Raw genomic sequence first — 144179 nt, forward strand, 5'->3', positions numbered from 1 at the left:
TTCATACCTAATACACTCGTATTTAGCTGTTTGTGCCCCGCTTGTTGTGCTGTGCAGATGTTGGGGAACTTTTTCCCGTATGGAATATGGCTTAAAATAAGAGGAATTGTGGTCTTCATGTCTAACTATAGAGGCACATACACATGTATATAATCTTTTCCTATTATGTGTCTCCTCTGGCTTGCCATCCCATTTAACCCATGCCCATGGTGTGTTACTTTTAACCAATAAATATTTATGACCTGGTTGGTTCCATGTGGTATTTCTGCACCCCCAAAACACCCCCCCCTTTATTTGTACCCTACCTCTTGTCTGACCTGTCCAAGATATTGTATTATTACAATTACATTTTTTACTGTAATTTTTTATATTTAATAAAATGTATTTTGCAACAACCATCTCTGCCGTATCTCTTTTTCTTCTCTCTTGTCTAATGAACAGATTAATTGTCCTTATGGTAAAAAAAATAAGTATTTTCTGAAGATTGAACCTTACTTTCTTGTCTTTTGAGATTGTTTTTACATGAATCATCTTTAGACGAAATCTATATTTTTTTGTATGAGAAATTACAGGGTTTTTTTATAACTGTAATTTTTATTAAGATTACTGTAAGGATAACAAACCATATATAATAAAAATATTCAAATAAAGTTCATGAGACAAGATATTAAATTATAACAGATGTACATATAATAGAAGTCCATAGTCATCAAGGCTCAACCAATTACCACCAGATTGGAAGACAAAACATTAATAATCTCAGGGCAGATCTGAGTAGGACATCTACAATTAACTTAATGAGTAATATCTTATTTTTAAATATATAACCTTTACCAACTTAAGTCATAACCTATGATACTACGCACTATACAAAGGATGCCGACGCGCAGGGGAAGACAGGGATGATGTATAGGGATTACTGTGTTAAGCCAAAAAATAATCCCAGGGGTACCAGATATTCTCACATAAATCTACACTTGAGGTGAAGTATAGCCATCATATAGTCCATCAGACAAATATCAGATACTCTTCTAAGGGCCGTTTCGCACATCCGGCATTTCGCCGGATTACCGGATCCGGCACACTCCAGTACAGTGTAATACAGTACAATGGCATCACGGCAAGCAACAGTCACATGCTGTCATGTGACCGGAGCAAGTGACCGGAGCTTGCCGTGATGCCACTGTACAGTATTAACACTGTACTGGAGTGTGCCGAATACGGTAATCCAGCGAAATGCCGGATGTGTGAAACGGCCCTAAGCAAGTCTCAATACGAGGGAGAATGGGAATGCTTCTAATTAAGAGCCTTAAGACATCGGGCAACAGTTAAGAAATCGAGGAGTAATTTGGAAGAGGTTTTTCCCATCCCTTTAGGGGCAATGTTAAGGAACCTTGACAAATAACACATTATGGATCGAGGATGTTACTGAGTCCCAGAACCAAACTATCTTGGAACAGGTAACTGGCTTAAGTGAACTATAAGGTTAAAGATTAACTTTTATTTAACTACATTTAAAATTTTGCACAAATAATTCACTATGTTTCTGAAGCCTATCTGAGTCCCATGGACTATTTTCTCAAATAGGGTCTCAGATACTAATTATAATTTCTATTTTCTGGACCAACCACTATATAATACAGTATATTATCTTCTAAAATACCGCAAAAGGTTAATATTGGTTTCTCTTCATTACTGAAGAATAGTCACCCACCACATCAATTTATTATATGCATGCATCCAACACCTCTCTTTTTGTAAAGTAACTGGTGTGTGGGATCCAAATTAGCTGTGGATATTTTTATTATTGTTCACCTTGGTCCATACACAGTATTTTTATTAAGAAGCTGTAATGCTATTATTGTTCTATCCTGTCAGAGTATCTCTGCTTATAAGCAACACATCATTTTCTTGTATTCTACAGCTTATTGTATGGGCTTGGAAAGACCCAGCAGTCTAATGTCACTTGCCTATTTAATTATTTCCTGCCTCTCTCATATAATTCCTATCTCTATGCACTTTGTCTTATTCATAGCAGTGAGACGCATCAGGAGGCTAACTTAGACGCCCTACTACCTATGATTTTCAGGGGCACATAGTTTCTTGTGCGCTGATATGCCTCAGTATGTTTGCATTGTCAATTGCACGGGCCAAGACGTGTGGCTGATATAGATAAATGCCCTCCCCCTATTCCTGACACACCTCCTTTGTCAGCCAATCACACAGTCCATCTCACCGGACCTTTCGTTTTGGACCACGTCAGCACAGGATTACACCGCGTCATTTAACAGAGAGCATCTCCGGTGTTGCTGAGACACAGAAAGACACTTTATTCACCACGGAAACTATGTAAGTTATATTTAATACATACATCACAATAATTTGTAATGCGTCTCTTTTCTATTGTTCGTCACTAAAATACATCCCATTTATTCCACCTGATTGCTTCCACACAAAAGCCACTAACAATACCACAGACCTTAGGCTTCTCAGGTGCAAGGATCATATCCAGATTTAAATATATATCATTATTTTGAAAAGCCAGTCTATGCAGAGGATTAGACATAGGGAGACATGCATATTAAAGTTACTACCAGGGAACTGTCAGCATCAATATAGATACAGTAGATAGAAAAATATTATTAAGCCTATTACCTATATCCCCATAGGGATTTTATCATTAATCCCACACATATTAATCCTAAATTCTTCTGGAATCATAAAGAAACCAAATTGATATTAGAATAGAGGAGCAATTGAGGAAGCAGATATATGTCAAAATGGGATATAAGTGATCAAACAGGGTATAGCTATGGGGACATATAAAATCCCCCAATCTATTGAATCCATTACTGAGGCTAATAATCCTTTAGTCCCATTATTCTATAAAAGCTTAATATCCAAAACCCAGTCAGTATGCCTAAACATAAATGGGCAAATCAACCCATACATAGAAAGGAGACATACAGGCTATAGCACTCAAATAAATGGTATGAATGAAATTGACTCATTCAGACCAAATGGCACTACCATTTTTAGCCTGTACATCCACTGTGTCTCCTTTCTCTGTATCTTATTATCCAGATCCCTTATTCTACCTGATTCCCTAAACTTCTCTATTCCCTGAAACAAAATCAGCTTCATGTTCCCTCCATTTACCTCCCATATGTGTCTCGCTATGGGGGTCTCTTCCTTCCTCCTAATGTTTCCTATATGTTCCCAAATCCTCTGTTTAAAAGGGCAGATGGTCTTCCTTATATAACTTTTAGGACACATACACTTTGCCATATAAACTATAACAACTGAGTTACAATTAATCAACTCCCGGTTGGCTTAGTTACTCCTGTCACTTCAATTGTAAATTGATCACTTTTCTTCACAAATTTACAAGCTTTACAGGAGCCACATTTGATGGCCCCAACTACCTGACTTTTATCATGCCAAGTGGTCTTTGCTACCAGCCTGGTCAGATGATGGTGGACCAGCTGGTCTCTCAAATTTCAGCCCCTCCTTTAAGTGACAGATGTTCTACCTGCAAAGAGAGTTAAAAAAAGAATGGGAGAGAGAGTCCTATAGAAAGGGAAGATTGTATGAAGGTGGTGAATTTATCTAAAAGAAAACTAACATCAGGAGATGAAAGTTTGCTAGCTAGGGGACTTACACTTGTGCCGACGGCCAGATTTAGTACTTTTGAATGGGTGAAATGGTGAAATTGGGCAGTGAGATATGAAGTTTAGTCAGGGTTAGTAGGGCATCATCTGCAAAAAGAGAAATTTTAAATGCCTTAATATTGTTTATCTCCACCCCTGAGATATTAAAATGTTGACAGCTAACCGCCTCCAAAGGTTCAATACACATAGTAAATAATAGTGGTGACAAAACACAACTTTGCTAATAACATTTGATATTTTAAAGCTACAAGAAAGGTGATAGCTAATGGAGGCCAAAGGGGTATTATAAAATGCCCTCAAGGCCACAAGAAAGAAGCCCTATATTCCAAATGCCCTGAACATAAAAGACAAATTAAGATGTTCAGAAGTCTTTTTCCATGCAGGATTAGTAAGAAGGCCTAATTTATATTTCTAGTCAACATGTCTATCAAGTCCACAACCATCTTGGTATTGCCCCATCGTGATGGAAAGGGACAAAGGCTACCCGGTCCTTATGAGTTAATTTGTAACCAAAAATGTAGTCTATTGGCAAGAACAAGGGTAAAAATTAGTGATGAGCGAGTACTAAAAAGCTCGGGTGCTCGAAGCTCGGGCCGAGCCTCCCAAGATACTCGTGTACTCGGCCCGAGCAACGAGCCCAATGTTATCCTATGGGAGACCCGAGTATTTTTGTGAAATGACCCCCCGGCAGCATGGAGAAACCCTAAAAATGTCACAAAAGTCTCAGAAGAGTGCTCAAATGACATGGAAACAGCATGGGGAAGACCCCTTGAAGCATTTATCACTCAAAAGTCACAGCTGTGAACAATTTTGTCTGCGTTTCACGCCATTTTTACGGACTCACCAGAAAACCTTCCAAAATGACCCCAAAATGATTTTTCATGGCAGAAATGTTAAGGGCACATACCCAATAGTGAGATAGAGCTGGTGTATGTTACTTTTTGAGATTAATACATGAAAGATTTTACGTGAAAACATTGTGTGGCACTCCGATGTCCCTGAGAAGAGACGTACATGAAGGCCTCTTGAGTCTAATGTGCCCATTTTGAGGAAGTGAGTCTTTGTAGTATTTTCCTTTGCCAGGGCAGTCCAAAATTGTGAGGTTCACCAATGCCCCTGCATACAGACGTGCATGAGGGCCAGTAAACCTGAAGTGCCCATTGTAAGGAAGTGGGTCTATTTCAGTATAGCCCTTTGCCAGGGCAGCCAAAAATTGGGAGGCTCCACATTGTCCCTGGATAGAGACGTGCATGATGGCCTGTAAACCTGAAGTGCCCATTGTAAGGAAGTGGGTCTATTTTAGTATAGCCCTTTGCCAGGGCAGCCAAAAATTGGGAGGCTCCACATTGTCCCTGGATAGAGACGTGCATGATGGCCTGTAAACCTGAAGTGCCCATTGTAAGGAAGTGGGTCTATTTCAGTATAGCCCTTTGCCAGGGCAGCCAAAAATTGGGAGGCTCCACATTGTCCCTGGATAGAGACGTGCATGATGGCCTGTAAACCTGAAGTGCCCATTGTAAGGAAGTGGGTCTATTTTAGTATAGCCCTTTGCCAGGGCAGCCAAAAATTGGGAGGCTCCACATTGTCCCTGGATAGAGACGTGCATGATGGCCTGTAAACCTGAAGTGCCCATTGTAAGGAAGTGGGTCTATTTTAGTATAGCCCTTTGCCAGGGCAGCCAAAAATTGGGAGGCTCCACATTGTCCCTGGATAGAGACGTGCATGATGGCCTGTAAACCTGAAGTGCCCATTGTAAGGAAGTGGGTCTATTTCAGTATAGCCCTTTGCCAGGGCAGCCAAAAATTGGGAGGCTCCACATTGTCCCTGGATAGAGACGTGCATGATGGCCTGTAAACCTGAAGTGCCCATTGTAAGGAAGTGGGTCTATTTTAGTATAGCCCTTTGCCAGGGCAGCCAAAAATTGGGAGGCTCCACATTGTCCCTGGATAGAGACGTGCATGATGGCCTGTAAACCTGAAGTGCCCATTGTAAGGAAGTGGGTCTATTTCAGTATAGCCCTTTGCCAGGGCAGCCAAAAATTGGGAGGCTCCACATTGTCCCTGGATAGAGACGTGCATGATGGCCTGTAAACCTGAAGTGCCCATTGTAAGGAAGTTGGTCTATTTTAGTATAGCCCCTTGCCAGGGCAGCCAAAAATTGGGAGGCTCCACGTTGTCCCTGGATAGAGACGTGCATGAGGGCCTCAAAACATTAAGTGTCCATTTTAAGGAAGTGGGTGTATTATAGTATAGCCCTTAGGCAGGGCAGCCAAAAATTGGGAGGCTCCACGTTGTCCCTGGGTAGAGACGTGCATGAGGGCCTCAAAACATTAAGTGTCCATTTTAAGGAAGTGGGTGTATTATAGTATAGCCCTTAGGCAGGGCAGCCAAAAATTGGGAGGCTCCACGTTGTCCCTGGGTAGAGACGTGCATGAGGGCCTCAAAACATTAAGTGTCCATTTTAAGGAAGTGGGTGTATTATAGTATAGCCCTTAGGCAGGGCAGCCAAAAATTGGGAGGCTCCACATTGTCCCTGGGTAGAGACGTGCATGAGGGCCTCAAAACATTAAGTGTCCATTTTAAGGAAGTGGGTGTATTATAGTATAGCCCTTAGGCAGGGCAGCCAAAAATTGGGAGGCTCCACGTTGTCCCTGGGTAGAGACGTGCATGAGGGCCTCAAAACATTAAGTGTCCATTTTAAGGAAGTGGGTGTATTATAGTATAGCCCTTAGGCAGGGCAGCCAAAAATTGGGAGGCTCCACGTTGTCCCTGGGTAGAGACGTGCATGAGGGCCTCAAAACATTAAGTGTCCATTTTAAGGAAGTGGGTGTATTATAGTATAGCCCTTAGGCAGGGCAGCCAAAAATTGGGAGGGTCCACGTTGTCCCTGGGTAGAGACGTGCATGAGGGCCTCAAAACATTAAGTGTCCATTTTAAGGAAGTGGGTGTATTATAGTATAGCCCTTAGGCAGGGCAGCCAAAAATTGGGAGGCTCCATGTTGTCCCTGGGTAGAGACGTGCATGAGGGCCTCAAAACATTGTTTCCATTGCAAAGGAGCGGGTCTCCTGTCGTTGTAATGTCCATTCTGCAAAGAATGGGCGAAAAAATTTACCACTGGGGGTATACCTGAAACAAAGGCCTAAGTATTGCAATTTGTAACGGTCATCATCATGGTGGCGCATGAGGAGAAGGAGGAGCAGTCCAGCGATTATCCAAAGTCCAGAAGTGTGTACCCATGGGTGAGTGGAGGTACATGGCAAACTTTAAATTCCGCTCTCATTTGCTGGTGGTGTGGTGAAGTCTGGCCCAATCCAACCCTTGTTCATCTTGATCAGAGTCAGCCTGTCAGCATTTTCAGTTGACAGGCGGGTGCGTTTATCTGTAATGATTCCACCTGCGGCACTAAAAACACGCTCTGACAAAACGCTAGCAGCAGGGCAGGCCAGGACTTCCAAGGCGTAGAGAGCCAATTCATGCCACGTGTCCAGCTTGGATACCCAATAATTGTAAGGCACAGAGGAATGTCGGAGTACAGTTGTTCGATCTGCAAGGTACTCCTTCAGCATCTGGGCAAACTTAGGATTTCTTGTGGCACTACCCCGCACCTCAGGGGCTGTGGTACGTGAGGGGCTGAGAAAACTGTCCCACATCTTAAAGACTGTTCCCCTACCTCTGGCGGATTGGACTTTTGCCTCTCTCGGCTGTACGCCTCGGTTGTCCACTGATTCCTGACCTATGCCGCTAGCGTTTTGTGAGGGGAATGCTTTGCCTACTTCCGTGAGTATGGCCTTCCGGAACTGCTGCATTTTGGTTGACCTCTCCTCCACGGGAATAAGAGACAAAAAGTTCTCCTTGTAGCGTGGGTCTAACAGTGTTACCAACCAGTAATGATTGTCGGCCAAGATGTTCTTAACGCGAGGGTCACGAGACAGGCAGCTTACCATAAAGTCAGCCATGTGCGCCAGACTCTTAACAGCCAGGACTTCAGTAGCCTGACCAACAAGATGACTGAACATGCTGTCCTCCTCCTCCTCCTCCTCCTCCTCATCTACCCTGTCCTCTGGCCAGCCACGCTGAACCGAGGATATGACTGGTGTGCATGTCATATCCTCAATTTGGCCGGAGAGTTGCTCCATGTCTTCATCCTCCTCCTCGTCATAGTCCTCCACTGCACGTTGTGATGAGACGAGGCTGGGCTGTGTGTTATCACCCACACCCACTACTGTTTCTTGCTGCAACTCATCGCGCTCCGCCTGCAATGCATCATGTTTGTTTTTCAGCAGAGACCGTTTTAGAAGGCAGAGTAGCGGTATGGTGACGCTAATAATGGCGTCATCACCACTCACCATCTTGGTGGAGTCCTCAAAGTTTTGGAGGATGGTACATAGGTCTGACATCCATCTCCACTCCTCAGGTGTTATGTGTGGAGTTTGACCCATTTCCCGACGGCTTAGGTGATGCAGGTACTCAACAACTGCCCTCTTCTGCTCACATATCCTGACCAACATGTGCAGAGTTGAATTCCAACGCGTGGGGACATCACACACCAGTCTGTGAGCCGGAAGATGCAAACGGCGCTGAAAGTCGGCAAGGCCGGCTGAAGCAGTAGGTGACTTTCGAAAATGTGCAGACAGGCGGCGAACTTTTACCAGCAGATCAGACAGCTCTGGGTATGACTTTATAAACCGCTGAACCACGAGGTTGAGCACATGGGCCATGCATGGAACATGTGTCAGCTGGCCTCGCCTCAAAGCCGCCACCAGGTTCCGGCCATTGTCACACACGACCTTTCCTAGCTTTAGGTTCAGAGGTGTGAGCCAGTGATCTGCCTGCTGTTTCAGAGCTGTCCACAGCTCTTCTGCATTGTGGGGTTTGTCACCTATGCAGATTAGCTTCAGCACAGCCTGTTGCCGCTTCGCCGAGGCAGTGCTGCAGTGCTTCCAGTTTGTGACTGGTGTGGAGGGCACAGTGGATGAGGATGCGCAGGAGGAGGAGGAGGCTGAAGAGCATGACATTCCGGAGCTGTAGAGTGTGGGTGAAACACTGACTGAGGTAGGGCCTGCAAACCTTGGTGTGGGAAGGACGTGTTCCGTCCCTCGCTCAGAATGGGTCCCAGCTTCCACAATATTAACCCAGTGTGCCGTCAACGAGATGTAGCGGCCTTGCCCACAAGCACTTGTCCACGTGTCTGTGGTTAGGTGGACCTTGGGTGAAACAGCGTTGTTCAGGGCACGTGTGATGTTTTGTGACACGTGGTTATGCAACGCGGGGACGGCACACCGGGAGAAATAGTGGCGGCTGGGGACCGAGTAACGTGGGACAGCTGCCGCCATCAGGTCACGGAATGCTTCTGTCTCCACCAGCCTAAAAGACAACATTTCCAGCGCAAGCAGTCGCGAAATGTTAGCATTTAGAACTGTTACAATTAATCAACTCCCGGTTGGCTTAGTTACTCCTGTCACTTCAATTGTAAATTGATCACTTTTCTTCACAAATTTACAAGCTTTACAGGAGCCACATTTGATGGCCCCAACTACCTGACTTTTATCATGCCAGGTGGTCTTTGCTACCAGCCTGGTCAGATGATGGTGGACCAGCTGGTCTCTCAAATTTCAGCCCCTCCTTTAAGTGACAGATGTTCTACCTGCAAAGAGAGTTAAAAAAAGAATGGGAGAGAGAGTCCTATAGAAAGGGAAGATTGTATGAAGGTGGTGAATTTATCTAAAAGAAAACTAACATCAGGAGATGAAAGTTTGCTAGCTAGGGGACTTACACTTGTGCCGACGGCCAGATTTAGTACTTTTGAATGGGTGAAATGGTGAAATTGGGCAGTGAGATATGAAGTTTAGTCAGGGTTAGTAGGGCATCATCTGCAAAAAGAGAAATTTTAAATGCCTTAATATTGTTTATCTCCACCCCTGAGATATTAAAATGTTGACAGCTAACCGCCTCCAAAGGTTCAATACACATAGTAAATAATAGTGGTGACAAAACACAACTTTGCTAATAACATTTGATATTTTAAAGCTACAAGAAAGGTGATAGCTAATGGAGGCCAAAGGGTATTATAAAATGCCCTCAAGGCCACAAGAAAGAAGCCCTATATTCCAAATGCCCTGAACATAAAAGACAAATTAAGATGTTCAGAAGTCTTTTTCCATGCAGGATTAGTAAGAAGGCCTAATTTATATTTCTAGTCAACATGTCTATCAAGTCCACAACCATCTTGGTATTGCCCCATCGTGATGGAAAGGGACAAAGGCTACCCGGTCCTTATGAGTTAATTTGTAACCAAAAATGTAGTCTATTGGCAAGAACAAGGGTAAAAATTAGTGATGAGCGAGTACTAAAAAGCTCGGGTGCTCGAAGCTCGGGCCGAGCCTCCCAAGATACTCGTGTACTCGGCCCGAGCAACGAGCCCAATGTTATCCTATGGGAGACCCGAGTATTTTTGTGAAATGACCCCCCGGCAGCATGGAGAAACCCTAAAAATGTCACAAAAGTCTCAGAAGAGTGCTCAAATGACATGGCAACAGCATGGGGAAGACCCCTTGAAGCATTTATCACTCAAAAGTCACAGCTGTGAACAATTTTGTCTGCGTTTCACGCCATTTTTACGGACTCACCAGAAAACCTTCCAAAATGACCCCAAAATGATTTTTCATGGCAGAAATGTTAAGGGCACATACCCAATAGTGAGATAGAGCTGGTGTATGTTACTTTTTGAGATTAATACATGAAAGATTTTACGTGAAAACATTGTGTGGCACTCCGATGTCCCTGAGAAGAGACGTACATGAAGGCCTCTTGAGTCTAATGTGCCCATTTTGAGGAAGTGAGTCTTTGTAGTATTTTCCTTTGCCAGGGCAGTCCAAAATTGTGAGGTTCACCAATGCCCCTGCATACAGACGTGCATGAGGGCCTGTAAACCTGAAGTGCCCATTGTAAGGAAGTGGGTCTATTTCAGTATAGCCCTTTGCCAGGGCAGCCAAAAATTGGGAGGCTCCACATTGTCCCTGGATAGAGACGTGCATGATGGCCTGTAAACCTGAAGTGCCCATTGTAAGGAAGTGGGTCTATTTTAGTATAGCCCTTTGCCAGGGCAGCCAAAAATTGGGAGGCTCCACATTGTCCCTGGATAGAGACGTGCATGATGGCCTGTAAACCTGAAGTGCCCATTGTAAGGAAGTGGGTCTATTTCAGTATAGCCCTTTGCCAGGGCAGCCAAAAATTGGGAGGCTCCACATTGTCCCTGGATAGAGACGTGCATGATGGCCTGTAAACCTGAAGTGCCCATTGTAAGGAAGTGGGTCTATTTTAGTATAGCCCTTTGCCAGGGCAGCCAAAAATTGGGAGGCTCCACATTGTCCCTGGATAGAGACGTGCATGATGGCCTGTAAACCTGAAGTGCCCATTGTAAGGAAGTGGGTCTATTTTAGTATAGCCCTTTGCCAGGGCAGCCAAAAATTGGGAGGCTCCACATTGTCCCTGGATAGAGACGTGCATGATGGCCTGTAAACCTGAAGTGCCCATTGTAAGGAAGTGGGTCTATTTCAGTATAGCCCTTTGCCAGGGCAGCCAAAAATTGGGAGGCTCCACATTGTCCCTGGATAGAGACGTGCATGATGGCCTGTAAACCTGAAGTGCCCATTGTAAGGAAGTGGGTCTATTTTAGTATAGCCCTTTGCCAGGGCAGCCAAAAATTGGGAGGCTCCACATTGTCCCTGGATAGAGACGTGCCTGATGGCCTGTAAACCTGAAGTGCCCATTGTAAGGAAGTGGGTCTATTTCAGTATAGCCCTTTGCCAGGGCAGCCAAAAATTGGGAGGCTCCACATTGTCCCTGGATAGAGACGTGCATGATGGCCTGTAAACCTGAAGTGCCCATTGTAAGGAAGTGGGTCTATTTTAGTATAGCCCCTTGCCAGGGCAGCCAAAAATTGGGAGGCTCCACGTTGTCCCTGGATAGAGACGTGCATGAGGGCCTCAAAACATTAAGTGTCCATTTTAAGGAAGTGGGTGTATTATAGTATAGCCCTTAGGCAGCGCAGCCAAAAATTGGGAGGCTCCACGTTGTCCCTGGGTAGAGACGTGCATGAGGGCCTCAAAACATTAAGTGTCCATTTTAAGGAAGTGGGTGTATTATAGTATAGCCCTTAGGCAGGGCAGCCAAAAATTGGGAGGCTCCACGTTGTCCCTGGGTAGAGACGTGCATGAGGGCCTCAAAACATTAAGTGTCCATTTTAAGGAAGTGGGTGTATTATAGTATAGCCCTTAGGCAGGGCAGCCAAAAATTGGGAGGCTCCACATTGTCCCTGGGTAGAGACGTGCATGAGGGCCTCAAAACATTAAGTGTCCATTTTAAGGAAGTGGGTGTATTATAGTATAGCCCTTAGGCAGGGCAGCCAAAAATTGGGAGGCTCCACGTTGTCCCTGGGTAGAGACGTGCATGAGGGCCTCAAAACATTAAGTGTCCATTTTAAGGAAGTGGGTGTATTATAGTATAGCCCTTAGGCAGGGCAGCCAAAAATTGGGAGGCTCCACGTTGTCCCTGGGTAGAGACGTGCATGAGGGCCTCAAAACATTAAGTGTCCATTTTAAGGAAGTGGGTGTATTATAGTATAGCCCTTAGGCAGGGCAGCCAAAAATTGGGAGGCTCCACGTTGTCCCTGGGTAGAGACGTGCATGAGGGCCTCAAAACATTAAGTGTCCATTTTAAGGAAGTGGGTGTATTATAGTATAGCCCTTAGGCAGGGCAGCCAAAAATTGGGAGGCTCCATGTTGTCCCTGGGTAGAGACGTGCATGAGGGCCTCAAAACATTGTTTCCATTGCAAAGGAGCGGGTCTCCTGTCGTTGTAATGTCCATTCTGCAAAGAATGGGCGAAAAAATTTACCACTGGGGGTATACCTGAAACAAAGGCCTAAGTATTGCAATTTGTAACGGTCATCATCATGGTGGCGCATGAGGAGAAGGAGGAGCAGTCCAGCGATTATCCAAAGTCCAGAAGTGTGTACCCATGGGTGAGTGGAGGTACATGGCAAACTTTAAATTCCGCTCTCATTTGCTGGTGGTGTGGTGAAGTCTGGCCCAATCCAACCCTTGTTCATCTTGATCAGAGTCAGCCTGTCAGCATTTTCAGTTGACAGGCGGGTGCGTTTATCTGTAATGATTCCACCTGCGGCACTAAAAACACGCTCTGACAAAACGCTAGCAGCAGGGCAGGCCAGGACTTCCAAGGCGTAGAGAGCCAATTCATGCCACGTGTCCAGCTTGGATACCCAATAATTGTAAGGCATAGAGGAATGTCGGAGTACAGTTGTTCGATCTGCAAGGTACTCCTTCAGCATCTGGGCAAACTTAGGATTTCTTGTGGCACTACCCCGCACCTCAGGGGCTGTGGTACGTGAGGGGCTGAGAAAACTGTCCCACATCTTAAAGACTGTTCCCCTACCTCTGGCGGATTGGACTTGTGCCTCTCTCGGCTGTACGCCTCGGTTGTCCACTGATTCCTGACCTATGCCGCTAGCGTTTTGTGAGGGGAATGCTTTGCCTACTTCCGTGAGTATGGCCTTCCGGAACTGCTGCATTTTGGTTGACCTCTCCTCCACGGGAATAAGAGACAAAAAGTTCTCCTTGTAGCGTGGGTCTAACAGTGTTACCAACCAGTAATGATTGTCGGCCAAGATGTTCTTAACGCGAGGGTCACGAGACAGGCAGCTTACCATAAAGTCAGCCATGTGCGCCAGACTCTTAACAGCCAGGACTTCAGTAGCCTGACCAACAAGATGACTGAACATGCTGTCCTCCTCCTCCTCCTCCTCCTCCTCCTCATCTACCCTGTCCTCTGGCCAGCCACGCTGAACCGAGGATATGACTGGTGTGCATGTCATATCCTCAATTTGGCCGGAGAGTTGCTCCATGTCTTCATCCTCCTCCTCGTCATAGTCCTCCACTGCACGTTGTGATGAGACGAGGCTGGGCTGTGTGTTATCACCCACACCCACTACTGTTTCTTGCTGCAACTCATCGCGCTCCGCCTGCAATGCATCATGTTTGTTTTTCAGCAGAGACCGTTTTAGAAGGCAGAGTAGCGGTATGGTGACGCTAATAATGGTGTCATCACCACTCACCATCTTGGTGGAGTCCTCAAAGTTTTGGAGGATGGTACATAGGTCTGACATCCATCTCCACTCCTCAGGTGTTATGTGTGGAGTTTGACCCATTTCCCGACGGCTTAGGTGATGCAGGTACTCAACAACTGCCCTCTTCTGCTCACATATCCTGACCAACATGTGCAGAGTTGAATTCCAACGCGTGGGGACATCACACACCAGTCTGTGAGCCGGAAGATGCAAACGGCGCTGAAAGTCGGCAAGGCCGGCTGAAGCAGTAGGTGACTTTCGAAAATGTGCAGACAGGCGGCGAACTTTTACCAGCAGATCAGACAGCTCTGGGTATGACTTTATAAACCGCTGAACCACGAGGTTGAGCACATGGGCCATGCATGGAACATGTGTCAGCTGGCCTCGCCTCAAAGCCGCCACCAGGTTCCGGCCATTGTCACACACGACCTTTCCTGGCTTTAGGTTCAGAGGTGTGAGCCAGTGATCTGCCTGCTGTTTCAGAGCTGTCCACAGCTCTTCTGCATTGTGGGGTTTGTCACCTATGCAGATTAGCTTCAGCACAGCCTGTTGCCGCTTCGCCGAGGCAGTGCTGCAGTGCTTCCAGTTTGTGACTGGTGTGGAGGGCACAGTGGATGAGGATGCGCAGGAGGAGGAGGAGGCTGAAGAGCATGACATTCCGGAGCTGTAGAGTGTGGGTGAAACACTGACTGAGGTAGGGCCTGCAAACCTTGGTGTGGGAAGGACGTGTTCCGTCCCTCGCTCAGAATGGGTCCCAGCTTCCACAATATTAACCCAGTGTGCCGTCAACGAGATGTAGCGGCCTTGCCCACAAGCACTTGTCCACGTGTCTGTGGTTAGGTGGACCTTGGGCGAAACAGCGTTGTTCAGGGCACGTGTGATGTTTTGTGACACGTGGTTATGCAACGCGGGGACGGCACACCGGGAGAAATAGTGGCGGCTGGGGACCGAGTAACGTGGGACAGCTGCCGCCATCAGGTCACGGAATGCTTCTGTCTCCACCAGCCTAAAAGGCAACATTTCCAGCGCAAGCAGTCGCGAAATGTTAGCATTTAGAACTGTGGCATGTGGGGTGTTGGCAGTGTATTTGCGCCTGCGTTCAAAGGTTTGCTGAATGGATAACTGAACGCTGCGCTGGGACAAGGACGTGCTTGATGATGGTGTTCTTTCTGCGTAGGCAACTGCAGGTGCAGGAGTGGAGGAGGCTTGTTCGCAGGCAGCATGGACAGAGGATTGGCTCGCATGCACAACCAGCGAAGACGTAGCAGTGACATCAGCAAGCACTGCTCCTCGACTCTGTTGTACTTCCCACAAAGTCGGGTGCTTGGCTGACATGTGCCTGATCATGCTGGTGGTGGTCAGGCTGCTAGTTTTGGTACCCCTGCTGATGCTGGCACGGCAGGTGTTGCAAATGGCCTTTTTTGAATCATCTGGATCCAACTTAAAAAACTGCCAGACTCGGGAAGACCTAACATTTGTACAGGCACCTTGTGTCGTCGTGTTGTTCCGGGGAACGGTTGCCTGACTTCTGCCTGGGGCCATCACCCTGCTTCTTACTGCCTGTTGTGATGCTACGCCTCCCTCCCCCTGTGCACTGCTGTCCTCGCTCTGCATATCCTCCTGCCAGGTTGGGTCAGTTACTGGATCATCCACCACGTCGTCTTCCTCTTCCGCACCCTGCTCCTCCTCCTGACTTCCTGACAATTGTGTCTCATCATCGTCCACCACTTGTTGAGACACGTTGCCAACTTCGTGAGAACGTGGCTGCTCAAATATTTGGCCATCTGTACAGACGATCTCCTCATGACCCACTTCAATATGAGCTGGCGAGAGGCCAGAATGTGTGAATGGAAACGTGAACAGCTCTTCCGAGTGTCCAAGTGTGGGATCATTAATGTCCGAGGAGGACGTGTACTCAGCCTGGTGGTAGGAAGGAGGATCAGGTTCAGAAATGTGCGGTGCAGTATCACGGCTACTGACACTTGACCGTGTGGAAGACAGAGTGTTTGTGGTGGTGCCAATCTGACTGGAAGCATTATCTGCTATCCAACTAACAACCTGTTGACACTGGTCTTGGTTCAAGAGCGGTGTACTGCTGCGGTCCCCAAGAATTTGGGACAGGACGTGCGAGCGACTAGATGTGGCCCTTTGTTGTGGCGAAATTAGAGCTTGCCCACGACCTCGGCCTCTGCCTGCACCACCATCACGTTTACTTCCTTGTTCCTTGCCAATGCCCTTGCGCATTTTGCAATGCTGTGCACTGCTGACGTGTATATTCACTACTTGTGCGTTATATCAAAGTTTCTGGAAATTGCACACAAGTGCACCTGTACGCTGCCACCAACAGGCACACACGTGCGGTTTTAAAAACCAAGCACGGACGCAATAAGAACCTAACAGGTTTTTTTGGGGAGCGACAATTACAGACAAGTCAGACACTATCTGGACTGTTTTACATTGTGTACACCAGCCCCAGATATGATGAAGGCTGGTATACGGTCACCACTACCCTGCCTGCCTGCCTGCCTGTATACTGGTACAATAGTCCTGACAAGGACTCTTTTGGTCACTAGCCTGTATTCAGACCTGGCTATACCCTGCCTGTATATAGCAACAATAGTCCTGAGAAGGACTCTGCTACTGTACTCCGACCTGGCTATACCCTGCCTGCCTGTATACAACTAGAATAGTCCTGAGAAGGACTTTTGGTCACACTGTTTGCAGCCCTGCAACTGAAAAAGCTATAAAGGGCCGCAAAGCTTTCCCTGAATCAGCGACACTCTCCCTGCACTGACAGTCTGGATAGCTGTGAGCAGAGCACAGCGCGCCGGCCGATATAAAGGCTCGGTCACGCTGTGCAGGCCGGCCAATCACTGCAATTCCACAACTAACAGGGCTGTGGCATTGCAGTGGTCTGCCAGCCAATCCCTGCATGAGGGCTGGCTCTCAAAAGAGCGCCAACATGCAGAAATGAAGACCACGAGTACAGCACGAGTATCGCGAGATTACTCGGTCCCCGCCGAGCAGCCCGAGTACAGCGATACTCGTGCGAGTACCGAGTAGTTACAAGCATGCTCGCTCATCACTAGTAAAAATCTTCAGGTCCCTTTAAGGAGAGACATTGGTCTATAAGTTAGAATAATCAAGAGGATTCCTACCTGATTTAGGGATTATTAGGGATGAGCATATCTGTGTAAGTTCTGGTTCACCGGGTTCAGCCAGACATTAGTTAAAAGTTTGCTTTGGGTCCCAGAGACCCAAAAATGACACTAGATCCTTAAAGATCAATGAGGACCCAATCTTTTGTGCTGAAAAAAGGCTGTAAAATTATCATAGATAGGTTTGGAGGACTGCAAAATGAAGCAAAAAGGGGGCATTTGCCCTGCAAATATTTGGATAGGGAAAACATTTAAAGAGGAATTATGTGGATTCCTGCCTATTTTTGATAATCAGAGCAGGTAAACCAGACAAGTGCGGGCTGCATCTCTCAGCTGTGCTAGAGATGATCCCACACCATTTTTTAAATTATTGATTTAAATTGATAGCTGGGGGCTGGTATAATCAGGGTGTAAATGCCCATGGTTATTGAACCCTTCCCAGTCTAAAAATATCAGCCCAGAGCCACCTCAATTGGCACATCCATTCCAAATAATAATGTCCCACTATGTCCATCAATTCCCATGGAGCTTCAGTCTCAGATCAAGGATCCGTAGGTCACTCTTGGTGAGCTTCTGACTCAAAGCTTCTAACGATCTTATTGGCAGTAACCTTTGAAGCTTTGTTCTGAAAGTGAAGCTCCATAGGAATCAACGAGCATTGTGGGACATTACTCCATTAGATTACATCATAATTTCCAGGATGTATTTTGTTGTAATAAATTGGTGAACAAAGGAGTGCTGGGGAGTCATTATTGAAAATAAACTTTTATTCCAGTGTCTGCAGAATCCTATGCAGAAGATGCTCGGCGCTTGCGTGTAACCTGTCTGGTGCGATGCTGTGCATTTCCAAAATTATGCGGTCTTTGAGGTAAGCAAGGGTGTCGACATTTCCCCAATAATCACGCTCTTTCCCTACAACCAGAAATCACAAGGATTGAGATTGAGCAAATGCAGTGGCAATGCGTTAAAGAAGGACCAGCATGATTTGTGATGTGAGGAGGTGCTCCATCATGCATGAAGGTGGTTTTCTGAAGACACTGCGCATGTTGTAGTTGCAGAATGACCACTTTTTCCAACATTGTCTGGTATCTCTCTGTTGCCACAGAACAGGTAGTAACCGCAGTTGGCCTCATTTCTTCGTAAAAGAACAGTCTGACACTGAATAATGAGGTTAAGCTACACCAAATGGTTACATTTGGCGAATGTAGCAGAACCACCTCGACCGCATGCGGATTTTTGGTAGCCCATATGCTACAGTTTTGTATGTTCACGGTTCCATTCAAGTAAAAATGTGATTTGTCGCACCACAGAACATTTCATGGCGAATTGCCATCCACTCTCACTCTCGCCAGAAACATGAATGCAAATGTCATGCAGGTATCATTGCAGGTATCCTACTATGCAGAAAAAATAAGAAGATTGCGGGAGGCTATCAAGGAGAAAAGGCAAACTGCGGGCTGGAGTGCTGTTTCACCAAGATAACGCGCCGGCTCACAAAGCTGCGGTTGCCATGGCAACCATTCAAGAAGCGGCCTTTGAACTGGTGGAACACCCCCCCATTCGCCAGATCTAGCCCCCAGTGACTTCTTACGCTTTCCTCGCCTCAAGGAACACCTCCTGGGCAAGAAATTTGACGACAATAGTGACGTGATAACTGCTGTTGGGGATTTTTTTTGAGGGTCAAGATCAAGAATTTTTTTCAAAGGTAATTCTAAGTTTAGAAAAGAGATGGACTAAATGTATGGACTTGTTAGGAGACTATGTAGAAAAATATTTGTATTTTTTTTTAAAAATTTTCATTGTGTTTATTATTGATTATCATTACTTTTGGATTGTCCCTCATATGTGAGCAGAGTGCCAAACTGCTGAATCATTGCATTCAATTAATATTAAATAATTAATTCAAAATTACTATCATCCATTGAAGCGTTCCAGAATTATTACTTCATAAATGGACACTAGTCAGACTTCTAAAATTTGGCCTGGTCATTAAGATGAATATCGGCCCCATAATTAAGGGGTTAAATGTAGAACCGTTGTATATTATAATAAATTAGATTAAAAAACAAGTTTATTTTTGTTTTTCTGTTTGGTTTCATCAGTATAAGAGTACATTAACAGAAACATCATCATTACATGAATACAGTCACAAAGCACCATTAGTACATAAATACCCCATCAGATCCATACCCAATAGATTATTAAAGCACTAGAACCAATATCAGTAAATTAACTCAACCATCAGTACATAAAGCACCAGAACCACTATCAAAATATGAAAAAAAGGATTAAAACCACAACCAGCACTTGATACAGTGTCAGAATCACAATCAATACATGATTACAGCAAATAAATCATAATCTATACAGGAATAAACATTAGAACCACCATCAGTACATGAGAAAAGACCTAGAACAACCCTCAAAACTTAAGTACAGCATCAGAACCACCAAAAGTGCAAGAATACAGCACAAATTCTGCAGTATGTTCAACATGTTCATCCTAACAAAGTGTCCATGAAAAAAATATTGCCTATGCTGTGACCCTGAATAAATAATTGCAGCTTACTGATCTCACTGCATAAAATAGGACTGCCAAACTTTACCTTTTATGGTACATTTCCTCCACACTGTACTCTTCTATAAAATAATGTCTCTATAACATTCTCCTTTACAAACTGCAACTGTTACACTGTCCCTTTAATGAACTATATATTGTATGACTGTGGTGGTTAAATATCATAGGAGGGACAGTGATGGAGATGTTTTTTAACGCCCCATGGTCTGCCCTTATGAACCATAACTATTATCTTGTCCACCATTAACTATAGGCACTAAAATGACTTCCTTATGAACTATAACCAACACACTGTCCCCTTTTATGAACTATAATTGATACAGTTAGGTCCAGAAATATTTGGACAGTGACACAAGTTTTGTTATTTTAGCTGTTTACAAAAACATGTTCAGAAATACAATTATATATATAATATGGGCTGAAAGTGCACACTCCCAGCTGCAATATGAGAGTTTTCACATCCAAATCGGAGAAAGGGTTTAGGAATCATAGCTCTGTAATGCATAGCCTCCTCTTTTTCAAGGGACCAAAAGTAATTGGACAAGGGACTCTAAGGGCTGCAATTAACTCTGAAGGCGTCTCCCTCGTTAACCTGTAATCAATGAAGAAGTTAAAAGGTCTGGGGTTGATTACAGGTGTGTGGTTTTGCATTTGGAAGCTGTTGCTGTGACCAGACAACATGCGGTCTAAGGAACTCTCAATTGAGGTGAAGCAGAACATCCTGAGGCTGAAAAAAAAGAAAAAATCCATCAGAGAGATAGCAGACATGCTTGGAGTAGCAAAATCAACAGTCGGGTACATTCTGAGAAAAAAGGAATTGACTGGTGAGCTTGGGAACTCAAAAAGGCCTGGGCGTCCACGGATGACAACAGTGGTGGATGATCGCCGCATACTTTCTTTGGTGAAGAAGAACCCGTTCACAACATCAACTGAAGTCCAGAACACTCTCAGTAAAGTAGGTGTATCTGTCTCTAAGTCAACAGTAAAGAGAAGACTCCATGAAAGTAAATACAAAGGGTTCACATCTAGATGCAAACCATTCATCAATTCCAAAAATAGACAGGCCAGAGTTAAATTTGCTGAAAAAAACCTCATGAAGCCAGCTCAGTTCTGGAAAAGTATTCTATGGACAGATGAGACAAAGATCAACCTGTACCAGAATGATGGGAAGAAAAAAGTTTGGAGAAGAAAGGGAACGGCACATGATCCAAGGCACACCCCATCCTCTGTAAAACATGGTGGAGGCAACGTGATGGCATGGGCATGCATGGCTTTCAATGGCACTGGGTCACTTGTGTTTATTGATGACATAACAGCAGACAAGAGTAGCCGGATGAATTCTGAAGTGTACCGGGATATACTTTCAGCCCAGATTCAGCCAAATGCCGCAAAGTTGATCGGATGGCGCTTCATAGTACAGATGGACAATGACCCCAAGCATACAGCCAAAGCTACCCAGGAGTTCATGAGTGCAAAAAAGTGGAACATTCTGCAATGGCCAAGTCAATCACCAGATCTTAACCCAATTGAGCATGCATTTCACTTGCTCAAATCCAGACTTAAGATGGAAAGACCCACAAACAAGCAAGACCTGAAGGCTGCGGCTGTAAAGGCCTGGCAAAGCATTAAGAAGGAGGAAACCCAGCGTTTGGTGATGTCCATGGGTTCCAGACTTAAGGCAGTGATTGCCTCCAAAGGATTCACAACAAAATATTAAAAATAAAAATATTTTGTTTGGGTTTGGTTTATTTGTCCAATTACTTTTGACCTCCTAAAATGTGGAGTGTTTGTAAAGAAATGTGTACAATTCCTACAATTTCTATCAGATATTTTTGTTCAAACCTTCAAATTAAACGTTACAATCTGCACTTGAATTCTGTTGTAGAGGTTCCATTTCAAATCCAATGTGGTGGCATGCAGAGCCCAACTCGCGAAAATTGTGTCACTGTCCAAATATTTCTGGACCTAACTGTATGTTATCCTCCCTTAAGAACTAAGATGGGACACTGTCAGGACTAGAGATGAGCCACCCCCCTAGCGTTCGAGTTCGATTTGGTTCGTCGAACGGAGGCTCTGTTCGACGAACCGTTCGACGAACCACTCGAACCCCATTAAAAACAAAGGGAGGCAAACACAAACACATAAAAACATATTGTACATGTACACATACAGTTAATAAACATTGCCATAACACTTACAGGTCCCCGTGACACGTTCTGCACTTTGTCTCCCGCCGCTTTTCCTTCCGATAATCGCTGCATCCTCCCGGTAACCAGCACTGATGAAAGGACCTATTGTGACGTCAAAATAGCATGTGACCAGTCATGTGTGTATTATCTCATTGGCTACAGACTGGTCACATGGCTAGACGTCATGCTAGGTCCTGTCAGTGCATCTCTCCGGTAAGCGGTGCTCGTTTGAGCAGGTCCTTTTACCAGCGAGATGCTCAGGCACATGGTCGGCTTCCCCGTCCATGCATGTCGGCGCTCTTTACAGAGTCATCCCACATGCAGGGACTAGATGGTACAGCCGGTGAATAGAGGCACTGAGAATCATGTGATCAGAGCACTGTTGCTATGGTAAGCCGCCTGTCAGTGGTGACATCACCGCTTACAGCCAGCAGCCTCTGCTCACTCTCACTGAGTGATTAGACAGCACGGGAAGCAGCAGCGTCTTCCTCCCATGCACTGCTGTCTGATGTAGCAGAGCTGCATGGCTTGAAGGAGAAAGAAGACAGAAGACCAGGATCGTGGAGGGCTGACAGGGAGTAATAAACATGGAGTCTCTTATGTGTCTGTGTATTTATTTCTATTAAAGTATTTATTCTCTGTGTGGTGTCTTTTTTTAAACCCTTTATTGGAGATTCTTAATGGCCGGGTCAAACTTGCCTGACATTAAGAATCTCTGGCTAAATACTAGCTAGTAAAACAAAGCTAGTAATAACTGATTATTACCCAGCAAGCCACCCGGATTCAGGGCTGCTGGAAAAGTTGGATACAGCGCCAGATGATGGCGCTTCTATGAAAGCAACATTTTCTGGGGTGGCTGCGGACTGCAATTCGCAGCAGAGGGGCCCAGAAAGCTCGGGCTAACCTGTGCTGCGGATTTCAATCCCCAGCTGCCTAGTTGTACCCGGCTGGACACAAAAATGGGGCGAAGCCCACGTCGTTTTTCTTTTTTAATTATTTCATGAAATTCATAAAATATTTTAAAAAAGGGCTTCTGTTGTGAATGTTAGTTATGTCTTGGCTGCTGGGAGGCTCCCTCTGGTGGCCAGGAAGGGTTTGGACAAAGACCAGGTGGGTTGTGCAGTGGGTGTTTCCTTTCTTAATTCTCTGCTTATTTAAGTCCTGGTTTGATTGCAGGCTGTTGCCGGATGTCAGTTGTACTTTGTATTTTAAGCCTGCTTAATCCTGCTCTACACCACATCTTCCCCAGATAAGTGCTTGCTCTTTATTTATTGTCTGGTTCTTTTGTTTATCTGGGTTTGTCATTTGTTGTGGTTGGTTTCAGTTTATTTCCTTCCAGGGATTTTCCCCCTCAGTAAATTGTGTGGAGTTTAGCTCCTTTGGGTCCATGTGTTTATGGCTTGTTGAATTTGTTATAATTCTTGTTTTCTGTTCATTGGTATGACAAGGGCACCTGGTATAGGACGGAGTTCAGATCAAGCGATCTGAGGGCCTTTTTGTACTATCAGGAAGTTGGTATTTTGTAGGGTTTTTCTCTGGCTACCATCAGTTCCTTTCCTGTACTTTCCTATTTTAGTCAGCGGGGGCCTCACCTTTTGCTAATTCTGTCATCTACCTGTGTATTGTGTTTTTCCTATATCACCGCAGTCTTTGAATGTGGGGGGCTTGCTATTCTTGTCTATTTTCTGAGGCAGAGAGTTATTCATCTTTCCTACCTTTAGGATAGTTAGTTCTCCGGCTGGGTTCGCGGTGCACAGGATGTTAGTTCACCCCTCGGCTACTTCTAGTTGTGTTGGTTAGTAAGGGGATGGCGGCCAGATTAGTTGCCAATGCTCTTGTCACCTTTTTTGCCAATGATTGTGGTGGTCTTCCATGGTTCCGGATCATAACAGGCTTCCCTATATTTTTAGTTCCCAGCCGGGTACAAATAGGCAGCTGGGGGTTGGGGGCAGCCCGTACCTGCCTGCTGCAACTGGTTAGCAGACAAAAATATGGCGAAGTTCACATCATTTTTTTTATTTGGCAAAAAAAATAAAAAATGCTTCCCTGGATTTTCCATTGCCAGTGAAGGTAACACCAAGCAGTGGGAGTTAGCAGCCAATAGCTGCTTGGATTACCCTTAGCTAGCAATACAAAAAAATGCAGCGGGAGCCCATATATTTTTTTTAATTATTTATTTAAATAACTAAAAAAAATGGGCTTCCCTGTATTTTGATTGCCTGACATCGCAGTACTGTTAAAATAAATCATTAAAAAAATGATGTAACGCTCCACGGTATTTTTGATTCTCAGCGCAGATAAAGCAGACAGCTACGGGTTGCCACCCCCATCTGCCTAGCGTTACCTTGGCTGGCAATCAAAATACAGGGAAGCCCATTATTTTTTTTTTATTTAAAAAAATAATTAAAAAAAATGACGTCGGGTCCCTCCATTTTTGATAGCCAGCTAGGGTAAAGCATATGGCTGTAGCCTGAAAACCACAGCTGGCAGCTTTACCATGGTTGGGGATCCAATGTGGAGGTCACCCCAGGCTCTTTTTTATAATTATTTTATAAATAATAATAATTTAATAATTACAAAAAAAATGTAGGTTCCCCCCCAAATTTCATTACCAGCCAAGGTAAAGCGGACAGCTGTGGTCTGGTATTCTCAGGGTGGGAAGGTCCATAGTGTTTTGCCCTTCACAGCCTAAAAATAGCAGGCAACAGGTGCCCCAGAAGTGGCGTGTCCACTAGATGCGCCAATCCTGGCACTTCATCCAGCTCATCCCGTGCCCTAGTGCAGTGGCAAACGGGGTAATAAATGGGGTTGATACTAGCTGTTAGGTTACCTGACATCAAGCCCAGCAGTTTGTGATGTCATGGCGTCTATCAGATACCCAACATCACAAACTGTCAGTACTAACAAAAAAAATAGACAAAAAAAAATTTATTTGAAAAAACACTCCCCAAAACATTCCCTATTTCACCGATTTTTATGTAAGGAAAAAAAAATAAGGGGGTCCCACGATGACTCTGGACCATCTAGAATATGGGGGGACACGCTCAGGGAACGTATTACCTGTTTTCTAGGAGTGCAGACCCTCTATGTGAGGAGTGTGGGTGCAATGAATCTGCACCCACTCTCCCCGGGTCCACAGCAGCAAAGTCCATGTCATAACTGTTGCTACCAAAGCTGCAATGCCCTGCTCATGAGGTAAGGGCATGCCTAATCAGGAGAACTATACTAAATTTGCTATTAAAGGTTTGTCCTAATATTATTACTATTCCACCTACTATTTATTGGGGATAGGACATTGGAGATGGAATACCCCTTTAAGTCCTGTTATCCAGCTGAATGAATACTAAACAACAGAGCTAGCTATTTAGACATGTTTTCTTGTGGCGTATAATGGACTCTTATGTTTGGTAGTCGTTCAGCAGGGCAATTGTAAAATCAAATACCTTCAATTGGAAATGTAGTATAGCTCTCCTGATCAACTATGTTCCTTACCTCATGAGCAAGGCATTGCAGTAGCTTACAGATGCATGGTTACCGCCACTCACTGTGTCTGAACACAGGAAGTTGAGCTGACAGCCGCTCTGTGCATGCGGCAGCGTCTATTGTGAAGGAGGAGGCCACGGGGGATCAACGCTGCACAGGTACTGTGGGACACCGGGGAACACCGGTGCGGTTAATTGGTGGTGACCTAGCAGGGCCTGGGGAGGAGTTTTCTGTTGCATCTGTCATGGCATATGCGACAGAAACCAGAGGAGTAAGGTGAATACGGCCAGCGCGCCGCTGTGCTGTGCTGTGCACGCGGCCATCTTGGATTTCCGGGAGGGGGTCAGGGGGGTCAATTTGGCGACACCAGGGGGGACCGGGGAGGAGATTTATCTCCCATCTGACATGTTTGTTCATGCCAGATGGGAGCTAAATATTTTTTTACCGGCGCTGTCATTTACTGTAACGTGATCATCGGTATACGGTGTATACCGGTGATCACAGGAGCGGGGACCGGAGAAACTGGCCTGAATCATGATCTTCAGGGTCTCAGCTACCCCCTGAAACCCCGGAGATTTTCTGATGCTGGGGGGTGCTATTCACTTATTTCTGCCTGCTGTTTATAAACGGCAGATCAGAATAATCTCGTTGCCCTGGTGCGGTGGCAAACGGGGTAATATATAGGGTTAATACCAAATGTGTAATGTCACCTGGCATCAAGCCCTGGGGTTGTGATGTCAGGCGTCTATTAGATACTCGACATCACCAACCCAGTCAGTAATAAAAAAAAAAAACGACAAACACATTTTTATTTGAAAAAACACTCCCCAAAACATTCCCTCTTTCACCAATTTATTAGAAAGATAAACAAATCCAGGTCTGGTATAATCCAAGGGGTCCTATGACGATCCATACCATAGTCAATGTCCTAGTCAATGAACAACAGAATGTTCCATATTGGCTGGGAGAGCAATGCAGTGACCTGAGCTAACATCAATAGGTCAGCCCAGGTCACTACAGGGGTAGACAAGCGCTGCTGTCGGGAGGTTAGCGAGGTACATTACCTGCGGTGATTGCTGCACTCCTGATAGCAGAGCTGTCACTAAGTTCAATGACCACTGCCTTCACAAACCAAGTATTGTGGGAGCCCATGACGTCACCGCTAGTGACAGTCTTGGGTTAGCAGCGAGAGGAGATGTGACAAGCGGCGGCCATGGAAGACAGTGACAGGGCTGACGTAAGGAGGGCAGGACTTCATCACCGCAGGTAACGAATTTGACTAATCTCCTGATGGCAGTGCTTGTCATCCCTGCAGCTGCTGACACTGCTGTGTGGTCATATGCTGACACTGCTGTGCGGGCATATGCTGACACTGCAGTGTGGGCAGCTGCGGACACTGTACAGTGCGAGCAGCTGCGGACACCATACAGTGGAGGTGGCTGCGGACACACTACAGTGCCTGCATATGCTTACACTGCAGTGTGGACAGCTGTGGACACCGTACAGTGCGTGCAGCTGTGGACACTGCTGAGCGGGCAGCTGCGGACATACTACAGTGCGGGCATATGCTGACACTGCAGTGTGGACAGCTGCGGACACCATACAGTGCAGGCAGCTGCGGACACTGCTGAGCGGGCAGCCGCAGGGCTGGGGCTTGGGCTGGAGTGGGACACAGACTGCAGCGGCATCCGGCGGAAGTCACACAGAAGTGCTTCTGTGTGGCTTTCGGGAATCTTTTCACACGTAGCCAGGGTACTCATCGGGTTACTAAGCAAAGTGCTTTGCTTGGATACCTGATACTTACCCTAGTTACCAGCTTACCACAGGCTGCCAGCGATGGTTCCATGCACAGGTAGCTGTGAAAAGCCACGCTTTTGGTGATCGAACCGTTTTCGAACGTAACTCGAACTGCCGAACTTTTAGCAAATAGTTTGAGTTCGTCGAACGACTCGAACACCCCCCAAAATCACTCGAACATGAAATTGGCGAACCTCGAACATCGCTCATCTCTAGTCAGGACCTTATAAATTATGGCCCATATGCTATCCACCCTCCACACTTTTACTGCCCTTTGTACTATTGACTCCATGTTGTCCCACTTAATTTTTTCCTCTCTCCACAGTTTCCCTCATAATGTCCCTATCTCCACACTCTACAGTATGCTATTCCCCCTCCAAACTGCATTTTCTCCATTCAATGGCCAATCTTCACACAGTGCCCTTATACTATGCCCCTAATGTTGCCCCCACTGTATGCTGTGAACTTTCTTCACATCGTACCACACTCATGATCTACATAAACATACTCTTTAATCTAAAGCTGCAATATGAAACTCTTACCTTTCATGCTGTCTGATACTTTTATGGGTCCTGTTGTATAACGCTAACAGCTTAATGACGTCTTACATGACCTCATCACACCATTGCTCATTGAGGCAGGGGGTTAATTAAAGCTTCACTGCACATGGAGTGGAAGCATATACATAATTCAATTGTATCTCAATGATGGAAAACAACTTGAATCCAGGAAGCAGGGAACCAAGTTGGCAACCTGTGTTCTATCGGATTTTCCACTAGCTGCCATTTTAACAAACCAGTGAGAATCATCTGAATGTTATCTCTGGTTAAGGCTGCAGACACATTAGCATATGACATCTGATGCGAGAAGCAACGGATGCAGTATGCTAATAACCCCCGACTCAGGCTCTGCTGCCAGCCTGAGCCGAGTGTCATGTGACTGTGACCCGATCTTGCGATCAGGTCACAGCTGTGAAGCTGAGAGCGGGCACTGCGGAGGAGAGGGAGGGGTTAATCCCCCATTTCATCCATTGTCAGCCTGTGCGTTTATCACAATGCACTGAGATAACATCCAAGTGCTGTCCGATGTTTATCTAGCACCCATTCACTTGAATGGGTGCGAGTGATACGACACTCGCAGTATATAGCAGCATGCTGCATTTTTTTCCTCAGTCCGTTTAGGGCTGAGAAAAAAAATCACTGATCTAATCTGCAGAATTGTGTAACATGGGGCCGAGTTTCTCACATTGCACTTGTCCGATTTATACGCTTGTGTGAGCGTACCCTAAAAGAGACATTGAAGTGCCATGGACTACATTCATTTTTTTTTAGAAAATGTGCTACATTTTCTATGGTTGGAAATAATTTTCATACATTGGCGTATGTTTAATTTTATGGTATGTTTATGGATTTTTGCAATTCCCATTCAATTGTATGTAAAGGGCGCTTTACACGCTACAATATATCTTACGATGTGTCGGCGGGGTCACGTCGTAAGTGACCCATATCCGGCATTGTAAGTTACATTGTAGCATGTAACAGCTACGTGCGATTGCGATCGAATGGTAAAACGTTCATCGCACGCATGTCGTTCATTTCCTAAAAATTGAACGTCAGGTTGTTCATCGTACCCGGGGTAGCACACATCGCAGTGTGTGACACCCCGGGAACGATGAACAGATCTTACCTACGTCCTGCGGCTCCCGCCGGCAATGTGGATGTTTACGTCCCACTAATCTCCGCCCCTCGCTTCTATTGACCGGCTGCAGCGTGACGTCGATGTGACGCCGAACATCCCTCCCACTCCAGGAAGTGGATGTTCGACACCCACATCGAGGCTGTATGGACGAGTAAATACGTGTGACGAGGGGTTATTCGTTTGTGCGACACGTTCAACAAAATGAACGTGCCGCACATACGATGGGGGCGGGTACGATCGCATACGATATCGTATGCTTAATTGCAAGGTCTAAAGCAGGCTTTAGAGTCAAAGAAATTCTCCACCAAAAAACATATGTGACCATACATTAAAAACTATGGAAAAAGGACACTATTCTTTGAGTAAATATAAATATCCATTCTACCAAGTACCATCAAAAATAATTATATATTTTTTTTGCGGGCATAGCAATAGCAGAAAATTATAATTATAGATGTATTGTAAGTCATTATTTGCAGTAAAGGAAATTCATTGAGAATTATTATTTAAAAAAATATTTTTTCATTTACTAAAGTTGTGATTTCTTTTAATAAAGACTTTGGAAGATACTTTGTTTAAACTTGGCACGCCCCCTGTATTATGGATTTATCTAATGAAATCTGCAATTAAATACTCATAAAGAACCTTAATAACATATTGTGAAATCCATCTTCTCATTAACATAACATCTGAAGTGAAAAGGTTAAGTTAGAAATTCTGTGTGTATTATCTAATATTTAATTAACAGTCAAAGTAAAGGGGAAAAAGCTAATGCAGGTGATGCACATTTCCTGGACAAAGCACAATTTATAGATAGCTAATAAAATTAAAGTTAATACATTCAATTTAAAGGGGACAAAAATGATTATGTTAGCACAGCTGTATTCTGAGAAATATATGTAAAAAAATATATTTTATTAAAAAAAATCTCTAATTTAATTCTATTATTTTAATCTTTTAAAGATTGTTTTTAGAGAAAACTAAAGTAATACATTTTACACATAATGGTCTGATTCATTCACAATGGTAAAATGCATCTGTCATGCAGTTACTACCGGTGTTTCACAATGTATTAGGGAACTCCAAGAAAGCACTGCAACACACAGGGTAGACCGGAAACACAATACAATGGTGGGCCCTAGCGCTAGGGGTAGGGGAGCAGGGTCACCTCCTAACATTCACCTAAGGCTGATCCCGGCACTCCCTACCCTAATATCACTAAATAGGTCCTTTCCACGTACACCAATCACATGCCCAGGTCCTCACTGGCCCTGAAATCCATGCTGAGTAGTGCACGCCTGCAAGACTACTGACATAAAACAACACAAGGTAAAAAAGACAAACAGGGGAAAAAGACACAACAAACAAAACTCTGTCAGGAACTTCTCAGCTGCAACTGAAGCAACACTTATGCTTTCTCCAGAGATTGGTTCCTTTCAAATGGACAGCATAAGAATGAGCTATAGTTGGTAAAGGAAGGAGTGAGGAGTGGATACTTATAGCAGAAAGAAATGGCTGCAGCTGAGATTACAACTAGAGATGAGCGAACCGGCCGTGGTTCGGCTCGAGTTCGGTTTGTCGAACGGAGGTCTCGTTCGAGTTCAGTTCGGCGAACATTCGACGAACCGAACTCGAACCAATAGGAAATAATGGGAGGCAATCACAAACACATAAAAACGCATTATAAATGTACACATACAGTTAATAAACATTGCCATAACACTTACCGGTGCCCGCGATGCGTCCTGCACTCTGTCTCCTGTCACTATTCCTTCCGATGATCGCTGCGTCCTCCCGATAACCAGCACTGACAGGTCCTTCCGTGACATTGTCAAAATAGCCATGTGACCAGTCACGTGGCTATTATCTCATTGGCTACAGACTGGTCACATGATTTTGACGTCATGTCCTGTCCTAGGTCCTGTCATTGCACTCTCCGGTACACGGTGCACATTTGTGTATCGCCGTGTACCGGCGACATGCTCTAGCACATGGTCGACTCCCCGTTCCGTTAGGGACCGGCTGACCTCCTTGATGGAGGAGCGCAGGTTATTGGCCAAAATCTCCAGGTAGGCCGTGCTATCCATCTTCCCATGGATGCGGACCAGATGGCCAGGCCCCTTGGCTGAGAAACAGCCCCACAGCATGATGCTGCCACCACCATGCTTGACTGTAGGGATGGTATTCTTGGGGTCGCATGCAGTGCCATCCAGTCTCCAACCGTCACTTGTGTGGTTGGCACCAAAGATCTCGATCTTGGTCTTATCAGACCAGAGAACCTTGAACCAGTCTGTCTCAGAGTCCTCCAAGTGATCATGAGCAAACTGTAGACGAGCCTTGACATGACGCTTTGAAAGTAAAGGTACCTTATGGGCTCGTCTGGAACGGAGACCATTGCGGTGGAGTACGTTACTTATGGTATTGACTGAAACCAATGTCCCCACTGCCATAAGATCTTCCCGGAGCTCCTTCCTTGTTGTCCTTGGGTTAGCCTTGACTCTTCGGACAAGCCTGGCCTCGGCACCTGAGGAAACTTTCAAAAGGCTGTCCAGGCCGTGGAAGGCTAACAGTAGTTCCATAAGCCTTCCACTTCCGGATGATGCTCCCAACAGTGGAGACAGGTTGCCCAACTCCTTGGAAAGGGTTTTGTACCCCTTGCCAGCCTTGTGACCCTCCACGATCTTGTCTCTGATGGCCTTGGAATGCTCCTTTGTCTTTCCCATGTTGACCATGTATGAGTGCTGTTCACAAGTTTGGGGAGGGTCTTAATTAGTCAGAAAAGGCTGGAAAAAGAGATAATTAATCTTAATACTTTAGGGGAACCAAACAGAATTCTGGTGGTTTGAGGGGTTGAATAATAAATGACCCTTTGAATAAACGTTTCTCAATTAAGAAGAAAAAAAAAAAAAAAGAAATGACATTCTTTTTTGCTGCAGTGCATTTCACACTTCCAGGCTGATCTACAGTCCAAATGTCACAATACCAAGTTAATTCCGAATGTGTAAACCTGCTAAATTTGCAGGGGGTTGAATACTACTTGTAGGCACTGTATATATATATATGCGTGGGCTCCCGCCATATTTGGTCTATACAAAGTGAGAAGCCGAGAGAGCCATGTCAGCTTTGCTACATCACTCTGTTCAGAGCAAGAAGCAGGCTGACAGTGAGGGTATGATTCCACCTTCCTGATTCCAGCACCTTCGATGATGTCATAGTCATGTAACCACTCTGTAAGCCAATGTATGTACAACATTCCCACCAGACTGGTCACATGGCAGTGGCAGTGGTGTTTACTGGTGGGCACAGCAATGATCGGATGCAGAAGCAGAAGCAGCCAATAGACAATCTGCAAGATGCATTACGGGACCTGTAAGTATGATCATAATGTTTTTTAATAAGGTGTTTTTTTTTTTTCTTTACAGCCCCTGGATCCGATCTGGACCCGTTCTGTAACATGAGCTTCCCAGGAAAGTTCATGATCGGGATCATGTACATAATCACTATGCGATCGGTTTGATCCCCGATCTTTACAGTTCAGGATCGCCCATCACTAGTCACAAGCTCTCAGTGAAAGACTATTAGAGCCAGAAAAAGGCTCTAAAAGACTTGCAGTGTTACTTCCAATTTGCTTCATTAAACATTGGAGGGAGCTGGCAATTCACAACCTGACGTGAATATTAAGACATCGAAGAGTGAGTATAAGATTAGAGTCAGGCAACTTATAATAGAAGTACTCTTCCAGAGGTAAGATTAAAAAAAGTTCTAGACTGGTTCTTTAAGGTGACAGTTCAATGTTTTCACAAAGAAAAGTACACTAAAAGACAATTCCTAGAGATACAGCTGTAGGTTTACTATGTTACCTGCATGGAGAACAAAGAGGAAATTATGACAATGTGCCACAAAAATCCTGAGTAGGCAGGTGTTCACAAATCCTTCAGATGACAACAAGCACAGAAGAAAACTCCCTACAGCATACTAAACACTGACTGTCTCCATGCCTGTACACCAAAACATGAATCTTCACTGATCCAAGAGCACAAGAAATATAAAAAATAAAAACTTAATAAGCTGCATGTGTTTTGGGTCTCTCTTCTATGGATCAATAAAACAAAAATGTGGGAGCAAGTGTATGGAGATGGCTCAGGAGATGAATTTTCCGCATTCAAAGCAAATGTCAATCAGCATTGTGACTCAGTTATTAGCATTGTAGTCTTGCAGCACTGTAGGCCTGTGTTCAAAGGACAACATCTGCAAGGTATTTAGTATTTTCTTTATGTGTTTGTGTGGATTTACTGACATCACCTCGCATGAGAAATTCCTGGTCTGATTCTGACCGGGAGTGACCTTTTGAGCCTCGCTCTCTGAACAAGGCTACACAGGTTGGAATTACAATTCAGGGCACATTGTTGGACTGGCACAATGGATTACATTGGAGTTTCGTGTTTTTTGTTTTTTTTTTTAAATCTGAGAAATTGGTGAACGAGTGATAGTGTGGGGGAATCTTTACTCAAATAAACAATTTTCTTTTGTGTGTTTTTTTTCACTTCTATACTTACTAGTTTAGTAATAGGGGTGTCTGATAGATACCTTTAAATTACAAACCACTGGGATTGATGTCAACTGACATTGCATAGCTGAAATCAATCCCCAAAAATATTACCCTAATGTACCATAGCAATTGGAAAGAACCAGGGTAAAGCACCAGAATTGGCGCAATTAATGTGATACGCCAATTCTGTGGTAGTTATGGGCTGATAAATTTGGGGAAAACCATCATGAACTTTCCCAGTCTGATAATACCAGCCTGCAGCTATCTCCTTTACATTTGCTGGTGATGATAAGTAGGAGGGACACCACTCTATTTTTTAGGTTAAAACTTGCTAAACAGTCTTCCATATACTCTTCCTCGCTACACTGTCCTCTCACACTGTGGTGCCCTATACTGCCCAGTGTATACTGTTGCACCCTAGCAGTACGGAGATAGAGACGTTATTACTGGACAGAATGAATGGATCTGGATTGGATCGCAGCGGTTGAGAGGGAAACTTGAGAGTGGTGATTTTATCCAATATACACAGGGATATATGAGAGATAGTTCTGAGAATGAATAATAGAGATATGATGAAAAGAATAACGTATACTGCCTCCAATAGTGTTTGGCTCTATATGATTGGAATTCTTTTTTGAAGTTATGTTTTTAGGACTGTTATTTGTAAAGAGAAATGTGAGAATACGACCAAGGCCTTAAAAGGTCCGTCCACACATAGTAATTTAGTATTAGCCTCTGCTCCCTGATGACGCCAGTGCAGTGAAACACGTTGGGGATGCTACTGATTGAAATTTAAATGGCGAGCGCTGTGGTCATTAATAATAGGAATAATACATATTTTTAATCTATGCTGCAGATATAAGACTAGTAAGCCTAAACAGGAATTAAAAATGTCTGACGGCTAGAATGACTGCATATATGAGACAGATCATAACGTTCAGCGTTTTTTAATAATGTTGTATGTCCTATGATTTTAAAAAAAATAAATTAAAAGTTATATATGATTTGATTAGTCTTTAGTTTAGGGATCTAGTTACCATTGGCAAATTGTAAATTAGTGTTACTTTACCCCTACGCTGACTAATGGAACAAGTTTTCCTTAAGTTAATTTACAGCTGTAATTTAGTCACCTAAATAGTGATTGTTAATTTAGTGATAGGTGACTGACAGGTGTGGGACTTTGGTTGTGAAACAGCTAGTTAAAAGAGGTAAAGTGTCAATCAAACATGAATGGGAAATCCCAGTGTCGTGGTGCAAGAGGCAACAAGTGTGGTGTTTGAGGTGTACGTGGTGTAGGTCCTAAAGATCCTGAAAGCTCTACTGAACAGATACAGATTTGTCCTTGCCAAACACAATGGACAACTTCTGTTACTGGACGTTCTACTCCCTTTCTTTGGCAGCCACACAGCTGTACTACTTTTAGATGAGGTACAGAAAGTGCATGTGCTACAGTGGATGGTAAGCACTGCATTAAGTGGCCTTTCCCCCTCTTCCTCCACCTCAACTTCACACACAGTACAGTCCTCTGAGGTGGCACCTCAATTACCCTTGTTTCCCCCTGCATCACAAATCTACAACCATCAAACTGGCTGACTGAAACCATAGACGAGCGAGTCTGCAGAGCTTTTCACACACTCTATTTGATGGGCATGAGAGGTCTGCTACAAAGATTGCTAGACTCAAGAGGAGGAATGCATCTTCCCCGATGCCCAAAATCCTTGTCAGTTGGCTCTTAAGTCAGTCGAAGTAGGGTGTGAACAGAATCCAGACTCTAATCTGTGGGAGTGGAGGTGATGATCATGAGACTCAGACACCTGAGGTGAATGTGTACTGTACTATGGTGTCAGGGCAGGAAGAGGGTGACTGTCAGGGTGACTGTCAGGGTGAGTGGAACAATTGAGAGGATGATGTTGAGGTTGGAGATTCTACTTGGTGTTAACCTAGAGGCACGCAGCTGAGTAGCTCAGCAGAGGAGGATGAGAAGAAAGATGAAGTTATGATGGAGATTCCCACTCAATGACATAAGGATTCAACCACGGCAAGCACTGCATCCTCAGCCACAACTTTGGCTGTGCCCAGCAGTGGTCGCAGGTCTGTAGTTTGCAGGGGTGGGAAGGGATGCTTAGTCTGGACCTTTTTTGAGACTGTTATCTGCCAGCTTAGTAATCAATGACCCAGTGTAAGCAAAAAATTCCAATAATTTAACATGAACTGGAACATGCTCTACCAACATACGTTACTCTGGCAAGTTTACTGCTCTAAAATGTGCCCTTGCGGGGCTCCCCAACTAATATCCACCCCATCAAACGCATCCGCTTCTTCTTCCTCCTCATGTCACCGTCAAAATTGTTTTCACAAAAGTTTCTGGATGCAGAACTTCCACTTCTTTACCTGTTACAGTCAGGGTGAGTGAGAACTCATCAGCTGTTACGGAAGTGGAGCTGCCGGGTGTTTTTGACCAATATAAGACACCAAGCACAACACATCTTTCTCAATTTGCAATAACATTTCCACCTACACCTCCCTCCCAGTCTACCAGTTTGAAATGTACACCCTACTCCCCCCTCTCTCAGCACAGCAGCCAGCCTTCGTTCCCGCAGTTGTGGTCACGTAAAAGATTATTTCCTCCTTCACATGTCAAAGCTAAAAGCTTGAACTTTACCATATGTAAACTGTTGGCCATGGAAATGCTGCCTTTTTTCCTGGTGGATACCGACGATTTCCGAAACTTGATAATTATGGCAGTACAACATTATGCGTTGCCCAGTCGTCATTACTTCTATAATAAAATTGTGCCTGTACAACACCAGAATGTGGCAGATAGCATCACCTGTTCCTTGAAAAACTATGTGTGCAATTGTGCACCTCTGACACCTGGAGGAGTAAGCTTGGTAAGCGGAATTACATCTCACTGACTGGACACTGGGTGCCTCTGGTGGCTGGTAGGGCAGGCAGGCAAGGGGAGGATACACAAGTTTTGGAATCCCCAAGGCTTATGGGACAAACTTCTGTATCTACCATTTCCTCCACTGCTTCTGCCTCCTCCACTTTCTCTATGACCTCCACCTGCATCCTCAACCCCTTCTTTAATTTAACACGCGTTCCAACAGTGCAGAGAAAATCCTCCCTCATCTGTACAGCATAGCCAGGGATCACAGCCATCAGGAAGTGTTAAAATTAAAATGCATTGGAGAACACAGTCACATAGCTGAAGAGCTGTGTACAGTTATCCAGGCCGAATTTGACCAATGGCTGTCTCCACTGAACCTGAAGCCAGGGAAGGCCATGTGCAATAATGGTGTAAACCTGGTGGCAGCTGTATGCCAGGGCCAGGCCTCACACACGTGCCTTGTATGGCTCACATCCTCAACCTGTTTGTACAGAAATTTCTAGGACATTATTCAGGCCGCTGTGTGCTTATTTCCGCCATTAACTTTTATTCCTATATACTTAAGCAGACCAATTTAAAATAACGGCGAGTAGAGGAGTCTAATACATATAATCAATCATGTGTCTGGCCGCAGACCAGACAACACAAGCTGTCCTCAGATTGCTATTACCCTATTCTGCCTATAAAAAGCTAATAGTCTCCCCAACATATTTCACCATGTCTGGCTTCATCAGGGCCTGAGGCTACAGCCTATACAGAAACTATGTGTACTGTGGGGCAATTGATGCCACTGTCCTGCTGTCTGCCTCTAATTTTTTTCAAATGTGGAGACTCCAAGATGCATTTCCAAGTTGTATCTTGTTTGTAGTGGCAGGGTTCTCTGTACAAGAGGCCTACACCTTTCACTCATTCATCCACTCACCTCTTGATTTGAAAGCTGTAAATGATGGGCCACACCCTGTGTCAAGTATGGCCCATGTTTGACTGCAGCTCTAAGACACTATGTGTACTGTGGGGCAGTTAATGCCACTGGCTAGGTGTCTACCTCTAATTTTTGGAAACTTGCAGATTCCAAGTTGGGTGTCCAAGTTTTATTTTGTCTGTGGTTGCAGGGTTTTCAGAGCAATAGGCCTACTACTGTCGCTCATCCAATATTTCTTATTTTAATAGTCTAGGAAGTTAATGGCTGTGCCACAACAGTGTGGCTCCACTGTAAAATGGTTTTAACTGTTTTGCTTGCTTTATGGCCCCTATAAAGATGTTGACTATGCCTTTGTTTTTTTTTCTTCCCATTGAATTCAATGGGTTTGGTTATGTGCATCAAACCATTCAGCAAACATGGGTGAAGTCAACAAACATGAACCAAACCATGGGAGGTTTGCTCATCTCATCTCTATTTGCCACCACCGTAACCACTGCTTTCTGGGGTTGTAGATCCTCCTCCACCAACCCCATATGTGACATTACCTATTCTAGGGCTAGAACATATCTATGATGTGAATAATATTACATCTAGGAAGTTGTCTAGTGCCTCCCAGCACTTTCGTGATATACATGCCGGTAGTTTTGATGGCATGAAGGTTTGTGCTATTGAGAAAATAAAACTTCCTAAGAGGGGAGGAAATTTAAAGGATATTCTTTTTCAGAGGGAAATTAAGTGGATTTTTCTAATGGGTACCAGAATTCCCACAGGCTTAAACAAAAGAAATGAAATATTGTTTGCTTACTAATGTTGCTATTTTTTTTTTTTTTGACACTTACTCCTATGTCACCGTGTGTGAATACCTGCATATAAAAAAAATGTTTCCCTCATAGGGTTAATTCTTTAGTGAAAAGCCCCTCCCATTTGATTAAACACATGTTTGGGTCTTTACTCCCTCCTTTTTAAACAAGTCCTGTGAGTATATGCTTTAGAGATTGACTAAGAACCAAGTGTTTGAAACGCGTCCTCTCTGTCTTGGGTTTGTTTCACCCCAACATGGACTTTTTAATATGTGAATAAAGAATCAACGTTTTAAAGAATTTCCTGTTTGGACTCAAGTTGCTGGAATATCTTCCTTGATCATTACCAAAGAATTGCCGACTTTTTTCCTTGTACGGTCCACAGGTCTCGGTCTCCTATTAAGCAGGTGAGCTGGGTAAAACTTCCATTCCTTTAGTTCTGGATGGAGTATGCTGAGCCTTGTAGTTCTGCAGCTGCTGTCTGTTTGTATGGAGAAGAGCAGACAGCAGCTGCAGAACTACAAGGCTCAGCATACTCCATCCAGGACTGTATGCAGAAGTTTTTTGCCCACCAAAAAAATTACATGGGCTTCGCCATATTTTTGTATGCTAGCCAGGTACAGCAGGCAGCCACGGGCTGCCTCCAACCCCCAGTTGCCTATTTGTACCCGGCTGGGAACCAAAAATATAGGGAAGCCCGTTTTTTTTAATTATTTCACTTATTTCATGAAATAATTAAAAAACAAATGACGTGGGCTTCGCCCCATTTTTGTGTCCAACCAGGTACAACTAGGCAGCTGGGGATTGGAATCCGCAGCACAGGTTAGCCCGAGGTTTCTGGGCGCCTCTGCTGCGAATTGCAGTCTGCAGCCGCCCCAGAAAATGGCACTTTCATAGAAGCGCCATTATCTGGCGCTGTATCCAACTCTTCCAACAGCCCTGAAGCCGGGTGGCTTGCTGGGTAATAATGAGTTAAAACTAACTTTGTTTTACTAGCTAGTATTAAGCCAGAGATTCTTAATGTCAGGCACGTTTGACCCGGCCATTAAGAATCTCCAATAAAGGGTTAAAAAAAGACACCACACAGAGAAAAAATACTTTAATAGAAATAAATACACAGACACATTAGAGACTCCATCTTTATTACCCCCTGTCAGCCCTCCACGATTCATGGTCTTCTGTCTTTCTCGTTCAACAAATGCAGCTCTGCTACATCACTGCTGCATGGGGGAAGACGCTGCTTCCCGTGCAGCCTTCACTCCGTGAAGGCTGCACGGGAAGCAGCATGCAGCCTTCACTCCGTGAGAGATCAGTGCTGCTGGCTGTTAGCGGTAACAGCGGTAACGCTGACAGACGCGTTACCATAGCAACGGTGCTCCGATCATGTGATTCCCGGAGCCGCGGTTAGCGGTGATGTCACCGCTAACTGCGTTGCTATCCCAACGGTGATCTCCGTTAATAGCGCAGATATGTCCTATCTGCGCTATTTTCCTGCGATAATGCTGTTCTGAATTGCTTGGACCATTATATTTTAATGAATTTATGAATAAAAAGAAAGAAAACATTTTTTAACAGCATCCTGGATTGCTCACGTTATTGGTGGATTCTGCCTTGTCGTTGTTCACATTTGTATGGATGGACTCCTACGTCCTGATCCGGGCACAACGGAGTTAACCAGGTCAGCTGAGGTTCCAGGTGATTCACAGGAGTGAGCTGGTCTACATTGTTGGACTTATATTTATATATTTATACTAGAAGGTGGTCCGATTCTAACGTATCAGGTAGTCTAGAATGTGTATGTAGGTTAGCAGATTGAATAATAAGGTAATGAATGGACTGAATGAGTTAGGTTTAATTTAGTATTCTTATAATTGTTTATTGGTTTTAATATGACAAACAACAGAAGGAACAGTTTTAATAGATGAGTCTAATCGTTAATGATGTCCATGGCTTGTAATGAAAGAAGGCCATGAACAGTGTAAAGTTAAGTAAAAATATGCTGATGCTATGATGTGGCCTAATGCTGGTATGTGCCCCCATCGTGGTGGAGCCAACATCCTGACATGTGCCCCCATCCTGTGGGGTAGTGTGTGCAGGGGTTGGAGTGGGGGGGTGGAGCCGAGTGGGGCCATGACGCTGAGGAAATCAGTATCGGGGACTGCATGTCTGGGGACAGATGACTATCCAGGTGTGTGTGTGTTCAGTGTATAAATGCGGAGGGCGGAATGCAGGGAGTGCACAGAGTCGAGTGGGGTAATGTGTGCAGGGGGTGGAGTGGGGGGGGGGTGGAGCCGAGCGGGGCCATGGCACTGAGGACGTCAGTGCCGTGGACTGCATGGCTAGGGACAGGTGACTATCCAGCTGTGTGTGTGTTCAGTGTATAGATGCGGAGGGCGGAGTGTGGGGGGGCGAGCCAAGCGGGTAATGTGTGCAGGGGGCGGAGTGTGGGAGGGGTGTAGCCAAGCGGGGCCATGGCGCTGAGGACATCAGTGCCGGGGACTGCATGGCTGGGGACAGGTGTGACTATCCAGGTGTGTGTGTGTTCAGCATGTACATGTGGAGGGCGGAGTGCGGGAGGGCGGAGCCAAGTGGGGTAATGTGTGTGGGGGGCGGAGTGCGGTGGGGTGGAATGGAGCGGGGCCATGGTGCTGAGGACGTCAGTGCCAGGGACTGCATGGCTGGGGACAGGTGACTATCCAGGTGTGTGTGTGTGTGTTCAGTGTATACATGCAGAGGGAGGAGTGTGGAGGGGGCAGAGCCGAGCGGGGTAATGTGTGCGGGGGCAGAGGCGAGCAGTGGGTATGTGTTGGCTAGGTTGCCGGTGTGGGTTCCCGGGAATGCAGCACTCACCGGGAAATCGGGGCTCAGGTGTGGGTGCGGGGAAAAGAGTCGGGTGTCATCCTGTTGGCCCGTAGTTCGGGGTGTTCAGTTATGCTCCTTGCACACGTAGCCAGGGTATATATCGGGTAAAAAGGCAAAGAGCTTTGCTTGGTTACCCGATATTTACCTTGGTTACCAGCGTACTCCGCTTAGCGCTGGCTCCTTGCACACGTAGCCAGGATAAATATCAGGTAACTAAGCAAAGCGCTTTGCTTGGTTACCCAATATTTACCTTGTGTACCAGCGTACACCTCTTAGCGCTGGCTCCTTGCACACGTAGCCAGGGTAAATTTCGGGTAACTAAGCAAAGCGCTTAGCTTGGTTACCCGATATTTACCTTGGTTACCAGCATACACCGCTTAGCGCTTGCTCCCTGCACACGTAGCCAGGGTAAATATCAGGTAACCAAGCAAAGCGCTTTGCTTAGGGACCCGATGTGTACCCTGGTAACGTGTGCAGGGAGCCTTAGCTGAGCCGTTGGTCGCAGGCTCTTTAGCACACGCACTGTAATGACGTAATTTTGGAGCAAGACAGACAGACAGACAGACAGAATAAGGCAAATATATATATATATATATATATATATATATATATATAATGTACACAGTATATAGTTGTATAAAAATAAATAATTTTAAAAAATTACGTAGCGCTCCGTGGTATTTTTGATTCTCAGCACAGATAAACCAGACAGTTATGGGTTGCTACCCCCATTTGCCTGGATTTATCTTGGCGAGCAATCAAAATACAGGGAAGCCCAATCATTTTTTTTTGGTTAATTAAAAAAATAATTAAAAAAAAAGCGTGGGCTCCCTCCGTATTTTGATCGCTTGTCAGGTAAAGCCAGGCAGCTGGGGGCTGGGATTCTCAGAGATGCCCCTGGAAATGGCGCATTGTTTCTTAGCGTCATTTCCAGGTGCTTTACCCGGTTTGTCCAGTTGCCCTGGTGGTGGTGGCATGCTGGGTAATAAAGGGGTTAATACTAGCTTTGTATTCTCAGATGGTACAAGCCCAAAATTCATGGTGTCACGCCAAACTAGACATGGCCACCATGAATTTCTAATAAACAGTTAAAAAAAACACAACAGAGAGAAAAATAGTTTTTTTTAATTAGAAATAAAACAAGAAAACATTTAGAGACTCCATTTTTATTATAAAACATCCTACATAATCCACTGGGACAGCAATAGTAGGCTCTGCTTCATCACTCTGTACAGACAAAGTCTATACAATGTGAGAAGCAGAGAGAGCCATGTCAGCTCTGCTACATCGCTCTGTACAGAGGGAGAAGCAGGCTGAGAGTGATGGTATGATTTCACTTGCGTCTTGCATTGCATCACCCCACAAAGCCAGAGACTCTCTGGACAGAAGTGCCTCAGCTGCATGGAAATACATGCAGCTGACCACTCCTGTCAGAAGATTGTGATGCGATGCGACACTTGCACAGTGACAATCAAAGTTCAGTTAACAGGACCTATGATGATGTCATAGTCATGTGACCAATCTGTAACCATGAGGTAATACAACATTCCCACTTGACTGGTCATATGGCCATGACGTCATGAAAGGTCCTTCAGTCAGTGCTGGTTACCGGGAGGGCACAGCAATGATCGGACTCGAAAGGAAAAGTAGCCGGGAGACAGAGTCTGCAGGATACGTCGCAGGACCTCTGAGTATAATGACAATGTTTATTAGTAAAAATATTATTGATTTTACAACCCCATCCCATAACTGTAAAGACCGAGTTTGGTGATCGGACGCAAGTTCGCGTTATCTCGATCCAGATCTTTACAAAATGATTGGGCGAGGCTCCAGATCCCATCCATTGGGGGGATCGTCCATCACTACTTCTGACATAACTTCTGACTTTGGGCCAGCCAGAAATTGTGGTCATAAGATGGCACCGCAGGAAAGGAGTGCAGTGATAGAAGATGAAGATATGTATGTATGTATGTAAGATGAAGATGCTGGATGGTGAGTATACTACTAAGGGTAGAAACCTTTGATTAGAAGCATCCCACCATGGGTGAAAAAAATGCTGGAGTGGTGCTTTAACTTTTTGGAGCACTCTATCAACATATTTCTACTAGTATCTCAATATCTCAGTCAAGAAACCTCTACCCAATTCAGGGATTTAATGTATTATTATTCTTCATGATTGATTAGTTTTTTAGAAAGTTATATCAGGTAAGACAAATGTGTGTTCTAATGAGGAATAATATTCAGGCATTGACTAATTCAAAGACTGCAGTAGTCATTGAAAATGATTTTTTTTTATTTAATTTGGTAAAAACACCTTCACATTAATTATTTTAGGCTATTAAAACTGTACTTTGAAATGTTTTGGTTGCAACTACACCCATTAATTTAGTATTCAGGTATTGATATAAGTAAGAGTTCCAGTTTTTTCCGACAGTAATATTTTATTGTTTGCAAATATTTTTTTTTCGCACACACAAACTGTAGGTACTCCAAAATATGTGTGACACGTTTGACGATCATTTAATGTAATTTATTATAATTATTTTTCCCTTAAACTTTAGCAGATTAATTTATATGAGGAAAACTGTTCTGTAAGTTAATATAAAAATGAAAATATGGAATTCTGGAAAGATGATCTGTCTCAAAGGGGTAATTTTACAGAAACAACATCTGCTACTTGTTTTTTTTAGACTCCTTGGCATTCACTGTAAAGTGAAGTTCAGGTTTTTTTTTCATAAAATAATAAAACAGGAAAAAAAAATATGAAGACATAAATCATTCATATCTTACAGGAAAAGCATGCTCATTTAAATATCTTAAATTTGTCTGTGGCCAGAATTTAAATTTATTTATCTTTTTGGTTCAACATTTGTAAATCAAAAGTCTTATGAAAATAAATAGATCACCTGCATTTTCGCAAAATATAAACATTTAATTACAACAGTTATTTTTTTCTCTAGAGATCATGTTGTCCTGTTGACTTTTAATGGGCTGCAAAAATATTCCACAATTGTGTCACTGGGGTATCAATGGTCTTATAAGGGGCAGCTCTCCCCTCTCTAAGACCACTTGAAGAGGACTTGTAACTAGGTCATCAGTGATCCGTATTTGGCCATATTTAAGGTCTCCTGAGCATTATGTCCTTTTTTCTCTTTAATTCCACCATACAGTTAAAAAGATATGGTCCTTGGTAAAGACCACAAAAGTTAGAATATTAGGTGCACTAGCTAAATAAATATTCTATGACAAGTTAAAAAAAGTAAACTTTAAAAGAAAACAAAAAAAAACAAAACTAAAGATAATTTTTTTATATTTTCTCTAAGTTGTTTAAAAATGAACATGTCCTTCTCTCTATAGACCTCAGAATGTTATAACTGCTACTGTTTGTTTTAAATAGACGAAATGGCATTTGTTTTCTGTCAAAAATATGACCTTTCTCAGCGCATGTTGTTTTTTGGTAGAAATGATTTAATTGCAAGAATGAACTTTAACTTGAGAATAATATAGTTCATACGAAAGGAGGCTGCAGGCTTTTCTGACTTAGACAAAGTATTGATTGAGTAAATGTAAAAATATGAAACATCAGATGAAGACTAACTTTGAGTCTTACCGGGTTAACTGATTCATCAGTATGTACATATGCACATACACAAACACACATACAAACATAACACACACACAGAAGCATACACACATATAAACATGCACACACAAACAATGGCATAACTTGGAGTTTGTGGACCACAATGTAAAATTTACAACAGGGACCCCAATTATCAAGTCTCTCATAGTAATAGTCTTTTCATGTAGGTCAAAGGTACCTTTTGGGATTACTGGTCTAAAGGGCTCAGATACAATTGTAGCCACTGTACATGTTGTAAACTCCATTATTTTACGTGTAACATAACAGGGTCATTAATTCTGTCATTAATTCTATCATACTCACACATGCAAGTTTTGAAGAAGGTATATATACTATAAATGTTTTGTACCACAATAAAAAAATTGCTCTTTATTAAGAAATGGAGCCAAAATGATTATTTATTCTACTACATGACCTCCTGATCAATAGCTTTTGGCTATAAAACACTACAAAATTATCATGCGGTGTTCTGATCTATACACACCAGATGTCATGGTGACTTCTGACCCTGTTGACACTGCAGAGTCTGACATATCACCTGGTGCTTTTGAGCTGCTCAATCAAAGCCGGGCATTGACCAGTTTTGTGCTCACTGGTACAGTTAATTCCTGCAGACCTGTGAATTGCTCCTCGGGTCAAAGTTTACTGAAGACCTATTACAGCCGTCTGCACCCCTTAAAATATGGTGGAACCTGTTCCTTCATGATGATTATAGTTCCACTGATACTGGTCATTGTGTATTGTGATCCAGCTATTGCTGAACTGCTGCGTTCTATTTCACATGGTGTGAAAATATCCTCTTTGTTTATTTCCTCTCTGTCATTTATTTTTCCCTTAGCATGTATTGTCTTTACCCCTTTGTGTGCTTGCAGTGAGTTTGTGCTTGGTTTTCCCCTGGCTGTCTGTTTTTGTGGGATTCATCACTTCTCTTCTGGCCCTTCCTGGGGGTGGGAGAGAGTGGTAATAGACTACGGCTGATCAGGAATTAGAGCTATGCTGGTGGTCCAGACCTTTTTACCTTCTAAAGTACCTCTGGAATAAGGGACAGCTTATGGTCCCTAGCCTGAGGTCTGGCTAAGGTGCCGCCATTCCAAGTTACCGTGTGGTAACTATGTACTTGTTTTGAGCTTCCTGCATGCACCCTGCAAATGAATAATAGGGTTTTCCCACAAACTATTTTAATTTTAAATTAAATTTTAATCCATAGATTTTGGAATAATAATAAGTTCCACAATTGGATGTGTTTAAAAAAATGTTCCTGTGCTGAGATAATCTTATACAGTATATGAGCCTCGGTTTTGTACTGTGTAATGGTCGTATCTATCTGTACATGGACATGGTCTGATCATACCACATATCCTGGGCAAGAGAGATGTATAAGAGTACACAGACATTATATCATGAGATCATAGCTGTCTCTTGTGAGAAAACATTTCCCTTCCTGTTTTTTAACAATGTTTTACCTCCAAGAAAGAAAGGATTTGTGATACCGTGTTGCATTGTCTGTATACCATTTTACTTCCTCCCGGCCCAAGAGATGTGGTATGATCAGACCATGTCTTTGTACAGTCAGACACGGCCGTTACACAGTACACAGCAGGTACACATACATAAGATTATCTCAGCACAGAAACATTTTTTTAAAACACATCTAATTGTAGAAATTATTATTATTCGAAGATCTATTGAATAAAATGAATTTTGTTTGTAAGGAAAACCCCCGTTAAGTTACTTGCTTCTTTAATTTAGCTGTTTACACTTTTTCTTATAAAATTTTTTTATTTTCTTTCACCTGTGCCTAAAAATCACCAAATTACTGCCTTTGAGGTTACTTAGGCGGGCTTTGCACACTACGACATCGCAGGCCGATGCTGCGATGCCGAGTGAGATAGTGCCCGCCCCCGTCGCAGCAGCGATATGTGGTGATAGCTGGCGTAGCGAAAGTTATCGCTACGCCAGCTTCACACACACACTCACCTGCCGTGCGACGTCCCTGTGGCCGGTGACCCGCCTCCTTGTTAAGGGGGCGGGTCGTGCGGCGTCACTGCGACGTCACACGGCAGGCGGCCAATCAGAGCGGAGGGGCGGAGATGAGCAGGATGTAAACATCCTGCCCACCTCCTTCCTTCCGCATATCCTACGGAAGCCGCAGTGAGGCCGGTAGGAGACGTTCCTCGCTCCTGCGACTTCACACAAGCGATGTGTGCTGCCGCAGGAGCGAGGAACAACATCGGACCGTCGCGTCAGCGTAATCATGGATTACGCCGACGCTGCACCGATGATACGATTACGACGCTTTTGCGCTCGTTAATCGTATCATCTAGGCTTTACACACTGCGATGTCGCATGCGATGCCGGAAGTGCGTCATTTTCAATTTGACCCCACCGACATCGCACCTGCGATGTCGCAGTGTGCAAAGTGCCCCTTACAGTTTGTCAAAAGGCAAGTACTTTATTTTATTACATTATAAAAATTACCTTAACCAAGTTGTATATAAGTAAAGGTTGCATTCAAAGAAACAATATAGGTGCTAAATGTTTTTTGAAACAAATATTTTATTGGTATTTCTTGTAAAAATGTACATACATGCTTTAACATTTCCTGTTATCAAAATTCTATTGACATCCTTCTAATGATCACAGAAACCAAAATAACGGGTAAACTTTAGCTGTATGTAAGGATATTTAGATAATTGAAATATATTTGAAAAGTTAGTTAGAAGAACGTGTGCACCTGGAACCCACAGACACATCAGACACAGATAATCATAATACATGTGGTTATCTCAGTCTCCATCTCTCCGGTTAGTACCAATTCCCCCTGTATCAAGCACCATATATCCCACCAAACATTGAACTGATTTGTAGGTTGACCGCCACAACAAATAGCTAATGGCACAAGAGTTTAGAAAAGTCCAACCATTTCCCTTAATTTATTTCAAATTGGTAACCTTTGTCCATCCTACTGGTGACCATATGTTCCATTATTCGGTTGTACTGAATTTTTGTAATAATTTCTTGTATAGACGGAACTAACGGTTGATTCCATTTATTCGCAACGCTAGCTCTCGTTACTGTCAACAAATGGGCGGTGATTATTGCTTCATCATGGGTCATAAGTTCTAACCCTAAAGACAGTAGAGCTGTTCCTGGCCCCAGGTCAAATGTATATCCCAGAACTTTACTCAGCAGTTGTTGCACCTCTTTCCATACCTGTTGAATTTTCCTGCACTCATACCATATAAGGATTAAAGAACCTGGGCAACTATTGCATCTACAGCATATATTGGAGAAATGAGGGAAGATTTTATTTAAACTAATTGGCGTGTAATATCACCTGTAAAGAAGCTTTCTGGAAATCTCCAGGTGATTAAGGCACTGTGACTTTTTTTATACAATTGGAAAGCATGCATCCAAATTTTTCATATTTGGATATTAGGGTGCCCATTTATGAAGGCAAGGCAGCTACCAAATGCTGACTTTGCAGATATTTATAAAAGTCTCTCCTATGGATTCCAAATTTATCAATAATATCCGAAAAACTCAATAGGTCTCGGACCCTCATAATACATCCTGTTGTAGATATACCTTTTATTACCCACTCATCTAAATTAACAAAGGAATTGCTCTATGAATGGCTGAAATTGGAACTTTTCTTATTCCTGTAGAAATCAACCTGTACCCAGTCCTCTGTGATAACCACAAGTTGGTTCTAGCTCTGATTGTTGGATAATCTGGAATCTGCACATTTTTGAAGAGGCAAATGTGCCACAAAAATGAGGCCATTGAGTGATACTTCCCTAGGTGTGCTTCCAATTACACCCAAGCTTTGCATGAGTCCGCCATCCACCAATATCTAAGCTGGTCCAACAATGCAGCTTGATAATTTGCATGTATATTTGGGCACCCCAGGCCTCCCGCTTCTACTGAAAAAAAAAAGCTGTTTCATTGAAACTCTTGCCTTTTGTTTGTTCCATATGAAACTTGTAAGGGCTGACTGGATCTTGTTTAGGGTACATGCTGATACTTTAATAGGTAGGTTGCGACAGTAATAGACAACCCGGGGCAGGATTATCATTTTAACTATGGAGACACAGCCTGTCCAGGACACTAATTCTTTGGTATATGATTGCAGCTCTTTTGTTATAAATTGCTGTAAATTTAAGTAGTTAACTAAGTTCTTAATCGGAATTTTGAGTGAATGCCTAGGTGGGGAATTTTATCTGTTACCAACATCACTAAGAAGTCTGCTTCTAAACTCTTCCTGACATCCTCCGGTATACCCATATTAAGAATCAGGGATTTACTCATATTAACTTTATAATAGCTAACCTGATTGAACTAGGCAATAATTCGAAAAATGTGTTGTAGAGAAATCTAAGGGTTTGTGACTAGAGATGAGCGAACCGGTCGCGGTTCGGCTCGAGGTCGGTTCGCCGAACGGAGCTCCCGATCGAGTTCGGTTCGTCGAACGTTCGACGAACCGAACTCGAACCAATAGGCTATAATGGGAGGCAATCACAAACACATAAAAATGCATTATAAATGTACACATACAGTTAATAAACATTGCCATAACACTTACCGGTCCCCGTGATCCCTCCTGCACTCTGTCTCCTGCCGCTATTCCATCCGATGATCGCTGAATCCTCCCGGTGACCGGCACTGCCAGCAGAGATGCAGGACCTATCGTGACATCAAAATAGCCATGTGACCAGTCACATGGCTATTATCTCATTGGCTACAGACTGGTCACATGACTATGATGCGTCATGCAGGACCTGCAAGTGCATCTCTCCGTTACACGGTGCACATTTGTGTATCGCCGTGTACCGGCGACATGCTCTAGCACACGGTCGACTCCCCATTCCGTTAGGGACCGGCTGAGACAGCCGGTCATTAACGGAGATCACCGTTGCCATAGCAACGCAGTTAGCGGTGACGTAACTGCTAACCGCGGCTCCGGGAGTACCGTTGCTATGGTAACGCGTCTGTCAGCGTTACCGCTAGCAGCACTGATCACTCACGGAGTGAAGGCTGCACGCTGCTTCTCGTGCAGCTTTCACGGAGTGATGTAGCAGTGATGTAGCAGAGCTGTATTTGTTGAACGAGAAAGACAGAAGAGCAGGATCGTGGAGGGCTGACAGGGGGTAATAAAGATGGAGTCTCTAATGTGTCTGTGTATTTATTTCTATTAAAGTATTTTTTCTCTGTGTGGTGTCTTTTTTTTAACCCTTTATTGGAGATTCTTAATGGCCGGGTCAAACGTGCCTGACATTAAGAATCTCTGGCTTAATACTGGCTAGTAAAACAAAGCCAGTATTAACTCATGATTATCCAACAAGCCACCCGGCTCCAGGGCTGTTGGAAGAGTTGGATACAGCGCCAGATGATGGCGCTTCTATGAGAGTTCCATTTTCTGGGACGGCTGCGGACTGAAATTCGCATCAGAGGTGCCCAGAAACCTCGGGCTAACCTGTGCTGCGGATTCCAATCCCCAGCTGCCTAGTTGTACCTGGCTGGACACAAAAATGGGGCAAAGCCCACGTCATTTGTTTTTTAATTATTTCATGAAATAAGTGAAATAATTAAAAAAAAGGGCTTCCCTATATTTTTGGTTCCCAGCCGGGTACAAATAGGTAACTGGGGGTTGGAGGCAGCCCTTGGCTGCCTGCTGTACCTGGCTAGCATACAAAAATATGGCGAAGCCCACGTCATTTTTTTGGTGGGCAATTTGTCATTTGTTTTCTAATTATTTCATGAAATTCATGAAATAATAAAAAATAGGCTTCCCTTTATTTTTGATTCCCAGCCGCGTACAAATAGGCAACTGGGAGTTGGGGGCAGCCGTACCTGCCTGCTGTACCTGGCTTGCATACAAAAATATGGCAAAGCCCACATAATTTTTTAAGGGGGCAAAAAACTTCTGCATACAGTCCTGGATGGAGTATGCTGAGCCTTGTAGTTCTGCAGCTGCTGTCTGCTCTTCTCCATACAGACAGACAGCAGCTGCAGAACTACAAGGCTCAGCATACTCCATCCAGGACTGTATGCAGAAGTTTTTTGCCCCCTTAAAAAATTATGTGGGCTTTGCCATATTTTTGTATGCAAGCCAGGTACAGCAGGCAGGTACGGCTGCCCCCAACTCCCAGTTGCCTATTTGTACCCGGCTGGGAATAAAAAATAAAAAGGGAAGCCTATTTTTTATTATTTCATGAATTTCATGAAATAATTAGAAAACAAATGACGTAGGCTTCACCCCATTTTTGTGTCCAGCCAGGTACAACTAGGCAGCTGGGGATTGGAATCCGCAACACAGGTTGGCCTGAGATTTCTGGGCCCCACTGCTGCGAATTGCAGTCTGCAGTTGCCTCAGAAAATGGCATTTTCATAGAAGCGCCATCTTCTGGCGCTGTATCCAACTCTTCCAGCACCTGCCTACTATACCTGGCTAGCATACAAAAATATGGCGAAGCTCACGTCTTTTTTTTGTAGTTTTTTGGCAAAAAAAATAAAAAATGCTTCCCTGGATTTTCCATTGCCAGTGAAGGTAACACCAAGAAGTGGGGGTTAGCAGCCAGTAGCTGCTTGGATTACCCTTAGCTAGCAATACAAAAAATGCAGCGGGAGCCCATATATATTTTTTTTAATTATTTATTTAAATAGCTAAAAACAAAATGGGCTTCCCTGTATTTTGATTGCTGGACATCACAGTGCTGTAAAAATAAATCTTTAAAAAAATGACGTAGCGCTCCGCGGTATTTTTGATTCTCAGCGCAGATAAAGCAGACAGCTATGGTTTGCCACCCCCATCTGCCTGCCGTTACCTTGGTTGGCAATCAAAATACAGGGAAGCCCATTAATTTTTTCTATTTAAAAAATAGTTTAAAAAAAAATGACGTTGGGTCCCCCCATTTTTGATAGCCAGCTAGGGTAAAGCAGACGGCTGTAGCCTGAAAACCACAGCTGGCAGCTTTACCGTGGTTGGGGATCCAATGTTGAGGTCCTCTCAGGCTCTTTTTTATAATTATTTTATAAATATTAATAATTACACAAAAAAAGTAGGGTCCCCCCCAAATTGGATCACCAGCCAAGGTAAAGCGGACAGCTGTGGTCTGGTATTCTCAAGGTGGGAAGGTCCATAGTTATTGGGCCTTCACAGCCTAAAAATAGCAGGCCGCAGGCACCCCAGACGTGGCGCATCCACTAGATACCCAACATCATAAACTGTCAGTACTAACAAAAAAAAAAAAATCGACAAAAGAAATTTATTTGAAAAAATAGTCCCCAAAACATTTCCTCTTTCACCAATTTATTGTAAGAAAAAAAATAAAGGGGTCCTACGACGACTCTGGACCATCTAGAATATGGGGGGAGACACTCAGGGAATGTATCCCCCATTTTCTAGGAGTGCGGACCCTTCATGTGAGGAGTGTGGGTGCAATGAATCTGCACTCACTCTCCCCGGGTCCACAGCAGCAGAGTCCATGTCGTAATGGTTGCTACCAAAGCTGCAATGCCCTGCTCATGAGGTAAGGGCATGCCTAATCAGGAGAACTACTGTAGAGGAAGCTCTGCTCACTGGTATATAGGTGCTCAGAGGTAATAATAGATAAAATTAGTGAGTAACCTCGGCACTCTAAATCTCCCAGACTAAGTCAGTAAGTCACAACTGATAGTAATGCAAAATCACTGGTCCGTATTAAGAAAAAAAAAATTTTCATAAGCATATATGTGTTTGTCCAAAACAAGTTACAAATGACGTTTCGGCCTGAGCCTTCGTCAGATTGAACTTATCTGCATGTAATCATGAAAAATGACAATAATCAGTACCACATAAGAGTGAGAGAACAATAACATAAACTCGAACAATGTAGAGGTACAATTGGGATGCAGCAAAAAAATTGCAACACAGCAAGAAATTAAACACATGATACAAATGTCATAATACAGTACAAGGACAATATAGTAATGACAAATATGGGGTCAGAGTAGGCTTAGACAGCTCTGGTACGAAAGAGATATCAATCATAAAGTAACATGTGCAGTAGGTGTAGAGCTACACTATGCATGGCAGAGCTAATGGGTAGACCGACCATAAAAAAAGAACGGAGAAAAAGTGGAGAAAAAGTGGAGAAAAAGTGGAGAAAAAGTGGAGAAAAAGTGGAGAAGTGGAGAAAAAGTGGAGAAAAATTGGAGAAAAAGTGGAGAAAAAGTGGAGAAAAAATGGAGAAAAGGTGGAGAAAAAGTGGAGAAAAAGTGGAAAAAAAGTGGAGAAAAAATGGAGAAAAAGTGGAGAAAAAATGTAGAAAAAGGGGAGAAAAAATGGAGAAAAAGTGGAGAAAAGGTGGAGAAAAAGTGGAGAAGAAGTGGAGAAGAAGTGGGGAAGAAGTGTAGAAAAAGTGTAGAAAAAGTGTAGAAAAAATGTAGAAAAAGTGGAGAAAAAATGGAGAAAAAGTGGAGAAAAGGTGGAGAAGAAGTGGAGAAGAAGTGGAGAAAAAGTGGAGAAAAAGTGGAGAAAAATTGGAGAAAAAGTGGAGAAAAAGTGGAGAAAAAGTGGAGAAGTGGAGAAAAAGTGGAGAAAAATTGGAGAAAAAGTGGAGAAAAAGTGGAGAAAAAATGGAGAAAAGGTGGAGAAAAAGTGGAGAAAAAGTGGAGAAAAAGTGGAGAAAAAATCGAGAAAAAGTGGAGAAAAAGTGGAGAAAAAATGTAGAAAAAGAGGAGAAAAAATGGAGAAAAAGTGGAGAAAAGGTGGAGAAAAAGTGGAGAAGAAGTGGAGAAGAAGTGGGGAAGAAGTGTAGAAAAAGTGTAGAAAAAGTGTAGAAAAAATGTAGAAAAAGTGGAGAAAAAATGGAGAAAAAGTGGAGAAAAGGTGGAGAAGAAGTGGAGATGAAGTGGAGAAAAAGTGGAGAAAAAGTGGAGTAAAAGTGGAGAAAAAGTGGAGAAGAAGTGGAGAAAAAGTGGAGAAAAAGTGGAGAAAAAGTGAAGAAAAAGTGGAGAAGAAGTGGAGAAAAAGTGGAGAAAAAGTGGAGAAAAAGTGGAGAAAAAGTGGAGAAAAAGTGGAGAAAAAATGGAGAAAAAGTGGAGAAAAAATAGAGAAAAAGTGGAAAAAAGGTGGAGAAAAAGTGGAGAAAAAATGGAGAAAAAGTGGAGAAACACTGGAGAAAAAGTGGAGAAAAAATGGAGAAAAAGTGGAGAAAAAATGGAGAAAAAGTGGAGAAAAGGTGGAGAAAAAGTGGAGAAAAAATGGAGAAAAAGTGGAGAAAAAGTGGAGAAAAAATGGAGAAAAAGTGGAGAAGAAGTGGAGAAGAAGTGGAGAAGAAGTGGAGAAGAAGTGGAGAAAAAGTGTAGAAAAAATGGAGAAAAAGTGGAGAAGAAGTGGAGAAGTGGAGAAGAAGTGGAGAAGAAGTGTTTGTTCATGCCAGATGGGAGATAAATAATTTTTTACCGGCGCTGTCATTTACTGTAACGTGATCATCGGTGTACGGTGTATACCTGTGATCACGTGAGCGGGGACCGGAAAAACCGTCCTGAATCATGATCTCCAGGGTCTCAGCTAGCCCTGAAACCCCGGAGATTTTCTGACGCCGGGGGGCGTTGTTCACTTATTTCTGCCTGCTGTTTATAAACGGCAGATCAGAATAAGGCTACATTAACACGACCGATTCATTTTTGCGGTCGGCAAAAAACAGTCCGTTTTTTTTCACGGGTGCATCCGTGTGGCATCCGTTTCCGTTCCGTAGACGGTCCGTATGTCATCTGTTTGTCATCCGTGTGCCTTCCGTTTTTTTTGTGTACTGCAAAAAAACTGAAGAAGGGTAAATGCATAAATTTACCCAGGATCCATAGCTTCATCCTACATGAGGCGGTCACATGTTCACTCCAGTGCCATTTGCTACTGCTTTTCACAGCGTAGAGCGCTCTGGTGATTTTCTTGTGCTTGTGCACTTCATATCAGTCTTTTCTGTCATTATAATGGCAGAAAGACACATAATGTCCCACTCTCCTGCATTTTGTAATTTTGCACCCTTTGGTGCCTTTCATGTGGCACTAAGGGGTGCTTAGCTTTGTATTTAGCCAAAAAAATGAAAAAAAAAATGACGTAGGGTTCCCCCTAGTTTTGTAGCCAGCTAGGGTAAAGCAAACGGCTGCAGCCTGCAGACCACAGCTCCACAATCCAAAACTGAGGGCACCCCACGCTGTTATTTTAAATTAAATAAATAATTAAAAAAAAAACACGTAGGGGTCCCCCCAAAATTGGGTCACCAGCCAAGGTAAAGCAGACAGCTGGGGTCTGATATTCTCAGACTAGGGAGGTCCATGGTTATTGGACTCTCCCCAGCCTAAAAATAGCAGGCCGCAGCCGCCCCAGAAGTGGCGCATCCATAAGATGCGCCAATCCTGGTGCTTCGCCCCAGCTCATCCCGCGCCCTGTTGCGTTGGCAAACGGAGTAATATATGGGGTTAATACCAGATGTGTAATGTCACCTGGCATCAAGCCCTGGGGTTGGTGAGGTCAGGCGTCTATCAGATACCCGACATCACCAACCCAGTCAGTAATAAAAAAAAATAGTCGACAAACACATTTTTATTTGAAAAAACACTCCCCAAAACATTCCCTCTTTAACCAATTTATTAGAAAGAAAAACAAATCCAGGTCTGGTGTAATCCAAGGGGTTGCCATGACGATCCACACTGTCCCAGTCAATCAAGAGCAGAATGTTCCCCATTGGCTGGGAGAGCAATGCAGTGACCTGAGCTAACATCAATGGGTCAGCCCAGGTCACTGCAGGGCATGACAAGTGCTGCTGTCAGCGAGGTACATTACCTGCGCTGATCTCCAGCACTGCTGACAGCACCTGTCACTGAGTTCAATGAACACCGCCTTCACAGCCAAGTATCGCGAGCGGCCCGTGACGTCACCGCTAGTCAGTCTCGGGTCGGAAGCGAGAGAAGGTGATGTGACAAGCGGCGGCCATGGAGGACAGTGACAGCGCTGAGGTCGGGATGGCGGGACTTCATCACCGCAGGTAAGCCGAGCGGGATCATGTGTGCAGAGTGTGTATGCAGAGTGTGTGTGTGTGTGTACATAGTCTACATGCCGCGGGCAGGAGGGGGCGGAGTGAGCTGAGCGGGGAAGTATGGGCTTCCTGCACGTAACTAGGATAAACATTGGGTTACTAACCAAAGCGCTTTGCTTGGATACCCGATGTTTATCTTGGTTACCAGCTTCTGGCAGGCTGCCAGCGATGGCTCCTGCACACTGTAGCTGTAAAAAGCCCTGCTTTTTGCTTCTAGAACCGTTCTCGAACGTATCTAGAACTATCGAATTTTAGCAAAAAAGCTCGAGTTCTAGTTCGATCTAGAACAGCCCCAAAATCACTCGAACTGCGAACTGGAGAACCGCGCTCAACTCTATTTGTGACACATAGGATGACGTCATCTGCAAAGAGGACTATCTTATTCTCCATTTTCCCTACTGTAATTCCTGAGATATCCTCTTCCTCCTGAATCATCTGGGCAAATGGTTCCATTAAAAAAAACAAAGATCAGGTGGGAGAGAGGACATCCATGCCTCGTTCCGTTGGTTATGCAAAACTTTTGGGACAGTAACCCAGATGAGTAAACCTGGGTTGAAGGGGATGTATAAAGTGCCATAATGGATGACAAAATTGGCCCCGCAAATCCAAAGCACTTGAACACTTCTTTCATGTAGCCCCAATGAACCGTATTGAGCGCCTTCTCCGTGTCCAAGGATAGAAGCAGAGAAGGCGTCTGACCCACCTCCACCTCGACGGTAAGATCAATAAGGCGGCTTGTTCCATCACTAGTTTGTCTGCTTTTTACAAAGCTGACCTGGTCGTTATGAATAAGCTCTAGCAGTATGTTAAGGAGCCTTAAAGATATTACCTTGGTGAACAGTTTAATATCCGTATTTAGTAAAGAGATTGGCTGAACATTTGCCGGGGTGTCCGGATTTTTCCCTGGTTTGGGTAATGTAATAATGTCAGCGTAGAGCATTTCAGTAGGAAATGAGCTTTTCTGTGATGCCTCATTAAACAATCTTTCAAGATAGGGGGAAACCAATTTTTTATATTTCTTATAATTATCATTTGGGATGCCATCCAGGCCCAGGGCTTTATGCAGTTTCAAAGTATCCATAGCTTTTTCTATTTCTGACGCTTTAAACGTTTGGGAAAGACTTTCCCTTTGTGTGGTAGATAATTTTGAGAGTTTCACTGCTTTTAAAAAGGCCAGTATCGCACCCTAATCTGGTTGAGGAGTTTGAGTATCCTCTTTTAAGTTATACAGGATGGCATAGTATTTGGCAAATTTGTTTGCAATTTGCTGGGAGTCCATTATTTTTCCTGTATTTGAAGCTTTCAAGTAGGGTATGCAAAATTTTGTTGCCTGTACTTTAATCTGTCTGATCAGTAAGGCCACAGGTCTATTACCCTGCAAATAGTATGATAGTTTAAGCTTTTTAAGAGCATGTTCATATTTATGTAGGTTCAATTTGTGTAGCTGACTGTGCAGGTCAGATATCTCCGACACTCTCTTGGCCAAATATGTCTGCTTGTTTAGTCTGTGTAGGCTCGCCAATTTGCTTTGAAGGGTAGTGGTCAGTATCTGGGATACTTTTTTATTATGTGAACCCTGCTTTATGAAGTGACATCTCATGGTTGCCTTATGTGCACACCACAATGTCGCATCTGGGACTTCACCCTTATCATTGATTTCAAAATAATCCTGGATAGCTTAATGTGTTTGGGTCATATATGAAGGATGATTCAGTATATATGTATTTAGCCATCATATAGGGGATGAAGAAGTCGCAAAACTCTCCTCTATGTCTAGCGTAATAGGAGCATGATCACTCCAAGGTATGTTTGCTACTTTTGTATTAAGCACTTTAGGTATTACTGCCTTATCTATCAAAAAATAGTCTATTCTTGTGTATGTGTTATGGGGATGAGACAGGAACGTATAGTCTCTTGCTGATGGGTTTTGTAATCTCCATATATCATATAACTCATGTAAGTGAAGAAATTCTGTTAGAGGATTGGAGTTGAGTTTATGTGACTTGAACATAATGTCCATATTTGGCCATAACGGTAGGTTAAAATCCCCTACTATGATGAAAGATCCCATTTTCAGCTTGCAGGCTTTGGCAATAATTTTCCAAATATATGTATACTATCGCTTGTTAGGGACGTATAGATTGAATAATGTGTATGGGATGTTAACTAGGCATTTTAGTATTATGAATCTGCCTAAAGGGTCTATAATTTGTTCAACCTGGAAAATAGCCACCATATCCCTCACTTCAATTGCTACCCCACCTTTTTTGCCACATGCAGGTGCTACTATAATATGTGGACATTTTTTATGTCTAAGCCTGAAAATGTCAGCGCTGTTTAGGTGGGTCTCTTGGACACATAGCACATCTGTATTTTTTTGGAGGGCCTTCTTCCACAGCTCCGACCTCTTAAATGGTGAGTTTAACCTCTTAGCATTAATGGACAGGAATTTAACCACCATCAAGGAGACTTACATAGTTGCTGCTAGCTGCATTGCCTACGTTATCCCAAACTATGTGAATGGATTCTGTAGAGAGAATAATTCCTGTTAGGCATACAATCTTACACAACCTAATGTGAGTATTTAAACCACAAGTGCACACGTCCAACTCATAAAAGTATTGTTTCGGACTACCCAGAAACTGCTGAACAAACAATTCCAGGGGGTCTGCACTCTAAAAAAATAAAAAAAAGAACTGGCAAACCTGAAACATACAGCAAAGCTCAATTGAGCAAAAATACAGGGCTCCAACTGGGCCTTCCTGCACCAAGCACCACAATACAGACATGGTGCTGGAAAAAAAATTAGCAAAAGTGCCAAAGAATCCAAAAAGGGGGAGCACAAAAAGAGAAAAGGAGGAAAAGAAAAAGGGAAAAAAAGGAAAAAGAAAAAAGTTTTGGGGAGTTCGGTAAGGTAAAAAGGAAGGGTCCATATTCAAACCTGAGCACTCGAAAAGATGGGGTTCCATGCAAGGGTCGGATCTAGGCTCCAGTATTCCCTTAGGGAGAACTTGGTAAAAAATTAAAGGATGCTTGGGATGCAACACGAAGGTAAAGGTGATGATATGGACCAGGTGTAGTCTCTTCAACTTCTCTATATTATTGGGCAGTCTCTTTCCATAATGAACCAAAGCTTGGACTTCTGGTGACTAGTTCTCATCTATCTTATACGTTAGACCACTCTTCTGGAACTTTTACATGGCGGGGAGATTCTTTCTTGATTTTCTTTGATGGGGATAGGTAAGTTCCATTCCTTACACAAATGAAGTGCTTTCTCCGGGTTATTTGCCACATGTTTGTGACCCACTTTAGAGATGATTAGCTTTACCAGAAATCGCGACTTGTATGAGATGTTATGCTCTCTTAGAATTCTTGTGCTGGACGCAAAAGCTCTTCTGCGGGTTAAGGTGATTGCTGACAGGTCAGTAAATATTGCAATGCCTCTAAATCGGTCTGGAAGTGAGGGTGGGTTGTGGGCTGTTTCAATTAACTTCTCTTTTATGAGATAGAAGTGGATCTGCACAAAGAAATCTCAAGGGGCTGAAGCTGGCAGTTGCTTCGGTTTAGGGTGTCCATGTGCCCTGTCCAACACCAGGTCCATCTGTGTTGCCTCTGGCATAAGGCAGGAGAAGTAATGTGTGAGGAATTCCTTAAGCTAATCTGTTTTAACAGATTCAACAATGCTCCTCAGTCTGATTTTATTTTGGCGTGACCTATCTTCCATATCAGATATCTTGCATCCAATTCATCATCCATAGATGACACAAAATCCACCAGCTCATTGTGCGCAGTTGAAAGTTCTGCCATCTTCTTTTCTATACAGGATGAGCCATCTCCTATTGCTATGATCTCTGATTGCATGGACCTAAGCACACTCTGCATGTTCCTTTTAAATTAAGTCATTAATTCCACCATTAGTTTCCTCATAGTGTTCTCCGTCAGTGGTTCACAAGCTTTGCCACCGGGGTCCTGACTTTTTCTACCTAGGCTACAGCCTGCGTCCTGGTGGCCTACTGTGAGAGGAGAAGCCTGAGACTGGAATTCAAATGGTGCGGCGAGGTCTTCCTCCCCTCCTTGCATCAGCTCCCTGGTGCTATCAGAGTCCGACTCATCCTCCTCCTGTGAGGCCGAGCCTTCCCGGGGCCTTCTCCAAGCCTGGGTTTTACTGCCTGCGTCCCCTTACTCACCCAGCCTTTTTTGTGTTAGTTTCTTCCCACACTCCAAAGACACGCTAATAGGGAATTTTGATTTTAAACCTCAATGGAGAGAAAGGATCTTGATGTATGTAAAGCGTTATGGAATATGATAGCACTATATAAGTGAGTAAAATAAATAAATATGAAAATAAAATGAATGGGGAAACATCATGAATCTCAAACTCAAATTACATATACACTTTTACAAAAAAGACTCTATTTTAAGTTATGCAAATTAGATACTGATTGTAAAACTACCGGCAAGCATAAAAAAAAGACATGCAGAGCATGATGGAACATCAAAGATATACACTTTATACTATAATCAAGACAAAATAATATTTATGGAAAGATGATATCAATAGCAAAACCAGAAGTAAATAGATGTAAAAAATAAAAGTGCCAGACACAAATAACAGGGAGCCACAAAATGATGACAAGCACCGACAAACAGTATGAAGCAAGTGTAAACAAGTACAAGCTTCTATGTCTGCCCAATATACAAAGAAAAGAGTAAAGCAGCATTTTACATTCAGCAAAAATGTAAACACTACACTTTTGTGCTTGCTCCCATTTTTCAAGGTCTAAGACTATTTGTATGTACACAAAAGACATTTTTGTCTAACTCTGGGTTAGTGAGCATTTCTCCTCTGCCAAGATAATCCATCCACCTCACAAGTGTGGCATATCAAGATGCCGATTAGGCAGCATTATTATTGCACAGCTGTGCCTTAGGCTTGCCATAATAAAAGGCCACTTTATAATGGGGTTATACAGTATTGCGAGCATCTTCTTCACAACCAGTCCAGTTAATTCAGTTTTTAATTCCGGCCTCCGGAATGTTGATCCACTCCTCTTTGATGGCTGTGCAAAGTTTCTGGATATTGGCAGGAACTGGAACATATTGTCGTCTACACCAATTTAGAGCATCCAAACATGCCCGGTGAGTATGCTGGCCATGTAAGAACTGGGATATTTCCAGCTTCGAGGAATTTTGTAAAGATCCATGAAACATGGAACCATCATGAAGAAACATCACATGATGGTCATGGATGACTTGCATAACAATGGTCCTCAGGATCTTGACACGGTATCTCTGTGCATACAAAATGGCATCAGTAAAATGCACCTGATTATTATTCATTAAATTTGCCTGCCCATACCATAACTCCACTCTCACCATGGGCCACTCAATTCACAACATTGACATCAGCAAACCTCTTACCTGCATAATGCCATGCACGCAGTCAGCAATATGCCCTGTACAGTGAAAACCAAGAATTCTCTGTAAAGATAACACCTCTCCATGTTAGATGCAATCAAATGTGAGTATTTTCCCACTCAAATCGATAATGACGACATTCCCAGAGGGGTGGAGTCCCCGATGATTACGGCAAGCATGCAAATTCACTTAGATGCTTTCTGACATTTTGCACAGAAATTCTTTAGTTATGTGAACTAATTGTTACAGCAGTGGTCCAGGTAGCTGGTCACTGATGATCTTGGAGGTGAAGATGTTGGATGGTGAGATGCTGCTCTGGTGTGGTTGCATGTGGTCTGCAGTTGTAGGGCCATTTGGATGTACTGAAAAACTCTCTGATATGCCTTTAGAGACGTCTTATGTTACAGAAATGAATATTCAATTCATGTACAATGGCTCTAATAGACATTTCTGCATTCATTTTTCTTAAAGCTTACAACATCTGACATTATGCTATGTGATAAAACTGCACATTTTAGTGTGACCTTTATTTGTGGGCAACCTAAGGCACACCGGTGCAATAATCATGCTGTGTAATCAGCATCCTGATATTTTACAGCTGTGTGGGGAATGGATTACCGCGGCCAAAGAGCAGTGCTCACTAACACAAATTTAGACAAATCTGAGAACAATATTTGAGAGAAAAAAGTCTTTTGTGTACTTAGAAAAAGTCTTAGATCTTTGAGTTCAGCTCATGAAAAATGCGAGCAAAGACAAAAGTGTTATGTTTATATTTTTGTTCAGTGTATATAAGCTAAGGCATATGTAAACACTGAATATATGAAACTTGGACAGCATTATTGCTATATAGAATTTATTTTTAAAAATAAGGTACTTAGCACACAAATTGGCTAATTCATGTAGGCTGAAGGTCTAAAGATGAAGAGGAATTTCATCTTTCAGTATGACAATGACCCCAAACATGTGTCCAAATCTCAAAATAATTGACTCTCCAGAAGAAGAACAAAGTTTTGGAATGGCCAACGCAGAGCCAAGACCTAAATCCAATTGAAAATCTGTTTCCCAACCTGAAGAAGGCACTTTACACAGGACATGCCATTGCAATTTCACAGATATGGAATGCTACGGCAAGGAAGAATGGACAAAGGTTAGCAATTCTACATTTGCCATGTAGCTAGACACCTACACCAAATGTTTGAATGCTATCATACAGGGTACTTCAGCAAAATAAGTGTAACGGTGTGCATATTTAACAAACCACATTGTTTAACTTTTATGTATTTATTTTTCCTCGCAAAATACATTTTTAGTAATCTTTTCAATTGGAATGTACAGTTTACGTATGAAATTTACCCTTTCCTATCACATTTTAGTTTTTTCCCCTTTTTTAAAGACCCATAGCTATTTTTATTTTTCTGTCAAAATAGTCAAATGAGGGCTTGTTTTTTGCAGGACAAGATGCTTTTTTTAGGGGCTCCATTTATTTTATCACAAAGAGTACTGGAAAATCAATCAAATTGCAAAAAAATTCAATTCTGACATAGTTGACTGGGGAACACATACATTGTGTAATTAAAATAACCTGGCAAAATGACTCATCATTTTGATTATGGCGATACAAAACTTGTACAGTTTTTCATAGTTTCATAGCTTTTTAATTTTAAAAAAGACTTAAGTCCATCGAGTTCAACCCATAGCCTAACATGATACAGAAAAAGTCAAACAACCCAAGGGCAGACATTAAGCTCCATATTAGGGGAAAAATTATTTTCCAACTCCACATACAGTAATCAGACTACTTTCCTGAATCAACACCCAAAATCACAGAATCTACTTTACATAACCAGTAATGTTATATTATTCAAGAAAGACCATTACAACATTATGTGGCAGACAGTTCCATAGTCTCACTGCTCTTAAGGAGTTGTCACACGCAGCGATATCGCTAGCGATATCGCTGGTGAAAGCACCGGTCCCCTTCATTTGTGCGTCATGGGCAAATCGCTGCCCGTGGCCCACAAAATCGTTTGGAGCCGTCACACGTACTTACCTTCATAGCGACGCCGCTGTTGCCTGCGAACCGCCTCCTTTCTAAGGGGGAGGTTTGTGCGGTGTCACAGCGGCGTCACTAAGCAGCCACCCAATAGAAGCGGAGGGGCGGAGATGAGTGGGATGTAACATCCCGCCCATCACCTTCCTTCCCCATTGCCGGCGGCCACAGGTAAGCTGCAGTACGACGAACAACCTGCGTGCTCAACAATCAATGATTTTTTAAAATGGCATAACGTGACAACGATGGACGATGAGGTGAGTATTTTCCATCACTAAAGGTCATTCCTTGCTGTCAACGCAACGACGTCGCTAAAGATGCCGGATGTGCGTCACGGAATCCGTGACCCCGGCGATATATCGTTAGATCTGTTGTTGCGTGTAACGGGGCCTTTACAATAAAGAATCTGCATCAGTGACAATAATTAAATCTTTTTTCCTTTAAAAGTAGTAAATGCCCACTTGTCTCATAACAGGCCTAGGTGTAAAAAGAGCATTAGAAAAAGTTCTGTACTGTGCCCCTAAGTCTTTGTTTTTCCAAACAGAATAACCCCAAGTTTAATGACTTGCCTTGGTACTGCATTCTACCCATTCCTTTAATAACCTTGGTTGCTTTTCTCTACACTTGCTCTAGTTCAGCTGTCTTTCTTATACACCAGAGACAAAAAGTGTACAAAGTATTCTAAGTGTGGTTGCACTAGTGACTTGGATAGCAGTAAAACTATGTTCTTCTCATGAGCATCTGTGACTCTTTTAATACATTTTATTTTATTTTTTGCCTTCTCAGCAGCTGCCTGACACTGGTCAGTATAATTGAGATTGCCATTCACACAAACACCAAAGTCTTTTTCAGTGACAATTTTACCCAGTGTTACATAAGCACAGAATTATAAATTTTATTTCCACTGCTCAAGTGCATGACCTTACATTTATCCACATTAAACTTATATTGCAATTTCTCAGCACAAGTCTTCAACTTACATACATCCTTCTGAAATATTAAATTATCCTCCTCTATATTGATTACCTTGCAAAGTTTACTATCCTCTGCAAGATAACTAATATATATGTTAAAAAGAAGAGGACCCAATACTGACCTACGTGTTACCACACTGTTACCTATGACCCAGTCCAATTGTGTTCCATCAACCCCTTCACCCTGGCCACTAAAACACCCTAATGACCGGGCCATTTTTTGCAATTCTGACCAGTGTCACTTTGACAGGTTCTAACTCTGGAATGCTTCAACGGATCCCGGCAATTCTGACACTGTTTTTTCATGACATATTGTACTTCATTATAGTGGTAAATTTAGGCCGATATTTTTTGCATTTATTTGTCAAAATTTTGAAAATTTGGCAAAAATGTTTAACATTTTGCAATTTTTAAACTTTGAAATTTTATGCCTATAAATCTGAGAGATATGTCACACAAAATAGTTGCTAAATAACATTTCCTACTTGTCTACTTTACACCAGCACAATTTTCAAAACAATTTTTTTCCTTAGGAAGTTAGAAGGGGTCAAAGTTCATCAGCAATTTCTCATTTTTCCAATAAAATTTACAAAACCATTTTTTTAGGGACCACATCCCATTTGAAGTGACTTTGAGAGGCCTAAGGGATAGAAAATACCCAAAAGTGACACCATTCTAAAAACTGCACCCTCAAACTGCTCAAAACCAAATCTAAGAAGTTTATTAACTCTTTACGTGCTTCACAGGAACCAAAGCCATGTGGAAGGAAAAAATGAAAATTTTACTTTTTTACACAAAAATGTTACTTTAGCCATAAAACTTTACATTTTCAGAAGGGAGAAAAGAGAAAGTGCACCATACAATTTATTGTGCAATTGCTGTTGCTTCAACCAGTTAGCTTTTTTTCCAAGGGTATCAGGAAAAAATGCACCATGAAATTTATTTTGCATTTTCTCCTGAGTACAACAATACCCTATGTGTATATGTGGCAAAAATCAATTGTTTGGGCGCATGGCAGGGCTCTGAAGAGAAGGAGCGCCATTCGAATTTTTGAACGCAAAATTAGCTGGACTCATTAGCGGACGCCATGTCGGGTTTGGAGACCCCTTGAGGTGCCTAAACAATGGAGCTCCCCCACAAGTGACCCCATTTTGGAAACTAGACCCCTCAAGAAATGTATCTAGATGTTTGGTGAGCCTTTTGAACCCCCGTTGGCTTCACAGAAGTTGATAATGTTGAGTCGTGAAAATATATATATTTTTTTTACCACAAAACTGTTACTTGAACAGGTAGCTTTTTTTTCACAAGGGTATCAGGAAAATATGCACCATAAAACATATTGTGAAATTTCTCTTGAGTATGCAGATACCTAATATGGGGTGGAAAGTAGTTTGTTTGGGCGCATGGCAGGGCTCAGAAGGGAAGGAGCGCAATTTGAAAGCAAAATTGGTTGGAATCATTAGCGGACGCCATGTCACGTGTCAAGACCCCCTATGGTGCCTAAGCAGTGGAGCTCCCCCACAAGTGACCCCAATTTGGAACTAGACTCCTCAAGGAATTTATCTAGATGTTTGGTGAGCCCCTTGTACCCCCAGGGGCTCCACAGGTGTTGATAACATTGAGCCGTGAAAACTATTAAATTTTTTTACCACAACATTTTTGCTTCAACCAGGTAGCTTTATTTTTTTACAAGGGTATCAGGAAATAATGTACCATAAAATTTATTGTGCAATTTCTCTTAACTATGCAGATACCCCATATGTGGTGGAAAGTAATTGTTTGGGCGCACGGCAGGGCTTGGAAGAGGAGTGTCATTTGACTTTTCAAACTCAGTTGGCGTGCAGTGATATGCATCACTGATCGGCCGCTACAGGACGCACGGATGGATGAGATACAAAAAGCGTCAGGGATACAGAAAAAAAAAGTCATGACGAAAATTGAGCACGGATGCAGATACGTTATGTGCATCCCTGATCAGCGCTCAGCCACTGCAGGACGCACACACGATGAGGTGCAAAAAAATGATGCAAGATGCAGACAAAAAAAAAAAGTCCAGCAGGGATTGCGAAGGGGACACATCGGTGAGGGGGCACATTGGCAGAGGGACACATCGGCACAGGCAGTGGCCATCATGGGAGCGCACAGGGGCCATCATGGGAGCACGCAGGGGCCATCAAGGGGAGCGCGCAATACACACAGGGGGAGCAGAAGCGGCAACTAGAAAGCAGCAGCAGCAGCGGCGGCGTGGTACTAGAAGTACCAGCTGGTTCACGCCGCAGACATGTTGGGGGAGGGCTCCCCAGGCCAACACAAGCCTGTTGAGGGCGGTCACCTCCAGATCAGACTGCCCCACTGCACGCTGATTGGAGCGATTGCGTGTCATAGCACGATCGCTCCATTCAGTGCTGCAGGGGCTGGTGGGTGTCATGTTTGATCTCCTGCTATGAATTGCTGCAGCTGCTGCAGCAACTCATAGCAGGATCTCACAGGATCTCACTGATTTAGGCATTGTTTTAGCCGAAACTAGTGCGATCGATGTGGTTGGCAGTTATGATTTGAACAGCCAATCACAACGATCGTCGATGGGGGGTGGCAATGCCCCCCCCCTGGGGTCAAGCAAAGGTCCTCTACTGTAAGAAACAGCTGAGGACATAATTTGAAAGCCATTGCTATGGCCACGGCAATCAAATGAACTTTAGGTAGTAAAGTTACGTCCCTGGTCGTTAAGTCATGTAAAAATAGGATGTAACTTTACTACTGAAGGAGTTAATAATAATGTTTCCTATCACCGAGTCAGTTCTTATTGCAGTTACACATATATTCCCCTCTTCCCATTATTCTTATTTTATGTACCAACCTTTTGTGTGGCAATGTATCAAGTAGAGATGAGCGAACCGGTCCCGGTTCGGCTCGAGGCCGGTTCGCCGAACGGGGGTCCCGTTCGAGTTCGGTTCGTCGAACGTTCGACGAACCGAACTCGAACGTATAGGCTATAATGGGAGGCAATCACAAACACATAAAAATGCATTATAAATGTACACAAACAGTTAATAAACATTGCCATAACACTTACCGGTCCTCGCGATCCCTTCTGCACTCTGTCTCCTGCCGCTATTCCATCCGATGATCGCTGAATCCTCCCGGTGACCTGCACTGCCAGCAGAGAAGCAGGACCTATCGTGACGTCAAAATAGCCATGTGACCAGTCACGTGGCTATTATCTCATTGGCTACAGACTGGTCACATGACTATGACACGTCATGTAGGACCTGCGAGTGCATCTCTCCGGTACACGGTGCACATATGTGTATCGCCGTGTACCGGCGACATGCTCTAGCACACGGTCGACTCCCCGTTCCGTTAGGGACCGGCTGACACAGCCGGTCATTAACGGAGATCACCGTTGCCATAGCAACGCAGTTAGCGGTGACGTCACCGCTAACCGCGGCTCCGGGAGCACCGTTGCTATGGTAACGCGTCTGTCAGCGTTACCGCTAGCAGCCAGCACTGATCACTCACGGAGTGAAGGCTGCACGCTGCTTCCCGATTGTAGTGAGCATTGTAGTTAGGATGGAGGTTCCCCAGCCCCAAGTGATGCCCCTCACTACAATCGTCACTACTACTACACTAGAAAGAAGACAGAAGAGCAGGATCGTGGAGGGCTGACAGGGGTAATAAAGATGGAGTCTCTAATGTGTCTGTGTATTTATTTCTATTAAAGTATTTTTTCTCTGTGTGGTGTCTTTTTTTAACCCTTTAGTGGAGATTCTTAATGGCCGGGTCAAACGTGCCTGACATTAAGAATCTCTGGCTTAATACTGGCTGGTAAAACAAAGCCAGTATTAACTCATGATTACCCAACAAGCCACCCGGCTCCAGGGCTGTTGGAAGAGTTGGATACAGCGCCAGATGATGGCGCTTCTATGAGAGCGCCATTTTCTGGGACGGCTGCGGACTGAAATCCGCAGCAGAGGCGCCCACAAACCTCGGGCTAACCTGTGCTGCGGATTCCAATCCCCAGCTGCCTAGTTGTACCCGGCTGGACACAAAAATAGGGCGAAGCCCACGTCATTTGTTTTTTAATTATTTCATGAAATAAGTGAAATAATTAAAAAAAACGGGCTTCCCTATATTTTTGGTTCCCAGCCGGGTACAAATAGGCAACTGGGGGTTGGAGGCAGCCCGTGGCTGCCAGCTGTACCTGGCTAGCATACAAAAATATGGCGAAGCCCACGTCATTTTTTTGGTGGGCAAAAAACTTCTGCATACAGTCCTGGATGGAGTATGCTGAGCCTTGTAGTTCTGCAGCTGCTGTCTGCTCTTCTCCATACAGATAGCCAGCAGCTGCAGAACTACAAGGCTCAGCAAACTCCATCCAGGACTGTATGCAGAAGTTTTTTGCCCCCTGAAAAAATTATGTGGCTTCGCCATATTTTTGTATGCTAGCCAGGTACAGCAGGCAGGTACGGCTGCCCCCAACCCCCAGTTGCCTATTTGTACCCGGCTGGGAACCAAAAATAAAGGGAAGCCCTTTTTTTATTATTTCATGAATTTCATGAAATAATTAGAAAACAAATGACGTAGGCTTCGCCCCATTTTTGTGTCCAGCCAGGTACAACTAGGCAGCTGGGGATTGGAATCCGCAGCACAGGTTGGCCTGAGCTTTCTGGGCCCCACTGCTGCGAATTGCAGTCTGCAGCCACCTCAGAAAATGGCATTTTCATAGAAGCGCCATCTTCTGGCGCTGTATCCAACTCTTCCAGCACCTGCCTGCTATACCTGGCTAGCATACAAAAATATGGCGAAGCTCACGTCCTTTTTTTGTAGCGTTTTGGCAAAAAAAAAAAAAAATGCTTCCCTGGATTTTCCATTGCCAGTGAAGGTAACACCAAGCAGTGGGGGTTAGCAGCCAGTAGCTGCTTGGATTACCCTTAGCTAGCAATACAAAAAATGCAGTGGGAGCTAACATATATTTTTTTTAATTATTTATTTAAATAACTAAAAATAAAATGGGCTTTCCTGTATTTTGATTGCTGGACATCACAGTGCTGTAAAAATAAATCTTTAAAAAAATGACGTAGCGCTCCGCGGTATTTTTGATTCTCAGCGCAGATAAAGCAGACAGCTATGGGTTGCCACCCCCATCTGCCTGCCGTTACCTTGGTTGGCAATCAAAATACAGGGAAGCCCATTAATTTTTTTTATTTAAAAAATAGTTAAAAAAAAAAATTACGTTGGGTCCCCCCATTTTTGATAGCCAGCTAGGGTAAAGCAGACGGCTGTAGCCTGAAAACCACAGCTGGCAGCTTTACCGTGGTTGGGGATCCAATGTGGAGGTCCCCTCAGGCTCTTTTTTATAATTATTTTATAAATATTAATAATTACACAATAAAAGTAGGGGACCCCCCAAATTGGATCACCAGCCAAGGTAAAGCGGACAGCTGTGGTCTGGTATTCTCAGGGTGGGAAGGTCCATAGTTATTGGGCCTTCACAGCCTAAAAATAGCAGGCCGCAGGCACCCCAGACGTGGCGCATCCACTAGATGCGCCAATCCTGGCGCTTCACCCCAGCTCATCCCGTGCCCTGGTGCAGTGGCAAACGGGGTAATAAATCGGGTTGATACTAGCTGTAAAGTCACCTGAGATCAAGCCCAGCAGTTTGTGATGTCATGGCGTCTATTAGATACCCAACATCATAAACTGTCAGTACTAACAAAAACAAAAAATCGACAAAAGAAATTTATTTGAAAAAACAGTCCCCAAAACATTTCCTCTTTCACCAATTTATTGTAAGAAAAAAAATAAAGGGGTCCCACGACGACTCTGGACCGTCTAGAATATGGGGGGGAGACACTCAGGGAACGTAACCCCCATTTTCTAGGAGTGCGGACCCTTCATGTGAGGAGTGTGGGTGCAATGAATCTGCACTCACTCTCCCCGGGTCCACAGCAGCAGAGTCCATGTCGTAATGGTTGCTACCAAAGCTGCAATGCCCTGCTCATGAGGTAAGGGCATGCCTAATCAGGAGAACTACTGTAGAGGAAGCTCTGCTCACTGGTATATAGGTGCTCAGAGGTAATAATAGATAAAATTAGTGAGTAACCTCGGCACTCTATATCTCCCAGACTAAGTCAGTAAGTCACAACGGATAGTAATGCAAAATCACTCTTTATTGGTCCGTATTAAGAAAATTTTTTTTTCATAAGCATATATGTTTTTGTCCAAAACAAGTTACAAATGACGTTTCGGCCTGAGCCTTCGTCAGATTGGACTTATCTGCATGTAATCATGAAAAATGACAATAATCAGTATCACTTAAGAGTGAGAGAACAATAACATAAACTCGAACAATGTAGAGGTACAATTGGGATGCAGCAAAAAAATTGCAACACAGCAAGAAATGAAACACATGATACAAATGTCATAATACAGTACAAGGACAATATAGTAATGACAAATATGGGGTCAGAGTAGGCTTAGACAGCTCTGGTACGAAAGAGATGTCAATCATAAAGTAACATGTGCAGTAGGTGTAGAGCTACACTATGCATGGCAGAGCTAATGGGTAGACCGACCATAGAAAAAGTAGAGAAAAAGTGGAGAAAAAGTGGAGAATAAGTGGAACATAAGAGGAGAAAAAGTGGAGAAAAAGTGGAGAAAAAAGTGGAGAAAAAGTGGAGAAAAAGTGGAGAAAAAGTGGAGAAAAAGTGGAGAAAAAGTGGAGATTAAGAGGAGAAAAAGTGGAGAAAAAAGTGGAGAAAAAGTGGAGAAAAAGTGGAGCATAAGTGGAGAAAAAGTGGAGAAAAAGTGGAGAAAAAGTGGAGCATAAGAGGAGAAAAAGTGGAGAAAAAAGTGGAGAAAAAGTGGAGAAAAAGTGGAGCATAAGAGGAGAAAAAGTGGAGAAAAAGTGGAGAAAAAGTGGAGAAAAAGTGGAGCATAAGAGGAGAAAAAGTGGAGAAAAAGTGGAGAAAAAAGTGGAGAAAAAGTGGAGAAAAAGTGGAGAAAAAGTGGAGAAAAAGTGGAGATTAAGAGGAGAAAAAGTGGAGAAAAAGTGGAGAAAAAGTGGAGCATAAGAGGAGAAAAAGTGGAGAAAAAAGTGGAGAAAACGTGGAGAAAACGTGGAGAAAAAGTGGAGAAAAAGTGGAGCATAAGAGGAGAAAAAGTGGAGAAAAAGTGGAGAAAAAAGTGGAGAAAAAGTGGAGAAAAAGTGGAGAAAAAGTGGAGAAAAAGTGGAGAAAAAGTGGAGATTAAGAGGAGAAAAAGTGGAGAAAAAGTGGAGAAAAAGTGGAGCATAAGAGGAGAAAAAGTGGAGAAAAAAGTGGAGAAAACGTGGAGAAAACGTGGAGAAAAAGTGGAGAAAAAGTGGAGAAAAAGTGGAGAAAAAGTGGAGCATAAGAGGAGAAAAAGTGGAGAAAAAAGTGGAGAAAACGTGGAGAAAAAGTGGAGAAAAAGTGGAGAAAAAGTGGAGCATAAGAGGAGAAAAAGTGGAGATTAAGAGGAGAAAAAGTGGAGAAAAAGTGGAGAAAAAGTGGAGAAAAAGTGGAGAAAAAGTGGAGCATAAGAGGAGAAAAAGTGGAGAAAAAAAGTGGAGAAAAAGTGGAGAAAAAGTGGAGAAAAAGTGGAGATTAAGAGGAGAAAAAGTGGAGCATAAGAGGAGAAAAAGTGGAGAAAAAAGTGGAGAAAAAGTGGAGAAAGTGGAGAAAAAAATGGAGAAAAAGTGGAGAAAAAGTGGAGAAAAAGTGGAGAATAAGAGGAGAAAAAGTGGAGAAAAAGTGGAGAAAAAGTGGAGAATAAGAGGAGAAAAAGTGGAGAATAAGTGGAGAAAAAAATGGAGAAAAAGTGGAGAAAAAGTGGAGAAAAAGTGGAGCATAAGAGGAGAAAAAGTGGAGAAAAAGTGGAGAAAAAGTGGAGAAAAAGTGGAGCATAAGAGGAGAAAAAGTGGAGAAAAAAGTGGAGAAAAAGTGGAGAAAAAGTGGAGCATAAGAGGAGAAAAAGTGGAGAAAAAGTGGAGAAAAAGTGGAGCATAAGAGGAGAAAAAGTGGAGAAAAAGTGGAGAAAAACTGGAGAAAAAGTGGAGCATAAGAGGAGAAAAAGTGGAGAAAAAGTGGAGAAAAAAGTGGAGAAAAAGTGGAGAAGTGGAGAAAAAGTGGAGAAAAAGTGGAGAAAAAGTGGAGATTAAGAGGAGAAAAAGTGGAGAAAAAGTGGAGAAAAAGTGGAGCATAAGAGGAGAAAAAGTGGAGAAAAAAGTGGAGAAAACGTGGAGAAAACGTGGAGAAAAAGTGGAGAAAAAGTGGAGAAAAAGTGGAGAAAAAGTGGAGCATAAGAGGAGAAAAAGTGGAGAAAAAAGTGGAGAAAACGTGGAGAAAAAGTGGAGAAAAAGTGGAGAAAAAGTGGAGAAAAAGTGGAGCATAAGAGGAGAAAAAGTGGAGATTAAGAGGAGAAAAAGTGGAGAAAAAGTGGAGAAAAAGTGGAGAAAAAGTGGAGAAAAAGTGGAGCATAAGAGGAGAAAAAGTGGAGAAAAAAGTGGAGAAAAAGTGGAGAAAAAGTGGAGAAAAAGTGGAGATTAAGAGGAGAAAAAGTGGAGCATAAGAGGAGAAAAAGTGGAGAAAAAAGTGGAGAAAAAGTGGAGAAAGTGGAGAAAAAAATGGAGAAAAAGTGGAGAAAAAGTGGAGAAAAAGTGGAGAATAAGAGGAGAAAAAGTGGAGAAAAAGTGGAGAATAAGAGGAGAAAAAGTGGAGAATAAGTGGAGAAAAAAATGGAGAAAAAGTGGAGAGAAAGTGGAGAAAAAAATGGAGAAAAAGTGGAACACCCTTTGGTACCTTTCATGTGGCACTAAGGGGTGCTTAGCTTTGTATTTAGCCAAAAAAATGAAAAAAAAATGACATAGGGTTCCCCCTAGTTTTGTAGCCAGCTAGGGTAAAGCAGACGGCTGCAGCCTGCAGACCACAGCTGGCAACCTCACCTTGGCTGGTAATCCAAAACTGAGGGCACCCCACGCTGTTATTTTAAATTAAATAAATAATTAAAAAAAAAAACACGTAGGGGTCCCCCAACATTGGATCACCAGCCAAGGTAAAGCAGACAGCTGGGGCCTGATATTCTCAGACTAGGGAGGTCCATGGTTATTGGAATCTCCCCAGCCTAAAAATAGCAGGCCGCAGCCGCCCCAGAAGTGGCGCATCCATTAGATGCGCCAATCCTGGTGCTTCGCCCCAGCTCATCCCGTGCCCTGGTGCGGTGGCAAACGGGGTAATATTTGGGGTTAATACCAGATGTGTAATGTCACCTGGCATCAAGCCCTGGGGTTGGTGAGGTCAGGCGTCTATCAGATACCCGACATCACCAACCCAGTCAGTAATAAAAAAAAAATACACGACAAACACATTTTTATTTGAAAAAACACTCCCCAAAACATTCCCTCTTTAACCAATTTATTAGATTGAAAAACAAATCCAGGTCTGGTGTAATCCAAGGGGTTGCCATGACGATGCACACTGTCCCAGTCAATGAAGAGCAGGATGTTCCCCATTGGCTGGGAGAGCAGTGCAGTGACCTGAGCTAACATCAATGGGTCAGCCCAGGTCACTGCAGGGGATGACAAGTGCTGCTGTCAGCGAGGTACATTACCTGCGCTGATCTCCAGCACACTGACAGCCCCTGTCACTGAGGTCAATGACCGGCGCCTTCACATCAAGTATCGCGAGAGGTCCGTGACGTCACCGCCAGTGTCAGTCTCGGGTCGGAAGCGATAGGTGATGTGACAAGCGGCGGCCATGGAGGACAGTGACAGCGCTGAGGTCGGGATGGCGGGACTTCATCACCGCAGGTAAGCCGAGCGAGCGAGCGAGCGAGCGGGCGGGCGGGCGGGCGGGCGGGGGGGGGGGGGTGGATGTGTGTGTGTGTGTTTGTGTATGTGTATGTATGTGTACATGCCGCGGGCAGGAGGGGGCGGAGTGAGCTGAGCGGGAAAGTGAAAGTGTGGGCTTCCTGCACGTAACTAAGATAAACATCGGGTTACTAACCAAAGCGCTTTGCTTGGATACCCGATGTTTATCTTGGTTACCAGCTTGTGGCAGGCTGCCAGCGATGGCTCCTGCTCACTGTAGCTGTAAAAAGCCCTGCTTTTTGCTGCTAGAACCGTTCTCGAACGTATCTAGAACTATCGAGCTTTTAGCAAAAAGCTCGAGTTCTAGTTCGATCTCGAACAGCCCAAAAATCACTCGAGCCTAGAACTGGAGAACCACGAACCACGAACCGCGCTCAACTCTAGTATCAAGCACCTTTGAAAAATCCATATAGATAATATCCACTGCATGTCCCTGGTCCAGTTTGGAACTTACCTCCTTATAGAAGCTGATCAGAATAGTTTGACAGCACCAATCTAATATATAAAGCTGAATGTGTGTATGTATGTGTGTGTGTATGTATGTATGTATGCATGTCCGGGATTGGCATCTGCACCGTCACAGCTACAGCCACAAAATTTTGCACACCCACACGTCTGGACCCCGAGAGCGTCATAGGCTATGTTGTGAGGCAAAATTTTAACCCCACGCATTCCAATTTACCAATCAATTTTGCCCCTATCTACATAATAGGGAAAAAGTGAAACGAAAAGTTTATTCGCACCGTCGCATTTACAATCACGAAATTTTGCACAGACATCTCATGTGACCCAGGAAACTATAGGTAGACTATGTTTTGACAGGAAAATTTAACCCCGTGCTTTACAGTTACTCTCCAAAAAACATGCCTCCATTAAAGTAAATGGAGCCTGGAACTACAGGTTATTAGTAGGAGCTGTGATTGGTTGCTATAGGAACAAAAGACATTCATAGTATAAGAAGCTTATATGTGAGGTAATAAGATGTCAGTAGGGAGAAGGATAGAGAGAGACAGACAGAGAGACAGACGGTGAAAGAGACAGACAGTGAAAGAGACAGACGGTGAAAGAGACAGACGGTGAAAGAGACAGACCTGGATAGAGACAGACCGGGAAAGAGACAGACCGGGAAAGAGACAGACCGGGAAAGAGACAGACAAGGAAAGAGACAGACAGAGAAAGGCAGACAAAGAAAGAGACAGACAGGAAAAGACACAGAAAAAGAGACGGGGAGACAGACGAGGAAAAAGACGGACCTGGGAAAGAAACAGACCTAGAAAGAGACAGATGGGGAAAGAAACAGAGTGATAGAGACAGACAAAAAAAAGAGACAGACAGAGACAGGCAGACAGGGAAAGAGACAGACGGGGAAAGAGACAGACGGGGAAAGAGACAGATGGTGCACATTACTTGGCCAATTTAGTTAAATCTGTGTGGAATATCTGTGGTGTTGAAATATATGTAGTGAAATGCTTCTATTAGCTTAGTTTTTGCCTTTTAATAATTACATTTCTATCTATTTGTTTTGTGGTTTTTGTGTGCAGAATACATTTTTGTTAATATATTCTATTTTGTTAACAGTTAACAGTTATTAACCCGGGCGAAGCCGGGTAGTACAAAGGATGGGTTTAAGTAACCATTTTACATATAAACAAACACAACCCACTTGTTTGAACAGTCATTCCTGAACAGCCTATATCCCTGTAAATTAACAGTCAAGTCATAGCACTCATCCAGCCATTTCTCCGTTATCACCACCATATCATAATTGATTTCCACAATATTAATTCTTTATATATTTCTCTGCACATCTATTCTTGCTTAGTGTATTACCTGTCCTAACTCATCCCTCCATACCACCCCCAATTTCACTACTTATGCCCAGGGACCTATCTGCACTATATTTGCCTCCTGTACAGTAATTGCCCTCCCCTCAGTCCCTAGCCTAAACACTCCTCCAACTTTCTTGCTATTTTTACCCCAGGAACAGCTGCATCCTCCCCAGTAAGGAACAGGTCATCCTGCGAATAGTCCAAGGAGAAGTTGGCCAAGTTCTCTAGAAACCTAATTTCCTCCTTCCTACAACAATTCCTGAGCCATTTATTTACCTCCATAATTTCCCAGTGCCTCTCTGGCATGGCACGTTGTACAGAACGAATTTCAGAAAATATCATATTTGAAGTCCTTGCCTTCTTACAACCTAATTCCCTGAAATGATCTTTGGGGACATTTACCTCATTCTAACTTTGTCATTTGTGCCGATGTCCACCGTTCACCAGCCCCTCCTAGTAATCAGTGAACCCGATCAACCCAATTTGTTTTTTATAATTTTAGTAGTTGAAAAAACCCAGAAATGTATTAAAAATATACTGTATTCCAAGACCTATAACATTCACCTTTGTGACATACAAATGAAAGCCAGCACACTGTAGATATTGTGCTCAAGGAAAGGACTGAGTCCTCAATGTCCTCCAAGATAACCTCAGCACCAAATGAGACAAATAGAGTTCAAGAATGCTGCAAACAGTGAATACTTTTATTTCAACTCGGCACCACAGAAAATATCCAAAGTTGACTTCTCGACCTGTTCAAGGTCTTTGTCAAGGATATCTGTTGTAAAGTACATAAAGGATAGGAATCAGAATATGTGCAATATATATAATATATACAATATACATTGTACAGTATGTCCTTGATACAATCTGTGTATGTCCTTGATACAATCTGATAATAACAGGGACTTAGGGGTGCTTCACACACAGCGAGCTCACTGCCGAGATCGCTGCTGAGTCACGCTTTTTGTGACGCAGCAGTGACCTCATTAGCGATCTCGCTGTGTGTGACAATGAGCAGCGATCTGGCCCCTGCTGCGAGATCGCTGCTCGTTACACACAGCCCTGGTTCGTTTTCTTCAAAGGCGCTCTCCCGCTGTGACACACAGATCGCTGTGTGTGACAGCGAGAGAGCGACAAATGAAGCGAGCAGGGAGCAGGAGCCGGCGTCTGACAGCTGAGGTAAGCTTGTAACCAAGATAAACATCGGGTAACCAAGGTGGTTACCCGATATTTACCTTAGTTACCAGCCTCCGCAGCTCTCACGCTGCCAGTGCCGGCTCCGGCTCTCTGCACATGTAGCTGCTGTACACATCGGGTTAATTAACCCGATGTGTACAGCATCTAGGAGAGCAAGGAGCCAGCGCTAAGCAGTGTGCGCGGCTCCCTGCTCTCTGCACATGTAGCTGCATTACACATCGGGTTAATTAACCCGATGTGTACTGTAGCTAGGAGAGCAAGGAGCCAGCGCTCAGTGTGCGCGGCTCCCTGCTCCCTGCTCACACAGCTAAGCGGTGTGCGCTGGTAACTAATGTAAACATCGGGTAACCATACCCGATGTTTACCTTAGTTACCAGTCTCCGCAGCTTCCAGACGGCGGCTCCGTGCAAGCGCAGCGTCGCTTGCACGTCGCTGCTGGCTGGGGGCTGTTCACTGGTCGCTGGTGAGATCTGCCTGTTTTACAGCTCACCAGCGACCATGTAGCGATGCAGCAGCGATCCTGACCAGGTCAGATCGCTGGTCGGATCGCTGCTGCATCGCTAAGTGTGAAGGTACCCTTAGTATATTTTCTGCCATGCCTCTCAATTTATTCGATACCTTTATGCTAAAATTTTAATGTTTTAATGAATATAAATAAAGATTGTTACTTTATTCCAATTTGCGTCACTCCTTAATTTGGTCATTACTGATGCCCAAAGTTGTGTTTGAATATATACAATATGTACATAAATCACAGAGACATACAGAAACATACAAAAATTATGTACAAAAAATATACAAAAAGGTATACAAAAGATGTATACAAATATATACACAAGTAAAAAGTACATTATATTATAATGTAGCTTTAAAGCAGTGGACTAGACTAGTGCAAAGATATAATCTCATATTAGGACACTGTTAAGGACTATCAAGTTTGATTGAAAAATGGAAGGACATGGTGGGGAACGGGTAGTGGAAAAATGGGAAAAGGGGGGAGCTAGTGGAGGGGAATAGGCTGCAAAGAGAGCAAAGGAATGTGCATGTGATAATGATGGTGGGAAGACTTTAATGGTGGTCGGGGTATGGGGTATAGATATATGTTAGGTAATGCATGTATGTACAGACTGATGTACATGCCCTCACCCTGTGTATGCATTTGTGATTGGTTGCAGTCAGTTTGCTGTAAAGTAGTGCAAAAATAAATAAATAATTTAAAAAAATGATGAGGGCTCCTGCTATATTTTCATAGCCAGCACAGGTAAAGCAACACTTATAGGTGGCAGCCCACACCTGTGAACTTTACAGTGGCTTGATATCAAAATAGAGAAGGAAGGAAGAAAAGATGTAGTGTCCCCCTTTTTTTCGCACAGCAGCTAATCAGCAAGTTTTCCGGTGTGGTCACTTTCGACAGCCATTTCAAGTATTGGCATGGCTACAAGTGGCCAGTGAAATCACTATAAAAAAATTATATGTGCTCCCTCCCTTTTTTGATAGCCAGTATGGGTAGAACAACAGCTACAGGCTGCAGCCCCACACCTGTAAATTTTACCATGGCTGTGTCGCGGGCGGGGAGGAGGGTGCCGGCACCGCGCTCACCCCTCTGCTCGGGTCCGGCTGCTGCTGCTCAGTGGTGGCTCGAGCGGTGGGCCGGATACCGGGGGTTTTCGAGCACTCCTCGCCCGTGAGTGAAAGGGGTTTTGTTGGGGAGATTGTCCGTGACGCCACCCACGGTTGTGGTGATTTGTAGCACCACCGCTGCTCAATATGGGGGTCCCGGGAGTGGTGATGCGGAGCAGCCAGGTGTTGCGTTGCCCCTCTGTGGATAGGGGTTGGTGATCCCGGGGCCCGGTGATGGTGTGTCAGGGTGCAGGGCCTGGTGGGCGCAGGGACGCCGGGGGCAGCGCTGTGCCTTGCGGCACTGTGGTACTCACTCAGCCTGAGACGTTGACACAGTTTTACGGTAAACCACACGGCTGGAAAGACGGTTCCCACGGATGGCTGCACTTGCTCTCCCAGCAGGTAACGGTGATGTCCCTCTGACCTGATGTTTCTAAGTTGGTAGCGATGGGTTCCCACTGGTAACCCGCTCCCCGGCTTGGATATGGGCCGGAGGAGCCCTACTTTGCCCGCAGACGCTGGCCCTGAGGAGCTGGTGCCCTGGCGGTGGCGGTGTTCCTCACTAATGGTTGGACGGTTGTCTTCAATCGGGACTTGGTTGTTGGGGGATCGACGTCCCCTTCACTGATGGATTCGGCAAATTATGGCGACTCCTAGCCTTGCCGGGGTCCGAGAGGCCCCTGCCCTGGTGCTGACTGTCCTTCGTATACTGCTCCAGACCGCCGGGCCACTACTCGACCGCGGTCCTTCCAGCAACCTCCGAGCAGTCCCCCTCCAGACGATCACCGCTGTTGCTGACCTTGCTGACCTGTCCTGCACTTAGTTGGACTCACTTCAGGCCTTTTTACGCTCCCTTTTGTTCCTTTTCTTCTTTGCTCCACTACTACTTCACTTTCACTTAGCTCCTCTACCACCTCCTTCTACTTCACTCCCCTGAACTAATCTGCCTGGTTTCTTCCCGCCTCCAGGGCTGTGTACTCCTTGGTGGGCAGAGCCAACCGCCTGGCCCACCCCCTGGTGTGAACATCAGCTCCTGGAGGAAGGCAACAAGGATTTTGGTAGCCTTGGTGTTCCTAACTGGGATGTAGGGTGTGGTGGTCTGATGACCTGTGACCCCTGGCTTGCCCAGGGCGTCACAGCTGTATATCAAAATAAAAGGAATCCTACACCTTTTCTTTAAATTAAAGCAGACAGGTAAGGTCTGGTATTATCAAGATGGGAGGCACCATGGATTTTGGCCCCACTCAGTGTGAAAATACCATCCCATAGTTGCCCAGAATTGTTGCATTCATTGGATGCAACAATTCCAGGCTTTACCCAGCTCAATCTGATTGACCTGGTGTGAGCCAAATTGGGATAAAAAGGGGTTAATGACAGTTCAAAGCTGGCACTAAGCCCTAGATTAGTAAAGAGAGGCTATTAGATACCCCCATAACTAATCTTGTAAGTGAAAAGAAATAAAATACAAATACAGAAAAAAATCCTTTATTTGAAATAAATACACACAAACTCTTTCACCCCTTATTAACCCCAAAACACTTTTGAAGATCTGGCATAATCCATATGAAGTCCCTCAACGATCCTCAGTTCTGCAATATCCAGAGACTGGAGAGAGAGAAAACATGTCCACTCTCCACAGGCACCAGGAAACTCAGTGACATCATGTACTGTACTCACAGCCGGGACCCCTGTTGGCTGGTGACATTATTCAGTTCAGAAAAGGTCACACCCGGGCTACTCCCATGGCTGTTAGTGTTTTCCAGTGCTTGTGGAGAGAAAACATGTTTCCCCTCTCTCTAAGCTCTGGATGTAGCAGTCTGGTGGTTCATTGTGAGACTTCGTATACATTACATCGGATCTTCAAGGGTGTTTTGGGGGTAAATAAAAGGGTGAAAGAACGTGTGTGTATTTATTTCAAATAATGGATTTTTCAGTGTTTGTGTTTTATTTCTTTTCCCTTACAAGATTAGTAATGGGAGTGTCTCATAGAGGCCTCCCAATACTAATCGAGGGCTTAGTGGCAGCTGTGAGCTGCCATTAACCCCTTATGTTACCCCAATTGCCACCACACCAGGGTAATTTGAATGAGCCTGTTCAAGCCCAGAATTGTCATATCTAATTAATGCGATAATTCCGTGCAGTTGCAGGTTGGGATTTTTCACTGGGTGGTCCAATATCCATGGCGCCTCCCATCCTTATAATACTAGCCCCCACCTGTCTGTTATACCATGGCTGGATATTAAAAATGGGGGGACTTTACATCTTTTTTTACTCTCTATTTTGATATCTAGCCACAGTAAAAATCATAGGTGGGGGTTGCAGTCTGCCATTGTTGCTTTACACGTGCTGGCAATCAAAATATGGCTGGATCCTACGTAATTTTTTTCTAATTGTTTATTTATTTTTAACCTAATATGCAACATACTGACTGCAATTGATCACAAATGCAGACACATGGTGGGGGCGTGTATAGTAGTCTGCAACCAATCAAACAGACTAGCACAGAAGGTGGGCGGGAGGCAGTGAATATTCATGAACCTTATTTAGTGGGCCCAGAAGAAATTCTGACTGCAGCATGATTGTCTGAGAAACACCAGGTAGCATGGTAAGTATCACTATCCTGCTTTTACTGTCATTTAAATTCCACTACAGCCTCCTAGCGTTTACTATGGTCATTTTTTAACCATTTTACAGCCCAAATGTCTCATCCCCATTGACTTCTTTGGGGTTCTTTGTTCAGAGTTAAGTTTGGCATCAAGTTCGCTCACCGATCACAATTTTTTTCCTGTGCTGGTTCAGTGAACCCGAATATCCATGAGTTCGCTCATCACTATTTCCTAGAACAAGCCTGAAGAGAGTTAAAGGGAATTTGAGAGTATGATTTTGTATAACAAAGTAAAGACATGGCTATAATGGTGATGCAATACAGATAAAAATGATACTTTTGATGAAAAAAATTACTTTGTGTTTTTTCTTTATTCACAGTTTGACATTTTTTATAAATTAGATTTTGGTGCACATTGGCAGAACTGTACACTGGGTTTTCTTCTCCCTGTCTGTGATTCTCCAGCTCCAGCAAAATAGAGTAATAATCTGATTATTATTTATATTTTCTGATAAGATATTTTTAATTTATGTCAATTATAATGTTAAACTGCTATTTTAATCAATTGAAATATTACAGTATTAATCATTAATTCAAAACATATTCATCATGGTTCGGTGAATTACATGCCAAAAAACTGTATGCAAATTTATTTTGTAAAAAAAAAAAAAAAACACCACAAAGTAATTTGGATGAAATGTCCATTGGTAAAGGTTTTTCTTTATTTTCCATGTTTAATTTGATTGCTTAAAGAACAAAAAATTGCACACTTTATTATGCACATTCTTTTTTAACTTTGCCTACATACTTTTATTGTTCTATGAAATGCCACTGTCAATATTTACCATGAAAAAAAGGCTCCTGACCTTTTCCCAGTGGGCGAATTGCTGTTGATTTAGCAAGACTTTACACAGTGCTGCTTGTATGAATAGTTGTAGTGAATAAACCTACAGCCTGTTATCTGTGCTTCGTCATGACACTGGAGACACTCTTGAGGATAGCCGCTGTAGAACTTAATATGATTTATATATGAAAGAGTAAGTAAATGAGGTTTATTTTAAGATTTCATAAAAATCATTTTTAAGGGTAATTTCATCCTAAAGGCAATGATAGAATATACCTTTAATGCGGTTTGCATCTCTTTGGACCTTTATCCTTTTCAAAGACAGGGTTGATTTTTGTGGCTGATATGAATGTAATGATAAGGGCTCTTCTCCACTTGCATTTTATAAATCACAGCGATACTCGGCTCAAAATGTGAGTTGAGTGTCCTGTGTATGATCTGCGTGTGGTCTGCGTACGGTATGTGTTTTTTTCCTCACATAGCATCGATATGACATGCGAGCATCATGCGGGTGCTATGTGAGTGTTTATGCATACCGCATCAGACTGGCTATGGGAGGAATCTCCAGTAATACCAGGCCTGGCCGCAGTTACCTGCACTGCACTCCGGAGCTGTCACCTGAGCTCCAGAGATCAGCCCGATCTGTTTGCAGCTGTGCTGAACTAAACAGCAATTGCCGGGGAATCAATCACTCAGAGCTCGCTGTTCAGGCTGCACTCTGGAGCTTAGGTGACAGCTCCGGAGTTCAGTGCATGTAACCGTGGCCAGGCCTGGTATTACTGGAGATTCCTCCAGTAGCCAGTCTGACACGGTATGCAAGTGTCAAGGATCCATGTGACATGCGTATGCCATCTGTATGACATGCGCATGTCACCCGGATTCTGACTTTTTTCTCTTTCCCATAGGATTGCATGGGGGTGAGAGAGCTGAGATTCGGTGCAAATAGCAGCATGCTGCAATCTCATTGAGAGCACGAGTCATGCCGTTAAAAATTTAGCAAGAGGACACGGCCTCATTGATTAACACTGGTGCGAGTGCGATCCGATTTTTTATCGGATCGCACTCGCACATAGAAAACGCAAGTGGAGAAGAGCCCTAACTGTGCATGTTTGTCTTCCTCTTCTCATCTCCACGGGAAGTACTAAATTAGCCTTGCAAGCTATATTTGAATATAGAGAACTGTATATGCCCATTCACAATTTCATTAACAGCAGCCATGATATGGGGATAAAGGGACAAAGCATTTCAATTCTGCATTTTGCTTTTTGGGTGTGTATCTTCCTACCTACCTGGTATTTCTTGTTATATAATTTCTTCCATGGGCGAAAATTTTGTTAAATAAATAGATGACAGAAAAAGACTTTTTGGTCAAATTTTATTCTCATAAACACCACACCAATACAGCAACTTGTTATTTAATTCATCTCTATGCATGCCTATTCACTTGGAATTTCTTGTTTATTGACAAAAGATAATTATTGTTACGCCCATACCAGTATCCCCACGCTGTTCTGCCCTCTTTTCCTGGTGGCAATGCCAACAATCTCACCTTCCTGGCCACTCAGTGATGACAGTTCCATTACTGGCTCCTGCTGCTTTCTTCTAGGGTCTGCACATGCTGCACAGGTCTCCCCAGAGTTCCTCTAGGGTGCACGTGCAGACATGCCCCTTTTCTTAATGTACACCCTGACCCAGAAAAGCCTCTCAGCATGGCTGAAAGGCATGAGGTATTTAAGGAACCTTCCCTTTTAAGGAGGTGCCTTGCAATGAGTTATTTATGTTGCTAGTTCTCGGGTCCCTTTGCCTGCTGCTGTTACTGTGCTGTTTTGCTGTTGCCGATTCATATCTATGGTTCAGTGCATGACAAGTCTGCTTCTGCTGTGGCAACTAACTAAGCTGGTTGCTTCTACAATATAGCTGTGCGTGGATGGAAGGCCCCTGTACAAGGCTGTCCAGTTCATTACCAAGCAAGTTGTCCTTCTGGTGGGTATGCTTCATAAGGATAAAATTGGCCTAAATGTGTTAACAGTGAATATCTAATACATTGTTACTGGGCCTGCGGTGGCTTCGGAAGCATTAAAAGAAAAGTCCTTTTTAAGGCTGCATACTGTCCTTTCTCTAGTAAAACCATTGCTACCAGCATTTCGTGTTGGGATAGCTGGTAAAGGAGGGATAGTAAATAACAAAGAAAACAAAATAGGATCCCCACTATTTTGATAATGTTAAAGCAGACAGCTGAAAGCTGATATTATCAGGCTGGGAAGGTTGATGATTATTCTGCTCTTCCCAACCTAAAAATTGCAGCCTGCAGTTGCATCAGAAATGGTGCATCACATTAGATGCAACAATTCTGACGCTTCAACTCAGTTGTTCCTGACTACCCTGTTCAGTGGCAATCAGGGTAATTGTTGTAGAGATTCATGTCAACTGTGTAGTGTCAGCTGGCATCAAGGCCTGGTGTTAGTACTGGAGAAATTTCAGAGACAACCATTTCTAACCCAGTATGTTAAAAGACCAATAAACACAAAAACACATACTTTATTTTCAAAAACACACCCCGACTCTAGTCTTGGTTCACGAATTTATAAATAAAAAAGCCAAGCAAATCAAAAGTAGTCCACCAAATCCGACATAGTCCATACAGTGCCTACAAGTAGTATTCAACCCCCTGCAGATTTAGCAGGTTTGATAAGATGCAAATAAGTTAGAGCCTGCGAACTTCAAACAAGAGCAGGATTTATTAACAGATGCATAAATCTTACAAACCAACAAGTTATGTTGCTCAGTTAAATTTTAATCAATTTTCAACATAAAAGTGTGGGTCAATTATTATTCAACCCCTAGGTTTAATATTTTGTGGAATAACCCTTGTTTGCAATTACAGCTAATAATCATCTTTTATAAGACCTGATCAGGCCGGCACAGGTCTCTGGAGTTATCTTGGCCCACTCCTCCATGCAGATCTTCTCCAAGTTATCTAGGTTCTTTGGGTGTCTCATGTGGACTTTAATCTTGAGCTCCTTCCACAAGTTTTCAATTGGGTTAAGGTCAGGAGACTGACTAAGCCACTGGAACACCTTGATTTTTTCCCTCTTGAACCAGGCCTTGGTTTTCTTGGCTGTGTGCTTTGGGTCGTTGTCTTGTTGGAAGATGAAATGACGACCCATCTTAAGATCCTTGATGTAGGAGCGGAGGTTCTTGGCCAAAATCTCCAGGTAGGCCGTGCTATCCATCTTCCCATGGATGCGGACCAGATGGCCAGGCCCCTTGGCTGAGAAACAGCCCCACAGCATGATGCTGCCACCACCATGCTTGACTGTAGGGATGGTATTCTTGGGGTCGTATGCAGTGCCATCCAGTCTCCAAACGTCACATGTGTGGTTGGCACCAAAGATCTCGATCTTGGTCTCATCAGACCAGAGAACCTTGAACCAGTCTGTCTCAGAGTCCTCCAAGTGATCATGAGCAAACTGTAGACGAGCCTTGACATGACGCTTTGAAAGTAAAGGTACCTTACGGGCTCGTCTGGAATGGAGACCATTGCGGTGGAGTACGTTACTTATGGTATTGACTGAAACCAATGTCCCCACTGCCATGAGATCTTCCCGGAGCTCCTGCCTTGTTGTCCTTGGGTTAGCCTTGACTCTTTGGACAAGCCTGGCCTCGGCACGGGTGGAAACTTTCAAAGGCTGTCCAGGCCGTGGAAGGCTAACAGTAGTTCCATAAGCCTTCCACTTCCAGATGATGCTCCCAACAGTGGAGACAGGTAGGCCCAACTCCTTGGAAAGGGGTTTTGTACCCCTTGCCAGCCTTGTGACCCTCCACGATCTTGTCTCTGATGGCCTTGGAATGCTCCTTTGTCTTTCCCATGTTGACCAAGTATGAGTGCTGTTCACAAGTTTGGGGAGGGTCTTAATTAGTCAGAAAAGGCTGGAAAAAGATAATTAATCCAAACATGTGAAGCTCATTGTTCTTTGTGCCTGAAATACTTCTTAATACTTTAGGGGAACCAAACAGAATTCTGGTGGTTTGAGGGGTTGAATAATAAATGACCCTCTGAAAAAACTTTTCACAATTAAAAAAAAAAAAAAAAAAAAAAGAAATAACATTTTTTTTTTTGCTGCAGTGCATTTCACACTTCCAGGCTGATCTACAGTCCAAATGTCACAATGCCAAGTTAATTCCGAATGTGTAAACCTGCTAAATCTGCAGGGGGTTGAATACTACTTGTAGGCACTGTAAATGCAAACCTGAAAGATGAAAAAAAGGGGAAGGAGACAAAATATTTTTCCTCTTTAAACAATTTTTTAAAAATTATTCCTCGCACCAACATGGCATTGCCAAGGTGTCCATCAATTCTGTAGTACAACTTATGGAGCTTTGTTTTGTGAATGACGCTTTATATGTCACTCACAGTCAGGCTGTTCTCTGTGATACTCAGTGACTGTGACAAGCAATGATGATATCAGTAATGTTACCGCTCATCATCACTCTCACAAGGTCACATAGATGGCAGCGCGGTGACGTTACTGAGTTACTTATGTGGCTCGTCAAACATTCTTGGTTTCACCCTGCCATCTCTCATTTTTGCCACTGCATTTTTACTGCCGTAGGATGCAGAAATGGTGCAGAAATGTCTACATCCAAATACTCAATATGTGCTCATTGTCTAAAGGCTGCTTTACATGCGTCAATTTCTCGTGTGATCGCATGTGCGATCGCACTCGCCCCCATCGTTTGTGCGGCACGGGCAATTTCTTGCCTGTGTTGCACAAAGTCGTAAACCCCTGTCACACGTACTTACTCTCCAAATGACCTCGCTGTGGGAGGCGAACATCAACTTCCTGAAGAGGGAGGGACGTTCGGCGTCACAGCGACGTCACACAGCGGCCGGCCAATAGAAGCAGAGGGGCGGAGATGAGCGGGCCATAACATCCCACCCACCTCCTTCCTTCCACATTGCCGACGGGATGCAGGTAAGCTGTGTTCATCGTTCCCAGGGTGTCACATGGAGCGATGTGTGCTGCCTCAGGAACAATGAACAACTAGCGAGCAGAAGGACGTTCGACTTTTAGGAAATGAGCGACAAGTCAACGAGCAACGATAAGGTGAGTATTTTTGCTCGATCACAGATGCTCATAGCTGTCACACGCTACGATATGTCAAACGATGCCGGATGTGCATCACTATCGACGTGACCCCGATGACATATCATTAGATATATTGTAGCGTGTAACGTGCCCTTAAGACTCTGACAACATTGTTCTTAGCAGCAACCTGTGAGTCAAAGATACACCCAGGTGTCTTGTCCATGCTGTTTCCATTCCATTTGAATGCTGCTTCCATCCATTTCAGTTATTGATCTGAACTTCCAGCCCTCTTGATAAGATCTTCCAGCAAAATCTTCTAGTTTCCCATTGATTTCCATTACACTCAATACTCGAGTTGAGTTGAGTCCACCTGTACATCAGACATGCTCAGTTCGAGTAAGTACCAAGATATACACCTTTGTCTTGGCTTTAAGATTGAATTAAGACCTTATTGTTGCGGTGTGCATGCAGCTTGTTCTATCACTGCAACCTACCTGCAGTTACATGAACGTCTTCCACATACCTGTGGGTCACAGCATCCCAACTGTTTGCCTGCAGTCTCCTGGACGTCTTCCAGCTACCTTTGGTTCACAGCATTGCAACTGCTTACCTGCGGTCTCCTGGATGTCTTTCTCCTTCTGGCAGTATCCAGTTTTCCACCTGCCAGCAGTTTATTGCATTCAACCTGCGTGCTTATTTTTCACTGGATGTCTTTCACCTGTCTACGTGTGATTTCCAGCACTTCAGCTTTCCTTGTATTTCCCATTCCCCACCTAGCTGCTGCATCGATGCCCATGTGCTGACATGTACCTTAAGCTTGTAATCTCACCTAGTGAGCCTCTTGTAACAGAATAAAAAGACAATGGACCCCAATGACGTAATAGCAGCAATACCATTGCCGTTGGATACTGACAATTTACATTTTTTTGCAACTTGGACAAATCAACATTAGGTTGTCCAGACAGTAAAATTTCACATTTTTTTTGATGCACTGTCTTGCATCTCTGCTCCTGAACACTTGCAACACACTTACACACTTCCTGGAAGACATCTCCACATTTGTCCACTCCAGTATATTTTGATGGAGACATTAAGACCTCTCAATACTTTGTAAACCAGTGCACTGTACATTTTGAGTTGTGTCCCCAGCAATATTTTTCAGACAGGTCCAAAGTGGCTTACATTTATTTTTTTTTTTGCTGTCTAAGGATGCTTTGGCATGGAGAGCAGGAAGAAACGTGCCATCTTCACTTGAGGATTTATTTTTCCTTGATGCTTGTGTGATGCCCTGGACTAGTCAGGTCGTCCCAGGTAGTCCCATGCACACACACCCCCTCCCTGGAAAGGTGACAGCAGCCAACCAAGAAACTCTTGTCACCACCCTCCATGTTTGATGTCCCCACCAGGGGGGCGGAGCCAGGCGGTTGGCTCTGTCCACCGAGGAGTTCACAGGCCTGGAGGCGGGAAAGACACAACTTCTAGTTCTAGTGCACAAGTAGATGAGTCTTGACAGTGAAGGAGAGAGGTTGAGTTCAAGGGCAAACCTGTGACCAGGCCTGCCAATAGTCTACTTAGGTGGCTGGGTCGGAGCCCAGTCACCTCTGGCAAGGAGGCAGACGGTGGTGTCCACCTGCAGGAGCTGGGATTACAGCCGGTGGAAACGTAGGGACTGGGGTCGGACGATTGCCCGCTGGTACCGAACCGGGGAACCGTTTGGAAACCGGAGCACCAGGAGGGGTACTCAGACCCAGTACAATGCCCCGAACCGACAGGGCCGAGTCAAATCTACTGATTGAGGACTGGACTTAAGGACCTATCCCACACAAGACCCGTTAGAAGACAACAGCCCAACCATACAGGATAAAGCCACTGCCAAGGCATAGAGACCCAAAGGGCCAGTGTCTGAAGGCAAACAGGGCTCTTCCGACAACCAACAAGCCGGGGAGCGGACTACCATTGCTTAGGCATAGGAGTCAAACATTTATACAAAGAGGTGCAGGAGAAAGGCGGAAACAACCAACCCGTTCAGGGAGAAGCTGCAGCCGGCTGCGGGCCCTGTTCATCATCCCGTTTGGTTTACCAGAGACTCCAGTGTATTGTGTCATAGTGAGTACACCAGTGCCTTCGGGCCGCGCACCGCACATCACCACGCCAGCATAATCCTGCAACCGCTTCCACACCTCCGCACCTCCCTAGGGCCCCTGGGACCATCACTCCCCTACCCACGGAGAGGTCAACACCAAGCTGTGCAACACTGTCCCCGGGAGGCCTAGTTAATGGCAGCGATGGTGTCCATCTATTCACCACAACCCGTGGGTGGCGTCACGAACTTACACCCCTACCAAACCACCGCGGCCCCGGCCGTGCAACTTCCCCCACTGAAGTCCCTGCATGTAGCGCCAACCCCCTTGCAGAGCGACGTGACCCCCCGGGTCCGTGAGGAGCTGGAGCCCGCGGGGCGGTACACATGTGTGTACTTGTGCTTCAAGGAGCAATCTAGGGAATAAACTTTGGATTTTTGTATATCTCCTTCAAAGAAATGTTTGACATGCCCTTTTACGCTCCACCAGAACCTTTAAAGATTGGCTGGAGCAGATTAAGGGGCACTTTGCACACTACGACATCGCCAGCCTATGCTGCGATGCCGTGCACGATAGTCCCGCCCCCATCACAGCTGTGATATCATAGTGATAGCTGGCCGGCAAACCGCCTCCTTATTAAGGGGGCGGGTCGTGCGGCGTCATAGCGACGTCACATGGCAGGCGGCCAATAGAAGCGGAGGGGCGGAGATGAGCGGGACGTAAACATCCCGCCCACCTCATTCCTTCCGCATAGCCAGCGTGAGCCGCAGGACGCAGGTAGGAGATGTTCCTCGCTCCTGCGGCTTCATACACAGCGATGTGTGCTGCCGCAGGAACGAAGAACAACATCGGTATTTCCCAATTCATGGAAATGACCGAGGCTACACCAATGATACGATTACGACGCCTTTGCGCTCGTTAATCGTATCATAAAGGATTTACACACTACGATATCGCCTGCGACGCCGGATGTGCGTCACTTCCAATTTGACCCCACCGACATCGCACTTGCGATGTCGTAGTGTGCAAAGTGCCCCTAACTCTAACTTAAAGATGCCATGGAATGTCACAGGGACTTTGTTTGAACTGTGGTGAACATGCTCAATATTGCTCCAACTTTTCCAAATTGAAGGCCAAACAGGCAGAACACTTTATTTGAAAGCTTAAGTATTGCTCTAAGATTAACTCTTTCCTCCACCAAAAATAAATTACTTATGCTGATATCTGTGTTTTCCAGCTACCTTTTGTTCAAAGGAAAAGCACAGATTTTATGGATCTCTTTTTGGCCAAAAGGCTGAAAATTCCTTCAATTTCTTTGTAGATATCCCAAAAGTTAATGTTGTGAATGGCTCAACTATTCCAATTACAGACAATATCCAATTGCAAACAGCAAAGGGCACTACACGTGGAGGACATTTCTTTTTTAGTGTTACCATTCTCTGAGGCACCAGTGTTTTTTGGACTTCCAAGGTTAAAGCTTCCTATTTATGGTCATTGACTAGTCATCCGACCAGACCCACACAGTGGGGACCACTTTGTGCTAACTGTTTTAAAACTATGCCTCCAAAACCTTCTCTGAATCTCTGCTCTGTACCAGCTGCCCCTACTGTTCCTACTTTTTGTCAGGACTCTGCAGATGATGTCTCTAAGTTTTGTGTTGTAGAAAGCTTCAGGGAATACACGACTAAGCTTGAGTTTGTCCTTGCTCTAGCTGCTATGGACATTTCTGGTAGAGGCCATAAGTGAAGGTGTACTGATACACACTGTCCCTGATATGGGCTTTACTCCCCTCATCCCAGTTTGCTGGACTCTATTGTGCTCCATATTGGGATTTGCCGGTGGCCAGGCGTGCACTCATGTAATCGCCTGCTTGCCCTATACTAGGCTTAGCAAAACACACTCTTGTGTGCTTGCAGCCTTCATTATCTCTGCAACCTGCCAGCAGTTTTCTGGATGTCTTCTGCCTTCCTGCAGTTCCCAGCATCACTCCTTGAAAGTTCACTGCACTAAAGACACATGGAGCAATAACTATGGACAGAGACAGTATATGTCTTTTATGACCAACTGGGAAAATGTTTTGAGCAGTGGCAATGCCCCACCTCAACCAGGATAGAGGGAAATCCTTCATGTTTGGGTCATAGGTCTGGTTCCTTTGACACATGGTGGTTGTCCTTATCATATTCAAGGAACCTGACTCTATTCCCAAAAGCAAGAGGACATAGCATTATATTCTTCTCATTTAGTCTTTTTAATCATGTAAGGTTAAGTGCTGCCAAACTGTTTTACAGTTGTAGAGGGGGGACGGTAGAGCCAAAACATTGACATTTTATACTAGGCAAAGAAATTACTACTTTTTCATATAAATTCTTTGGAGTACTGCCTGAGCCGACGTGAGGGTGGCACGGTGGCTCAGTGGTTAGCACTGCAATCTTTCAGCGCTGGGTTCCTGGGTTCAAATCCCACCAAGAACAACATCTGCAAGGAGTTTGTATGTTCTCCCCGTGTTTGCGTGGGTTTCGTTTAGGTATGCCAGCTTCCTCCCACACTCCAAATACATATTGATAGGGACTTTAGATTGTGAGCCCCAATGGGGACAGTGTTGCTAATGTCTGTAAAGCACTGTGGAATTAATGGCGCTATATAAATGAATAAATATTATTATTTTGGCTTTTTTCTATCTATGTATCCAATCTGTTTGTTTGTTTCTTATTATTAAAATGAATTCAATGCATTTAGTTTCAAAGGTTTAAGAATGAGAAAAAAATGTTTTACTTAGCAATTTAAGACAATTTCCGTGGTACAAAATTTTATCCACGGGATGCAAATATGTTTAAATCCATTTATCATTAGCCAATGGAACAATTTTGTATATGTTATGTTTTACAACAGCATGCAATACATTGATAGCAGCAGGAGAAAGGAAAAAAATACTCTAAAAAGTTATATAATCCTATATTATCATTCATTACATATCTGGATAAGGACAAGAAAATCTGCAGTAGAAAAATAAGCTTTAACAGTGGGAAACACAAAATGAGATTAAACTATATTATTAAGATTCAATTGAATAAAATGTGATAATTTAGATAAATGTATAATAACTATTTTTATGTGTATAGAGGTAGTTTAATTTAGACAAACCTCTATGCAGACAGACTTTAGCTATGTTATTCAAGATCAGGATTTCTACAAAACTCTGTGAAATAAATAAATAAAATTAATAGGAATTATGTTGAATCTAGGCAATGTAAAAAACAAGCCACCCATGCCTAGTGGGTAACTCCTAACTAGTTCTGCTGTATTTTCCAGAAATAAATACAAGGCAATATTACAGTTCCTGAAGCAATGTCAGTGAAAAAAAAAGATCCAAGGTACAATCACCTTCTTAAATTAAGGCTACTTATTCCTACACTAAATGATACATTCCTTCAATCACAGATAATATGAAATTTGAGTTTGCCGGTTTTGCTGAATTTTCCCTGAAAAATTTGATTTGCAAAGAAAAAAATTGCTGCGGATATCAATATTACAAAAACTCTCATTGTCTTGAAAATAGATATGTATCAATCCTAACACTGTACTAAACCATTTTTGAGCTGTTTAACACTAGTAATGACCAATTGACTTCACCGTATCTGGCTAGGAGTAAACAGATGTTACACAAGCTGTTAGCTGCCACCGGTTACCAACACAATACTGCAACAGAGATTTTAGCCCCGGAAAGAGACAGACGGGGAAAGAGACAGACCTGGAAAGAGAAAGACCTGGAAAGAGACAGACCTGGAAAGAGACAGCCCTGGAAAGAGACAGCCCTGGAAAGAGACAGACAGGCAAAGAGACAGATGGGCAAAGAGACAGCCCTGGAAAGAGACAGACAGGCAAAGAGACAGACGGGCAAAGAGACAGACCTGGAAAGAGACAGACCTGGAAAGAGACAGACGGGGAAAGAGACAGATGGGGAAAGAGACAGCCCTGGAAAGAAACAGCCCTGGAAAGAGACAGACGGGCAAAGAGACAGATGGGCAAAGAGACAGCCCTGGAAAGAGACAGACAGGCAAAGAGACAGCCCTGGAAAGAGACAGACAGGCAAAGAGACAGATGGGCAAAAAGACAGACGGGCAAAGAGACAGACCTGGAAAGAGACAGACCTGGAAAGAGACAGACCTGGAAAGAGACAGACCTGGAAAGAGACAGACGGGGAAAGAGACAGATGGGGAAAGAGACAGCCCTGGAAAGAAACAGCCCTGGAAAGAGACAGACGGGCAAAGAGACAGATGGGCAAAGAGACAGCCCTGGAAAGAGACAGACAGGCAAAGAGACAGATGGGCAAAGAGACAGACGGGCAAAGAGACAGACCTGGAAAGAGACAGACATGGAAAGAGACAGACGGGGAAAGATACAGATGGGGAATGAGACAGCCCAATTGACCAATTGACTTCACCGTATCTGGCTAGGAGTAAACAGATGTTACACAAGCTGTTAGCTGCCACCGGTTACCAACACAATACTGCAACAGAGATTTTAGACTACTTAAACCGTAAAACTGTCTAGAATGATCCGTTCTTGATTGTAGAAACCTATCTTGCTGGTAGATTGTATACATGTAATATTGGACTGCCACTACAAGGAACTGTAAATATATCTAATATATAAAACTGAGTGTATGTATGTGTGTATGTGTGTGTGTGTGTGCGTGTGTGTGTATGTCCACTAAAGGAATCCGCACTGTCACATTTACAATCACGAAATTTTGCACAGACGCCTCATGTGACCCAGGGAGCGTCGTAGAATATGTTTTGACAGAAAAATGTAACCCCGTGCTTTACAGTTAGTCTCTAAAATCTTGCCGCCATTAAACTGAATGGAGGTGGGAGTTACAAGTTATTAATAGCAACTGTCAGTGGTTGCTATAGGAACAAAATAAACTTAGTTGAAGCTTATGCGTGAGGTTATATGATGTTGGTGGAGAGATGGATAGAGAGACAGAAAAAGACAGACAGACAGAGACACAGACAAAGACAGATGGGGAAAGAGAGGACAGACAGACAGGGAAAGAGACAGCCCTGGAAAGAGACAGCCCTGGAAAGAGACAGACCGGGCAAAGAGACAAACGGGCAAAGAGACAGACGAGCAAAGAGATAGATGGGCAAAGAGACAGCCCTGAAAAGAGATAGACAAGAAAAGAGACATACGGGCAAAGAGACAGACCTGGAAAGAGACATACGGGCAAAGAGACAAACGGGCAAAGAGACAGACCTGGAAAGAGACAGCCCTGAAAAGAGACAGACAGGCAAAGATACAGACAGGCAAAGAGACAGACCTGGAAAGAGACAGCCCTGGAAAGAGACAGACGGGCAAAGAGACAGACCTGGAAAGAGACAAACGGGCAAAGAGACAGCCCTGGAAAGAGACAGACAGGCAAAGAGACAGATGGGCAAAGAGACAGACGGGCAAAGAGAAAGCCCTGGAAAGAGACAGATGGGCAAAGAGACAGACGGGCAAAGAGACAGACGGGCAAAGAGACAGACCTGGAAAGAGACAGACCTGGAAAGAGACAGACAGGGAAAGAGACAGATGGGGAAAGAGACAGACGGGGAAAGAGACAGCCTCGGAAAGAGACAGACGGGGAAAGAGACAGACCTGGAAAGAGAAAGACCTGGAAAGAGACAGACCTGGAAAGAGACAGCCCGGGAAAGAGACAGACGGGCAAAGAGACAGATGGGCAAAGAGACAGCCCTGGAAAGAGACAGATGGGCAAAGAGACAGACGGGCAAAGAGACAGATCTGGAAAGAGACAGACCTGGAAAGAGACAGACGGGGAAAGAGACAGATGAGGAAAGAGACAGCCCTGGAAAGAAACAGCCCTGGAAAGAGACAAAAAGGGAAAGAGACAGCCCTGGAAAGAGACAGACGGGCAAAGAGACAGATGGGCAGAGACAGCCCTGGAAAGAGACAGACAGGCAAAGAGACAGATGGGCAAAGAGACAGACGGGCAAAGAGACAGACCTGGAAAGAGACAGACCTGGAAAGAGACAGACGGGGAAAGAGACAGATGGGGAAAGAGACAGTCCTTGAAAGAAACAGCCCTGGAAAGAGACAGAAAGGGAAAGAGACAGCCCTGGAAAGAGACAGCCGGGGAAAGAGACAGCTGGGGAAAGAGACAGCTGGGGAAAGAAACAGACAGAGAAAGAGACAGACGGGGAAAGAGACAGACCTGGAAAGAGACAGATGGGGAAAGAGACAGCCAGGGAAGAGACAGACGGGGAAAGAGACAGCCGGGGAAAGAGACAGATGGGGAAAGAGATAGATGGGGAAAGAGACAGACGGGGAAAGAGACAGCCCTGAAAAGAGAGAGCCCTGGAAAGAGACAGATGGGAAAAGAGATAGACAGAGAAAGTGACAGCCCTAGAAAAAGACAGCCTTGGAAAGAGACAGCCCTGGAAACAGACAGAGATGGGAAGAGACAGAAATGGAAAGAGACAGACCTGGAAAGAGACAGGCGGGGAAAGAGACAGACTTGGAAAGAGACAGACCTGGAAAGAGACAAACCAAGACAGACGGAAAAGAGACAGATGGGGAAAGAGACAGACAGACACACACATAGACAGACACAGAGATAGAGAGAGACAGACAGACACAAAGATGGAGACAGATAGACTGATACAAATACAGACAGAGATAGAAATAGTCAGACAGAGACATAGACAGACAGACAAGGAAAGAGACAGACAGAGAGACAGAGAGACAGCGACACACAGACAGAGACTGGGAGAGAGACAAATAGACAGTTACTATCCCGGGCAACGCTCGGGTACTACAGCTAGTATATATATATATACATACATATATATATTTACAATTCCTTGTGGTAGCAGCCCAATATTGCATGTATACAATCTACCAGCAAAGTATGCATGTTGTATGTATATTTGTGAAAAAAACAGTTGTGTTAAAATTTCTGGAATGGGAAGATATTTCTTCTATATTAAAAAAATGTAAAAAAAACTTTGGCTTTGCAATCTCATAAGCCGGGAAGCAAAATTTCTTTGACACACAAGCAAGATTTTTCTTCAGAAGATAAATTAGATCAGAGGGTTATTAAACTGCCTTCTTGGTTTTTGTAGTGTGTGTAGAATAAAGGTGCTGTTATTGCAGTATATCACAGATAAATCTACTCAGTTAGGGTATGTTCACACTACAGTAAAAAAAAAAAAACGGTTCAGTTTCCATCCAGAAAAGTGTGCTGAGTGATATCTGTTTTGTATTTCACAATTAATGCGAGCGTGATTTTTTTTTCACCTACCATCCATATGACATGCAGTTACTATTTGTATATAATGGATTTTTGTACCAGCTTTTCCATTGCTATGACTCTATTAATGAAGGGCCTTGTTGATCTGAAACTTTATACATGCACCCAACCAAAGGTCACATGCTGGGTGCACACCTTATTATGGAGAGATCCCCATATCCTGTTTTTATTGCTGCATGTTGCTTTTGGGGTGACTGAAAATATTCCATTGAAATTGTCATTTAACTGGACTAAATGGGTTCTGACCTGAAAATTTGGGGAAAGGTACCAAGGCATTTATGATCTAAGGAGACAGCACAGAAAAAAGGTACTTCATGTCCTCTGTTAATGGGCCACAAAAGGATATTTCCAACACCTGTATTGGACGTTATGTAGGCACCCTGATATGTTTTTCCTAATGTTGCATACTCCTCAAGACTTTTAACCAGCTCTAAGAGGACATGTGCCCAGGGATACTGCTTCAAATTACACAAATGAGGCAATGTATTTCTGCTGAGGAGCATCTGAATGTGACCCTCTGGTAAATGATCAATTTATACATTTCCTAGTAACATTATTTTAGAGAAAGAAGAATATTTCCTCCTTGGGGAGAGAGGGTACAAGTACAGTCTTAAAAATATGTAAACAAAATGACCATTTTAGCCTATGCTATTGAGTAAATAAATAGTAATAATAATGCATGTGTGAATTTTGAAGGAGTCTTGGGCAATATTTTAGAATATGAACAATGATGCATTATGTTATCAAAGTATACGTATTAAAATAAACTAACATATTTTTAGTTCATAATCAAGGGTGTGCAAAAATTGTGATAAAATTACAGATTTCTCTGCTGTAGATATAGCAGTGCTTTGAATGCTGAGTCCCATATTACCCTGCCCATACCTTTGATTGACAGCTCTTTGTGACAGAGAGCTAGTAGTCAGTGGTTGGGGCATGGTTACTTAGAGCAGGTGGACTAGGAGGCATGAGATACCTAATAAAGCAATGGTCATCTCTTGCTGATAAAACACTGATTTTGTTGAAGCACTGCATACAGCCTATTGAAAAATGAGGGTCTGTGATAAATCTCACCTGCTGGTTTGCTTGTCTTTAAAAAGACAGCCTGTGGCTGGGACACATCCCACTAAATGTCTGTACTCTTTAACCATGGACAGTACACTACTCAGACAATACAGGGTACCACACTTCGGTGAGAATTTGTTGGGTCACCCACAGTCAACAGCATATAGTACATTCCTTGCAAGAAGATGGTGCATGTGACAAAGTCTCACCTTTCTGCTGGTTCACCATGGATCCAAACCTCCGTGATTTCAGAGGATCGAGGTTCCAACTACCCCAGTCAGCAGCACCCTGCTTATGGTAGGCACCCACTAAGAGCAGGTAGTAGCATGCTTAGGAAACTGATTGAGTACTGCAAGGGTATGTTGCCACTTGACTAGATATTCCCAACATAGGTTCTCCAAACAAATTTCTGGGCTCAGTGTTGGGTAGTAGGGAAGTCCTGTAATCCACAAGCTGGAACCATGGTCCTTAGGTTGCGGTCCTGTAGAATTACACTGGATACAGGAGCAGGTCCCTATTTTATCTCTCAGCTTCTATTTCAGGGCATTGGGCTCCACAGGCTTAGTGGTAGATGGCTGTTCCCTTATTGATCGCTACTTCAATCCAACCGATAATTGTCCTTTTAAAGATGAAGTCTAATACAAAGTAGGGGGCTGATGCAACCTGCAATCAGCAAGCATTCCACAAATTAGCAGACAAATGGGGGCACCAGACAGTCTCACATGAAACAATGGCTCATATCCCTTGACTTGCAGAACAAAGGAATAGTAGATCTGGTATAATTAAAAATATTCCATCCTCTCACGGATGGCCAGATGCTGATCCATCACAATGCCTGGTAAGCAGCACATCAATGGAATGGAATTATCATGTATGGGAGAGTTAGGGGTACTTCACACACAGTGAGATTGCTACTGAGATCGCTGCTGAGTTACGTTTTTTGTGACCTCATTAGCGATCTCGCTGCGTGTGACACTGAGCAGCGATCTGGCCCCTGCTGTGAGATCGCTGCTCGTTACACACAGTGCTGGGTCGTTTTTTTATTGTTGCTCTCCCGCTGATAAACACACATCGCTGTGTGTGACAGCGAGAGAGCAACAATCCTGAATGTGAAGTGAGCAGGAGCCGGCGTCTGACAGCCTGCGGTAAGCTGTAACCAAAGTAAACATCGGGTAACCAAGATGGTTACCCGATATTTACCTTCGTTACCAGCCTCCGCAGCTTTCGCGCTGCCAGTGCCGGCTCCTGCTCCCTGCACACGCTCAGTTAAGCGGTGTGAGCTGGTAACTAAGGTAAATATCGGGTAACCATACCCGATGTTTACCTTAGTTACCAGTGTCCGCAGCTTCCAGACGCCGGCTCCGTGCAAGCGCAGCGTCGCTTGCACGTCGCTGCTGGCTGGGGGCTGGTCACTGGTCGCTGGTGAGATCTGCCTGTTTGACAGCTCACCAGCGACCATGTAGCGATGCAGCAGCAATCCTGACCAGGTCAGATCGCTGGTCGGATCGCTGCTGCATCGCTAAAGTGTGAAGGTACCCTTAGGACAATGTTTGATTAGGTAATTTTGACCGTTCAGCAATACATTGTTCAATGTTTGACTTTTTAAAACCCTTAACTTTTCTTGATATGCCTTTAATTGCGGTCGTTCAGGGTACTTATTCCTCAGTGCCACTTTTTAACAACGCTGAGGAATAAGAGAATAGCTCTGCCCCATGGGGGAAATTCCTGCTGATGACAGCTGTACATTACAGCTGACACCCAATGGCATGGGCACCAATCAGTTTTGGAACTGATTGAGGTCATTTAACCCTTTAAAAAATGGTCGATCGCAACAGCGGAATCTAAGCAGTACTTTGCACACTACGACATCGCAAGCCGATTGTAGCGATGCCGAGCGTGATAGTCCCTGCCCCCGTCGCACATGCGATCTCTTGTGATAGCTGCCGTAGCGAACATTATCACTACGGCAGCTTCACATGCACTTACCTGCCCTGCGACGTCACGCTGGCCGGCGAACCACCTCCTTCCTGAGGGGGCGGGTCTTGCGGCGTCATAGCGGCGTCACACAGCAGGCAGCCAATAGAAGCAGAGGAGCGGAGATGAGCGGGACGTAAACTTCCCGCCCATCTCTTTCCTTCCTCATTGCAGGCGGGACGCAGGTAAGGAGATGTTCTTCGCTCCTGCGGCTTCATACACAGTGATGTGTGCTGCCGCAGGAACAAGGAACAACATCGTACCTGTCGCCGCAGCGACATTATGGAAATGCCTGACACTACACCGATCATACAATTTCGACACTTTTGCGCTCGTTAATCGTAGTAAAAACCATTCACATACTTCGATGTTGACAATGACGCCGGATGTGCGTCACTTTCGATTTGACCCCACCGACTTTGCAGCTATGATGTCGTAGTGTGCAAAGTACCCTTAAGTGGTTAACAAGGGTTAAAAGACCCCTATGGCAGGATCAAACCTCCCGTGTTATAATCTTGGGTGCCTAACATTGCCATGACCTGTAAGATCCCGCTATAAGCATGGTTTTACAGGCACAGTCAGTGAATCACTGATAGGTCTGATGTGCTACATTACACAAGTACAGCAGTATATGAGACAAATGAACAAAGGGAAAAATATTCATGTCCCGTAGTGGGACTAATGGAAAAAGTTAAAAAGAAACAATTAAAATGATTAAAAAAATTAAAAAAAACACCAAAGAAAATCACACACAAATAACGAACACCCATTTCACCACTAAAAACGCAGTATTTGTATTACATCAAAAATAAACAAAGAACATATACATAATTAGTATAGCCATGTCCAGAACAATCCTATTTATAAAACTGTTATGTTACTTATTCCGTATAGTGAAAACTGTAAAAAAAAAGCCCCAAATGACATTTTTTTCATTATACTAACATACTAAAAAGTGAATAAAAAGCGATCAAAAAGTCTTATGTAAAAATAAATGGTAGAAATGAAAACTCCAAACCTACCAGCAAAAAATAAGCCCTAATATGTCTTATTTGGTAAAAAATTAAAGTTACAGTACTCAGAATATGGTGATGCATAAATAAATTAAGTTTTGTAAACTATTGTTTTTAGTGTGTAAAAGTAGCAAAGCATAAAAAAGTAAGATAAATATGGTATTGCTGTAAACTTACTGACCCAAAAAATAAATCGGCCTTATCACCATTACCGCACGGTGAACTGTGCAAAAAAAAAAATATTATAACAATAAGTGAATTGCTGGTTATTGTTCATTCTTCATCTGAAAAATCTAAATAATAAGCAATCAAAAAATATTATATTATATTGCTGAAAGTGCTACCAAAAATCGAAATAAGGCTCAGCTCACATTTTTCCTGCGCTCTCCTCTAAGCATTTACATAGGGATTTCCATGTAGATCCCCAAAAACAAGATTCAGGGAAGACCCCAGTTGAAACCATTCACTATATTAAGGCAGATGGACACACTTTGGACTCCATTTGGTCTCTGTTCCGGCGGTGTCCCATCATTTTAGGAGTCTTTTTAGCACACAAATATGGACAACCACAACTCTATGCATGCCTAAAAAGACGGACCTCATAAAAAAAGTCAAAATGAGTCCAAAGTATTTACATCTGCATCATTAGAGTGAGTGTGCAACATCCATACTGACATTCCCAAGATGTCCTGTCCCCCTCCCTCGGTGGTGATGCCAGCGCTCTCACCTTTCATGCAGCCCAGTGGTGGCAGTCCTATCCCTGGTCAATACTGCTGTCTCCCAGGGCCTGCGCATTCTGCACAGGCCTGCTTGGAATGCCCATGGGGTGCACGCATTAACATACCCCTTTTTTAAAGGACCAATATGCCCTGACCCAAAAGTGTCTTTCAACTTAGCTGAGAGGCATCAGGTATTTAAAACACTTTCCCCTTTAGTCAGGTGCCTGGGCAACGAGATCTTTACTTTGCTAGTTTTCAGGTCCTTTGTGCTGCTACTGTCATTCTGCTGTATGTTATTATTAATTCGTGTCTGTGTTTCAGTGCATTACAAGTCTGCTGCTGCTGCAACTATCCATGTCGGCCCCCTACTATAATATCCACTGCTGCTGCTGCATTTATCCATGTCAGTTACCTAACAAGATATTTGCTGCTGCAATTATACACATTGGCTTCTCTTGTCACATCCACCCATCTTGCCTGAATCCCCAACACCAGCTGCTGTTGCTTTTTCTACAACCTGAAACAGTACTGTATCAGTGGCGCCAGCTGCCGAGGAACCAGTGATCCCCTGGGGCTGCCCTCTGTCAGACGCCTACCTGCTTGTGTGCCTATTGCCACCACTGGTGACGTTATTGAAAACTTGGCAGCCAATCCAATTTGCTTGTCCATGCCAGTGATCAGTACTTTCAGTCCAATGGACCTTGTGCTCATTCTGTGAGTAAAACAGAGTGATTCCATTAGGGAGAGTCATCTTAATCACATTTTTAGGGGATTTATATAGAACCCCTGAGAAACGTAATCAACACAGAACACAAGACTGTGATACTAGCCTAATATTGTAAGCAATCAACAATTATTCTGTACCAAAAATATTACCAATAAAAGCCCTAACTTAGCAATGACTCTGGAAAAGCAATGGCTCCTGTCCCTCAAATAAAATTGAGTGAAGTCTGTGCTCCCAAATCTAAATAGTAAAAACGAAGGTATCCTCAGCTCACCTGCTCCCCGGGCTGCCAGTCCTTGCGGGTGCCAGGGATCCACCGGTAGGTCCCAACCGGTTAAGAGTAAATGCAAAGGAGGAAAAGATCCGGCACAATCTCCTCTGGATAAAATGTCAAAGCTTTATTAGCAAATATTAAAAAGGTTCCATCCGTGGAAACAAAAGGAGGGTGTTAACCCATGGAAACTTTACGCGTTTCGGACTTCCATATTAAAAGCAAAAGAGTCCTTAATCTTAAGTGATCCATGTATACCACACAGCTACTAAAATAGACTATCTCACTAGGTGGACACAGAAGGAAAGCTGGCTATCACTAATTGCAAACAACTGGCAGTGGGTGTAGACCATCATACATAATTGCAAAGGGTAAGCCAGCTAGACAACATATAGTTAAAAGTCAAATCAAACACATACATATCAAATTTACACAAACAGATACATCTATAATGATGGAAAAAATCATTATTCCAACCGCCCAGGTTAACAAAATCACATATATGTATTAGTGAATAAACAGATACATGCATGAGTGAACAATCATGTATAAAGACAGCTTATATATGATCTCATCATCAGGTGGGCAAGAAACCTAATGAGAATGCATGTATATGTCAAAAGGAAAAATCCCGATTGTAAGAACATAACCTCCAAAATATTTATGAGCCATATAAAAAATGTATATTAAAAATATACATATATATATGTGTGTACAAATATATAATTCTTCCCAAATAAGAGGAATATCCGTCCCAAGGAACACTTTCCTAAATTACATGCATTTTCATGTATGTGACATGCTCCCTAAATGAAAATGCATGTAATTTAGGATTAAAGTGTTCCTTTATGTATGATGGTCTACACCCACTGCCAGTTGTTTGCAATTAGTGATAGCCAGCTTTCCTTCTGTGTCCACCTAGTGAGATAGTCTATTTTAGTAGCTGTGTGGTACACATGGATCACTTATGATTAAGGACTCTTTTGCTTTTAATATGGAAGTCCGAAACGCGTAAAGTTTCCATGGGTTAACACCCTCCTTTTGTTTCCACGGATGGAACCTTTTTAATATTTAAATAGTAATATTTAAATAGTAAAAAAAATGCATAACAAATATTTTGTCATTTTTCTCCTTTTACACTTTGTGTGAATTAAAATTTTGAGGTAAAATATTAGCAAAAAAACCTCTGCTTTTTCTTTTTCATATTTTAATAAAATGATGTGTACTTTGTTTGTTAAAAATACTCACCACACCAAATAGATCAATTTATTATAGGGTTTAGTTTGCCAAATGTGGTGACAAATGGGTGTTTCTGAATTTTGTTACACCTCAGGGGCCCTGCAATTGAACACATTGTTGTTGTTGTTGCATTCCACAAATAAAATAGTGTTTTTCACATTCTGAGCCCTGCCATGTGCCCAGACATTAGTGTTTGACCATGCATGGGGTATTACTGTGTAAAGGAGAAATTGTTTAAAAATCTGTGTGGTTCATGTCATCCTATTATCTATTGTGAAAATTGCAAATTTGGGGATAAAATAACATTTTAGCTGAAAAAAATCATAACAATCATTTTCACATCCACATTTGTGAAGCACCTATGGGTTCAAAATACTAAAAAAAAACAGTCCTGTATAAGTTCCATGATGGGCCTCCTTTCCAAAATGTGGTCATTTGTGGGGGTTTATACTAGTTTATATTAGGGACAGATGATCATGCCCCCTGCATTCAGCTGGCCTGAAAGGAGTTTTACTGCATGTGTCTCCTTATGATTCCTGATATATAAGACATATACTACAAGAGTGTTGTAATTTTGAATATAAATTCAGTATCCACTGACTGTTATATATATTTGTCTATATGAGGATTGAAGCACATGTAACTGTGATTTATACACTGAAGAATAACAATACATTTTAATGTTAATCTTTAATAAAATTGAGTTTTATATTTATGTGGAAAGACTCCTGATTCTATTATTCAAATTTAAATTCTAGTAGAGTTAGCATAAGATACATATAATTATGCACATTTTCAAATTAGTCCCAAGATTGGTGTAATGACTTCAATTTGTTTTCTGAGGTCTTTTTCTTTTTTTTTCGTATTGTAAATGATCAACAGATTATTTCACTTTCATATAAAGTATGTGTTTGTGTTTATCTTTTTATCATGTGCATTTTGTATTATGGTCAGTAGATTTATGATATTATTGCATTAAAAGGTATGTTTTAGTTTGACACTATTGCTGAAATGTATTGCAAATAGTTCAGGTTCCACAAACCAACTGTTAGGTCCTTAAATATTTGGTAAGTTACAGAATCTTTGTGATATGGTCTCTACATGCCACTATTTTTTATTTAAAATTAAACAACTGATATGCATTTGAAGTGTAAACTTTGATATTTAATGAAAGGGTTAGAAGAACAATATCCTGCAAACATTTTTGGAATGACATCTATTTTTCCACAAAGCCTCCTAATTTCAGTGGCTCAAATGTAATTGGACAAATGAACTTTATTATAAATAAAATGTGAATTTTTAATAATTTGTATAAAATCATTTGCCAATAATAACTACCCCAAGTCTGGAAGCCATGGAGGTCAAGAAACGTTGAGTGTTCTCCTTTCAGATACTTTGCTGCAGCTGACTTAATTTGTTCTTTGTTTGTGGGTCTTTCTGCTTTAAGATCTCCTGACACCAGACATAGGGGGACCATTCTCTGTCGTACCCTTATGACATTTGAAATGATGCATGGATTTCATTTCATTTTCTACCAACTGTTATGACCCTCACATGATGCAGTTTGGCAATTTTCTTGGCAGAGAGACCGCTATCGAACTGTATGATGCTGTTTTTCTTTTCTTGGAAAATCTTCTTCAAGGCTACTCCTCAATTCAAAATAGTGACTCTTCATTTGAGAATCAACCTAATATCACACCAAGGTATTAGGGAATGTAAAAATAGGTTGTAATGTGATATATACAGTAAGAAAAAGATTTTTCCACCATCAGGAGCAAAACAGTAACAATGCAGTAACATGACTAGAAAAATAAATAATTAATCATATGCTAAATAGTTGTAAGTCCAATTTTTCAATGAGATAGACAAGATGATTGTCTATAAAATAAAGGTAATCTCACATTTGAAGCTGTAGTGGATGGTGAAATATGGAGTCTGAAAGTCAAAATTTCAAATCATGGTTACCCTTTTGCTCATCAGTGTAACACAAATAACTAAGTGTTCCAGTCAAAAGTTATGTCTTGTTTTCATAGGGGGAGGAGAAAATGAATTATGGATCGCAACCAGCGTAGGCAGATCCCCACATTTGAACAATGGTCTTTTGTGCAACCTAGCTTTTCATAAGCTTTGTTCTGGGCTCAGATTTCAAGATGGCCTAAATTATAAGATTACATTTACTGGTCTGTTACTGGCCCATGGGCTAATATACAGGCATGCACCTTGCAAATTCAATAGTTTGTCTCACCAACCATTCCCCTCCATATAGTAACTAAGGAATGCAGAATCAAGGTTAGACTCAACGGACTGAGTTTTCACAGTTGACATTTTCCTGCAATTAGAGTAATTCGGGGCTACGTGCTTTGAGCACACACAGTCATGTGGATGCAGACAGCCTAAGTTTACTTTTCTTATGTTTTAATTTCCCTTACATTACACATAATATCCAGTATTTGCAAGATATCAGAAAAATCAATATAAAGAAATGTAGATACTAAACTCTACTCTAGACTTGCCTCCTGCTTATTCTATCATCTTCTCAGAGTAGGGTTTGATTTTCTTTGAAATGCTGTGACATTGGGAGAAACCTGCAAGTCAACTGTTTCGGGGTGGGGAGAAGCCATGTTGCTTGAGACCTAACTCCACCTATGTAGCTGAGACATAAAGTTGTTGGCTGACAATTCCAAGTATGTTTGGCTGTAATTTTGCAGTGTTTCTGATTATGCAGTGAGTGTCTGCGGTTTGGGCTGCATGAATCTGATGACTGTGTCCCCTTAAATGTTGCCATTTACCTTTTTAGACCATTATAACCTGCCCAGTAAAATGGTATAGTCCATGAATGTGCCGTACATTCATGAGCTCATCAATTAGAATTAATGTTCGAATATAATAAAGGTAATTATTCACTGTGTATTTTGAATTATTAATAGAGATGATCGAAGCTTTCGAAATTTGGATTTGTCAGTTTCGGCAAATTTTCTCAGAAATTTGAATAGCGGCAAATTGCAAGTAGTGTAATTAGTCTTCAAAAATAAGGCTAACATTATGAGGTTGCCTAGTAGTGCATGCTGCTTGATTTAATGTATGTAAAGTATTTTTGAAGTTATATGGGAAGGACAGAGAATGGTATAGTTCTGGCTCAGGACAATCTGTGGCTGTTATGTTGCCCCATTTTGACAAGTGACATCTTTCTCCATTTTCCACAGTCATTACCTAAAATTTACCATTTTTCATATAATTTAAAAATTTGAGCAATAAACACTAAATAGGAATTGCCAAAATGAGTGAAGCTGTCAAATAGAGTAAAAAATCCTAGCTATTTATATGATGAAAGAAGTGTATCCGAAACCTGTGTCCTGCACTCTCTGAGCCGCTCTCCAATTTTTGACAAGCTTTCATTCATGAGCTGCTAACAGGAGGCATTTTAGCAGGAAGTGCGCATATTACATACTTGCAGTCACATAAACGACTGCTCTCGCCACCGTCTTAGGAGAATCCTGATAGTGTGCACTATGCGCTATTTGAAGATTCACAATTCTACAGTTTCAAACACTGATCGTATACTTTTGTGGCAAAGATGAACATCCCTTATAACTTTCTATAGCTATTTATAGGGTAACTTTCTGCACAGCTGATCCAAAAGGCAAAGTTTAGGACTTTATTCTTCATTCAATTACATGTTACTAGTACAAATCACAAGCATGGCATAGTGTTTCATGTAGCAGTTGACATTGAAATAGAAAATGCTTAGGGGTATCCAGTAGCCCACGTTTTTAATAAACTTCAATGTGCACATACCAATGTCACCAATGCTGTGAATGAAATCAGCTACGTTGTAAATGTCATGTCATCATTTCAAGGGTATAACGGGAGTATAACCAAGGATATTTGAAAAAGTACTTTAAAAAGAAGAGAAAAATTGAAGCATGAACAATTATATATTAAACTTAAACTAGCAACTATAGACTAGTGCATCTCAAATTAATTTATCTTGATCTGCAGTTTATTTACCAGTACATTGTACATACGTTTTATGTTTGATGCAAGTTAGTACTATGGTGCTTACATCCAGTGAATACCTTTAAAAGTCAGGTGTATGTTCATGAAACAAATATCTAAGTCTATAACAACAATGGAACCAAAAATAAATACTATACTGTATGAGAGGAAAGTTAGGGCTGTGAACCGCAAGGTATTTTAGTATTCTAACTTAATGAAATGCTAAAATGCTTTGTTGTATAAAGCCTTCATGAAATTCTAACTACACAAGACAGTTTCAATTATTATTGATTTGTACTTTCAAGAAGCTAGTGTAATGTTATTGATTTGTGGTATACACTTCCACAAAATTAATAGCCTTGGTTTTCCTGCAAGTTTATATGCTATCATGGGAGACTATTTTATTTGTGAGCTTTACATATGTAACAATAGAGTGCTATGAATATTTAATTAAAAGGAAAACATTGTTTGTTTGTACCACAGGAAAATGAAAACAATGGTACATTACTATGTAGTGAACACGGGTTTATATTTAAGGAGTATTGACAATTATATCTTTTAAATGTTGGTGAGCTTTAAACCAAATATGCCAGCCTTCATCATCTCTACTTTGTTAATGATTTTTGCATAATGGAGCACCCTGAATTTTTAATTTAAATATAGGTTCAGAAACGAAACAGAGGTGCGTTGTACGGTACAAGTACCTGTATGCATGGTAAACCAGAGGCGTATCTAGGGTAGGGCTGGTGGGGCATCTGCCCCGGCCACAACTGTCAGAGGGGCGCTGTTGGGCTGCCTGATGCGGTGCTGTTAAAGTCTCCCCAGAGCTGCGGTTGCCGCCCCATAGTGGGAGCCAGCCATTCTCTGAGCGCAGCTGTGAAGCTGACAGCCACACTCATAGAAACTGCAGCGCTGATCAATTGTCCTCGTATCATTCAGATGTGAGGACAATTGAAGTAATGACCGCCGACGCTGACTTCCGGGTCAGAGAGACGGCTGTAATGTGATCAGGTCAGCTGATCACACTGCTGACCTTGAAGTAAGCACCGCAGCACAGAAGCGACAGAGAGCGCTGATGATAAGTGCTCCAGTGTGGAGCTGAATACATGGAGGAGGCACAGTGAGGGGGGTATCTATGCACACAGAATGGGGGGACAGAGGGTAGGGCATGGAGCGGCAGTATCTATAGACACAGTATTGGGGAGAGTGAGAACTATCTGTGGACACAGTATTGGGGGACAGAGGGTAAGGAGGGGGCAGTATCTATTGACAAAGTATGGGGGAGAGAGTGAACTATCTGTGGACACAGTATTGTGGACAGAGGGTGGGGAGGGGGCAGTATCTATAGACACAGTATGGGGGAAAGAGGGTGGGGAGAGGGAACTGTGATCACAGTATTGGGGAACAGAGGATGGGGAGGACAGTATCTTTAAACACAGTATGGGGGGAGAGGGTGGGGAGAGCGAACTATCTGTGGACACAGTACGGGGACAGAGGGTGGGGTGGGTGCAGTATCTATAGACACAGTATGGGGGAGAGAGGGTGATGAGGGGCAATATCTATAGACACAGTATGGGGAGTGGGAAGTATCTTTGGACACAGTATGGTGTGAGAAAGGGTGAGGGGTGATGTATGGGGAGAGAGAGTACGGGATGATGTACACAGACATAGTATAGGAAAAGAGGGTGAGGGGTGATGTACACAGACATAGTATAGGAAAAGAGGGTGAGGGGTGATGTATACAGACATAGTATAGATAGAGAGCGTGAGGGGTGATGTATACAGACATAGTATAGGGAGTGAGGGTGAGGGGTGATGTATACAGACATGGTATAGGGAAAGAGGGTAAAAGTGTGATGTAATCATACAGTATAGGGAGTGAGGGGTGATGTATGGGGAGGGAGCATGAGGGGTTATGTATGCAGACATAGTATGTGGAGCGATTGGGGGAATATATACGGAAGTAGTATGGGGAGCAAACAGGGGAAAGAAATTTTGAGGACACAATAAAGAGTGACATGGTATGAGGAGCAAGTGGACAGGATGGGGAGTGAGGGGGAAAAGTATATGGACACACAGGAGGTAGTGAGGAGACAGTAAGGGATGAGAAAAATGTGAGGGGTATAGAATAGAGACTAGGTAGTTGAGGGGGGTGGTATGGAGAGGGGGCAGAATGGAAGGCCAGTGTAAGGCCACAGTTAAGAGAGGGAGGGATGAAAGGGCACAGTATAAAGTCTGGGTGGTATAAGGGGATACAGTGTAGAGAACAGGGTGAAGAGTAGGCTCTGTATGAAAAGGAGAGGGCAGTGTGGAGGGAATGTACCATAAGAGGGACTGTATGGGGGTCATATTTTGTTCAGAGAAAACAGTAAGGGGCCATTATTTATTCTGGGGTACAGCGTAGGGCAGATATTTTTAAATTGGAGTATTATAATAATTTTGCTATTTTTAAGGGGCATTGTGTCGGGATGTGTTACAGAAGACTGGAGAGGATGGAAATCTGCAGAGACGAACTGGGAATGTGAAAATTCATCATGGTGTCTAGACAACATGAAGAATAAAAAGAAATGACTCAGAGACAACATTATCGATGAAGTACCGGAATGTAAATATTTATTTGTTATACTAACTATGTTCCATCATTAGGCCTTGGGTCCACTTGGACATTGCTTCTGATGGGAGCAATGGGACCCCAACTGAACAGCTGTCCTTGGTGAAGGTGGCCGGAAATGCTTATTTCTGGATCTACTCCATTCTGTGATTGTGTCTGCGGCCAGGTACTAATAAGAAATAACGTTTGGAACTCCATTCTATGTCTGAACTGGGTGCAAAAACCTAAAAAAACATCACTATGGGGAGATAAGGTATGCACACCAGTGACTATGTAAGGTGAATACATGTAATAGCAGAAACTGCTGTGTGAATACTGACATGAAAAATTCAATAGCTATATGTAAGAATGAAATGTGAAAAATGGAACCTGCATTACTGCCATGAATATATGAATAAAGAGAAATTTAGCTACTGAATTGATCAATGCAATAGAGCCCCAACACTACACCAAAGTATTTCTCTACGTTGGGGTCCCTAGCTTGTGTGTGTCCTCTCATACAGTTAAAAAACTTACCGTGTATGGGAAGCTGAGACCCAGGCTATATATACGATGTGGATTGGCAATAGGTGTGTATGGGGAGGGTTCCCAAACGAAAAACAACTAACAAATAAGAAATAACGTTTGGAACTCCATTCTATGTCTGAACTGGGTGCAAAAACCTAAAAAAACATCACTATGGGGAGATAATGTATGCACACCAGTGACTATGTAAGGGGAATACATGTAATAGCAGAAACTGCTGTGTGAATACTGACATGAAAAATTCAATAGCTATATGTAAGAATGAAATGTGAAAAATGGAACCTGCATTACTGCCATGAATATATGAATAAAGAGAAATGTAGCTACTGAATTGATCAATGCAATAGAGCCCCAACACTACGCCAAAGTATTTTTCTACGTTGGGGTCCCTAGCTTGTGTGTGTCCTCTCATGCAGTTAAAAAACTTACCGTGTATGGGAAGCTGAGACCCAGGCTATATATACGATGTGGATTGGCAATAGGTGTGTATGGGGAGGGTTCACAAACGAAAAACTACTAACAAATAAGAAATAACGTTTGGAACTCCATTCTATGTCTGAACTGGGTGCAAAAGCCTAAAAAAACATCACTATGGGGAGATAAGGTATGCACACCAGTGACTATGTAAGGGGAATACATGTAATAGCAGAAACTGCTGTGTGAATACTGACATGAAAAATTCAATAGCTATATGTAAGAATGAAATGTGAAAAATGGAACCTGCATTACTGCCATGAATATATGAATAAAGAGAAATTTAGCTACTGAATTGATCAATGCAATAGAGCCCCAACACTACGCCAAAGTATTTCTCTACGTTGGGGTCCCTAGCTTGTGTGTGTCCTCTCATGCAGTTAAAAAACTTACCGTGTATGGGAAGCTGAGACCCAGGCTATATATACGATGTGGATTGCCAATAGGTGTGTATGGGGAGGGTTCACAAACGAAAAACTACTAACAAATAAGAAATAACGTTTGGAACTCCATTCTATGTCTGAACTGGGTGCAAAAACCTAAAAAAAACGTAAAAAAAATCTAAAAAAAACCTAAAAAAAAAACCCTAAAAAAAACCTAAAAAAACCTAAAAAACCTAGTTTTTCGTTTGTGAACCCTCCTAATACACACCTATTGCCAATCCACATCGTATATATAGCCTGGGTCTCAGCTTCCCATACACGGTAAGTTTTTTAACTGCATGAGAGGACACACACAAGCTAGGGACCCCAACGTAGAGAAATACTTTGGCGTAGTGTTGGGGCTCTATTGCATTGATCAATTCAGTAGCTAAATTTCTCTTTATTCATATATTCATGGCAGTAATGCAGGTTCCATTTTTCACATTTCATTCTTACATATAGCTATTGAATTTTTCATGTCAGTATTCACACAGCAGTTTCTGCTATTACATGTATTCCCCTTACATAGTCACTGGTGTGCATACCTTATCTCCCCATAGTGATGTTTTTTTAGGTTTTTGCACCCAGTTCAGACATAGAATGGAGTTCCAAACGTTATTTCTTATTTGTTAGTAGTTTTTCGTTTGTGAACCCTCCCCATACACACCTATTGCCAATCCACATCGTATATATAGCCTGGGTCTCAGCTTCCCATACACGGTAAGTTTTTTAACTGCATGAGAGGACACACACAAGCTAGGGACCCCAACGTAGAGAAATACTTTGGCGTAGTGTTGGGGCTCTATTGCATTGATCAATTCAGTAGCTAAATTTCTCTTTATTCATATATTCATGGCAGTAATGCAGGTTCCATTTTTCACATTTCATTCTTACATATAGCTATTGAATTTTTCATGTCAGTATTCACACAGCAGTTTCTGCTATTACATGTATTCCCCTTACATAGTCACTGGTGTGCATACCTTATCTCCCCATAGTGATGTTTTTTTAGGTTTTTGCACCCAGTTCAGACATAGAATGGAGTTCCAAACGTTATTTCTTATTTGTTAGTAGTTTTTCGTTTGTGAACCCTCCCCATGCACACCTATTGCCAATCCACATCGTATATATAGCCTGGGTCTCAGCTTCCCATACACGGTAAGTTTTTTAACTGCATGAGAGGACACACACAAGCTAAGGACCCCAACGTAGAGAAATACTTTGGCGTAGTGTTGGGGCTCTATTGCATTGATCAATTCAGTAGCTAAATTTCTCTTTATTCATATATTCATGGCAGTAATGCAGGTTCCATTTTTCACATTTCATTCTTACATATAGCTATTGAATTTTTCATGTCAGTATTCACACAGCAGTTTCTGCTATTACATGTATTCCCCTTACATAGTCACTGGTGTGCATACCTTATCTCCCCATAGTGATGTTTTTTTAGGTTTTTGCACCCAGTTCAGACATAGAATAGAGTTCCAAACAGTATTTCTTATTTGTTAGTAGTTTTTCGTTTGTGAACCCTCCCCATACACACCTATTGCCAATCCACATCGTATATATAGCCTGGGTCTCAGCTTCCCATACACGGTAAGTTTTTTAACTGCATGAGAGGACACACACAAGCTAGGGACCCCAACGTAGAGAAATACTTTGGCGTAGTGTTGGGGCTCTATTGCATTGATCAATTCAGTAGCTAAATTTCTCTTTATTCATATATTCATGGCAGTAATGCAGGTTCCATTTTTCACATTTCATTCTTACATATAGCTATTGAATTTTTCATGTCAGTATTCACACAGCAGTTTCTGCTATTACATGTATTCCCCTTACATAGTCACTGGTGTGCATACCTTATCTCCCCATAGTGATGTTTTTTTAGGTTTTTGCACCCAGTTCAGACATAGAATGGAGTTCCAAACGTTATTTCTTATTTGTTAGTAGTTTTTCGTTTGTGAACCCTCCCCATACACACCTATTGCCAATCCACATCGTATATATAGCCTGGGTCTCAGCTTCCCATACACGTAAGTTTTTTAACTGCATGAGAGGACACACACAAGCTAGGGACCCCAACATAGAGAAATACTTTGGCGTAGTGTTGGGGCTCTATTGCATTGATCAATTCAGTAGCTAAATTTCTCTTTATTCATATATTCATGGCAGTAATGCAGGTTCCATTTTTCACATTTCATTTTTACATATAGCTATTGAATTTTTCATGTCAGTATTCACAGAGCAGTTTCTGCTATTATATGTATTCCCCTTACATAGTCACTGGTGTGCATACCTTATCTCCCCATAGTGATGTTTTTTTAGGTTTTTGCACCCAGTTCAGACATAGAATGGAGTTCCAAATGTTATTTCTTATTTGTTAGTAGTTTTTCGTTTGTGAACCCTCCCCATGCACACCTATTGCCAATCCACATCGTATATATAGCCTGGGTCTCAGCTTCCCATACACGGTAAGTTTTTTAACTGCATGAGAGGACACACACAAGCTAGGGACCCCAACGTAGAGAAATACTTTGGCGTAGTGTTGGGGCTCTATTGCATTGATCAATTCAGTAGCTAAATTTCTCTTTATTCATATATTCATGGCAGTAATGCAGGTTCCATTTTTCACATTTCATTCTTACATATAGCTATTGAATTTTTCATGTCAGTATTCACACAGCAGTTTCTGCTATTACATGTATTCCCCTTACATAGTCACTGGTGTGCATACCTTATCTCCCCATAGTGATGTTTTTTTAGGTTTTTGCACCCAGTTCAGACATAGAATGGAGTTCCAAACGTTATTTCTTATTTGTTAGTAGTTTTTCGTTTGTGAACCCTCCCCATGCACACCTATTGCCAATCCACATCGTATATATAGCCTGGGTCTCAGCTTCCCATACACGGTAAGTTTTTTAACTGCATGAGAGGACACACACAAGCTAGGGACCCCAACGTAGAGAAATACTTTGGCGTAGTGTTGGGGCTCTATTGCATTGATCAATTCAGTAGCTAAATTTCTCTTTATTCATTTATTCATGGCAGTAATGCAGGTTCCATTTTTCACATTTCATTCTTACATATAGCTATTGAATTTTTCATGTCAGTATTCACACAGCAGTTTCTGCTATTACATGTATTCCCCTTACATAGTCACTGGTGTGCATACCTTATCTCCCCATTGCGGCCAGGTACTACACATCTGCCTCATTGATTTTAATAGGAGGCTGCTGCCACTCTCAGGAGATGGAACAGATGCAAAACTGCGCACTTCTTGTCACCTGCCACCGGCACAGCACCTAGAACAGGCGATTGGCGGGGGTGCTAGGTACTGGACCCTGACCAATCAGACATTGGTGACCTATCCTAAGCAAGGCCTTCAGAGTTAAAGTGGATAATCTCTTTAATAAAGTCTTGTGCCGTCTGACAAGTCAAGGGTTACTATGTTTTTATTTATGTTGTTAGGAGCATTAAAGGGGTTGTCCAAATTTATGATGAGCCTGCAGTCACTCTGTGTGTCACACTATGTGACTGCAAACTTCTGATTTCTCACAGTGCACAATCGCATACTGCACATTGTCAGGATTCTCTGGTCCCGGCGGTGAGAGTGGGAGGTTAGGAAGCTGCAAGTATGCAATTTACATTGATGTGGTCACGTGCTGAACAGACATGCATGACCTCGCTCAATGAAAATGAATTGACTGAGGCTGGACACATCCACAAATACAAAGGAGAATCCGGCACTCAATATAGTGATGAAAGAAAAAGATCACTTTAATCAATATAATGTGTATAATATGATTCAACGTTTCGGTCTATAAGACCTTCCTCGTGTATGCACTGGATTTTTTTTTAAACAAGAATAGAAAGAAAAAATAATTACAAACAGAAATCATAAGCAAACATCTGCAATACAATGATTACATTCATGTACGTAATTATTAGAGTAAATAAAACAACAAATAAATTTCGTAGTCAACAAATTGGTTTCAGTCACCATATAAATACAGTATATATGTATTTTTTTAGGTAACCAGAAAAATTCTCTGAAACGCGGATAATCAAAATTAAATAAAAGAGCCATAAATCATTTCACAGAAATATAGTATCTTACAGATGAACAGAATCATTGCAGGGTTGGATCTCCGTATGAAAAAATAACATGATAATATTGTGACCCAAGGGGAGTAAATAAATCACATAACACAGACTATGAAACAGGTCACTATACATGAAAATATCCACATGGTAAAACATATGCGCCTATGAATGCATGAATACATGATAATTTTGCTATAACTAAAGAGCAGGTCACTAAGTCAGAGTGACACAGATAAGCATCAGAATTATAATACAGGAGAGGGGGTACCTGTCACACGTGCTGGACAAGAAAGAAGCAACTTCAAAATGCTGTGTGCAGCAAGTGAGGGATCTCTGATAGTAAAGAGGCATAACAGTAAATTAGTAAATGCAATAATTCAGCCAACTCTAACTGTAGCAGGAGTCATTAGAAGGATGTGACTTACCAGAGCAGGTAGATAAAGTGAACGCTGCACGCCTATGAATCGCGGTATCGCTGTGGTGAATGGCGTGACTATTCTGCAATAGGGTAGGCTTTTAAACCCTCAAGTGAATTGTGATAAGTGCCGTGGGACCGGAAGTGACACAGATCCCACTCTTGCTGCTGTGTATAAAGCAGCAATGCTGGTGTGACGTCACATCCTGTGACACGAACGGCAGTTCTATTGTGGTTGGCAATGGATGGCATTTCCTGGTAATGCATGGAGGACGCAAGTGCACATGCCTGAAATCAAAAAGGCTAAAATGAACGGAAACGACTTGTTTTAAAGAATTAAAGGAAGAATTGGCAAAAACAATATTGAGAAGAGAGAAAAAATGGGAACTTTTAAAGGAAAAAAAAGGGGGGGGAATAAAATAAAAATGGAAATAAAAGTGAAAAAAATAAATATAAATAAATAAAATAAAATATATTGAAATAAAAACTAAAACATAAAAGTAAAATAAAAATAATAAAAATAAATAAAAAATAGAAATAAAAAATAATAAATAAAAAAAATTATAAATAAAAAGGAAAATTATAAAGTAATGCAGGGAAAGGAGGATGGATAAGGAATGAAAAAAGAGGGGAAAGAGAAATGCAAGAGTGGTACCGAATCTGTGAAAGTGTGAGAGCATTGTCCAATTCACGGTATGACCATTGCTGTAAGAGAAGGAAAAAGAAAATTAGACACCGGTATTTCAGCAGAAGCCACTAATATCGAACTCTCTGTTTAGACCCCTGGGTTCTAAGATTTGCAACGTAAAAATCCAAAAGGCTTCTCTCTTTTTCAAGAGAGAGACCCTACTGCCACCTCTTCTGTGTTTTGGAATCTGTTCAATTACTTGGTAACATAACTGGGAGAGTCTTTGGCACCTTTGATGAAAATGGAATGGTAAAAGCAGAGACAGTTTTTCTCAGTGGATGGTAGACTTGTGCTGCGAAATCCTGTCCCTGACTTGTTGTGTAGTTTCCCTTATATACAACAAACCACAAGGATATTTAATTGTATAAATAACAAATGATGATTCGCATGTAAAGTAACCCTTGATCGGGTAGCCATGTCCTGTGTGTGAATGATATATTTGTCGCCTTTGAGCACATTGCTGCATTGTAGGCAGTCTAAACATGGAAATGTTCCTTACCTGGGTGTCAGAAGATGACTCTGAATCTTTCCTAATGGACCAGACCCTATATCGGCTCGTACCAATTTATTTTGTAGATTGCTAGGGCACCGAAAACATGGATGAAATGGAATGCCGTACACCTATATTTTGCTGGACACATCAAATCAGAATGTGGCCTTAAGTATACAAATCTCATACTTGTGCTTACATGATCATCCACCCTCATCACTGACATTGGAGAGTCCTAAAAGTGTGCAGAGCATGAGTTGTAAGAATTAAGAAACCTGAAGTTACGAATAGAGTCACTGTAGACTTTCATCTCAAACCTGGATATCCCCTTGAATTATAAAATTAAGCAGTGTAGTTCACTCAGTTCTAACAGCGTGTAATATACCCACTGTCAGGATTCAGCTCTGCTTGCTGCGACATAATAAGCAGAACATTAAACTGGCTTGCTACAGAGGAGGTGTAACTACACCCCACATAACCTGATACCTGTGAATTACTCCCAGTGCAATCCTGTACTCATATCTTAAATGGCTATATCTCAAACAGCCAAGTGACCACACTAAAGAGACTTAACAGATCACCACATTTGATCCTGTTATGCATGATTACATGCAAATTAGTGATTAATTGTGACCAAGGTCCAGGAGGGCCGAAACATCAAAAAAGAATCTCAGTTATCGCTATTGTAAATAAACGATATTTTAATCTTGCATGAAAAAAGACTGTCTCTTGCAACTTTTTGCTAAATAGGGAGTGTGCAGTGTTATACTTATATTTACAACCAATGAGACGAGGAAAGCAGTGAATATATAAGAGGGATAATTAGTGGCCTTCAAAGATCGTTACAGCAGTGGGGAGACTTGGTAATTATGTCCTGCTTTATTTCTTCCTTATTTTCTTTCTTGTGTAGCCCCTCTACACCTTTTTCAGCCAACAGCACCATTTTATAACACATAGGTTTTGCCTCCCATTTAATTTAATGGGTTCGGCTAGGATCATCGATTGGGTCATCGATCTGATCGACTCGATCAAGGACAAAACAAAAATAAGTTGTGACAGAGAAAGGCCTTGTCTGACCCTAGAGAGTATCCTCATCAGTGTAAATTATGAGATTCAGATCTGATTTGGCTAGGTGAGAGGCTACCTTTGCAGAGGGAAATTCCAGGTGTAACATGCCAGTATGAAGAGACTTTAATGCCTTGCAATGCTTTTCTGGGAAATTTATTAAGAATACTGCTTCATCAGATAGGTAGAATGAACTCTAGTGTCACCTATTGCAAGTAGCAATCTTAGTTTTAGTTTTACACATTACTACCCCATACTTTACTTTTATACCTTATTACTATGTAAAATTCTTTCATTCAGTTCTATTCATGGTTGATTGAGGTATGCATGTTTATGCTCATGCACTATCTTTATCAAGTCTTTGTATTTATCAAGATATTATAATTTATTACTTTTATGTGCATGTGTTACTGTTATCATCTGTGGCATTCACTATGCAGTTCTAATTCATCATATTTATGAGCATGTGCTGTTTTCAGTACAACCTTGGTATCTACTATGTGATTCTAATTCATTGAACGTATGCACAAAATTATCTGTTATCAGCTTTGGCATTAAATGGGCAATTTCTACTCATTGTATCACTTTATATCAGTTCTATTAGTGATTAAATAATTTTTAAGTATGAATACCACACTATTGAGCTCCATCTTGATTTGTTTTTGTGCAAAGCAGGGGATATTCTTTATTTTGATCATGGTTAGAGTTCATATCGAACATCGGATGTCCAGGTCTTGGACTTGAAATCAAAATTTCTACCGGATGTCCTTTTTACTGTTCAGGTTCGTCAGCCAAATAAAGCTTGGCATGGCTGTGATTTACCGATGCACCACATAATCTGATATGTATAAAGCTTGGATCAGCGATTTCACTGCCATTTTGCATTCTTATCCTTGTGCAGTGAAGAGTATCCTAATACAAGCTTCTTTATTTAGCTCTAATACTGCTTTGTGCAAACAGTTCTGATACAGCTTGGTGCATGACCACTGAGGAAGGATTCTCCGGTCGTGATGGTTTACTATACCTCAAACTTAACCCTAATAAATAACACACTGACTGCATGCGACTTGGTTAAACAAATTGGCCACAGCAGCCTTTATTACCTATTATTAACACTCTAACACAAGTGGGCGCAGTCCAATAGGCGACCCCAAACAAATAATAATAGGTAGCACATAAATAACAAAACAGTATATGTAATCCTATGTAGGCCCGGTCCAGAAACCACTTCCTACACCAATATCCCTGGCCGCAACACTCCGACCCAGAAATGAGGTATTAATCACCCCACTGATTAATACCCCCCAAACTTTGCAGAACCCCGTGCCTGCAATTCCCGGATCCCGGAGACACCATACCAAGACAATGTCTCTCGGTCCGGCTACCAATCCCTGAAAACCGCTGGACCAGACCTACCCCCGCCACAGGACAGGCCACATGATTCTTCTCTTACGTTGCCTGGACCTGCCACACACCCAAGGCTTGCGCCACACCTTCACGCAAACCCAACGCCCATAAATCGGAAGCAATATCATTAAGGTGAATGCCATTACTCCTCCGAAACTGCCAATTCGGCGACTCCAGGTCCATAAGCCTCACCATAATCCGCCGTTTCTCCGCACGAAACACGCAGCCACCCTGTTCACCTGTGCCCGGGCGCGATTAAGCTTCTCAACCGACCGAGCCCCCCTCCACACTAACCTGGCCACAATATCTGACCATACCACAATCAGACCCAGATACCTTTTCCATAAACGCAAGAGGTCCATCTTAATGTCCCTGATCAGATCGCGTGATGCCCGCGAACCCAGGTCATTCCCCCCACGTGTAACACTAACACGTTCGGGGGTCTGTCCATCCTGCAATAGCACTCGAACTCCGGCACGACCCTGCTTCATTCCATCCCACGCACACCGATCCATTTGACCGACACCAGCGATCTGTCCACTCCCAATTGCCGACCATTCGGGCGAGTGTCGGCCTGACGGGTCCCCCAAAAAATGAAAGAGTGTCCCAGAATCCAGATCAGACACACTCCTACAATAAAAGAAACAATTTTAATAAAACAAAACGACACCAATCCAAATTGCACCAAGGAATAATAACCCAATGGCAAAACAAAACACACTCTAACCAGAGCCCTCAATGAGATAACAACTGTGGGCGCACATAACCACAAAAACGAGAGAACTCCCACTTACCAATCCATCTCACAATTTCATCTCCAAGGCCCCAACGAGAAGCTTCCGGTGCCGCCCCGATTCTGAAGGAGTGGGACCCGTAATCCTCCGGGCGCTCCCCCGCCCAGCGCAATCAACTCCTCAGCACTGCTACAAACTGGTAACGAGACAACCAAGCACCATCCTCATGACGTAACAACGGGCCCGGAACACCGCAACGCATACCGCAAAACGTACTCACCACCTGCACCGGGCACAACTCATCCCCTGGTACCGCATACAACACCAACAACCTGCCTCGACCTGTCTGGTCCATTTTGGACCGCCGAAGCCGACACTCCACTCTCTGTCCCACTACTGCCACATCCTCAGACAGCAAACTGCCCCCTCTAACCCTAGATGAGCTAACCAACTCCCCAATCCGAAAAGCCCCAAAAAAGGCTAGCACAAAAGCAGTCTCAAAAAGCACCCTCTCATAAACTGAAATACAAATCCCCCGCAAACCATTCACTAAACGCCGTAACAATTCAAGCGAAATGGGCTGCCTAGTGTCCCACTCCTTCACTCCTTTACGAAACCCTTTCAGGGCCTGCCACACACGGAAATCCCGCGAAATGTCTCACTCACCCCTGACCTTCAACCAAAAGGCCACGGCCACCAACCTAAGTGCCACCGCTGATGCCGACCTACCGGCCCTGAAATCATCACTCACAAATGCCAGTAGCGCCAACAGATAATCCACCCGCCCATTACCAAACATCACTCCCAATACTGCCTGCCACTCAACCCCCACTTTAGCATAACGGCACCAAGTCACCTCAGTTACTGAATTCCTAATCAAACCCGCAATTACAGCCTCACCAGACTCCACAAGTCCTCTGGACACACCGCTCCGATCTCGTCTGCCCCTGGCATCAACTCCCGAAACCTGCGGAACTGAAAACGAGATAAAGCGTCAGCCACCCCGTTGTCATCCCCTGGCACATGTTTTGCAACCACATGAATATTCCACAGTAAACACTTGAGCACCAAATGCCACAAATATGCCACTACAGGCCCAGACTTAGGTGACAGACTGTTTATCTCATGCACGACCGCCTGATTGTCGCAATGAAACAAAACTTTACGTCCAGAAAAATGTGACCCCCACAATTCGACCGCCACCCCAATCGGAAATAACTCAAGCAACGCCAAATTTTTAACCAGGCCACTCTGCCGCCAGTCCTCAAGCCATCTCCCTATGCACCAATGACCTTGAAAAATTGCGCCAAAACCCGCCGACCCGGCCGCATCTGTATACAGCTCCAGCGCTTTATTGGGCACCACCTTCTTCAACCACAAAGCTTGGCCGTTAAAACGCCGCAAGAAGACATACCAAACCAACAAATCCTCCTTGATCTCCCGCGTGACCCACACAAAATGCAGCGAGGACCTTACACCTGCCGTAACCGTTGCCAACCTCCTGGCGAACACACGCCCCATCGGCATAATTCTGCACGCAAAATTCATCTTCCCAAGCAAAGATTGTACCACCTTAAGCCACACTTTTTTCGCCGCCAGCATTGCTGCTTCCGCGCTCCGCAAATCCACAATTTTATCCTCAGGTAACCTGCATTCCATAGCCAAAGAGTCGATTTCAATCCCCAAGAACCGCATGACCAGAGCCGGCCCCTATGTTTTTTCCCATGCCAAAGGGATCCCAAAACGATCTGCCACTCTATGCAAGGCAAACAACAAACCAGCACCAACCATGGAACCCGCTGGACCAACACAAAGAAAATCATCTAAATAATGGATAATGAAGGACAAGCCGGACACGTCACGCACCACCCACTCAATAAACGAACTAAATGCCTCAAAATACGAACAGGAAATTGAACAACCCATAGGCAAACAACGATCAACATAAAACTTCCCACTCCACCAGCAACCCAGAAGGTGCTGACTATCCGAGTGCACCGGCAACAAACGAAACGCAGATTCAACATCCGCCTTTGCCATCAATGCACCACGCCTGCAGCCCATACCAAATCCAGTGCTTTGTCAAACGAGACGTACAGTCATATGAAAAAGTTTGGGCACCCCTATTAATGTTAACCTTTTTTCTTTATAACAATTTGGGTTTTTGCAACAGCTATTTAAGTTTCATTTATCTAATAACTGATGGACTGGGTAATATTTCTGGATTGAAATGAGGTTTATTGTACTAACAGAAAATGTGCAATCCACATTTAAACAAAATTTAAACGGTGCAAAAGTATGGGCACCCTTATCAATTTCTTGATTTGAACACTCTTAACTACTTTTTACTGACTTACTAAACCACTAAATTGGTTTTGTAACCTCATTGAGCTTTGAACTTCATAGGCAAGTGTATTCAATCATGAGAAAAGGTATTTAAGGTGGCCACTTGCAAGTTGTTCTCCTATTTGAATCTCCTATGAAGAGTGGCATCATGGGCTCCTCAAAACAACTCTCAAATGATCTGAAAACAAAGATTATTCAACATAGTTGTTCAGGGGATGGATACAAAAAGTTGTGTCAGAGATTTAAACAGTCAGTTTCCACTGTGAGGAACATAGTAAGGAAATGGAAGAACACAGGTACAGTTCTTGTTAAGCCCAGAAGTGGCAGGCCAAAAAAATATCAGAAATGCAGAGAAGATGAATGGTGAGAACACTCAAGGACAATCCACAGACCACCTCCAAAGACCTGCAACATCATCTTGCTGCAGATGGTGTCAATGTGCATCGGTCAACAATACAGCGCACTTTGCACAAGGAGAAGCTGTATGGGAGAGTGATGCGAAAGAAGCCGTTTCTGCAAGCACGCCACAAACAGAGTCGCCTGAGGTATGCAAAAGCACATTTGGACAAGCCAGTTACATTTTGGAAGAAGGTCCTGTGGACTGATGAAAGAAAGATTAAGTTGTTTGGTCATACAAAAAGGCGTTATGCATGGAGGCAAAAAAACACGGCATTCCAAGAAAAGCACTTGCTACCCACAGTAAAATTTGGTGGAGGTTCCATCATGATTTGGGGCTGTGTGGCCAATGCCGGCACTGGTAATCTTGTTAAAGTTGAGGGTCACATGGATTCAACTCAGTATCAGCAGATTCTTGACAATAATGTGCAAGAATCAGTGACGAAATTGAAGTTACACAGGGGATGGATATTTCAGCAAGACAATGATCCAAAACACCGCTCCAAATCTACTCAGGCATTCATGCAGAGGAAAAATTACAATGTTCTGGAACGGCCATCGCAGTCCCCAGACCTGAATATCATTGAAAATCTGTGGAATGATTTGAAGCGTGCTGTCCATGCTCGGCGACCATCAAACTTAAGTGAACTGGAATTGTTTTGTAAACAGGAATGGTCAAATATACCTTCATTCAGGAACCAGAAACTAATTAAAAGCTACAGGAAGCGACTAGAGGCTGTTATTTTTGCAAAAGGAGGATCTACAAAATATTAATGTCACATTTATGTTGAGGTACCCATACTTTTGCACCGTTCAAATTTTGTTTAAATGCGGATTACACATTTTCTGTTAGTACAATAAACCTCATTTCAATCCAGAAATATTACTCAGTCCATCAGTTATTAGATATTTGAAACTGAAATAGCTGTTGCAAAAACCCAAATTGCTGTAAAGAAAAATGATTAACATTAATAGGGGTGCCCAAACTTTTTCAGATGACTGTAATACACCGCCGACAATTCCGGCGCAATGCCATCATTCACAGACAACCCCTCCGGAAATGAGAGATGATGAATGAGCCGAAATTTGTTCGGCTCCTTCCTTGGCACCACCCCCAGCGGAGACACCACAAGATTGCAGCACGGCTATCAAACGGTCCCCCCATCCTGCCCAGCTCAACCTCTTTACCCAATTTCTCACCCACAAGCAGGGGGTGTTCCCTTGCCGACCGTAAATTACGACATACCGGAGGCAATAGCTCAACCGTCAACAGAATACACAAGCCGTACAAAAAACCAGACCGCAAAAGGGACGCCGCTGCCCCATCCGGATACCTATTTAAAAATGGCACCATCACCTCTATTTTCACTAGCGTCCTCTCTTTTACCAGACCCATCCCCGGCCTTACCTCTCCCCTTCTTAAAACATATGGACAAACTATGTCCTCCCCCGCAACCGGAGCACTCGTGCTTGAAACGACATGCTGCGCCAAACTTTCACTGGCCTTTGTTAATTTGCCAGTAAAATCCCTTTTTCTGGGTACCCGAGGGCCCGGGTCCCACTCCCCTGGCGCCGCCATGAAAGGGTTGACTCGGGGCCACCATTAAACGCATCCATAAGGAAATGTCCTTATGATCCAATTGCATACCGGCCCGCAACGCCTTCCTCTGCCTAAACTACTCATCATATCGCAACCATGCCAAGCCCCAATACGTGCGATATGCCTCCCCGATTGCGTCCATATATCCGAACAAAGCCGAGCAGTGGTCCGGCTCCTTTTCCTCTATCACGCTTGCCAAAATCGCGAACGCTTGCAGCCAATTAGAAAAGGAACAAGGAATGAGCCTGTAACAGCGTTTTTCTTTCTCCTCCTTTTCCTTCTTGGAATCACTCGGCTTCACCTTGTCTATTTTAAATTTTTCCAGGGGCAGTAAGGAAAATATTTCCACGTACTTCCGTTTCCAAATCTTCTCCCTCACCTCTTTCTTGAGATGAGCCCCTAGCGGGCCCTCAAAGCACACGTACACCTTGCTTTTAGCCCTGTCATCAAGCCGCATCACTTCATCTTCCTTTTCCTTATCCTTTTCTACCGCCTTCTCACCCACTGACTCCACTACCCCGCTAGCTGCTTCCGCCCCATCCGGCACTTTCTTGCTGCTTAGCGACGCTGTGTCATCCGCCGCCGCCCCAATTCAGGCTGCCGCCGGTAGTCGCGCTGAACCCTGCAAAAGCCCCAGCAACTGGCTAAAAAGAGCTGACCCCTCTGGCACTGCTGTGCCTGCAGCCGCCTCCGCGACACAAGCACCCCACGCCGTAACCAATGCCGAATCCATGGCTAGCACACCCGACCGCGATTCAGACATTCTGGAAATCGATACGTCGACGTCCTCCGCCATCTGTTCTTCCGAATCATCTCCTGACATGAGGGCTCCTTCTTCTTTGTCGCTGTAGCCATCCTCCACCGTGCCAACTCCATAGGACGCAGCCGATGCGTCCCCTTCACTGCGGACACCCTCCTCGGCCGCTGCGTGGGCACTGGCATCCGAAATCCGCTGCTTCCTGCCCGGCAACACCCACCGAGACCGTCCTGTCCCTGGAGCTGCCGCCTCCGACCGTGTCCTTTTCCCGGGAGGAGCCTCCCCCCGGGCTCAGGGGGCTCCCTGCCACCACTTCCTGCTCTCCGGGGCCTACGATTAGACCCTCTCGCCGGGTTTTCCCCCACCCGAGGGAGACCGCTGCTGCCAGGCGCTGTGGAGAGGACCTGAGCAACCTGGCAGTAACCACGGGGCCACTGCCATCACTCCTGCTCCCTGCAGCCTCGCGTGTATCAGGGTGTTGCCTGCCCACACTGGCCCCCCCTGCTTGCTGCCTGCGCCTGACCCCGCTACTGCTGGCCTCCATCTGCCGCTGGGCACGCTCCCGGGTGGAAGCCGCCGCAGAGACGCGTCCCCCTGCTGGAGGCCCGTCACCAGGAGCAGGCCCTAGGCTGTACACATCCCCTCTCCTCATGTTGCTGGCCTCAGGTCTCCACCGGGCACGCTCCAGATCCTGAGCTGCTGCCGGCCCCAAAAATCGAGTCCGAGGCCCGAGACCGGAAGTAGGCCTTGGGACTGACCCGCCTCCTCCCAGGCCACCGCTGGCCTCCGTCAGTCACCGGGCTCGCTCCCGGCTGGGAGATGCCGCTGGGCTCTGCACTCTAGCCTAAGGCCCGACACCGGAAGTAGGCTCCGGGCTGGCCACGCCCCTTTTTCGGCTGACGCGTCTTCACCGGAGATTCCTCCCGGTGGCCGGGACAGACGCTGGAAGTTGCTGCTGCCCACCCCACCGTGGAGGGTCCTGAATGGGGCTCTCACTGCGCCTCCTTGCCCCCCTGATCCCGGAGAGTACCTGGATGGGGCCTGGAACGCCACCTGCAGCTAGAGGGGGAGCAAGAGGAAGGTGCCGACGGGGAAACCCAGGCAGCCCTGACGTGGGACTGCACTGCCCGGGCCCCGTGCACCGTCATCATTGCTCGTATCATCCGGTCCAGCTCCTGAAGGTCCGACATGTCCACGCTGCCGATGTCCGGGTCCTGGTCCTGGGAATCTGTCGCTGTCCAGAGTCACAAGGGGAGGTAAGACCCCTCCCCAGTTCCTTATATACTCCCCCCCTACAGGGACCCTTTTTCCAACCAATCCCCTATAGCGTCCCATAATGCACCTTATTCCCTTTTATTAACCTCCTCACTCCCTCCCTTCCCTCTGGTCATGTCGCCCTTCCCCCTATGGGGTCCATGGCTTTCTCTACTGCTCTAATACTTCCAGGTAAAATACTGGTCTACTACTTTCAGGTGCACTACTGCTAAAATACCACTTGGTGCTAACTGCTGTAAAATCGTCTGTTTTAATCAGCTCTAATGCCACTTGGTGCAAACAGCTCAAATATAGCCAGGCGCACTACTGATCTAATACTGAATTGGTATAATATTGGTCTAATATGGCCTGCTCTAATATCACCTGGTGCAAGAAACTGTAATACCAGCTGATTTAATCAGCTGTAAAACTGCCTGGTGCAAACAGCTTGAATACAGCCTTGTGCACTACTGCTCTTATACCACCAGGACCAATACTGCTCTAATACAGCCTGGTGCACTAGTGCTCCAATAGACAACTGTTTTACTAGCTGCTTTATTCAGCTCTAATACTGCCTTGTGCAAAATACTTGAATATAGCCTGGTGCACTACTGATCTAATACCATTGGTACAATACTGCTCTAATAAAGCCTGATGCAAACAACTGTTTTACTGGTTGCTATAATCAGCTTCAACACTTCCTGGTGCAAAAAGCTGGAATATAGCCTTTTGTAGTATTGCTCTAATACCGTCTAGTACAAACAACTGTAATACCAGTAGCTTTAATCAACTCTAATATCGCATGGTGCAAACAGCTTGAATATAGCCTTGAGCATTACTGCTCTAATACCACTTAGTGCAATACTGGTCTAATATGGACTGGTGCACTACTGCACTAAAACTGCCTGATGCAATACTGGTTTAATATCCCCTTATGTAATACTTGTCAAATCCTGCCTGGTGCAATACTGGTCAAATCCTACCCGGAGCAATACTGCTGTAGTAATGAACGGTGCATCACTACTCTAATGCCACCTGAGGCATTATGAGCTATGAGCTGCCAATAACTCCTTATAACCCCGATTTGCCAACGCATCAGGGCAAATCGGGAAGAGCCGGGTACAGTCCCAGAACTGTCGCATCTAATGTATGCGGCAATTCTGGGCGGCTGCTGACTGATATTGTTAGGCTGGGGGGCTCCCCATAACGTGGGGCTCCCCATCCTGAGAATACCAGCCTTCAGCCGTATGGCTTTATCTGGCTGGTATTAAAATGGGGGGGGACAGCACGCCGTTTTTTGTAATTATTTATTTATTTATTTTACTGCACAGTATAGACACGCCCACCGGCTGCTGTGATTGGGTGCAGTGAGACAGCTGTCACTCAGCGTGGTGGGCGTGTGTGACTGCAACCAATCACAGGTGCCGGTGGGCGGGTAAAGCAGGGAATACGAGACTGATTAATGGGCGGACGGCTTTTTCAAAATAGTAAAAGCCGCCGAAGTTTTTATAACAGCAGTGTAGCGCCGCGCCTGAGATCGGGGAACGGTAAGTATGAGAGAGGGGGGGAACTGACCGACAGACAGCTAGAGGGACAGATAAGACAGAGAGACCGACCGACAGACATAGAGAGAGACCGACCGACCGACGGACTGAGGGAGAGAACGAAACAGAAAAAGAAAAAAGACCGACATCACATGAAAAAAGCACAAAACGTACAGGGAGCAAACAGAGATACGTCCGTGTCACTCGGACGTGCGCACAGACCCATTCACTTTCATTGGGTCCGTGCTGCGTGTTGCGTGCAGAAAACCGACATGCTGCCGTGCAAAACGCACACAGGTGCGGATCACGGACACGGACAAATCGACATGCATCAAAAACACACGTGGAGCTTTTATCATACAATAACATTGGTGCACGTTTGGCTGTGTCTCCAGTATACACGGAAACGGACTAAACATGCACGTGTTTCACGGATGTGTGTTTCAGGCCTGAGGAAGCATGTGGGAAATGTGGGGTCGGAGCAGTGTGTCTAGACATGAACCCAAGTTATTCCCTTTTCATATTAATTTCTGGTTATTTCTGATATTAAAGGGGGCTTTACAAGCAGCGACATCGCTAGCGATGTTGCTCATGAAAGCACCCGCCCCCATAGTTTGTGCGTCATGGGCAAATCGCTGCCTGTGGCGCACAACATTGCTAATACCCGTCACACATACTTACCTTCCTAGCGACGTCGTTGTGGCCGGCGAACAGCCTCTTTTCTAAGTGGACGGTTCGTGCGGCGTCACAGCGATGTCACACGACAGGCATCCAATAGAAGTGGAGGGGCGGAGAACAGCCGAATTAAAGTCCCGCCCACCTCATTGCTAGATGATGCAGGTAAGGTGTTTTTCGTCGTTCCTGGGATGTCACACATAGTGATGTGTGCTGCCTCAGGAAAGACGAACAACCTGCGTCCAAAAGCAGCAGCGATATTTTTGAAATGGACGACGTGTCAACAATCAACGATTTGGTAAGTATTTTGCGTCATTAGCAGTCGCTCGTACATGTCACACGCAACGACGTCGCTAACGAGGCCAGATGTGCGTCACGAATTCCGTGACCCCAACGACATCTCGTTAGCGATGTCGTTGCGTGTAACGGGGCCTTAATCCTTTTTGATTGGTTATCACTTGATGCTCTCAGTACTTATGTGAACTCATGAGCTTATATGATTGACGCACGTTATCTTCTTATGCTCACCTGTGCACACCTTTAGTCCTAGCCTCATTACCTATATGTCATTCTAGATTACCCTTTTGCTCAGGCTTAATTTACATATCTTATACAATAGTTATCACTTTTTATTTTTATTATTTAATTTGTATTTCTTTTATTAATTTTTATTTTTTATTTTTTAATGTGCTGTCGATTACATTGTGTGTTTTGATTCATCATTATTTTCGTAGTCTTATTCAGATTTTCAATTTTTTTCTTTTCTCATGGTCTTCAATTTTCCCACCTCTTTTTTCTATTTTAATATTTTTTGTCTCATGTTTTTTAACAAATTATTGTTTGTCAAATGATGTCTCTTTAATAAAGTAGATTGTTTTATATTTTGGTTTGGTATACCCCTTTATGCAGTTTTTTAGGTTATTTTGACTTTTGTCTGCTTTACATTAGTGCTTCATTTCATGGCTTATATATTTTATACTTTTTATATCAGGCCTTTTCTTCTATTATAGTTTTTATTTTTCTCTGTACCTTCCCATTGACAGATGGCAAATCAGTTGGGGTCTCTGTCCTGTTTTGTCTTTATTCACATTGGGGCGTGCTGACACAAGGTATTGTTTTAATATTAAAAACAGGCTAGGAGCATTTGCCAACTTCTGCTCCCGCTCATTTCTTTGATTTTGCTGTAGTTTAATACATTTTATGCAGATGCATTCTGTCCAAATGAAGACCAAGAAGACATTTTCTCTCTCCTCTTATGATTGGATAGCTTCAAAAAAGCATGAGTATGTTGTGCACGTTTCTCAGTGTATATATCTACACAAGTGTATTTCAATATAGTGAAAAATCATCAAAAAGTTTATTTCAGTAATTCAATACAAAAGGGAAATGTGCATATTATATAGTCATTACAAACAGAGTGATCTATTTCAAGTGTTTATTTTTGTTAATGTTGCTGTTTATGGTTTACAGCCAATAAAAGCTCAAAAGTCATTATCTCAGAAAAATAGAATAGTTACCACAATACACGTGCAAATGCATCCTAAGCACTTAAAATGGTCGCTTAGTTTGGGTCAGTAGGCTACACAATTTTGGGGAAGACTGCTGACTTGACAGATGTCCAGAAGGCAGTCATTGACACACTCCAAAAGGAGGATAAGCCACAAAAGGTCATTGCTAAAGAAGCTGACTGTTCACAGAGTGCTGTATCCAAGCATATTATTGGAAAGTTGAGTGGAAGGAAAAAGTGTGGTAGAAAAAGGTGTACAAGCAACCGGGATAATAACAGCCATGATAGGATTGTTAAGAATAGGCCATTCAAAAATTTGGGGGAGATTCACAAAGAGCGAAATACTACTAGAGTCAGTGCTTCAAGAGCCAGACAGACGTATCCAGGACATGGGCTACAACTATCACATTCCTCGTGTCAAGACATTCATGACCAATGGACAACGCCAGAAGTGCTTTACCTTGGTAAAAGAGAAAAACAACTGGACTGTTGCTAAGTGCTCTATGGTGTTATCAGATGAAAGTAAATTTTGCATTTCATTTGGAAATCAAAGTCACAGAGTCCGAAGTAAGAGTGGAGAGGCACATAATCCAAGCTGCTAGGGTGAAGTTTCCACAATCAATGATGGTTTGGGGAGTCATGTCATCTGATGGTGTAGGTCTACTGTGTATTATCAAGATCAATGTCAGCGCAGCCGTCTACCAGGAAATTAAACAGTAATTCATGCTACCCTCTGATGACAAGCTTTTTGGAGATGGAAATTTCATTTTCCAGCAGGACTTGGCACCTGTACAGAATGCTAAAAGTACCAATATCTGGTTTAATAACCACAGTATCACTGTGCTTGATTAGCCAGCAAACTCGCCTGACCTATACCACATAAAGAATCTATGTGGTATTGTCAAGAGGAAGATGAGAGACACCAGACCCAACAATGCAGACAATCTTAAGGCTGCTATCAATTCATCCTAGGCTACCATAACATTTCAGCAGTGCCACAGGCTATTTGCCTCCATGCCACGCTGCATTGATGCAGTAATTCATGCAAAAGAAGCCCCAACTGTTGGGAATGTTATCAGGGTGGGTGCTGGTCTGGAGCACCCTCTGGTGGCCAAGAATGGTAAAGAAGCTGAGTCTGAATCTGTGACTTACACAGGTGTTGGAATTAATTAGGAATCCAGGAAGTCCTATTGCAGACCAGCCTGGTGTATATAGGTGAGCAGTTTCTGCTGGCTGCTGCTGGTGCTAAATGTTTGCTTCTGCCTATAAATATGGCTTGTAGTTTGTTCTTCAGTTTCCTCTATTTGTCCTAAACCTGAATTTACTCCAGATAAGTCTACAGATTTTATTTCCTTAACTGCTTGTTTTTCACCTACGGGTGTTGGTGTTGTTTTTCCATTTTGTTCTGTGTTTGTTTTCTTTCATGTAAGGATCTGGCTCTCTGCTATTTTTGAGAGGGCAGTTCCTTCAGCAAAAAAGGGAGTTTCTCCCTGTTCTGATTTTGATTATTTGCACTTTTGAATATTATTTGTTCTGTGATTTTGTTCCTTCCCATTATATCTGCAGTTCTGTTCAAAGTGTCTGGCACAAGAGTACCTGATATAATGGGGGAAAGATTGTGTGGTCTTAGGTCTTTTTTTCTATCAGGAGTTTGGTATTGTTTGCAGGGTTTTTTGCTGCCCGCAATCAGTTATCTTTCCTGTCCTGTTGTATCTAGTAAGTCGGGCCTCACCTTTGCTAATCTATATTTTCTATCTGTGCATTGTGTTTTCTTACATCACCGTCATTACATGTTGGGGCCTTGCCATTACTTTGGGGACTACTCCACGGCAAGTTAGGATTCCTCATTTCTATCTTTGAGGTGTAGCTAGTCTCTCCGGCAGTGTCGAGTTGGCTAGGTGTCTTAGAAACATCCCACTGCTACTGCTAGTGTTGTCCGATAGATAGGGAATTGCGGTCAGCTTAGTTTCCAACTACTCTTGTGTTTTTTGTTTTTTTCCTGATTAATGGGACTTTTTATCGTCCACAGTTACCAGTTCATAACACCCAACCAAGTATTGAGCGCATTTACTGTACATACTTTTCAGTAGGCCAACATTTCTGAGTTTAAAATATTTTTTTCAGTTGGTGTTATGTAATATTCTAATTTTCTGAGATATTGACTTTTGGATTTTCATTGACTGTAAGCCATAGTCATCAACATTAACAGAAATAAACACTTGACATAGATCACTCTGTGTGTAATGACTACATAAAATTTGTGTTTCCCTTTTTGTATTGAGTTACTGAAATAAATTAATTTTTTGAGGATATTCTAAGATATGGAGATGCACTTGTAAATATTCAGCTAAGTGTGCAGACTTAGCGTAATAAATTATACTGACCAGTTTAATTTAAAGGGCAACACATAAGTATACTATCCAATTATATATTTAAAAGTATAAATATAAAATACAAGTTTTATAGTTATTTTAATAATTCCAACAAATATATGTTAGCATTTCATACAGTTATAAATCAAAAAGTTATTTTTTGTTCCTTGTCCGTAATACCATTGTTTTTAGTTAAGTTGACTAAATAACATTGAATTTTAGGTTTATGGCATTCTTGACATAAGAGGTGACATTATAAATTGCGGTTCTTGTCGCATAACATGCTCCAAGAATTTTTACGTGAAAGGGTTTAATTGCCTGGATAAAACATTTGAAACATTAATTATTTTTCTTTGCAGGTTATAAATGATAAAATGCTTCAATGCTTCACAGTTTTTAAAGATTTAAAACGTCAAGATTATTTTGGACTTTACAAGAAGTGCCTTGCAGTCTTTCAATTTTTGTTTTGCATTGTATACAATCTTTTTTGGTATTTCACATTGTTTCTAATTTATGGAACAAAACAAGGGGTGACCTGGGCAAAAGTGACGAGGAACAAATCCCTCCCATGCCAGTCTCCTAGTAATTAGGGTGCTTTAGCAATACCTTTAACTTACTAGCAGTCTTTCACAAAGTAAAACAGGCCCCACAAATTTTATAGGTTTTCATGTTATTTAATGCTGTAAAGTTATTAGGAAAGCTTAGGACTACTGAGCTTCCCTCTAATTTAGTTATCCAGTATCTTTAAATCTATGGCTATAAATGATATTTAGTATGTGCATACTCTAGCGAGGCAAAGTGGTAAGGGTTAAAAGCTAACTCTGCTGTTAAGCAATGAGTAAAGCATGTATATATAAATGAGAGGACAAGGGAACGGGTAGTCAAGGTCATCCTACAGACCAGCAAAAGATGGACTTTTTGGATGTTAGTATCTCAATCCAGCCGGATAGGTCTGTTCATACCGACGTATTCCGTAAGGAGACGTCGGTGAACAGCCTATTACACGCATCATCTTCCCACCTTCCCTCGACCATCAGGGCAATTCCTGTGGGGCAGTTTCTAAGGATTAAGAGGATATGTTCGTCCAATCAGTCCTTTGATACACAGGCTAAGGATCTTTCCCAGCGATTCATAAATAGAGGATACAGTGCACGAAATATCAAACGAGCACATTCTAGGGCCTTGGCCACTTCCAGACACCAACTGTTATCAACATCTAATAAGAATGAGTCCGCAATTGGACCAATACGTTTTATATCTACCTTTAACAACCAGTGGGGGGAGATAAGACGTATTTTGGACAAACACTGGCCAGTACTAAAAACAGAACCGACGTTGGCGAGCGCTCTGCCCGATCACCCCCTGATGACAGCAAGGAGGGGTAAGAATTTGCGTGACATCTTGGTACACAGTCACTATGTGCATCAGGATGTCCTCCCCTTTAATATCGGGAAACCAAGATGGGGATGTTTCCCCTGTGGTTCGTGTGTGGCCTGTAAGAACATTGATAGGGCCTCCTCGTTTACATCGGCGGATGGTGCGAGAGAGTTCACGATCAGGCAGTACATCTCCTGCAGCACGGACCACGTAATTTATCTGGCAAAATGCGGATGCAATTTGCTGTATGTTGGTTTAACAACTAGACAGTTGCGTGTACGTACACGTGAACATGTCAGAGATATTGTAGCGGCGAGAGATGTTGAGGATCTGAGCTCTCTTCGCACCATCCCCCGACACTTTAAGACGCATCATGATTGCAATCCTGCGTCTTTTAAGGTGAGGGCGATTGACAGATTACGTTTGGGTTCGAGAGGCGGCAATTACCAGCAGGCATTGTCGCGTCTCGAATGCAGATGGATTGTCATCTTGGGCACCATGACACCTGGGGGACTCAATGAGAAGTTGTCCTTTGCTCCATTTTTATGATGTCTTGCTTCAGTCTGGTGACTTCTACCCCACTCAGTCTTGGTTCATTCAGGTTGACTTGCAAAATGTATATGTATATTTATATATATATATTTTTTAGTAATTTGCCTCAGTGTCTTGTTTTTAATACCTTTTTTACTGATGTTGGTGTGTCTTCTATTGTTGTTTCGTCCCTATCTATAGGTTCTACTCGTTGCGCTTGAATTTTTACCGTCTCCCTGTTTTTCTGTTGATGAGACATTAATATACATCTTTTTACTATAAGAGATATCATCCTCAAGTTATATGGAGAATACTCACATCTACGGATCCGGGCTGTGTACCGGCGATTTGTCTTGTCTCCACTCTTTCTGTGATGGGAGGAGTATGTTGTGAGGGACGAAGGAGTTGAGAGGAAAAGGAGAAGGAAAGAAGAAAAAAGCTATTAAGAGTGAAATTTGCAATTGTCCATGCAGTAATTTGTATGGATATGATAAATTATTGTATATATTTGTCTCTCCTGTCTTTAGCTCTTCCCTAGTATAATATATATCCTTGTCCCTCTGCAAGAGTATTCCCATATTTATGTGTAGGTTCACAATTACAATTGACATCATTGCTTGATGTTATCTCTGATGTTTGATTCATATGTGTCATCTACTGTGGGGCAATATTAGATGGGATGATTTCTGTATATGTAGTATCGTGGGATCTGATATTTGGTTACATGAAGCTGTAAATATTCCCCACTATTGCCTAATTTTTATTTGCCCTCTTTGTTGCCCTTTTCTGTAATGGCCGCGGCTGTGGAGCGCGTGCGCGCTGGGACTCTAGGCACGCTCGCGCCAGCCGGCTTCCGTACGGAGTGACGCGCGCGCTCTGTGTGACGACACAGGAAGTGCGCGCGCTGTTTCCGGGAATGCCCCATGACGCGGCCCACTGCCGGGAGTCCCACCCCGCACGCGTCCAATCGCGGCTCGGCCATAGGATGGGAGCGGTATATTTAAGCGCGGGTACATCATGCCATGTCACACCACGGCCCCCCGAAGAAGTTATCGAAACGTGCGCGTCGGGGCACGTTTTGCTCGGGTTCCATCCCCTTATCATGGGTGAGTGCAGCACAGGGACATATTAGATTTAGGTGTATTTGAGGTCTGTCACCTGTTTTGACATGTTTTATGCCTGGCTCATGGTCTGACTCTGTGGTCATATGATTGTCTACTGTTGTTATCCTTGTGTGTGCCTACTAATTTTAGGGTTTTTCACTGACGTGTAAAACACGCACATGTCTCTGCGTGTGCCGTGAATCACGGCACACGTGGGTTGTCTAAGTGCAATCCGGGCTCCGTTATCCGTGGCCCGTGATTGCACTTAGAAATCAACTCACCTGCGCCCGCTCCCGCTGTCCATGGTGCTGATCGCTCCCACGACGCAGCATCCGGCCGGCGGTGACCCCTGCAGCAGCTGCTTCCGGGTCGGCTGTGTCGCGCATAATGAATATGCACGACAGTAATCAGCCGGCTTAGAAGCAGCAGGGAGAACGGGCTGCAGAGGACATCGCTGGACGCCGGGTGAATTAAAATGTTTATTATTTTAAATGCACGTTTTTTTCTGGCACGTGTTTCAAGGACCACACCACTGCGTGGTCCGTGGAACATCAGTGATGCCAGAAAAAAATGGACATGTCTCCGTGCAGCAATCACGCACACGCGGGTACGCTGCACGGAGACACGTGCAGTGAAAAATCACTGACGTGTGAGCAGACCCATTCATTATAATGGGTCTGCGTATGTCAGTGATTCTGGTACGTTTTAAAAAAAGCACAAACGTCCCAGAATCACTGACGTGTGAAAGGGGCCTTAGGTGGAGCAAGTCTCTTAGGTAGTTGCTCGACGCAACTGAGATAAAGGTACTATCTAAGTAAAGTCTGTAAGAGTCACTAGAAAGCTGGATCAGTCTACTGCTGACTAAAAGGAAAATGTCCATTTAAAATCAGTCTTGTGTCTGAGCCAGAGGCGTAGTTCAGGGGGTAGGGACAAAATGTCTTAGTGGGCCCCTAAGCACGTATCCATGTTTACACCATGGTGATGAAGCCTAAGAGCTCCTGCAGACTACCGTGTTTTTACTACGAGTGAGATCCGATAAAACATCGGATCACACTCAGACCAATGTTATGCATTGAGTCAGTACACATGTCCGATTCTGTCCTCTGACCAAGAAAATAAATTGCAGCATGCATGCACACACCGGTAAAGTTAATGGTGGTGGTAGAGCCATAGTGTGAGTTCATGCTGCCCTAAACACTTAAATACATCACACCCCCTACTGGTAAGTCAGAATAGGGCCTCATGCAGATGTCTGTATTTCATGTTTTTGTTCTATTAGTATTTTTCACAGATACAATAGGTGCCCATTATAGTCTATGGAGCAGTTTATATATCCTTCACTTTTCACTGACTGTGTGCCCGTGCAAAACTCACATTCACATGTCTGTTTGTTTTACAGTATAATGGATGAAAAGTTTCAGTATATGTCTATAGATTCAGAAAAAAAAACAAATAGAGCACACGGATGACATCAGTGTACAATCTGTGTGCTGTCCGAGCTTAACATTGCAAAGTATAAGAGAAGCGTTGCAGTTCATTTATCCATAAGGAGAAAGACACTGATGAAAGTAATAGAAAAAATGGACACAAAAACTGTCACAATTCATAAGTCACATCGAGTGAATGCAAAATCCTTTTTCATGTCTGGACAACCCATTTAAAGGCATTGGCTGTATATTTAGGCTCATCCTGCTGCAAAATAAATTTGCAGCCAAACCGATACCTCTTTGATCATCTTACAGGCCAAACATGATGTCTGACGACAGAGCATACCGTGACTCAGTCTGCATTATTTTAGTCATTAACCCCATTAGCATCAACACCCAAATACTGTTTTGTAGGAGTTTGGACGTATGCCCCGATGGTGCCACTGAATGAATGGTGAAATGCTTTGTGAACATAGCCTTACTTTTTACAGTTCAATAAACATGCAACATTACAAGCATGTGAATTGCAGCCTCAAGACTAGAAAAAAACCAAGGAGAAAAATTGTAGGAAAAATACCCTGACTATAAATAAATAAATTGCAAGTGCTTAATAACAGGGTACTTAGTATATACATTTTTGCAAAAAGGTAAGAAGCTGTCTCACCTTCTCACTTTTTGCTGTGTATTTAATCTGGGACCCAGCTGACCACTTTACCATTCATATTGAAGTTTTGACATGACACAAGTCAGGTACAGAATATGTTTTTAACTTTAGTAGGTTAGGGACTGTCTCAGATGGGTACACCGTGATGAGGTGAGACAGCTTCTTACCTTTTTGCAAAAATGTAAATACTAAGTACCCTGTTATTAAGCACTTGCAATTTATTTATTTATAGTCAGGGTATTTTTCCTACAATTTTTCTCCTTGGTTTTTTTCTAGTCTTGAGGCTGCAATTCACATGCTTGTAATGTTGCATGTTTATTGAACATTTTGTTACAGCTCAGTTTGTTGGTGTTTTTTGTCTGTTATCTTGCTTTAATGCAAGTTGGGGGTGCAGCCCTCCTGATACTGAGGCTGAACAATTACCTGCTTCTCACTTTTTGCTGTGTATTTAATCTGGGACCCAGCTGATCACTTTACCATTCATATTGAAGTTTTGACATGACACAAGTCAGGTACAGAATATGTTTTTAACTTTGGTAGGTTAGGGACTGTCTCAGATGGGTACACCGTGACGAGGTGAGACAGCTTCTTACCTTTTTGCAAAAATGTATATACTAAGTACCCTGTTATTAAGCACTTGCAATTTATTTATTTATAGTCAGGGTATTTTTCCTACAATTTTTCTCCTTGGTTTTTTACCTTTTACAGTGCATTTACACAAATTAGGCTGTCAATTGGCTTATGCAGCAAAATGTTTGTCCTTGCGTGAAATAAGTTAGAAGCTTGCTGCTTAAATATCATTGTTGTCAGCAGCAGATAGTCCTGCATAAACATATGCTGCTCAAAACAATTTTATAAAATGGACACAGAAGGTGCATGTAAAGTCGTTCTCTTGGTTTGTCATGTGTTCAAAGGGAACTGAGCGAGGCTGTGCACGTGTAGTCAGAATGTGGCCAGAAGTATGCAAATTGCACACATGGGGTCACATGACAGCCCACTCGCACCACCGGTATTGGAAAAAACTGACAGCTCGCAGTGCGCATGTTATAAGAATTCATAAGTCTTCCGTCACAGGCTATATAACGACTGACGATTGGCTTCATTTAACCAGCCAGGGTTTATTTAAAAGTGGCGACTGCCAAGTATAAGTCACCCTTAGATCAAGGTATAATCTGGTTCAAGCACCATGAGGACTTTGGACATCTACAGCTCATCTCTAAAAAGTTATGCTCTGCAACATCTGAAATTTCAGCACTCGGCCATAGAACATGGCCACTTGCAGTGAGCTTCATGGAGAGAATGAGCCATGTGATGAGCGGTGAAATCCCTTAGGTTATTTTCGGTTACAGCTGAAGGTTCAAACGGTCCTAAACCTCAAGGGACCTAATTGAATTGAGTGACTCAGATGAGTTTACCTGCAATCACAGGTGGAAGACCATGGGAACCTCCAGCTGTGTCCACAAATAACCTGAAGGACATCACCGTTCATTGCGCAGCTAATTCTCTGTCTGAAACTCACAGTAGGTGGTCATGTTCGATGTCACTTCAGATGTAGCAGGTCTGGAATTGTCGTGGGACCTCATGTGAATTACGTCAGACCTCAGTGTTTTATGGGGTAATAAAGGGTTGAAAGAGGGGGGTTTGTATTTTATTTTAAATAAAGGAATAATTAGATGTTTGTATTTATTTATTTTCACTTATAGATTAGTAATGGGGGTCTCATAGGTGCCTCCCATTACTAATTTGAGGCTTAGTGGCAGCTGTGAGCTGTTTTTAACCCTTTAATACCTCGATTGCCACCACACCAAGCCAATCAGGATGAGCCAGGTAAAGTTCCGTAATTGTCACATACAATGAAAGCAACAATCCTGGGCACCTGCAGTCTGCTATTTTTAGGCTATGGGGGCCCAATAAACATGGGCCTTCCCAAACTGAGAATACCAGTTCCCAGCTGTCAGTTTTATCATAGCTGAGTATTAAAATTGGGGGCGACTGAAAGCCATTTTTTAAATTCCTTATTTAAATAATTTTAAAAAAGCAGCATACATAGTTTCATAGTTTCATAGTTTCATAGTTTTTAAGGTTGAAGGGAGACTCTAAGGGGTACTTTGCACACTACGACATCGCAGCTGCGATGTCGGTGGGGTCAAATTAAAAGTGACGCACTTCCAGCATCGCATGCGACATCGTAGTGTGTAAAGGCTCGATGATACGATTAACGAGCTCAAAAGCATCGTAGTCGTATCATCGCTGCAGCGTCGGCGTAATCCATAATTACGCTGACGCGACAGTCCGATGTTGTTCCTCGCTCCTGTGGCAGCACACATCGCTGTGTGTAAAGCCGCAGGAGCGAGGAACATCTCCTACCGGCGTCACTGCGGCTTCCGTAGAATATGCGGAAGGAAGGAGATGGGCGGGACTTTTACATCCCACTCATCTCCGCCCCTTCGCTCCGATTGGCTGCCTGGCGTGTGACGTCGCTATGACGCCGCACGACCCGCCCCCTTAACAAGGAGGCAGGTCGCCGGCCAGAGCGACGGTCGCAGGACAGGTGAGTCCATGTGAAGCTGCCGTAGCGATAATGTTCGCTACGGCAGCTATCACAAGGCTATCGCTGCTGCGACGGGGGCGGGTACTATCGCGCTCGGCATCGCAGCATCGGCCTGCGATGTCGCAGCGTGCAAAGTACCCCTAAGTCCATCTAGTTCAACCTGTAGCCTAACATGTTGATCCAGAGGAAGGCAAAAAAAACCCAATGTGTCAAATAAGCTCCAATGGGGAAAAAAAATCCTTCCTGACTCCACATACGGCAATCAGACTAGAACTAGACATACGGTTCCTCTTATTTTGATACACAGTCAAGATAAGCACAAGGCTGGATGCTTCAGCCTGTAGCCGTATATTTTATCTGTGCTGGGTATCATAATATGGAGGAACTTTACCCCATTTTTTTATTTATTTAGTTTTACAGCAATAGAGACACTAACAGTGCCTCTGGTTGGTTTCAGTCAGACACGCTGTCACACAGGGTGGGAGTGCATCTGACTGCAACTAATCAGAGACATGTGGTCTGCTGGTGGGAAGGGTAAGCAGTGCATATGTATGAAGGCTAATTAATGGCCCTGTAAGTAGTGTTACAGCCACGTGAATACTCAGTAAGTATAGTGCGCTTGCTTCAATCCCCTTATCCCTTCTACCACCATTTTAAAGCCCCAGGTTCTTGTTCCCATAGACTTATATGGGGACCGGCATCTGGCAAGAAATTCAGGAACAATAAAATTATAATAATTACCAAAATAAACACCTGCAAAGGCTTTCTAAACATTTAAAATGGTCCCTTAGCCTGGTTCAGTAGGCTATACAATCATAGGGAAGACTGCTGACTTGACAGATGTCCAGAAGGTAATCATTGACACACTCCTCAAAGAGGGTAAACTCCAAAAGGTCATTGCTAAAGAAGCTGGCTGTTCACAGAATGCTGAATCCAAGCATATTAATTGAAAGTTGAGTGGGAGGAAAAAGTGTGGTAGAAAAAGGTGAATAAGCAGCTAGGATAACTGTAGCCTTGATAGGATTACTAAGAAAAGGCCATTCAAAAATTTGGATGAGATTCACAAAGAGTGTACTGCTCCTGGAGTCAGTGCTTCAAGAGCCACCACACACAGACGTATCCAGGACATGGGCTACAACTGTCACATTCCTTGTGTCAAGCCACTCATGACCAATGGACAACTCCAGAAGAATTTTACTTGTGCCAAGGAGAAAAAGAACTGGACTATTGCTCAGTGGTCCAAGGTGTTATTTTCAGATGAAAGTAAATTTTGCATTTCATTTGGAAATCAAGGTCCCAGAGTCTGGAGGAAGAGTGGAGAGGAATACAATCAAAGCTGCTTGAGGTATAGTGGGCAGTTTCCACAATCAGTGATGGTTTGGGGAGCCATGTCATTTGCTGGTGTAAGTCCACTGTGTTTTATCAAAACCAAACTCAGTGCAGCCATCTACCAGGAAATTTTAGAGCACTTCATGCTTCCCTCTGCCAACTAGCTATTTGGAGATGAAAATTTCATTTTCCAGCAGGAGTTGCCACCTATCCACACTGCCGAATGTACCAATACCTGGTTTAATAACAACAGTATCACTGTGCTTGGTTTGCCAGGAAATTCGCCTCACTTAAACCTCATAAAGAAACTATGGGACATTGTCAAGAGGAAGATGAGAGACACCAAACCAAAAAATGCAGACAAGCTGAAGGCTGCTAACAAAGCAACCTGGGCTTCCATAGCACTTTAACAGTGCCACAGACTTAATGCCTCCATACCATACTGCAATGATGCAGTAATTCATACAAAAGGAGCCTCAACCAAGTATGAAGTGCATTTACATGCATGAGTTTAAAATATTTTTTTCAGTTGGTCTTATATAATATTCCTATATAATATTCTAATTTTCTGAGATAATGACTTTTGGGTTTTCATTGTCTGTAAGCTATACTCATTAATATTAACAGAAATAAGCACTTGGAATAGTTCACTCTGTGTGTAATTCCTCTATATAATATATGTGTTTCCCTTTTTGTATTGAATTACTGAAATAAATTAACTTTTTGAGGATATTCTAATTTATTGAGATGCACTTGTACATCATGAATTTTTGTATAAATAAATCGACATCATGGTATGTAATTTAGTCCCTGGCTACAATAACATGCCTGAGGAAAGAACATTTACTTCTACTTTGAAGTAATGAGGTACAATGCATCCAGCAAAAAATGGCATGGTATTTTCTATGTCCTTCAGTTTATGAGGATAGTTCAATATGACATTTTTTTAAATAGCAAAAGAACAATTTAACCTGAACCTTTTCATTTTAATCACACAGCAGGATATCTATCAGTGCATCTCTGTATGATTATTGCACTATATTTTAGCATAATGTCAATCATGATTTTTTTATGCTATAAACCTTGAGAACTTTCAATATTAGTTAAAGGGTAACTGTACTTTATAGTGCAATATCGGAATAAATTGTCCTATGTGAAATAATAATTTCCTGGCTATATGACTTGTATTCCTCATTTTTAGAGTTGAGCGCGGTTCGTGGTTCGTGGTTCTCCAGTTCGCGGCTCGAGTGATTTTGGGGCATGTTCTAGATCGTTCGAGAACGGTTCTAGCAGCCAAAAAACAGCTAAATCCTAGCTTGGTTTTTTTTTTTTTTTTCTTGTCTTCCTTCCCTAAGCGCGCGCGTCTTGTGGGGCGGGCCAGCATGTCAGCCAATCACAGACACACACACACCTAAGTGGACTTTGAGCCAGAGAAGCAACGGCATGTGTGATAGGATCTGCATGTCACATGTCCCTGCATTATAAAACCGGACATTTTCTTCACGAACGCCATTATCTGCCTTCTGCGTCTTTGGTGTCAGACATCAGTGTCGCAGCTCCGTCCTCCTGAGTCCTATAGCCGATACAGCTGTATGCGCTGCATACACAGCGTTAGACAGCTTAGGGAGAGCACATTCTAGCAGTCCTTTTAAGGGCTCAAAGCGGCAGGGTCAGAGAGCCATAAGTGACAGGTCCTGCAAACAGCAACAGCGTCTGTGTAGCCCAGGTCAGGGATTTCCTCCCTGCATTTCACCATTAGGAGGGAATAGAAAGGCAGGCTTCCATTCCTCTACCCAGAGCACCACAATCCTGCCACTGTACCCTCTTGTCCTCTGCACACTCCAACTCATTCTAAGTAAGCCATTATACTAGCAAACATTCAGTGTACCTAGTGGCATCCTATACGTGGCTATTGGACTTTGCTATAGTCCCACTAGTGCCAAGACATTTGCAGAGCACGTCTGCCTGCGTTGCACACTCCAACTAATTATAACTAAGCCATTATACTAGCACACACTCAGTGTACCTAGTGGCATCCTATACGTGGCTATTGGACTTTGCTATAGTCCCACTAGTGCCAAGACATTTGCAGCACGTCTGCCTGCGTTGCACACTCCAACTAATTATAACTAAGCCATTATACTAGCACACACTCAGTGTACCTAGTGGCATCCTATACGTGGCTATTGGACTTTGCTATAGTCCCACTAGTGCCAAGACATTTGCAGCACGTCTGCCTGCGTTGCACACTCCAACTAATTATAACTAAGCCATTATACTAGCACACACTCAGTGTACCTAGTGGCATCCTATACGTGGCTATTGGACTTTGCTATAGTCCCACTAGTGCCAAGACATTTGCAGCACGTCTGCCTGCGTTGCACACTCCAACTAATTATAACTAAGCCATTATACTAGCACACACTCAGTGTACCTA

Source organism: Anomaloglossus baeobatrachus, chromosome 2, assembly GCF_048569485.1.
Source record: "Anomaloglossus baeobatrachus isolate aAnoBae1 chromosome 2, aAnoBae1.hap1, whole genome shotgun sequence".
Taxonomy (NCBI): Eukaryota; Metazoa; Chordata; class Amphibia; order Anura; family Aromobatidae; genus Anomaloglossus; species Anomaloglossus baeobatrachus.